This window comes from Lacerta agilis, chromosome 2 (genome assembly GCF_009819535.1).
Source record: "Lacerta agilis isolate rLacAgi1 chromosome 2, rLacAgi1.pri, whole genome shotgun sequence".
Taxonomy (NCBI): Eukaryota; Metazoa; Chordata; class Lepidosauria; order Squamata; family Lacertidae; genus Lacerta; species Lacerta agilis.
In genome coordinates, this window is record NC_046313.1 from 109,077,898 (window position 1) to 109,205,934 (window position 128,037).

At 46.9% G+C, this 128,037-nt stretch overlaps 4 protein-coding genes across 5 annotated transcripts in view; 2 read left to right on the top strand and 2 right to left on the bottom strand.

Moving 5' to 3' along the window:
- The first annotated feature begins 5,114 nt into the window (after positions 1 to 5,114).
- Positions 5,115 to 15,952, top strand: LOC117042641 (zinc finger protein 2-like). The gene is made up of 5 exons (XM_033142210.1): positions 5,115 to 5,217; positions 8,646 to 8,759; positions 8,874 to 8,978; positions 11,127 to 11,228; positions 13,443 to 15,952. Exons 1-5 carry the CDS (start codon positions 5,196 to 5,198, stop codon positions 15,749 to 15,751), a joined length of 2,652 nt encoding a protein of 883 aa, XP_032998101.1. The 5' UTR covers positions 5,115 to 5,195; the 3' UTR covers positions 15,752 to 15,952.
- A 6,526-nt stretch (positions 15,953 to 22,478) lies between these two features.
- Positions 22,479 to 30,768, bottom strand: LOC117042702 (zinc finger protein OZF-like). 2 transcript variants are annotated; one of them, XM_033142306.1, is made up of 6 exons: positions 30,649 to 30,768; positions 28,442 to 28,563; positions 26,968 to 27,075; positions 25,802 to 25,903; positions 24,947 to 25,048; positions 22,479 to 24,146 (listed from the first exon to the last, which is right to left on the bottom strand). In XM_033142306.1, exons 2-6 carry the CDS (start codon positions 28,452 to 28,454, stop codon positions 22,765 to 22,767), a joined length of 1,707 nt encoding a protein of 568 aa, XP_032998197.1. In that variant the 5' UTR covers positions 28,455 to 28,563; positions 30,649 to 30,768; the 3' UTR covers positions 22,479 to 22,764. The 2 variants fall into 2 exon arrangements, with proteins under 2 accessions (XP_032998197.1, XP_032998198.1); XM_033142307.1 differs by having other exon boundaries at positions 25,802 to 25,900; positions 30,649 to 30,767.
- Positions 30,769 to 32,996: 2,228 nt separating this feature from the next.
- LOC117042619 (complement C4-like) lies at positions 32,997 to 87,218 on the bottom strand. The gene is made up of 41 exons (XM_033142167.1): positions 87,094 to 87,218; positions 83,704 to 83,890; positions 82,836 to 83,019; positions 80,620 to 80,690; positions 79,401 to 79,489; positions 78,320 to 78,402; positions 77,307 to 77,403; positions 74,544 to 74,649; positions 73,244 to 73,367; positions 72,119 to 72,234; positions 71,138 to 71,308; positions 68,434 to 68,613; positions 67,768 to 67,950; positions 67,472 to 67,621; positions 64,339 to 64,465; positions 63,634 to 63,705; positions 60,400 to 60,600; positions 59,928 to 60,039; positions 58,908 to 58,978; positions 56,785 to 56,924; positions 55,764 to 55,973; positions 55,219 to 55,270; positions 52,813 to 52,902; positions 51,964 to 52,167; positions 50,961 to 51,036; positions 48,528 to 48,684; positions 47,160 to 47,300; positions 46,370 to 46,541; positions 46,016 to 46,230; positions 44,872 to 45,030; positions 44,581 to 44,640; positions 43,681 to 43,774; positions 42,743 to 42,926; positions 42,397 to 42,487; positions 41,586 to 41,660; positions 40,771 to 40,876; positions 39,206 to 39,295; positions 37,290 to 37,382; positions 35,551 to 35,634; positions 35,002 to 35,134; positions 32,997 to 33,744 (listed from the first exon to the last, which is right to left on the bottom strand). Exons 1-41 carry the CDS (start codon positions 87,168 to 87,170, stop codon positions 33,603 to 33,605), a joined length of 5,169 nt encoding a protein of 1,722 aa, XP_032998058.1. The 5' UTR covers positions 87,171 to 87,218; the 3' UTR covers positions 32,997 to 33,602.
- Positions 87,219 to 99,702: 12,484 nt separating this feature from the next.
- Positions 99,703 to 128,037, top strand: part of LOC117042416 (pre-B-cell leukemia transcription factor 2-like) — a 28,776-nt gene continuing 441 nt past the window's right edge. The window contains 4 exon segments of the mRNA XM_033141963.1: positions 99,703 to 100,200; positions 102,549 to 102,622; positions 126,253 to 126,294; positions 126,297 to 126,551. Coding sequence (XP_032997854.1) covers positions 99,992 to 100,200; positions 102,549 to 102,622; positions 126,253 to 126,294; positions 126,297 to 126,551 — 580 coding nt within the window. The 5' untranslated portion in view covers positions 99,703 to 99,991.

The window sequence follows — 128,037 nt, forward strand, 5'->3', positions numbered from 1 at the left end:
GAATCGAGGGTTTTCTTTCCCCTCGCGGGGGACCTGTTGTCTCTTCGCTCTGGCTCTGTCCCCTATAGGAAGCTCAACCCTGCCAGACCGAGCAGAAAGGATTCCGGAGGGCAAACTCCTCCCCTCTCCTCTGTCCCAAGGCAGGAGTTGGGGACCATCTGGTCATCCAACAGCCAAGAAGTGTGATTTGTGGAGGGACTCAAAGACTGCTCCCCCAACAACCCGCCGCCTTCTCAACCGATCAGTGCAACCCTTGTCTGCATCTAGGGCGGCAGCCTAACAGCAGATGGGGTTGCGGGTGAGAAATCGAAGCTGATGCGCAAAACTGCAGCAGACCCTCACCCGAGTTCAGAATGAGAAAGGAGGCATTGCCTTGTCAACGGGACCAGGAAATGTTTCAAAGGCTGGAGGCCAGGTCTGTCAGCAGCTACTAAAGGTAAAGGTAAAGGTAAAGGACCCCTGACAGTTAAGTCCAGTCACAGACGACTCTGGGGTTGCGGCGCTCATCTCGCTTTACGGGCCGAGGGAGCTGGCGTTTGTCTGCAGTTTTTCTGGGTCATGTGGCCAGCATGACTAAGACGCTTCTGGCGCAACGGAACACCGAAACCAGAGCAGCGCACAGAAACGCCGTTTACCTTCCCGCCAGAGCGGTACCTATTTATCTACTTGCACTTTTTGACGTGCTTTTGAACTGCTAGGTTGGCAGGAGCTGGGACCGAGCAACGGGAGCGCGCTCTGTCATGGGGATTCGAACCGCCGACCTTCTGATTGGCAAGCCCAAGAGGCTCAGTGCTACTAGAAGAAGCCAAATGGAGCCTCCAGGGCTGGTGACAGTATATCTCCGAATTACCAGATTGTAGGAGCAAAGAATAGGGGACGGCTGCACCATTGCACATGGAGAGTCCCAGTCCTGTTTTCTGTTCCACAGGGGTCAGCCAGATACATATGGGAAACACAAACATGACCCGTACATTCCCTAGTGTGAAAAGCTCCCTGAAGCATTCCCTTAGCTCATTTTTTAATTATTATTTATATTTATTGATCACTTTCCACAAGATGGCTCAAAGCAACTCACAGATCTACAAAATACAGAACAACTTGAACATTGATTTAAAAAAAAATTACAGGAAAAATGCAATGGAAAAAAAATCCGAAAAGTGCTAATCCAACAACTATAATAAGGACAAGGGGGTTGGACTAAGATGACTCCAGAGGTCCCTTCCAAGTCTACAATTCTATGATTCTGTTAAATCCTACCTCACCTCACTAAAAGATGAACACCACGCTTTCTAGTTTACAGTAAGCCATAGCTTGTGAAGCAGGCTATGGTGTGGTGCAATCAAGTGCATGCAAACTTTTAGTTAAATAATGAACAGTTACTTGGGATATATTGCCAAGGACTTAGCTTTTTGCCCAGGCTTTTCCTGACACAGAATATTGGACCCCGTTTTATGTGCTTGAATCCCCCAAGCCTGATCCCTGAAACGTAACGTTAATTGCAGGCTTACTACACTTAAAATATCAAGCAGCTTATATGTCTTAATGTGTGTACGGGAATGGAGCCTACCACTCTTAAAAAGCTGTTTTCCCTCCAATATATGGTAATGACCCGATGGTTTGTGCACATCTGAGAACCTCCCACTGAGACTTTTCATGATTTATCGAAGTCCGGGAGTCTGGGCTGCTCTCACCATAAAGCAAAATGAAGCATCATTTGGGGGAGGAGATTCAAAGGAAACTTAATCTCTGTGCCTCATTTTTTTAAAATCAGCTGGAAGATAGGAAGCCTGCCTTATACAAGGTCATGTTTGTTTGTTTGTTTAATCCACCTAGCTAGGCCTGGGCGATGGGGCCCTTCCATCTCTACCATTCTATGATTCAGTCTTTTCCCTGTCCTTCCTGGGTGAATAATAGAAACATAGAGGCCACAAGGAGCGCAGGGAGACGATCTGCGCTTCACCACAGAGCCATGGTCTTTACCAGTGCAATGAAAGACTGCAGAAACCCGATATCCTACACAACTGACACCACCACTTCCACGATTTATTAAACTTATATATATATCACCCTTCCTCCCTGATGAGCCCAGGGTGGCAAACAAACGATAAAACAATAAAAAACATATTTAAAGCAGTTCCAGCATACAGATGCAAACTGGGGAAGATCTCAGCTTAAAAGGTCTGATTGTCCTAACGAGAGAATTAAAACAAAATAAAAAAATTCCTTCCAGTAGCACCTTAGAGACCAACTAAGTTTGTTCTTGGTATGAGCTTGGTATGAGCATGCACACAGAAAGCTCCTACCAAGAACAAACTTAGCTGATCTCTAAGGTGCTACTGGAAGGAATTTTTTATTTTTTTTAATTTTGTTTTCACTATGGCAGACCAACACGGCTACCTACCTGTAAGAGAGAATTGGGCACTACTGTAGTTCGGATTTCAGGGCTTCCTTCAGGCACCACAAACTTTCATATTTATTTATTTTGCCGCGTTGCACACCTAGAGAGGCGGGGACTGCTGGCTCCTCCAATCAGAACGGTGGGGTAAGTTACTAACGACACTTTGCAAATTCCTACAACCATCCTGCCGCACCAGAGCGAGTGGGGGGGGGGTTGGAGAGAGAGAGAGAGAGGCCTGATGGGAAATGCAGTCCAATTCCCCTTTAGGGACCAAAGGACCTACCCAAAGGAGAACTACATTGTGCAGGAGCATAAGGAAGGAATAGTTTTTTTAAAAATCGAGGTGTCAGAGATTGCACCCCTTGGGCTGGAGAATTGGAGAGGTCTCGTTTCCTCTGTCCCCCAAATCTAGCTGGGGAAACAAGCAACGGGGGGAGGGAGGGAGAGACAAGAGAAAGAAAAGCTGATACTGAAATGGGATGAACTTGAAGCCTAGCCGCTAGTCCCTAGGAATTTGAACGGCTCCCCCCACCCCCAATCTGGCTCTTAAGATACATTTTGCCCTGGTCCTTTCCAAATTTCACTATAGGGAGGGTTTTCTTGCCGCCGTCCAGAAAGGAGCTACTGTAGTTCAATTGATGCGCCCCCGAGTTTCCCAGGCAGCTGAGAGCTGGGTAGCAAAATGGGGTTTTGCTTGGGGAGCGTGTACCTTACATCGCGGTGTTTGCGGCGCTATTCCGGGCAGCTCAAGCCAAAGGGGTCCCCTTTTGGAGAGGTCACAGAGACGACGAAGAAGACAGGCCAGATAAGAGTGAATAAACTGCAAATCAGGGGGGGAAGAGAGAGGAGAGGGAAAAAAATTCCTGGCTCTTATTATGATACAGGGACGTGCCCCCACGCTCCTGGCACGAGCATGCGCGCTCGCAGCCGCCGAAGAGCCTCTTGCGCCCTTACTTTGCCCACACTTGCCTTTTGTGAAGTTGCGTTGGAAGGGGGGGAGGGGGAGGTGGCCGCATCTGTGCATCGCCAAAGAGGAAATTCAGCACCACCCCCCACCCACTGGGAGGAAAGAGAAGGACAAAAGAGGGCGCAGATCTGCAAATGCTAATTTGCGTGGGTAAATGCAAAATTGGAAATAATTGCTGTAATTTGAATAGGGCAGTCACAGTGGGGGAGATTTGTGGCCTGTGAGCCTCCTTAGTCAAGCCCTGCTGCTCAGGGGAATTTCATCATCATCATTAATGCCACCCGTCCCCCAGCCACTTGCTTTGACCTTACAGAGGATGAGATGGTTGGACAGTGTTCTCGAAGCGACTGGCATGAGTTTGGCCAGACTGCGGGAGGCAGTGGAGGATAGGGGTGCCTGGCGTGCTCTGGTCCATGGGGTCATGAAGAGTCGGACACTACTGAACAACAACAACAACAACAATTATTTATACCCCACCCATCTGACTTGAGTTTCCCCAGCCACTCTGGGCAGCTTCCAACAGAATATTAAAATACAATAGTCTATTAAACATTAAAAGCTTCCCTAAACAGGGCTGCCTTCAGATGTCTTCTTAAAAAAGTCTGGTAGTTGTTTTTTTCTTTGACATCTGGTGGGAGGGCGTTCCACAGGGCAGGTGCCACTACCAAGAAGGCCCTCTGCCTGGTTCCCTGCAACTTGGCTTCTCGCAGTGAGGGAACTGCCAGAAGGCCCTCAGCACTGGACCTCAGTGTCCGGGCAGAACAATGGGGGTGGAGACGCTCCTTCAGGTATACAGGACCGAGGCCGTTTAGGGCTTTAAAGGTCAGCACCAACACTTTGAATTGTGCTCGGAAACGTACTGGGAGCCAATGCAGATCTCTCAGGACCGGTGTTATGTGGTCCCGGCGGCCACTCCCAGTCACCAGTCTAGCTGCCGCATTCTGGATTAATTGCAGTTTCCAGGTCACCTTCAAAGGTAGCCCCACGAAGAGCGCATTGCAGTAGTCCAAGCGGGAGATAACCAGAGCATGTACTACTCTGGCGAGACAGTCTGCGGGCAGGTAGGGTCTCAGCCTGCGTACCAGATGGAGCTGGTAGACAGCCGCCCTGGACACAGAATTAACCTGCGCCGTTATGCAGTGGATGTTTCATTATATAGCTTTTGGTGAATTCTGAAGACTCAGCTCTTTCCTTTTGACACCTGAGATACTGCTGATTTTTGTAAAATAAAATTTTTGATAGTATTTTTTAAAGTCTTTAAACTGTATTTCGGATTGTTGTAATCCGCCTTAGAACCTCAAATTGAAAGGCGGGTAAATAATAATAATAATAATACAATAACAACACTGAGAACACCTTCAGTCTCATTCATGCATTTCCCAGCCGACCCCTCCTTCTCTGTCCGCTACTTTCTCTACTGAGCAGTTTTTTTCTTTTACATTTTCTTTTAATTTTAAATGATGCACAGGTTTCCCCGCCCCTTTCTTCCTCGCATGATTACGCAACCGCAAGAGTGTTTGCGGCGCTCGGGATTCGAACCCAGCGCCCGGCCGGAGATGCAATCAGGCTGGACTTGCTTGGACGCGGCGTTTCTGCGGATAAGCTGCTCTCCGTTCCCTCCCCATAGACTCAAGGGGTTAAGCGGAGAGAGCGCCTGTTCCTAGAGAGGATCAGATAAAGATATGAGAGATGGGGAAGTGCAAAAAAAAAAAAAAGAGCGAACCTCCTTCCTGTGTGTGTGTGTCCCCCTCCCCCGCCCCTTTCTGGATTTGGGGGGATTTAACACCGTTTTGCAGAAATTTAGGATTTGCAAGATTCGCAGAGGCTGCAATGCAAAGGCTGCAAGGAGCGGGTGAGTGGAAGCGAAGAGGGGGAAACCTGCATTTTAAGGGGAAAGGAGGGGGAAAGAGAAGAAGAGGTAGGAGAGATGAATGGTGGCGGAGGGGGGGGAGGAAAGCAAACCTCCCCCCCCCACAAAATCAAAGGGTCTTCCTTTTGCAGCACATCCTCGCAAAGGCCCCTCAGCCCCGCACCCCTTCCCCACCACCCCTATTCCGTTCAGATGAGCCGCAGGCGAAGAAATCGAGATGCAGGAGCGGGAGGATAATAAAGCCTCTCGTTTAAATGCGGTGAATCTGGAAACAAAAGCGGTGTGTATATTGTGCACCGAGAAGATCAGAAGTATGGGGGTGCTCCAAAAATCACACTCCCCAAATAACACCTGGGATTTATTTATTTACTTACTTACTTGCTTGTCTGTTCGCTTGTTTATTTGTTCATCATTTTGTCAGTATTTGCATATACTGCTTGCCCCTTCCCCTGCTTTCGGAAAACGTCTGACTTACTTTCTGCCTGACAGCTTCAGTCTCCGTTGTTATAACTAATTAATTAATTAATTAATTTTATTTATTTGTACCCCCCCCCCCAATCTGGCTGAGTTTCCCCCAGCCACTCTGGGCGGCTTCCAACAAAGATTAAAAATACATTAAAATGTCACAGATTAAAAAATTTCCCTAAACAGGGCTGCCTTCAGATGTCTTCAAAATGCCAGTTACAGGTGGGTAGCCGTTTTGGTCTGCCATAGTCAAAACAAAATAAAATAAAAAATTCCTTCCAGTACCACCTTAGAGACCAACTACTGTAAGTTTGTTCTTGGTATGAGCTTTCGTGTGCATGCACACTTCTTCAGATACACTGAAACAGAAGTCACCAGACCCTTAAATATAGTGAAGGAGTGGGGAGGGGTATTACTCAGAAGGGTGGTGGGAATGGGTGATTAGCTGATAGGTGTGGAAAACCTGTTGACAACTCTTAATGGCTGCAATTAGTCTTGCAGGGAAAGGCAAGGTAGTTGTTTATCTCTTTGACCTCTGATGGGAGGGCGTTCCACAGGACGGGTGCCACTACCGAGAAGGCCCTCTGCCTGATTCCCTGTAGCTTTGCTTCTTGCAGTGAGGGAACCGCCACAAGGCCCTCGGTGCTGGACCTCAGTGTTGTTGTTGTTGTTGTTGTTGTTGTTGTTGTTGTTGTTGTTGTTGTTGTTGTTGTTAGAATTTATATACCACCCTATACCAGGGGGTCTCAGGGCGGTTTGAACAACCTTAAAACATCAATGACTTCCTTTCTTCTCTTTCCTTGTTTCATTTTGCACAACACAAACCCTTGCATATTTTACAAAAACTAAACCATTCGGTATTCCGTTACTACATCCATCAAAACCTATTTACACTGTTGAATTTATCCTTAATGCTGCCAGCGTTTTCAGCTGTACACAATTATTTTGCATATATTCAATAGACGTTTTTCAGTTGTCTTTAAACGTGGCTTCCGGTTTTAATTCATATTCCTGTCGCTTTTTTAGCTTTTTAAAGCTACCTTGGCTGCTCTTGTTTTGAGGATGTAAATTGGGTAAATACGGCGATAACAATACCAGCCTACCTTACAGGGTTGTTGCAAATAATAATAATAATAATAATAATAATAATAATAATAATAATAGAATTAATGTGCATGAAGTGAGCCCTGGGCTGTGTCAGATTTAAGCCTGACTTCTCTGTAGCTATGTGGCAGGTGTACCTGGACCAGGTAGAAAGAGGGTTCAAGAGAGGTGTGCAGAGCCCAGGGCAGGTGTTGCCAAGAAGACTGAGAAAGACTTAAAACTGTGGGGTAGTTATAGTGAAGCGAAAGGCGTGGGGCAAAGAAAGGATTGCCTCCTTTGGGGAGCATGGGTGAGGTGGAAATATTAATAATATACTGATCTGGGTGGGAGTCTGAAACCAAAACAAGCACATAAAGTTTAAATAAATTATTGGGGGGGAAATAACTTCAATGTATGGTCACTTCAAAATCCTACACACCAGGGGTTGTTGTTGTTGTTTAGTCGTTCAGTCGTGTCCGACTCTTCATGACCCCATGGACCAGAGCACACCAGGCACGCCTATCCTCCACTGCCTCCCGCAGTTTGGCCAAACTCATGTTAGTAGCTTCGAGAACACTGTCCAACCATCTCATCCTCTGTCGTCCCCTTCTCCTTGTGCCTTCCATCTTTCCCAACATCAGGGTCTTTTCCAGGGAGTCTTCTCTTCTCATGAGGTGGCCAAAGTACTGGAGCCTCAACTTCAGGATCTGTCCTTCCAGTGAGCACTCAGGGCTGATTACTTTAAGGATGGATAAGTTTGATCTTCTTGCAGTCCATGGGACTCTCAAGAGTCTCCTCCAGCACCATAATTCAAAAGCATCAATTCTTCGGCAATCAGCCTTCTTTATGGTCCAGCTCTCACTTCCATACATCACTACTGGGAAAACCATAGCTTTAACTATACGGACCTTTGTCGGCAAGGTGATGTCTTTGCTTTTTAAGATGCTGTCTAGGTTTGTCATTGCTTTTCTCCCAAGAAGCAGGCGTCTTGGGACGCCAGGGGTAGCCAACAGGAATATCAGTTGCTGGAAACTGCAAGGATGGTGGAGGAAAGGGCTGTTTTTCAGTCCCGTCCCCGCCGGCATCTGGTTGGAGACGGTGACAGGAGGCTCTCCTTATCTTCTTGTCGGAAATAAACAATGGTACGAAATAATAAAGGTGCAATGATCAGAAGAGGCATCGTTTGGCACCTGTGCGAACTGATGATCAGATCCAGCAAGGCTGTTCTTAATGTTTTTATGGAAGTTCAAGAACATCTGGAAGGGACCCACTTCCTATTCTTTAAATATATATATATATATATATACCGGTATATCAAAATTTGTATACCGCCCTTCATCCATAGATGAAGTTCACAACATAAAAAATACAAGATTAAAAAAACACAAAATACATAATAAAAACAAAAACAAAACAAACCATTAACCCTCCCTTCCCCTTCCACCATTGACGTTCCATCTTTATTTGCTTGCCCAAATCTTAACACGGAGGTTAGACTATGCCTGGTCATTATTGCGTTGTTACTTTTTTTTAAGGGAGGTTATAAGACAAATGAGCATTTGCCCTGCACTTATCCTGATTTACTTGGGGAGCATTTACACATCTTCCTGTTGATTGTTCACCACCGCTCATTTTTTAACCCCCCCCAATCTACTTTCCAACCTGCAAAAAGTCTGATTTTTTTTAAAGTGCATTTGTTGCACTAGGGTGACAGAATCCTTAAACCCGCTATAAATGTGCAAAAGCAGAATTCTGGGTATGTGCTGCCTCCAAATACCAACAGTCTGAATATGAGCAATATGGCTATAAACACACAAAAAATGTTGCTTCTGACTGTGTCCGCCTCTTTCCTTTCCCCTCAGCCTTTTCTCTTCCTGAACCTGACATGCTCTCTCGACTTGACCCTGGAGAAGACCCATGGGTTCCAGATCTTTCCGCCAAAAAGGAAAAGGAGATCCCGCTGGACGGTGGAGAGGGTGAGAGAGCTTCAAGGAGATAATTGAAAAGAAAGCATTTGTCCTGGAGTGAAACCCCAAATTCAGCTCCCTCCACCTTCTCGGCCTCATTCCCTTTTAATATTTCTTTTTCAGAGTTTCCTGATGTGATCATAAAGGTGGAACAGGAAGAGGAGCAATCGGAACAGGGAGCGAATCCACTGAACTCCTCTCTCCAGGAAAGAGAAACGGTAGCCTCAGGTGAGGAGCAGCCTTAAACCTACCTTTATAACTTTTCCCACCTCCGAGGGCCACATTGCCTCATTGAAAGCCTTTGAGGGGCCACCTGCCAGCGATGGGCAAGGGCAGAGGGGAAAGCGGGCGGACCAGTGGATGCAACTGCTATCGTTGTACAGCAGGCCACGTTCCGGCCACGCAGAAGTCTGTCCTCCAGTACGTTTGCCTGGCTGGAATGTGTGGGATAACGCTTCTTGTTAGTCTGGATGGAGAGATGTGTGTGGGTAGCTGTGGAGACCTCGGGATATTGTTTGGCTGGAATGTAGCCTAAAACAGAAAGGTAAGAGTCACACCTGTTGCTCCACCCCCTTTTGCCTTTGGCCCCGCCCACCACTCTCAGGCCCCACCCTCCCCAAAGGTCACCTCCCAAGCGAAGGTGGCTCTCAGGCCCTTGGATGGCTGCCGTGATTCTGTGGATCTTTGGCTTCCCAATCCTATATAATAAAGTCCAAGTGTCTCTGCGCCCAGTCCATGTGTCCGTGGGTTTGCGCTACTGCGCATGTGCCCCATGGACAGCCGTTGGGACTTGGAACGCAGAGACACTTTGGGACATGCTGGCTGCGGAGGCTGCGCCCATAGCTGTCAAGTTTCGGATTTGAAAATAAGGGATCAGCAGCCTGACCTATCCCGGGGACAGTCACATGGCAGTGGTGGGCGGAGCCAGAAGCGAAAGTGGGCGGCACTGGTGTGAATGCGCGCAGTAGGCTTACTGTATTTTGGAAACGCTGCCCATGGGCTACGACGCCTGTAAGCGCAGGAAATGGCTCCCGCTTGCTTTGAGGCTGCAAGGAGGCGAGGTCTTCCCAGTCCCTGGCCAGCAGGGGGAGGGAGAGGAGCTGCTTCCTTTGAAAAAACGGGAAATTAAAGGGATATAAAAAATAAGGGATAGCAGCGGGAAACTGCTTGAAATAAGGGAGATTCCCGGGGAAAACAGGATACTTGACAGCACTGGCTGCGCCGGCGCTGGGCACGGGAGAGAGCAGGAGACTGAGCAGCCACTGCGGCATCGCGCTGCCAGGGACTCGCAGCCACTGAGGAGCTCAGTGCCGGGGCTTGCGGGCGGCTCTCGCCTTGCCGCCTTTTCTCCCGCTCCCGGGGGAGACGCAGCTTCCATCCCCCGTTGCCAAGGAAACGGTCCAGGGGAGAGACACCAGAGCAGAGGCGTCCCCCGCCCGCGGATCCCGCGCACTGCCCGGCTGTTGCCGGCGGCGAAAACGGCAATGCTTAGCTCCTCCCCCTCGCGCAAGAGGGAGTAACATCGTCCGCTGGCCTGGAGTGAGAGGGAGGTGGTGGTGGGCGTGGCCACGGAGAGGCCACACCTCTCCTCCGGGGATCCCCGCCCACTTTCCCCATCTTGAGGGCCTGTGAGGGGGCTTCGAGGGCAGGGAAAATGGGGGTGAGGAGCAGGGTGGGGGGAGCCCTGTTCTAGCGCCCGTTAATTTAACGGGTTTAAACCACTAGTGGTTAATATTTTCACAATGTTGTGTCTCATCTTGAGTGAGGGATGGGATAATTTGACTCATGAGATGCCCTTGGATTTGTGGGAGAGGTGAAGGGGTCTTCCTGGAAACCCAGGATATCATTCCACACTTAGGACAACTTGCACGGCGTAGTGGCTGTTAAGGGAAATCCTGGTTTAACTCTCACCTCTGCCATCAACTTAGTAGCTGCCCTTAAGCAAGCCACTTGTATCCCAGCCTCAGTCTTCCCATCTGTTAAATGGGGTGGGGGGGTAATAATGCTGACTTGCCTTGTTGGGCTGTTTGTAAGAAGAGTTTGGATTTGATATCCCGCTTTTCACTACCCGAAGGAGTCTCAAAGCGGCTAACATTCTCCTTTCCCTTCCTCCCCCACAACAAACGCTCTGTGAGGTGAGTGGGGCTGAGAGACTTCAGAGAAGTGTGACTAGCCCAAGGTCACCCAGCAGCTGCATGTGGAGGAGCGGAGACACGAACCCGGTTCCCCAGATTACGAGTCTGCCGCTCTTAACCACTACACCAAACTGGCTCTAGTTGTAAAGATTGCAACTAGATGATGCAGGGGAAGTGCTTTGAACATCGAAAGTCCCGTACTGACATTAACATACTAACAAGTGTCTTCCCCACCAACCAGGGTTTTCTGCTGTGATAATCAAGAAGGAAGAAGACGACGAGCTTTGGGTAGTGTATCACCAGGGCTCCGAGGAAAACGAAACATCCCCACGTGCCCACTCAGGTGAGAGGCTTATTTAGTTAAGTCTGGATCCCTAAATAAAAACACTCTTCCAAGATCCTATTAAAACAACTGTCAGAGAGACAGGACAACAATACCTACTGATATTCTGCTTTTGCAGAATCGAAACCGCATTTGCGCTTTGATTTTCAGCAGCAGCTCTCTCTCTCCGCCCAAAATGCAGGGCAAGCTTTGAACTGGAAGGAGAATCTCCGGCGACAGCTGCCTGTAGTGGCTGTTGGAACCAACGACTACTACAGACACAGGGAGGCAGCACATTAACTGCCCCGCAGATACTCACAAATTTCTGCTCTTTTCTCATAATGCTCACCCCATCCTCAGAGTGAAGCTAGACTCTTGATTTACACTTTGCTCTCAGGCACAATGTCTGTGTTTGCTCCATCGACTGGAAGGGAGTATATTTGTGTGGAGTTTTGCACATGTGTCTCCAAAAACAACAGCAGTGAAGAAAAAGTGTGATCCTCCTCCAGGCTCTGTGGAATAGCTTTCTTGTCGAGATAATGACAAGTGGCCACTATCTGCACTTTCTGGAAACAATTGAAGACATTTCTGTTCCAGTGGGTTTTCCCTGTTGAATAAATGGGCCCCTGCCCTGGATGTCTGTTTTGTTTTAGATAAATATACCAGTTTGTTCAGTTCAGTTTTATTACAGCAAGCGCCAGCGATACAAAACAACACAACTCCAAACAAAAGATGAACAACATCATCACAGGAGGGCAAAATCCAGAGGGCCAGAGAGAAAATAGCACTAAAAGAATTTATAATATATTATTCAATAGAAGAGATTTACGTTTTCTAATAGCTAGGGTGCAGAATTTGGCCACAGCATAGGATACTGAGCTCAAAGAGTCTTCTAAAAGGACTTTGCGTAAAATTTCGGGAGAAAATTCCAAATAGTATTGCAAGGGTATAAATTTTGATAAAAGGGGTAGTATAAGTCGGGATCGCTCTTCACTATAAAATTCACAAAATAGAAGAATGTGAGTAACAGATTCCACCTTATTGGACATGCATGGACAAAGGCACTCATAAATTGGTACCCGCAGGAATTTGCCGTGCAATACAGCTGTAGGCATCGCCTCAAATCGGGCTCTAGAGAAGGCCCATCTATATGATTCATAGGTAATATTGGATAAATAAGGGGCAGCTGCAAAGTTAGGCCAAGATTTTAGGCACCTGTAATTCTCAGGGAGAGAGGCATCTTCTTTTTGCAATTTGATGTCAAAAAGTCTCTGGGTAATAATAATTGTTTTTGCCTTATTCAGAGTTCCATTAAAAAGGTCTTCAGGATTTAGGCCGATTTGTTTGATCTTGTTAACAATTTGCGTAAGCCAAGGTGGATAAGGGGCTGCGGCCAGGAAATGAGATAACATTCCCTTTGGGTTATAATGAATTTTCAACCAGAGGGATATTGCTTGATAGCAGTTTGTGTGTGTGTTGCTTTTAATTTTAAAAAGTTGTTTTTATTGTACATTGCCTTGAGACCCATCTGTGGAAAGGGATAATAATAATAAGCCGTACCTTGGATCCCAAACGCCTTGTGAGTCAAAGATTTTGGCTCCCAAACGCTGCAAGCCCGGAAGTGAGTGTTCCAGTTTGCGAACGTTCTTTGGAACCCGAATGTCCAACACGACTTCCGTGGCTTCCGATTGGCTGCAGGAGCTTCCCGTAGCCAATCGGAAGCTGCACCTTGGACATTTTGGAAGTCGAACGGACTTCTGGAACATATTCCTTTCGACTTCCGAGATGCCACTGTAGTAGTAGTAGAATAACAACAGCGTTGGAAGGAACTTTGAAGATCATCTAGTCCAACCCCCTGCAATGCAGGAATATGCAGCTGCCCCATACAGGAATCACACCTGCAACCTTGGCATTATCAGCGTCACACTCTAACCAACTGAGCTATCCAGGCTATAATAAGAATCCAGGGCCTAAGTACATATAGTTGTCTCTAAAATTGACAAATGTTCCAGAATGCAGGATTTTTTTGCCCAAGGTGGGACTCGAACCCACAACCCTGAGATGAAGGGTTTTATGCTCTGCCGACTGAGCTATCTGTATGTCGAACAAGTAGGCATTGCACTTGCATGACAACATAAGTAGATTCATACCCATTGTTAAGACAACACATTGTACAGTTTCCCTTCCCAGTCAAACTTGCTCATTCACTCGTTTGCTTTCCCTTTATCCCGACAGAAGAGGGCAATGGAAAAAGGTGCACGGAGGAGAAAGAGAATAAATGCTCAGACTGCGGGAAAAGCTTCACGCAGAGGTCTAGTCTCGTCCGACACGAGAAGACGCACACGGGGGAGAAGCCCTACGAATGTGCAGAGTGCGGGAGGAGCTTCAGCCAGAGGTCGATCCTGACCAGACACGAGAGGACTCACACGGGAGAGAAGCCGTACAAATGCTCAGAGTGCGGGAAGAATTTCCGCCACAAGTCGGCCCTTCTCAGGCACGAGAAGATGGAGGCCGGGGAGAGGCCGTACGAATGCTCTCACTGCGGAAAGGGCTTCATTCAGAGGTCCAACTTCCTCATCCATGAGAGAATCCACACCGGCGAGAAACCGTACCTGTGCTCGGACTGTGGGAAAAGCTTCGTCCAGAGGTGGCACCTGCTCGTCCACGAGATGACGCATAAGCCCGAGGAGCCCTATCAGTGCGCAAAGTGCGGGAAGAGATTCAACCACAGCCTCAACCTTGTCGTCCACGAAAGGAGCCACGTGGGGGAGAAAGTGTACCCGTGCCCAGACTGCGAGAAGAGCTTCACGCAGAGGTCGAGCCTCGTGCGGCACAAGAAGACGCACACCGGGGAGAAGCCGCACAGGTGTGCAGAGTGCGGGAGGAGCTTCAGCCAGAGGTCGATCCTGACCAGGCACGAGAGGACCCACACGGGAGAGAAGCCGTACAAATGCTCAGAGTGCGGGAAGAATTTCCGCCACAAGTCGGCCCTTCTCAGGCACGAGAAGATGGAGGCCGGGGAGAGGCCGTACAAGTGCTCGCACTGCGGAAAGGGCTTCATTCAGCGGTCCAACTTCCTCATCCATGAGAGGACCCACACGGGCGAGAAGCCATACAAATGCGCCGAGTGCGGGAAAGGCTTCGTTCAGAGGTCGCACCTTCACGCCCACGAGATAATGCACAAGGAAGAGGAGCCCTTTCAGTGCTCAAAGTGCGGGAAGAGGTTCAGCCACAGCTTGAGCCTCGTCATCCACGAAAGGAGCCACACGGGAGAGAAACCGTACCCATGCTCTGCCTGTGGGAAAAGCTTCGTTGACAAATCGAGCCTTGTCAGACACGAGAGGGCCCATCGAGGAGAGAAGCCATACGCGTGCTCCGACTGCGGGAAAAGATTCAGCTATAGGTCTGCCCTCCTCAGGCACAAGAAAACCCAAGCGGGTGGGAAGCCATATTGGTTTTCGGCCTGTGGCAAAAGCGTCATTCAGAAATTGAAGCGCCTTGCGCACGAGAGAACTCACAGTGGAGAGAGCCTGTACAAGTGTGCTTACTGTGGCCGGGCCTACAACTTAAAGTACAAGCTCCTCATCCACGAGAGAGCCCACACCAGGAAGAAACCTTACCAGTGTTTGGAGTGCAAGAAGAGCTTCGGCCAGAGATCCCACTTCATTGTGCACCAGAGGACCCACACGGGGGAAAAGCCCCACAAGTGCTCCGATTGCGGGAGGTGCTTCAGTGACGGGCGCAACCTCGTGAAGCACAAGAAGACCCACACGGGAGAGAAACCTTACCGGTGCCGCGTCTGCAGGAAAAGCTTCACAAACAAGTCGAGCCTCGTTGTGCACGAGAGGACTCACACCGGAGAAAAACCATACGGATGCTCGGGTTGCGGGAAAGGCTTCACCAGCAAATCGAGCTTGATTAAGCACGAGAGAACTCACACGGGGGAGAAGCCGCATGCCTGCCCGGATTGTGGGAAAAGCTTCGTTCAGAGGTCGAACCTCCTCAGGCACGAGAGGACCCACAAAGGGGAGAAAACGAATCCGTCCTCAGACGGCGGGGAAAGTTCCGGCGGTGACTCGGCCCTGACTAGATACGTAGGGGCCCAGGCGGAAGAGAAACCCTATAAATGCTCCGAGTGCGGGAAAAGCTTCCACGAGAGACGGAACCTCGTTGTGCACGAGAGGACGCACACGGGGGAGAGGCCGTATAAGTGCGCTCACTGCGGGAAAACCTTCACCAACAAAACGACCCTCGCGGTCCACAAGAGAACTCACACGGGGGAAAAGCCGTACAGGTGCCCCAGCTGTGGGAAAAGCTTCCCTTACAAGTCGAGCCTGATCAAACACGAGAGGACCCACACGGGAGAGAAGCCCTACAAGTGCACCAGCTGCGGGAAAGGGTTCAACCAGAGCGCCAACTTGCTCGCGCACGAGAGGACCCATACAGGAGAGAAGCCATTCAAATGCTCGGACTGCGGGAAAAGTTTCGGCGACCGGTCGAATCTGATCAGGCACCAGAAAAGTCACACCGGAGAGCAACTCTAGAAAGATTCGTGCTTTGGTAGGGTAGGAAGAAACCTCACAGCGGATATTTCCTGCTAGGCCTCATAGGGAACACGCAGGATATACCACGACAGGCTCTATCTTCACTTTGGGTCATGTGATAGAGCTTTTTCTGGGCTGTACAATTTTACACTGCTGTGGGGTGTTCAAATAGTTGAATGTTCCCTAATTTGGGGGCAGGGGCTGGATAGAGAATTAGCACATCAATAAAAGGAACTTGGGCATGCTATGTTTCTAACTATGGGGAATTTTGCATATGGAGGAACAGCACACATACAGTCCAGTCTAGGGGAAAACACACCAATTTCCTGGTGGCTAGTTAGTGTGATCTTCAGTTCCTTACCCCACAGACCTTATCCTTGAGCTCTACATTCTTAATACCTTCATCCTGTTACATTTCGCTTTTCTCATTTAACTTCATTGCAGTACCGCAGTTCAGGGAAAAAAAACTTTTTAATGTTGGCAATGTTCCCATGGGGGCATTAATTGCAGGGGTAAAAGAGAAATTTCACGGAGAACGCTTGGTTTGGCTGTCTACATCGAACAGGATGGTGGGGAGATGCAACAGCCAGGAAAACTATTATAATATTCCGTTCTTGCAGATCTGAAATTAGATCTTTTCTGGGCGAACCCTGCTCTGATAATTTGTTGTTGTTCAATAATGCTCTTTTGCAATTGCCGGTCTTTTGCCATCTGGAAGGTGCCAGTGCAGTCTGGGTCTCCGGGGCCAGTGGCACAAAGTCTGTGCCACCATCTGAAAGCAAAAGCGTTCGGAGAGGGAAGCCATTCAAGTCCTAACAGGGTTTAATCAAAGAACCACTTTCAGGTGTGGTTGAGGTGGCCAGTCCCCATGGTCAGATCCTGGCTGCGAGGAAGCGACGGACAGTTGTGGTAGTCCCCTACTTAATGCGTCATTGGTGTGTTGGTGTGGAATCCCACAGATCTGCTCTGGAACAGATCCACTTTCAGAATCTTCTCTGCTAAAGTAGATCCATTTGGGGGTGGGCGGTGGATGACGGTGGGGCTGATTGATAATATGCCCTTTCAAATATTTGGAGCTTTCTTTTGCTATCCATGGATATAGAACAGAAGCTATCCTTCATACCTGGATTTAAATTTAGTTTAACATTCAGAGGTTGTGTGTATGCCACAATTCCTGGGAAGGACATTTTAAAAAAAATGCCACCAGTCTCTGGAGGCATCAAGCTTTCATATTTTGGGTGTTGCTAAGGTTTATTTTTTGTTGTTTTTAAGCTGGTATTATTCTCTGCTCTAGATTTGATTTGTTTTATTGTTACTGGAAGCTGCCCAGACAACTTTGTTAGTGGGCAGCCTATGAATATTGTTGCTGAAATAAACATTTTTGTAAAATAGTAAAAAATAAGTGCAAGCTACTAGTCCTTATGGCTTTGAACAACTCTTGGAAAATACTTGCTGAAATTTCAGAAGCCAGATCTATTTCCCTTGGTTGGGGGCAAGGCTACAGGGTCTCAAAGATCCCATGACTAGCAAAACAAGAATGACGCAAATTGCAGATTTTTAAAGGAATTATGCATTGTATAAATGTAGATTTGGATTGTGTTGACAACAATTTTTTAATGTCAAGGCCTCCGTATAGTCCTCTTAACAGTCTTATGCCTAATGATCTCAGGTTGCAATCCTATGCATGCTTAAAGGTAAAGGGACCCCTGACCATTAGGTCCAGTCGCGAATGACTCTGGGGTTGCGGCGCTCATCTCGCTTTATTGGCCGAGGGAGCTGGCGTACAGCATCTGGGTCATGTGGCCAGCATGACTAAGCCACTTTTGGCGAACCAGAGCAGCACACGGAAACGCCATTTACCTTCCCGCTGGAGCGTTACCTATTTATCTACTTGCACTGTGATGAGCTTTCAAACTGCTAGGTTGGCAGGAGCTGGGACCAAGCATCGGGAGCTCATCCCGTCACGGGGATTCGAACTGCCAACCTTCTGATCAGCAAGCCCTAGGCTCTGTGGTTTAACCCACAGCGCCACCCGCGTCCCAGCCTATGCATGCTTACCTGGGAGTAAATCCAATTGAAATCAGTGGGACATACTTCCAGGTAGAATTACAGGAGTGCACTTAGACTAAATGTGATCTACCTGGAGAAGGAACTGGCAAACCACTCCAGTATCCCTGCCAAGAAAACTCCCTGGACAAAGACAACTGGAGCCTCAACTTCAGGATCTATCCTTCCAGTGAGCACTCAGGGCTGATTTCTTATCCATCCTTAAAGAAATCAGCCCTGAGTGCTCACTGGAAGGACAGATCCTGAAGTTGAGGCTCCAGTACTTTGGCCACCTCATGAGAAGAGAAGACTCCCTAGAAAAGGCCCTGATGTTGGGAAAGATGGAGGGCACAAGGAGAAGGGGACGACAGAGGATGAGATGGTTGGACAGTGTTCTCGAAGCTACTAACATGAGTTTGACCAAACTGCAGGAGGGCGTTCAGGATCCAAGGTACGACTGTATGTCATATAAAGCAGTAGGTATAAGGTGGGACTAAAAACATCATGGAGGTAACGGTGGGAAGTCAAAATTTTAAGAAAGACATATATTGAAATTTAAGTAAATTTGTAAAACCTGTGGAATTTTTTTTTAAAAAAAGTCTGAAAAGCAAAAACCACCAGCAAGGGAAAAATAAAAAAATACTGGTATCTCCAGGTAGGGCTGGGGAAAAGGCCGCTTCCTGAAACATTGGAGAGATGCTGCCAGTCAGTGCAGCCAGTACTGAGCTAGATGGACCAATGGCCTAACTCCTAAGGTAGCTTTAAGTAGGGTTGCCATACGCCTGGAATTTCCCAGATATTGCTGCCATTGGAAACAGCGTCCGGGTGGAAAATCATTTTAATGTCCGGGAAAATCCAGGCATATGACAACCCATATTGGAAATGTAGATTTTGGCAAATTATTATTATTACCCTGCCTATCTGACTCTAAGGTGCTACTGGAAGTATTATTATTATTATTATTATTATTATTATTATTACCCTGCCTATCTGACTGGGTTGCCCCAGCCACTCTGAGTGGCTTCCAACATTATATTAAAACACATCAAAGCATCATAAAGGAGAAAATGTCTGTTGATTACAAAAAAGCAGTATACGCTGCAACATTTTGTTGCAGAGCCTGCTCGTCACCTCTTAAGTGAGTTATTTTGGACATACTTCCTCTTTCCTGGAAAAGAAATTCGCTAGCATGCAGTGAGTTGTTTTCCCCACCGTATTTTAGAAAAGCTAATTTATTACAGTAATTAAATTTATATCCTACCTCTCCTCAAAAGGGAGCCCAGGTAATGAATGAGTGATGAAACAATAAAAGCATCTTGCAGTACAGGTGCAGTTTGGGAAAATACCTTTGCTTTAAATGCTTGTTGAAAGAGGGCTTCAGTAGGTACTGAAATGAGACACGCCAGTTTAGTATTTAGCAGGGAGGGATTGCAAAGGGGAGGTGCCAGGACACCAAAGACCGATTCCTCCACTCCGTGGAACAGACCTGTAAGTAAGATGGAATCTGCAAGAGGCCCTCGCCTGCTGAGCACAGTGATCAACTGGATATGTAAGCCAGCTGACAATCTTCCAGATATCCTGGCACCTTCGACTTAGCAATGTGTCGGCAATATCCTGCCTCACTGAGCAGTCAAGCCGCCACATTTTGCACCAGCTACACCAGGGGTCAGCAACCTTTTTCAGCCGTGGGCCGGTACACCGTCCCTCAGACCACGTGGTGGGCCAGACTATATTTTGAAAAAAAATTAAATAAAAATGAATTCCTATGCCCCACAAATAACCCAGAGATGCATTTTAAATTAAAGCACACATTCTACTCATGTAAAAACACCAGGCAGGCCCCACAAATGACCCAGAGATGCATTTTAAATAAAAGGACACATTCTGCTCATGTAAAAACACGCTGATTCCCGGACCGTCCGCGGGCTGGATTTAGAAGGCGATTGGGCCGCATCCGGCCCACGGACCTTAGGTTGACTACCCCTGGAGCAACTTCAAGGGCAGCCCCACACAGAGCACATTGCAGTAATCCAGCCTGCTGGGCTCTCTCAGCCTATTCACTCTGGCCCTTTGGGTATCGCTGGACCAGAACCCAGCATCCTGTTTCTAACACGGGTCCAGGCAGATGCCTCTCAAAAGTTCACAAGGTGGACCCAAAGATAACTCGCCCCTCTTTGTTGTTCATTCTCTAGCACCTGCCACTGGTAGGGAGACCACCACTTTGACAGAGCTGCCGTAGCTAACGACTTGAGCTTGCTTTTCCTCCTCTGCTCCCGTTCCTGTTTCCTTGCGTGCCATGTCTTTCTAGAGAGGCGCCTCCACCTCTTAGGGCAGAAAGATTCCATTGGGCGAATTGACCGCTGCCCAGTTCCTGGAAGGCTGCTCAACCACAACAGAAAACCAAAATAATTATAGAGAGACTATTTGTTTATTAGGATGTCTACTTGAGTCTTGCTACAGATGCATAAATTGCCTCATCATCACACAAAAGAACCTTCCTCTGCCTCAAGACAGCTTCAAAATGTGGCTTTTTATTTTTAAGGCTCCGCAGAGGAATAATCAACATGCAGGATAAAAGAATCGGGGTGCAAGAAGGGTGCTGTATCCATACGTGAAGATATGCCGGTATTGCTGAATGGGGAACACACACATCATCTTTAAAGAACATGGCTTCCCCTGAAGAATTCTCGTTCATAGAACTGTAATTCCCAGCACACTACAGTTCCCAGGATTTTTGTGGCAGGAAGCAGTGTAATTTAAATAACCGTTGTGGATGTGACTGCTGTGGGAAGCTGTTTCACACCAGGGGTAGGTAGAAGGTAGACTGGGGTTGCCAGGTAGATCACCTTGGATAATTTGTGATGCATGCTCAGGAGTCGTTGGGGGCCAACTGTTTAAATATGGCAGCAATGCAGGCCAGAGGCACATCTAGTCCAGTATCCTGTTCTCACAATGGCCGCCTAGAGGCCTATGGGAAGCTCACCCACTTACCCTCACCACAAAAAAAAAATCAAGTCCCTGATGAGCACTAACTCAAAGCCATAAAATGTCAATTGTATACACAGGTTGCTCCAGTGTGTGGCTCATGAGGTGCAGCTGGTAATGAGCTACACCTCCCAAGCCGCCATTTTGTATGCGACCCCACCCTCTACTTCCATATTTTGTAAAAAAATAAAAAAATAAAGGTAAAGGATTCCTGGACAGTTAGGTCTAGTCAAAGGTGACTATGGGGTTGCGGCACTCATCTCGCTTTCAGGCCGAGGGAGCTGGCATTTGTCCACAGACAGCTCTCCGGGTCATGTGGCCAGCAGGACTAAACCACTTCTGGTGCAATGGGACACCGTGACAGAAACCAGAGCGCACAGAAACGCTGTCTAACCTTCCTGCTACAGCAGTACCTATTTATCTACTTGCACTGGTATGCTTTCGAATTGCTAGGTTGGCAGGAGCTGGGACAGAGCAACGGGAGCTCACCCCGTTGCGGGGATTCGAACCGCCGACCTTCTGATCGGCAAGCCCAAGAGGCTCAGTGGTTTAGAGCACAGCGCCACACGCATCACCCATATTTTGCACCTGGATCTAGTTGGTGAGGCTCAAGGTTGAAAGTAAGGCCCCCATCTACATTATAAATTTAAAGCCGTATCGTACCACTTTAAACAGTCACGGCTTCTTCCCCCAAGGAATCCTGGGAACTGTAGTTTGTTAAGGGCCCTGAGAGCAGTTAGGGGACCCCCCCCCCATTCCCCTCACAGAGCTACAATTCCCAGTTCCATGGGAAGAGGGATGGGCTCTCAGATTTGGGGAAGAGGGGTCTCCTAATAATTCTGTGTTTACGTCACAGAGCTGCCATCTTGTGAGTGGTTTAACAGTCAAGCCCCCTTTGGAGGGAATTCTGGGAAATGTAGTTTTCTAGGGGAAATAAGGGTTTAAAAAACAAACACAGCACAGTTCCCAGGATGCTGCTACAATACTGCTTTAAATTTATAGTGCAGAAGAGGCCTAATTCGGTGTTGGGCAAGCTAAGAGCCCAACTCTGAACACCTAGGTGAGGGGAAATGGGCTGTTTTGTCATTTATATTGAAACTCCACTCGCAGCAAGCAAGAATCTCCTAAATACAGGGTGAGTCTTTTAAAAGAGGCCCCGTGGAAGAAGTGTACTCTGTATCCACAGGGCCTCTTTTAAAGGACTCACCCTGTATAAACGTGGATTATTTAATCCATTACAGTAAATGCCCACTAACTCCTTCCCACAATCCCCAGCCCACAGACCTCACTTCAGTGCCAATACTTTAATGCAAAAAGTGTGATTACCCATGATGCAGCAATTATTTTTGCATGTACTATTTTCATAGCTGTCAACTTTCCCCCTTTTTAAAGGGAAATTCCCTTATTCCGAATAGGATTCCTCGCAAGAAAGGGGGAAAGTTGACAGCTATGACTATTTCCTGTATTTAGGCTTCTGTCTGTTTTTCTTCCCTGCTATAGATAGCCTTTTAGATGGATTTTTAAAAAAACACTCATGTAATAATAATAATAATAATAATAATAATAATAATAATAATAATAATTAGAACCAGCAAGCCTGAAGTCTGCCTATACCTGGTGTTGAGCACCTCACTCAACCTTCCCCCAACACAGACATTTTCTCCACCCTGGAAAAATATCAGGATCATAACCCATCTGACGCTGGGGTTGAGCATGTTCAGCTCACTGTAATCAGTGAATTTTAATTAGGCCTAATTCTGTGTTGGGCCACAGCTCAGGTGTGAATCCACATCCCAAATGTTGGGAGGATTAGCTCGCCTAAGGTGACCTGAGATCACAACAGAGGCGATCTCACCAAACCGGGGACTTATTGTTTCACAGCTGCATCGCTACCACTATATTAGGCCTAATAAGTCTCATTCCAGCGGAGTTTCTTCACAGCTTTAGAAGACCCGAGCCACGTTCACAGTCCCGGCCTCCTTTCACTGCTTCTCCTCCGTGTGGGTTCTCTCGTGCTTGTTGAGAATCGTTCTCCGAATGAAGCCTTTCCCGCAGTCTGAGCACTTGAACGGCTTCTCCCCCGTGTGGGTCCTCTCGTGCACGATGAGGCTCGAGCTCTGGTTGAACCCTTTCCCGCAGTCCGAACATTTGTAAGGCTTCTCCTCCGTGTGGATCCTCTCGTGCCTGATGAGGCTCGACTTGTCGCTGAAGCTTTTCTCGCAGGCCGCGCAGCTGTAGGGCTTCTCGCCCGTGTGGATCCTCTCGTGCTTGATGAGGCTAGACCTGTCGCTGAAGCTTTTCCCGCAGTCGGAGCACCTATAGGGCTTCTCTCCCGTGTGCGTCCTCTCGTGATTCGTCAGGTTGGACTTCCTGTTGAAGCTTTTCCCGCAGAAGGAGCAATCGTAGGGCTTTTCGCCCGTGTGAGTCCCCTCGTGCCGTATCAGATGCGACCGGCTGCTGAAGCTTTTCCCGCAGTCCGAACATTTGAACGGCTTCACTCCCGTGTGGATTCTCTCGTGTGTGAGAAGGTGCGACCTCCGGACAAAGCTTTTCCCACAGGTAGAGCACTTAAACGGCTTGTCCCCTCTGTGGGCTCTCTCATGTTTGTTAAGGCTCGATTTGTCGCTGAAAGGTCTCCTGCAGTGGGAACAATTGTACGGTTTTTCTCCGGTGTGGATTCTCCGGTGTATGACAAGGCTCGAGTTCTGATTGAACCCTTTCCCACAGTCTGAACACTTGAACGGTTTCAAGCCGGTGTGTTTCATCTCGTGAATGAGGAGGTTTGATCTCTGAACAAAGCCCTTGTCACACACGGAGCAGCTATACGGCTTTTCGCCCCGGTGGATTCTCTGATGTGCAAGGAGGCTCGCAGTCTGAATAAATCTTTTGTCGCAATCCGGACATTTAAAGAGTTTTTGTTCTCTATGGATCCTCTCGTGTCTGACCAAGGTCGAACTCTGGTTGAATCTCTTACCACACTCTAAGCATTTGTAAGGTCTCTGCTCAGTGTGGCTTCTCTCGTGCCTGATAAGGCTGGAGCTCTGGTTGAACCGTTTCCCACATACTGAGCAACTGTAGGGTTTCTCGCCCGTGTGTTTCCGCTTATGCCGAATGAGGCTGGATCCGTCGCTGAAGCTGTTCCCGCACTCGGAGCACCGAAATGGCTTTTCTCCTGTGTGGATTCTCTCGTGGGTGCGAAGGTTGGATCTTTTCATGAAGCTTTTAGAGCAGCAGGAACACTTGTGTGGTTTCTCTGTGGGGTGTTGGCTCTCCTGTTTGACAAGGCCTTGTTTGTCGCCGAAGCTTCTCCCAAAGCCTGAATAATATGGCATTTCTCCCATGAATATTCTGTCGCGTCCATCTCCTATCAGAGTAAACAGAGCGTTTTAACATCATTCTTTACGAAGTCAAAGTCAACCCTCACAACAACAACAACAACAACAAAAAGAACTTGCAGACAGACTTTACAGCAGGGCCTAAACAAGCCCCACAAAACCACTCTCCCGCACACTGCAAACATACATCTCCCATGCAGAAGGTCTCATGTTCAAGACTGATCACAGAACTGTAGAGTTGCAAGGGACCCCCGAGGGTCATCTAGTCCAACCCCCTGCAATGGAGGTATCTCAGCTAAGGCATCCATGGCAAATGGCCCTCCAACCTCTGCTTAAAACCTCCAATGAAGGAGAGTATAACACTTCCTGAGAGAGTCTGTTCCACTACTGAACAGCTCTTCCTGTCAGAAAGTTTTCCCTGATGTTTAGTCGGAATCTCCTTTCTTGTAACTTGAAGCCATTGGTTCGAATCCTGCCCTCCAGAGCAGGAGAAAACAAGCTTGTTCCTTCTTCCACGTGACAGCCCTTGAGATATGGGCCATTATGGGACCTTCTGCATGGAGATATGGCCGTTATGGGACCTTCTGCATGAGGAAACGTTCTCTGCCACACTTGCTGTCACATTACCCATATACCAAGATAGAACCCCCATGTTCAAAAGCAGTGTATCTGCAAGTGCGCATCACATACCGGAAACAAAGAGCACGGGGATGCTAGGGAGCTTTGGGGTCCTGCTTGTGAGGTTGGCCACTATCGTCAGGAGAAATTGCATATGCAGTTATGAGGCTAATGACGGTCCCCAAAGCAAGTTAGTTTGAAGCTCACTCACCTGAGCGGGCCGCCTGGAATGTCACACTGGCCTCCGAAACCGGGCGGCAGGGAACGTACGGCACCTCTTCCTGCTCCAACTTTATTATCACGTCCGGAAGCTCTGCTCGGGGAATGAGGAGAGAGGAGGGCGGCTGAGGAGCTGGCTCCATGACAGGCAGAAGCGGGCACCAACCCTGTCCAATTCCCTAGAGCTTTCCCCAATAACGCAGAGCCAGGCTACATGTTACACTTCCCCAACCACAGAAAAGATGTCCAGATCCTCCTGTTATGACCCTGGAGGTGTCTGCAACCGGCTGGGCCCTGCGCTCCTCTGATTATGTCTCCACAACTCCCAGCATTCCTGTGCATCGGCCATGTTGGCTAGGGGCTGATGGGAAATGGGAGTCCCGACAACATCTGGAGTGGTACCTCTGGTTACGTACTTAATTCGTTCTGGAGGTCCGTTCTTAACCTGAAACTGTTCTTAACCTGAAGCACCACCTTAGCTAATGGGGCCTCCCGCGGCCGAGCCGCCAGAGCACAATTTCTGTTCTCATCCTGAAGCAAAGTTCTTAACCTGAAGCATTATTTCTGGGTTAGCGGAGTATGTAACCTGAAGCGTACTCCCAACCCTGATGTGTCTCACCCTTCCTCTAAGAAGTTCACGATGGTATACGTGGTTAGCCCCCATTCTACCAATATTTTACCCCGACTGAATGAGGATTTGAACCTGGGTCTTCCAAGTCATTGTCTAACACTAACCATTATGCCACACTGTCTCTCAAAGTTATGAACAGGCAAGAGTTTCCACTTTCTCTTCCTGTGAAAAGCCTAGGTTGATTCCCAAGAATTATGCCCAGATCTTTCCGCTTACCCGAGCCGTAGTCTGCTGGGATCTCTCTTTCCTCCAAAACAGGCTCTGGGGTCCATGGATCTCCCCCATGGACCACTTCAGTTTTAGGAACAGGGAATCCTGCTGAGGGAACAAAAAGTGATCAATGTAATCAGAAGGAACTAGGTAACAGGTACTCGTCACATAGGGCTTTGTTTACCAACAATGGGACGAGGATTCCTAAAAGATCATCACATCCCTGTATCCCCAATTGATCAGTGAGCTTGGCAGGAGAGAACCTCCTGTAGATGGTAGTAGTAGTAGTAGTAATGGCACATGGAAAGCAATAAACACCTTGTCAGGGATTTACTCCTTCCCTTGGATGTTGCTCATGAGTAACGACAAGCCTTTAGGTAAGCTAAAACTATTTATTGTCCATAAATGAATTACAGAGTCTCTGCAGCCATGACTGCTCAGTCAGTTTCAGTTTCTCGGAGTGGCGGGCTTTCTCTTGCCCGCCAACACAACCAACGGCTCGGCACCCTAAAATGACATCTGCGTCTCCTCCTACCCCCCCCCCCCCCGGCTCATCTTCCTGTCTGTGACTGACGGTGCTGGGTCTCTGCTCTGTCATCCCCAGCCCTGGCATCTCCCTCTCTTCCGGAGACATTTCCTGATGGGGGCTGGAGGAGGAAGATGAATCTGTGGAGATTATGGGTGGCTGTTCTCTATAGCCCAGTGACCCCCCTTCCCTGGAGGAATCGCTATCTTCCCTCCCAGCTCTAGCTTGCTCCTCTCTCTCCCTGTTCCTCCCGAGTAGTCCCTCCTTCCCGGACACACCAGAAACAGCCTTTTATAAAATAATCTGATGTAACATTTATATGCACTTAGCATTAGGACAACCTTCTAAGTGAAGTCCTTGTATTATGCCCATACTGCAGCTGGTGGGGAAGGAAAGTGGAGGCTAAGCATCCCAGCTTGCCAAAGGCTGCCCCACAAACTCAAGGCTGAGATCAGAGATAACCATTACGGACATCCAGGCTGGCAGCTCAGCTATTTCATGCCACTAGTTTTCATGAAAGGCGCCAGCCTTTATTTTTCTATCCACCAGAGTCGGCAGAAAGCGTGGTGTGGGCAACCTGAAACAAAAAATTTATCTATGAATAATTATACATGCATTGCACAGTTCAGCTGAACCTATCCACCACCTGAGCGGTCGCCTGGGAAATTCTTAATATCCTCTGATCCCTGGTTATTATTCGGGAGCCATGGTATCTCATCTTCGTCTTCCAGCTTTATGGTCACGTTCGGAAACTCTAATGAAAGAGAAGAGGAGAAGGGTCTGAGAAGTCTTGAATTAGAGATGTCCAAAACTGTTAAGAATGAGGAATGTATGATGATGGGTTGGAAAACGATTTAGATGGATAGAAGATAGGGGGTGAGTACCGTATTTTCCGGCGTATAAGATGACTGGGCGTATAAGGCGACCCCCAACTTTTCCAGTTAAAATATAGAGTTTGAGATATACTCGACCGCAGATTCTCCACCCAGCGTATAAGACGACCCCTGACTTTTGAGAAGATTTTCCTGGATTAAAAAGTAGTCTTATACACCAGAATATACAGTAATTCTTTCATTCTTAAGATGGGGAAAAAATATGAAATAGAAATTGCAAAAGTCGTAATATAATGAAAATCAGAAAGGGGGGGCTTTGGGGAAATCCACCTAAGATGAATATGAAAATAAGGATTAGAAAATGTTTAATTATATGTTTTGTTGAGTTATTGTTTGTTTTAAGATGTTCTTTTGTATTGTTTGTATTGTATGTTTATTTTTTTATTTTTTTTATTTTTTTTTATTTTTCTTTCTTTTTTGTCTGAAAATCCTAATAAATTCTTATTTAACAAAAAAGCATGAGGAATGTAGTTGGTAGATTTTAATTATTATAATAATGTATTGGGCTGGGGTATTGTTTTTGATGCTATTGATACTTCATTTTTTGTACTTTTATTCTGTGAACCCCCCTGAGACGTGCGGGTACCGGGTGGTATGGAAGTTCAATACATAATAATACAGCGGAGCCTCATTTGTCGAAGGTAATCCGTTCCGGAAGATCGTTCGACTTCCAAAACGTTTGAAAACCGAGGCGCAATGGATGGTCCGCAGAATCCATTCAGAAAATGGAGAAACACGTCTCGGAAGCCGTTCAACTTCAGAGACGCATTCAAAAACGGAAGCATTCACTTCCGGGTTTCCGGCATTTGGGTTCCGAATTGTTTGGGTTCCGAGACGCTTGAAAATAGAGGTTCGACTGTAATAATAATAATACTCTATTTATGTTTACAATTATGTGATTTCCCCCCTCATGTTCCAACCAGTTAAAAAATGAGATCTGCCACTAACTAGAGACATCCATTATTTCAAAATGTTTGTATTAGGGCGGGGGGGGGGGGACGGGACAACACACGACCCCTTATTTCAGTAAAATGTCCTTTGTTTTCTGAAATCTGGACTAACCAGTCTTATTCAAAGCACATTTTCATTCACACAAAGGGCAGGAGTAAAATCAGCACTGTAATATCCAAGCACAAATCTTCCATAAATACTGGAACTGCCGAAGACAGCCCTAGGCTTCAAAGCCTCTCAGACGTCTAACACAAAATTTAGAAAGGGAATCCTTACCCAGAGAGGCCATATTCCTGTGATTTTCTTGCAGGACACCCACAATTAGAATTCATCTGTCTGAGTTCATCAGATCTTCACACGTCCATGAAACTCACACAGCCACATCCTCAAAAGTCTTCCTTGAAACAAAACAACGGCACCCATCCACTTTTGCTACAGAAAAGCTAAAAATCCACAGAATTTTAATTACCTGCCCTTCACCACAAGGCTCTGGGGCAGGTTACAATGATTATATATATATATAAATATATATATACCTGTGTAAAACAAAAAAAGAGTTAAAATACTAAATGTAAAAATGGTTCCAAATATACAAACAATGCCAACATCTGAAAATAATTCCACATATAAAAATAGTTGCAAGTGAAGATGTAGACTGGGATAAAAGGCTACGACCCTGTTACATGAATCGCTATTATTTCCATTTTACAGGTAAGTAACTGAGGCTGGCATGGCATATGGTATCAAATCAGACCCCTGGTTCATCTACCCCAGAGCTGGGGTCTCTTTCTGGCAGAGTCTCAAGCAGAGAATCTTTCCTAGATAGGAAACTGTATTATACAAAGTCCCAACTAGCTCAGTGTTGTTTACACTGACCGACAGAGGCGAGTTTCAGGCAGGGGATATTCTCAGCTCGGTATACCCAGAGATGCCAGGGTTTGGACTGAGCTGCAGCCCTTCCCTAAATGCCAAGGGGGCGAATGAACCAGACATGAATAGTCATTTCAGCAGCCAGTTAGCCCTTCTCCACAGTGCACCCTGGAAATTGTAGCCCTAAGGAATTCTGGAGGGAAACCAAGACTGTTTAAAGTGGAATCTCAGCACATTAAATGTGAACGTGACTCAGAGGCCACTCATTGAAATTAATGAACCCGAGTCAGTCATGTCTATTAACCCCAATGGGGCTCCTCTGAGCATAATTCTAGAATTGTAGAGTTGAAAGGGAACCAAGGGGTCATCCAGTCCAACCCCCTGCAATGAAGGAATACAGTAGGGCTGGCACTGGCCAGTGTGGCGTAATGGTTAGAGCAGGCTTTCCCAAACTTGAGTCCCTAGCTCGTTTTCGACTACAACTCCCATGATCCCTAGCTAGCAGGACCAGTGGTCGGGGATGATGGGAACTGTAATCCCAACCCCAGGTTAGAGTCATAGCTGTCAACTTTTCCCTTTTCTTGCGAGGAATCCTATTCGGAATAAGGGAATTTCCCTTAAAAAGGGGGGGAAGTTGACAGCTATGGTTAGAGTGTTGGACTATGATCTGCGAGAGCAGGGTTCGAATCCCCGCTCAGCCATGAAGACGGCCCGTTGCCGTCTCTCAGCCTAACCTCCCTCACAGGGTTGTTGTGAGGCTGGAATGGAGAGGAGAACAATGTACAGCGCTTTTGAGAACCTTTGAAGATAAAAGTGGCATATAAATGTAAAAAATAAAGCCCTAAACGACATCCCTGGTTAGGCTTGTGGCAATAATAAAAGTGCTCGGCCAGCACCTATATCAATATTAGAGAGACAGAGAGTGAATGGGTGCCTGCCTATAGGCCTGAATATAGCGCTGCAAAGATCATGCACGAAAACTACGTGGCTTGAACCAATTGGGGCGAAAAAATAGCGGAAAGAGGCTCTTTGCAGGCCGGGAGAGAGCAGAGGTTGCTCTGAACCGATTTAGCAGCTAACTAGACCTTGCAGCTTCTCCGCCTTCCTGCAAGCCCAGCAATTTCCAAGGCGCCTCCCCAATGTCAAAGCCCAGGGAAGTCTGACCCTTTCGGCTGCCCGAGGCCAGTGAAACCCCGAAAAGAGCAAAACACACAAAACGAAAAAAGCCCAGCCAGGATCCCAAACGTGGGTTAGGATCCGCTCTTCACCCAGCGGCACGCGTTGGTTTGTTTTTATTTCAAACGCATACGCCTTATGCACGACCTTTACATTTACCATTCCCATCGCAAACACGGCCGGGCAATGAATGGTCCAACCTGCACGAAATGGGGCCGCTAATCCGCATTAAGGCTACAATCCTGCGCACACTTGTTGTTGTTGTTGTTCAGTCGTTCAGTCGTGTCCGACTCTTCGTGACCCCATGGACCAGAGTACGCCAGGCACGCCTATCCTTCACTGCCTCTCGCAGTTTGGCCAAACTCATGTTAGTAGCTTCAAGAACACTGTCCAACCATCTCATCCTCTGTCGTCCCCTTCTCCTTGCGCACACTTACCTGGGAGCAAACCCCACGGAGCTTGCTCCAGAGTAGACCTGCCTAGGATTGCGCTGCGACTGATCTTCGGCATGCAAAACTGCTCGTTTGTGGAAAGGATTCGAATTAAGCCTTTTTCTTTTTTTAAATGGGGGTGGGGGACTTGCATTAAATGCCTCTCGGGCTTCTCTTTGCTGCTTATGCGGGAGGCTTTTCCTTTGTTTTCCGCTTCCCATCATGTGACTCGCTGAAGCCGAGCCCGATGACTGGCAAGTCCAGCCCGACCAATCTGCAGTCTGAGCGCATGGATGGATTGAACTGCTAGAATTACAATTCGAGTTGGAAAGGGGACCCAGGGGGTCATCTAGTCCAACCCCCTGCAATGCAGGAATCTTTTGCCCAACGTGGGGCTCGAACCCACATCCCTGAGATAGGGAGTCTTTTGCTGTACTGATGGAGCCAAGGTCACAAAGCAGGATTCCTTTCTGAAGTGAACCCAGGGCCCCGTACATCTATTTTGTGGAGCTGTGGTCTGAACCACTGAGCCTCTTGGGTTTGCCGATCGGAAGGTCGATGGTTCGAATCCTCTTTACGGTGGTGAGCTCCTGTTGCTCTGTCAGCTCCTGCCAACCTAGCAGTTCAAAAGCACGCAAGTGCAAGTAGATAAATAGGTACCGCTGTGGCAGGAAGGTAAACGGCGTTTCTGTGTGCTCTGGCTTCCATCACAGTGTCCTGTTATGCCAGAAGCAGTTTAGTCATGGTGGCCCCATGACCCGGAAAGCTGTATGTGGACAAACGCCAGCTCCCTTGGCCTGAAAAGCGAGATGGGTTCTCTGCATCCCATAGCCGCCTTTGACCGGACTTAACCTTCCAGGAGTCCTATACCTTTTACCTTTACCTATTCTGTTTTGTTGTACAGTTTCTTTAAGTAGGATTTGTCTATGGCATCAAGAGAACTAGAGACTTGGTTGCTCTATTTTGAGATGCAACCATAAAATTTAGAGGAATAACTGCAACCTGTGGCGCTCCAGGTGTTGATGCGGCACAGATTCCATCACCCCTGGTGTTTGGCCATACAGGCTGGGGCTGATGGGAGATGCAGCCGAACATCTGGATGGCCACACCAGCCCACAGAGTAGTTGCAATCTGGGGGAGAGGGTAAGGCAAGTAATACAGGCTACCCTAGAGACCCCTTCACTCCTTATGCACCCAGTGGGTTACTGTGCTCTGCAGGAAAGGCTTTCCTTGCAATCCCCCCCAAAAGCCAAGTCCAACCTATGCACAGCTACTCGAGAGTAAGGCTTTCAGTGCAACAGCTTCGGGTTTTGTGGAGCAGCATCCCTACTGAGAGATGGCAGGCAGAGACACTGCACTTTCCAGAAACAACTGACAACATTTTTGTTTCGACAAGATTTTCCAGCTGGTTTTTATTGCAAACCACCCTGTGATCCTCAGATGAAAGACAGTATAGATAGAAATTTAAATACATACATACATACACACATACATACAGGTCTCCACCTTGGCTTTTTATTTATATTGTTTTTAAACCCATGTTTAGTATAGTTCTTAAACCTAGTATCATAGACAAAACAAAATAAAATAAAAAATTCCTTCCAGTAGCACCTTAGAGACCAACTAAGTTTGTTCTTGGTATGGGCTTTCGTGTATCTGAAGAAGTGTGCATGCACACGAAAGCTCATACCAAGAACAAACTTAGTTGGTCTCTAAGGTGCTACTGGAAGGAATTTTTATTTATTTTTTTTTTGTTTTGACTATGGCAGACCAACATGGCAACCTACCTGTAACTAGTATCATAGAGTTGATCTTGGAGTCCCCCTTCCAGCTCTACAATGCTATGATACCCGTTCCTCTGTCTACCTAATATCTTTGCAGAAAATAGTAGAAAAACAAGAACATCAGGCCACAATGATGATTCAATTGATTCAAGTTTTTCAAGTCTCTTATGAATAGATTTATTTCTTGAAGTTAATATACCAGGTGAAATTAATGTGCCAGGACAAGGCCCTGTTTCGGTGATTCTTCTTCAGCTAATAGTGTCTTAAAGTCGATGTGTACTGGTTGCATTGGGTGTAACGACATGCAAAACATAACATTGTGTTATCAGTTTCTTATGAGTCTGGGGGTCAGTCTGCAGGAGGAGAGACGGGAGTCCTGCTTCTCCAGCCAGGGCATCCGTATCCTGGGAGGGTGAAACACCCACCTTCTGAGGCTCAGCCTGACACATGTCGTTGTCCTGTTTCCCCTCCTTGTCCACCTCAGCTGGACACTCCATTACTCCAGAGCCTAGCGACCCCTCAAGACTCAAGATGGCAGCAGAAAGAATTAACAGGCAGAGGAAACAAAACCAGGAAGCAACGCTTTCTTTTTAATGAATAAAATTGCTGTTTAAACAGTGCAAATACGCTGTAAGGTGCTGCAGGCGAAACCAAAAATAAAAAAAGCTAAATGGCCGAACTTTTCGGACAGGACTAGGCCGGTACTTCTCATTTGGCCAACGACCACCCCTCGTCTTCATTCGCAGATGGAAGTTGCTGCTTGAACTTGTAAACGCCGCTGATGTTATGCAAAGAAAAACTGTCGTTTTAAATTCAGGCGAGAATGCCTGTTTTGTTCAAATGAGCTCTGGGCATACATTTTCCTGTTCCTATGGAACAGACACCGATTTTAAAGACACACATTGTAGGCAGATTTTGGCCACATATTCCTGTTATTTCTAAGTGGCTCTGGGTTCTCCCTAGAAATTAGCAGCCAGAATCTCGCTAAAAGCGTTTAAAGGCCAGGCGCAGGGGTCCCCCCCCCATCAGCAGGGTGAGCAAGGCCCCCTTCCCAAATGTAGCAGAGCTGATATATCGTACTTGGAAGCGACTCCGCTGAAGAGGCCAGAGTTCTGGTGCATCTAAATGGGGGGTGGGGGGGGAAGCACAGGAGACGCAAAGCCCCCCTTCTCTGGCTTAGACCCGGCAGCCGCTGACAGCAAAGGAAGTGATGAATGACTGGAGCTGGGAGCAGGTGTTGCGGTGCTGTGTGGCTCGGCAGCTCTGGGACTTTGGCAGCTCTTCTATCCAGGTATTCATATCCATCAGGTACTGGGGGCTGCAGAGAAGATGGGTCAGCATGTAAAAAGCCAGCCTTCCACAAAAAAATGTACGCAGGAGAGTTTAATCTGGAGCTGCCTTTATAGAGAAGGAGCATTTGAAGGAAGGGCAGTAGCTGAGCAGGAGAGCCTCCGCCTTGCAGGCAGGAGGTTCAGTCCCCAGCATCTTCTGGGGGGGGCTGGGAGCATAGCTGTCAAGTTCCGGATTTGAAAATAAGGGATCAGCAGTCTCACCTATCCCGGGGACAGTCACATGTCAGTGGTGGGCGGAGCCAGAAGCAAAAGTGGGAGGAGCAGCAAAGTGGGCGGAGCAGCAATGTAAACTCCAAGCAGGCTTGGGCTCGGAGCGGAGCAAAGAGGAGGGCAGCCAGCAAAGAGGAGGGCAGCCATGTGCTCTGCGCAATGGAGCCCCATCGTCTTCTTGTCTGATCCCATCAAAACAGGACAGGAAGCAGCAGCTGCTCAAAGGCAGCCAGGCTCCGCCCGCCAGCTAACCCTATTGGCCGGCTGAGGGGCTTGGCGGCAACGGATAGGGGCTGATGCAGGGGGAGGAATACACCCCCCTGTAAGCACGGGAAACGGCTCCCACTTGCTTTGAGGGCTGAGGCTTTTCTCTCCAAGTAGGCGAGGTCTTCCCACCCAGTCCCTGGCCAGCAGGGGAGGAGCTGCTTCCATTAAAAACGGGGAAATTTAAGGGAAATAAAAAATAAGGGAGAGCAGCGGGAAACTGCTTGAAATAAGGGAGAATCCCGGGGAAAACGGGATACTTGACAGCACTGGCTGGGAGTGCCCTCTGCCTGAAACCCTGGAGAGCTGCTGCCAGTCTGTGTAGACAATACTGAGCTAGATGGGTTCAGCATAAGGCAAACTTCCTAAACTGCCTCTGAATTCGGCGCTGGCGTTGTTATCGTTAAACATTTGCACCCCACCTCTTTTCTTCTCTGCTTCAGCAAGTGCCTGACCGTTGCCCCGAGGATGGGGAACCTGTGGACCACCAGGTGTTGCTGGACTACAACTCCCAGCATCATCCCTGACTTGCTGGGGCTGATGGGAACAGGAGTCTGATAACCTCTAGAAGGGCCACAACAAGTTAGCCACCCAGTCTCAGCAGTTGATCCCTAAGCATGACTCCCTTCTCTCAAAAAAGCCCTGAAGGCCAGTGAACTCTGTTTCTGGGTGCCCGTTCCCATTGGGCCTTCCTGCCACCCTCCAACCGGCCCACTGCACACCTGATTCCCCTCCCCTCCCCAACCTACCGTCCTTGGGCGTCCCGGGTTTCCCCATCGCGTCCCATTAGCAGATACTCCTGGCCGGTGACCAAGCGGGTCCGACAGGCACCACGGACCACAAAGCGCCTGATCTCGTTCTCAGCGATCCCGATGTCTGCGACTAGAGAGGAAGACAGAATGGGAGCCAGGGGGTGATGGGGGGCAGTGAGAATCTATAAGAGGAAATGAGCTGAACAGGTCAGGTTAGTTTCGTTGTGGGATAAAGGGCTCAGTAAAAATGTGTGTTTGTGTGTGTTCATTTTTAAGATAATCGCCATCTCCATTGCCTTTTCAACTCCTGTTGATGTCCTTCTGCTTCCAACAAGCCATTTAAGTGGAGATTTTTTGGCCCAGCCCAGGATGTGTTGGATTTGAATGCGTTTTTATACCTGTACATGCAATTGCTGTAATGGCTTTTATATGTCAAATTGTTTTAGGTTTTGTTGCTGTTGCTGTCATCTTTATGGTCGAATCGCTTCAAGGTATTTCCTAAGAAGCGATTCATAAACCTAACAAAATGAAATAAACATTGCTCACTGTACTGCAAGGGCTCCAGGATGATAACTTCATAGACGCGGAAGGCGCTTTCTTGGCTCTCGCGCTCCACTCGAACTCGGAACCCTGCAGGTGGGAGAAGAAAGGAGACAATAGCCGTAAAGGTACATGTCAGCAACCCACAAGACGGGAACTAATTTCAGACCGTACACTGCTTGATGAAGAAAACGAGTCTCTAAAACCAACATATCAAAGGAATAAAGAAACAAAGGGCACCTCCAGACATCCAATAATTTGCAGGAGGAATTTAGTCACACACCAGAAGTTTAGGTTTGTGCAGTTAAAGTGGATTAAAAACATTTCTTTTCACCCAAGGGCGAGAAATCCACTAAAAAACAACATTTTGCAGTTTGGTAAATGACAGACAGGGAAAGTATGGGAGATGAATAAATAATTGACGAGAAGATGCGTAAATATCCTGCAGGCAACCAGAGATAGAATGAAGGACAAATGCTCGTTGTCATAGAACTTCCCCATAAAAAATATCAGAATGAATGTTCAATAAAGACCAGGCTCACAGTCTAACTGCTGTGCAAGCATTGTGCAAGCAAATCAGGGTGATTTCTCAATACGCAGGTTGTCAGGAAGCACCCACTGACAAAAGGAGACAAAACCCCACAAGGATCTGGAGGCTGTTAAGTGCACTGGACTAGGAACTTGAACTTTTCCAAGTAACTTCCTTGTTGGAAATGTGTGCTATGTATGAAGAAGGGAAAGGGAAAGGGCTTTTCAGTGGTGGCCACCCCAAGATGGAATGCCATTTTCAAAGAGGTCTGCCTAGTGCCAAAAAAGAACCTCCCTCCGTCCCTGGTTAAGTCTATTTATATTTTCCCATGCATTTTGTGTCAGGCCTGTTAATTTTTAGCTGTCAGCTCATCTGCTTGTTCATGCTGTGGCTTTGTTGTTTATTAGCAGCCATGAACCCGGGTGTTTGTTGCTTGGGAAGTCTAAAAAAATCAGTGCAGTTCTGAAATCAGCAGTTTAAAACCATTGCAATATTTTTTTTAAGGTTCAGTCTGTCATGTTGATTCAAGAACAGGCCCAGTTGCATCCAAGCGCAGAAAGAAATCTGCTGCTTGATCTCAAGGACCACCGTGCAAAATTTGGTTACGATACCTTACCGGTAAGAGGTGTACAGATGCACAGCAGACAAACAAAAAAACTCTCCAACTTTCATGTTGTTCGCCACCACCCTGAAATCTCTCAGTCAGAGGGCCGAATACAAATATTTTCAACAATACAAATATTTTCAGCTGGGTCTGCAAGTCGGCTACAGAGCTGCATGCGAGCCACAAGCAGAAAAGATGCAAAGTCTGAAATTATGTGTCACAGAGGCTTTGGGGTTAGAGATAGTGAGACATCAGTGGGACAAGAGAAGAAGAAGAGGAGGAGGAGGAGGAGGAGGAGGAGGAGGAGGAGGAGGAGGGGGAGTTTGGATTTGATATCCCGCTTTATCACTACCCGAAGGAGTCTCAAAGCGGCTAACATTCTCCTTTCCCTTCCTCCCCCACAACAAACACTCTGTGAGGTGAGTGGGGCTGAGAGACTTCAGAGAAGTGTGACCAGCCCAAAGTCACCCAGCAGCTGCATGTGGAGGAGGGGAGATGCGAACCCGGTTCACCAGATTACGAGACTACTGCTCTTAACCACTATACCACACTGGCCAAAACAGCCAGGCTGGAGAGGCTGGGGCGTCTCCGATCCCTCCCCTAACCCCTTACCGTAATGCACACGGGGACTGTAGCATGCAAACTCCATGCGCGCTTGCTCCGTAATGGCCTCGCCGAGGGTACGCTTCAAACGCGGACAGGCACCTGTGCAAGGGAGGGAGGAGATAAGGTCAGGTTTCCTAGGTGTCGGGGAATGGTTTGGATCTGAAGATGGGGGAATGCAGTCGCAGGCAGACCACCTTCTCTCAGAAGAGGAGGGGGAGTATTTGCCCGCCCCCCGCCTCCTCCAGCATTTTGAGAAGCAGAGAGACAGGCAGACACAGACACAGAAGCTGAACAGATTAGGGAGGAGATGCCCAGCTACGAGATAATGGCAAGAGATCCAGAAGGGAGGGGGCAGTTGGGAGACACATCAGTTGAGAGTGTGGGGGAACCCCCCTCCCCACGGACTCAGAGGAGAACAAAGGAGGCAGAGAGGGGGAGGAACTTCCCGTTGGTGCGCTCCTTGCTGCGGAAGTCGGGAGTCGGATTCAGAGCAGGCAACTGCCCTCCTTGCTGTGTATTTTGTGGCCGCAACATGAAGCTTTAATAAAAGGACTATAACGCTCTATCAACTGATCGTTGATTCTTATCTGTGGAGATACCGAAGGGAGGGGAGGACTCTCCGAGCTTGACACTAGGTCAAGCAGGGAAGGATGGGTGGCGCATTAGTGGTGCAAGGCTGGGTGCTGAGATGCTTCAACAGAAGTGGGCAGGGAGGTGGAGTCTGGGCAGTCCAGGTTTGTAATGGGAAAGGTATAGGGAAAGTGAGCACAGAACGGAGACCAGCAATGGGCAAATCTGTCCATTCCAGTTCCTCTCCGTTCCTGATTTTTCTCATCTCAAACTCTCCACATTTCCACATCATTTGGCAGGTTTCTTTTATACAAAAAACAAATAGTAAAAGCCCTCACGGAAATAAATCAGCGTTTTAGTGCAGCTTTCTCCTAACGTATCTATTTCTGCAAAGCAAGTTCCCCTACAATAATGTGATTTTTGTATGTGTGTACGTTATTTTCACTAACATTTGCGTTTTTATACAAATCTGATCCCGGTATGCTGAAGAACTTTCCTTAGGATTTCTTTTTTTAAAAATAAAAATAAAATCACCAAATGGCTGCAGAAATGCGCAGAAGCTGAATTTGAGACTTGAAAAACGAGAAGAGGAGCGAAAACCGACACTGGCATCATCTCTCCATCTCAACTCCCAGGTAGGTGGGGTTTGAAGCACGGCCTAAGAAAAGGGGTGTGCAGGGTCCCTCGGATCCTGCTGTTGGGATCCAGCAAGCAAGAGCCTTCCGGTCACGTTGCCCTAGGGAACCTCAACCCACCATCCAGGCGAAACGAAGGAGGTGGTGTGTTTGTGCCGCAGGAGGGATGGGCCTCCGATGGCGTTACTCCAGATTTCCCACGCCCCCCCCCCCAGCAGAAGGTTGCCCAGGCAGGGGCGTAGCGAGCCGCTTGGCTGCTGGGGGCAGCAAGCCAAGCGGCACCCCCGGGGGCAGGGCGTTGCTCCGTGCGCATGACATCATGACACATGTGCACAGAGCGACGCCTCCGCCCGGGCCAGCAAGGAGGGGTGTCACGCTTGTGGCTGGTGTGACGCCCCTCCTCGCTGGCCTGCCCAGCCCCGCTTGGAGCTTGCTGGCTGGACGACCTGGGGCATGGAGAGGGGTGGGCCAGCAAGGAGGAGTGACACCCCTCCTCGCTGGCCCGCCCCTCTCCATGCCCTGGCTCCGCTCAGGCCGGGAGCCCAGCGGCAAAAAAAGCCACTGAAAGGGGGAAAGCCCCCTTTCAGCGGCTTTTTTCGCCGCTGGCTGGTGGCGCCGATCGCGGGGTCCCGACCCAAGTGTCACCCCCCCAGGGCGCTACCCGGGACGGCACGCCCCCCACCCCCTTGCTCCGCCCCTGTGCCCAGGCAACCTCACCTTCGGCACATTGGCAGACGTCTTCGGAGCACAAGGCCGACACATACTGTGACTTGTTGGGGGCACCATAGAAGATGCTGCAGCGGTGGTCTGAAAGGTGAAAGGAGAAAACTTAGAAAGTGCAAGTGATTGTGCGTGAATGTGCATGCATGTGTGTGTGTATATTCACACCCACGCACCATGAGGAACGGCTTAGGGAGCTGGGTATGTTTAGCCTGGAGAAGAGAAGGTTAAGGGGTGATATGATAGCCATGTTCAAATATATAAAAGGATGTCATATAGAGGAGGGTGAAAGGTTGTTTTCTGCTGCTCCAGAGAAGCGGACACGGGGCAATGGATTCAAACTACAAGAAAGAAGATTCCACCTAAACATTAGGAAGAACTTCCTGACAGTGAGAGCTGTTCGGCAGTGGAATTTGCTGCCAAGGAGTGTGGTGGAGTCTCCTTCTTTGGAGGTCTTTAAGCGGAGGCTTGACAGCCATCTGTCAGGAATGCTTTGATGGTGTTTCCTGCTTGGCAGGGGGTTGGACTGGATGGCCCTTGTGGTCTCTTCCAACTCTGTGATTCTATGATTCTACCCTGGGACTTCCAGACGGATGCTATTTTCAGGTAGGACTCAACCACATTCTGACAAACTCAGGCCGCTCTGTTAAAGCTGATTGGGAGGTCTTGCACAACAAATCTGCTTCCCCCGAAAGATCAGGGTTTTCATGTTATGTCCCCCCCCCCCCCCCGGCTGTCTCTTTAGTGCAGAGCCAGGTCATCGAGCCTGGTCTTCCACAGCCAGCACCTGCACTGGAAATCCTCCCAACGCTCCAAAGCAGATTTAGGGGGTTGTGGAAGCACACAAAGGGAGGGGAGAATCTTGTTCCATGAATGCAAAAACTCATCTGACTCCCGCCCAGAGCCAACCTAAGTTAATCCCCTGGATAGAAAATATCAAAACTTCTCCAGAACAGTTAATGCATGGAAAAACAATCTGGCCTGATTCAGACATAGCACATCTCTCCCTCTCTCTGCTTAGGTTTTAAGTTGCAAGCAACTCCTGTTAACCCTGGATAAAATTAACCTGGGTAGTTTTTGCATGTGATAATAAAATTACAATCTCAAACTGAAGAGAAGAAGAAGAAGAAGAAGAAGAAGAAGAAGAAGAAGAAGAAGAAGAAGAAGAAGAAGAGTTTGGATTTGATATCCCGCTTTATCACTACCCGAAGGAGTCTCCAAGCGGCTAACATTCTCCTTCCCCTTCCTCCCCCACAACAAACACTCTGTGAGGTGAGTGGGGCTGAGAGACTTCAGAGAAGTGTGACTAGCCCAAGGTCACCCAGCAGCTGCATGTGGAGGAGCGGAGACGCGAACCCGGTTCACCAGATTACAAGTCTGCCGCTCTTAACCACTACACCACACTGGATGTTGTCATGAAAATATCCCTTAATTGCCTGCTATGGCCAGCAAAGGCAACTCTCTCCTGCTCCCTAACCCCGCAGCTACGAAACCTTTGCTCCACCAGAAAGATGCAGCCTGGTTCCCCTGCCCTCAGGCCCTGTGACCTGTCAATCACTTACCTGGTTCATAAAAGTCATAGATGGTGGCACTGACTGGCTGGATTTTCCCCACAGGCACCAGCTGCTTTGCTGTAAATGATACACATTCGCGTCCGGATCCTGGCACCTATAGATGGGTATATTTAAGAACGTAAGAGAAAGCCCTGCCTGCTGTATCAGTCTAGTGGCCCATCTCGTCTAGCATCCTATTATCACAGTGGCCAGTTGGATGCCTCAACCAGAAGCCCACCAGCGGGAGCTGAGCACAACAACCACCTCTGAAATAAGTCAACGAAGCAGCCGGCCAACTAAACCACTGCAAAAAGGGACTGAAAAAGATCAGAGGCAAAAATCCGACGTAAAACCACAAGGGGGAACACAACAATAATGTAAAGGAAACATATGAAGCTTCCTTATATCGGATCAGGCCGCTGGGCAACCTTCCCCAGCCTCCCCCAACCTGGTGCCCTCCAATTGGTTTGGATAACTATCAGCCCCAAGGCAGCACAGGGATCGCAGCACAGGGATTCTTGAACTGTGGTGCCCAGAACTGGACACAGTATTCCAGGTGAGGTCTGACCAGAGCGGAATACAGTGGTACTATTACTTCCCTTGATCTAGATGCTATACTCCTATTGATGCAAAAAAGGTTTTTTGCTTCTGCCGTATAGTCCAAAGTGGAGTAAATCAAGAGGCAGGTTGGGTGGTGGGTGCCATCCTGGCCTCTTGCACATTACAATGGGGGGGGGAGAGTTTATCTGAACCCCTCTGTGCATCTGCCCTTCCTCCCCGCTGCCTCTGTTCTCGCGGCATAACCCTGCACGCATCTCTCTCACCGAGTCAAAGTAGAGCAGCAGCCGCCGTCCTTGGATCTCCCAGTGGCTGATGTATTGATCGGGGAGAGTTCGCAGCTGGGAGACGGAGGGAAGAAACAAGGAGGTGAACCAGCAAGCAGGAGCGCGGAGGTCGTAAGGAGAGCTGGGTCTGGTGCAGCGTTCTGTTCTCGCAGCGGCCAACCGGAAGCCCCCATGGAAACCCCGAAAGGAGGGTCTGAGGACAGGAGCCCTACTCTCTCCCTACCTGCATTCCCGGAATTCAAGGCTCGTCCCAAAAGTTTCCTGCTCGTCCTGTGCTTCCTAGACACAGGTCTGAGCAGCTTCCCGTGTGCTATGCGGCTCTCCCCCCAGGAAAACCCACTCTTTAGCGCTGCAGATGCCAATGTTTGCTCTGTTTAAGCGCTAAAGATCAAGTTTCCCCAGGGGGAAAGTGGCAGAAAAGTCTGCATGAGCTCTAAGAGGCGTAAAATGTCTCCAACAGCAGAGAATGTGGCCATAATGGCTATACTACTACTATAATGAGGCTCTAGCAGATGAGGCAACTCAGTCAGATTGGGGGGTATTATTATTATTATTATTATTATTATTATTATTATTATTATTATTACAGACTGACTGGTGGCCCATTATACTAGGCCGGGCCCAGCCGTTTGTTGGAGGGCTGGTGTGCTAACGGATCAGCCTCCATTTGTGCTGATGCAGATCTTAAGGCCCCATGGGGAAGGGAACTCGATGGGGCTTGGTGGGGTCTTGGCAGGAATGGACCCTGACCCTTGTCATATGCCAAAATGCCCACACAGCCTCTGCCCACCTCCTCAAGGTAGTTCTCGTCCGGATGGAAGCCGCTCAGCAGGGTGATGTCCACGATAACCATGCCGGAGACATGAGCCCCCGGTTGTCTCCTGTAGGGAGGAAAGAAGCGAAAACAGAAAGGTTAGGGAGAAGGGTATTCTGTTTTTCGGGTAGCGGCAACATCGCACAATGGTTACGAGTGTTGGGCTAGCGTGCCACTCCCGGACCCAGGCAAGTGCTTGCCATCCCCTAAAAGGCAGTGCCCGAAGAGAGGAAGGGAGCTCTTGCCTCCTCAAAACGGCCCACTTCAGGTTAGAACCAGAATATTCTGCCCCCTCAAGAAAAGCCCGCTCACCAAACCTTACCAGAAGCAGACATTGTAGGTGACATCCTTCTGTGCCTGTCCAGGGTCTTTGGCTTCCCTCCTGCGGCGTCGGCGGGCATCAAACACTTCGATCGGTGACAACGGCTGGTCGGCAGGGTCTGCTTCTGGCCCAGACTCCTCTGGGCCGTAATCTTCATATTCGTAGTAGTAGTCTAATGTGTCGGCTGTTGTGGACAGAGTTGAAAAAGTTACAGGTAGGTAGCCGTGTTGGTCTGCCATAGTAAAAACAAAATAAAATAAAAAATTTCCTTCCAGTAGCACCTTAGAGACCAACTAAGTTTGTTCTTGAGCTTTCGTGTGCATGCACACTTCTTCAGATACGAAAGCTCATACCAAGAACAAACTTAGTTGGTCTCTAAGGTGCTACTGGAAGGAATTTTTTATTTTATTTTGTTTTGAGAGTTGAAAAAGGTCAAGATGATGGAGCAAATTCCCCACTGGCAACAGTTGTGGCATTTGGGACATTTGAGTTTAGAGGCAAGTTGACATAATAGAAGTTCATAAAATCATGCAGTGGCTGGAGAAAAGTTCCCCCCTCTTTCTCTCATAACATTTGAACTCGTGGTGATGAACGCTCGAAGATCCAGGACAGATGGATATATAAAGCACTTCTCCACCCACTCAAGAAGGCTGTGGATAATTCAACGCCAAAGGCCCGGAGGAAAGAAATATCTGCCTGGAGCCTAAAGACAAGTAACGAAGGTCCCAGGCGAGCCTCCCTGGGGAGAGCGTCCCCCAACTGAGGAGCCACCACTGATAAGGCCTGCTCTTGCATTGCCACCCTCCGAACTTCTCGTGGAGCGGGCTCACAGAGAAGGGCCTCAGAGGGCAATAGCAGAGTCCGGGGCGGTTAATGCAGGGAGAGGCGGTCTCCCTGACTGCAGAATTATAGAACCGGAATCTGAAGCCCAGACTTACGTGCACGCTGAAAAGAACCGCTCACGTCCACCTGCAGCCCGAGAGTCTGGCACGAAGTGTTTTGCACAGCCAAGACGTGGTATTGCTTCAGGACCTGGAAGAGAGAAGAGACAGAAAAGGAGTGCTATTGAGCTGTGCACTCACAGCAGCACCGCGGTGGAGTAATGGTTTGTTCAGAGCCCAGGAGTCGCAGCCTGAGGAGGAGGAAGCTGGCAGGCTTCGGGCAGAAAGGGAGGTAGAGTGGGGGGGTTGTAGTAGTAGTTGTAGTAGTAGTAGTAGTAGCATTTATACCCCACCCATCTGACTGGGTTTTCCCAGCCACTCTGGGCAGCTCCCAACAGAATATTAAAAATAGAATCAAACATTAAAAACTTCCCTAAACAGGGCTGCCTTCAGATGTCTTCTAGAAGTCAGGTAGTTGTTTATTTCCTTGACATCTGATGGGAGGGTGTTCTACAGGGCGGGTGCCACCACCGAGAAGGCCCTCTGCCTGTTTCCCTAGTAATCTCACTTCTCGCAGTGAGGGAACCGCCAGAAGGCCCTCGGAGCTGGACCTCAGTGTCTGGGCTGAGCGATGGGGGTGGAGACGCTCCTTCAGGTATACTCAACCGAGGCCGTTTAGGGCTTTAAAGGTCAGCACCAACACTTTGAATTGTGCTCGGAAACGTACTGGGAGCCAATGTAGGTCTTTCAGGACCAGTGTTATATGGTCTCGACAGCCGCTCCCAGTCAGCAGTCTAGCTGCCGAATTTTGGATTAGTTGCAGTTTCCGGGTCACCTTCAGAGGTAGCCCCACGTTGAGCGCAGTGCAGCCCTTCCTGAATATAAAGCTTATACAAATGAGGGAGAAGCAGTAGGTCTTAATTAAAAGCAAAGCAAACAAATTATGAAGCTACTCACGGTTAGAGTCCCTTTCCCCTTCCCTTCCACTTTCAGATTGATGCTACTTCCCATGGGAAACTGAAGTTGGGAGAAAAATGAGGAGGGAAAGTGAACGGTTAGACCAAATAATACGGTAATACCCACACGGTGACAGCAGCCTCTGGGGTCTGCCTCATGAAGGGGCCTGTGGGACTAGGGATTCTGAAGGGATCCCACGGTCCACCCTAGGTCAGGCTAATCTGCCCAGATCGAATCAGGCGAGTGTCCGGAATCCTAGCTTGGTGGGGAATCCCTACCCCAAACCCTCACCTGAAGTTCTTCCTGGATCGGATCGTTCGACCTCCCAAAGGAAAAGGACCTCGGCAAGCTTTTCCCGGGGATCTTGAGGGTCACTTTCAGCTCGTTGTCCTCCTCGTTGAAGGAGCTGATCCAATAGCGGGACAGAGCTTCTAGAGCCACCACTGTGTCCTGAAAGGAGAGAGAAGTGGGCCAGTTTATGAGACTTTGAGGGGGGGAAATAGCCTGCACTGGGCTAGTCCCCGAGAACTTGAGAAATGATGGACAGCAGCCACTAAGACTACACTCCATGCATTTATCTAAGCGCCCTTGAAATCCACCTGAGCTATAACTTTCAAGTTATATTTCAAGTTATATCAAGAAGAAAGTTACAATTTGAAGAAGATGAAGTTACAAAGAAGTTGGACAGGATGGAAATAATGGAATTTCAAGAAGGAGTTGGAAAGGATGGATGTTGGGGGGGGGAACTGTGGGGGAGGGGGAGGGGAAAGGCAAGGGTGGAGATGGTTAGGAGGGGTGTGGGGTAAAGGAGGAAAGTATAAAGGGAATGGATAAAAAAAGGCTGACCACAGATTTCCAAAACCAGAGGGAAAACGATGTTTATGAAATAGAAGAAATATAAAGATTTTTGTTAAGATAAGATTTATTAATAGATGTATTGGAATCAGAGGATATATTGGCTTCAGTAGTAGAGGTTAAGTAAAGAGAGGCTATAAGAGGTTGTGTAGGTAATATGATGTTTAGCTTGTTAGAATAAGATATGAAATTTGAGTATGGATGTAAGATTTAGTTTAAGTGTGTGAAATAAGATTTTACAATGTTACAAAGTTGCTGAAAGAAGATTAGAAATGAACGCAGAAGAGAGGACGAGAGGAAGTCCATTAATTAAGTTTAGAAATAAGATTAAAATAGTTAAATTGGTGTGTTCCTGTTGTAGGGGTATTGTCAGGTAATGTATTTGTCTTTCTTTGTTTGTATTTTGTATTTTCTATTGTAGTGTGTATGTATCCTTGTAGTATGTGTGTATTTGGTTTTGGTTTGTTATTTGTATAAATACCAATAATTTTTTCATTTAAAAAAAAAAATGAAAGCCAGCTGAGCTGGTGGCCATCAATAGTCCCTCCGTTTTCCAAACAAGCCCTGCGGGAGACCATACCTGTGTCGATTTGAAGCCTCCCCCATAGTTCCTCTGCTCCGTCAGCCACCGAGACACCTTGCCTGCTGATGCAATGTCGTTTTTCTGCAACAGGTAGAGGAGCCCGTACGCTGTGGCCTCCACCGAGATGGCTGAAGCGGGAGGCACCCGGTCAGCTTTCTTCTCATTCTGCAGCCGGTCCTTCTCCTCCACTGCCCAGAACATCATGGTGTTGTCTGGAAGAAGCGTGAGAGGACAGAATGTAGGGGCCACGCAGATGCAATGTATTGGGGGGACGGGAATGCGTGGCCAGGATCTCGTGCGTTAGCTCAGAATCTGAAAGGCCAGAGTTATATTGGGATTGAGGGTGATTACTTGTGTCCTCTGTAGCGAGACTCTTCAGGCGGATGCCGGAACTCGCAATGGCTGACTTGTCGTCGGAAGCGATCGACAGGGCGTAGCTGGTGATGGCGACAGGGTACGGGCCCAGGGATTGATCCTCCAGCTTGCGGGAAAGGAAGGCAGTCGCCCGAGCCAGGCCGTGTCTCTGGAAGGGAATGAAAAGCAAATATTGTATTCGAGTGTTTGTAGCTTGCACTTTCCCGTAAGAACAGCAAGGTGGGAAAAGCAACATTACAGTGAAAGGAGGTGGGGAGTCTTGCTGCCTGGACAGGAAAAGGCAGGATCAGCCAGGCGGCAGGTGCCATGAAGGATAGAAACTTGTTTTTTTGTTTTTTTTTAAGTTGAAAATGGCGATTCTGGGCCTGCTGGATTTCCATGCCAAGCATATTAGCTGGCTCTCCAGTGGTTTCTTAATAAACAACAACAACAACAACAACAACAACAACAACAACAACAACAACAACAATATATTTATACCCCACCCATCTCTGGGCGGTTCCCAACAGAATATTAAAAACATGATAAATCAAACAGGGCTGCCTTAAGATGTCTTCTAATAATGATAGTTGTTTATTTCCTTGACATCTGGAGGGTGTTCCACAGGGCAGGCACCACCACTGAGAAGGCCCTCTGCCTGGTTCCCTGTAACCTCACTTCTCGCAATGAGGGAACCACCAGAAGGCCCTCGGAGCTGGACCTCAGTGTCCAGGCCTGCCCATATTTTCCCCTTGCCCCGCCGCCGCAGCCTTCCATTGCTTCTTACCAGTTGACTCAGCTGTTCCTGCTTCGCTCTTTGCTGCTCTGGATCCGACTCCTCCTCTTTATACACAGCCAAGGCCTCCTGAAGCGCAATGGTGATGAACGCCGTAAGAGAGATGCCTCCATGAAGGCCGCCAACGCCACCCTGGGGAGGAAAGACAAGGGAACGCATGGCTGACGGAGCCTCCTTGTAGAATTGGAAGGGACCCCTGAGGGTCATCTAGTCCAACCCCTTGCAACTGCAGGAATCTCAGCTAAAGCATTCATGGCAGGTGGCCGTCCAACCTCTGCTTAAAAACCTCCAAGGAAGGAGGGTTATTGAAGAACGTGGGGAAAGGTCGCTTAGTTCAGTGGGTGGGAGCACCTGCCTTGCATGCAGAGGGTTCAATCACTGGTATCTCCTAGTAAGAAGGGGAGACTGCCTGCCTGGAACCCTGGGGGGAGCTGCTGCCTGTCAGTGTAGACAATACTGAGTTAGATGGACCAATTTAAGGCAGCTTCTTGTGTTCCAATTTCTGTGTTCCATCTGACATATGCATGTTCCCAAGCTGCTAATAATATAAGACTAGCCAGTGGCCCATCTAGCCCAGAATCCTGTTCTCCAACTGTGGAGGCAGAGAAACAGTCACCCTGCCTAGTAGCCATTGGTTGCTGTCTCCTCCTTGAATTTGTCTCCTCCTCTTCAAAGCCAACAAAGGTTGTGCCCTTCACTGCCTCCTGTCCTGTGGGACTGAGTCCCATAGTTCAGCTTGGGGTTCATGAAGAGGCACTTCCTTTTATCAGTCTTGATAATGTTCTTTGGGTGCTGAACAATACACATTTATTTGCCATCTTTCTCCATTTTTAACTGAAAAAAGCACACCAAATAAGTAAATTATCACATTGTTTAAAAAAGTTACGTAGAAAAATGGATTCGCTAAGGGTGGATGAGGAATTCGATTTAAAGCCAAATCTATCAAATTCACACTTTCCGACTCACAATAGAAACCAAAACTCAGCCATCCTTTGAAATTTGCACTCACCTGATTTTCGTGATGCAGTTCTCCAACCAAAGTTTACAATAAAATGAAGATATTAGTGAAATACATTATATTATGGGGAAAGTGCTTGCAAAAATGTGTACATAAACCAATGTGTTTATTGGGAGAAATTTGCATGAAAACGCTGATGAGTTTTCATTAGCTTTGATTTTTTTTTTAATGCAAATTGCTGTAAAATGCAGAGGACTGGATTTATGACTGGAAAAATGAGAGAGAACCAAAATGGACAGATCGTTCCATCCCTGCTGACTACACACACCAGAATGCTGCGGGAGTGCGGAGGCGCAAGTGCGAGATTGGCAACAAGCAGCGATGGCAGCTCAGGGGCTCACCTGCATCTCCCGGTGATAGACTGGATTTGGGTCTTCGAAGGAACCATCTGACTTCTGCTTACTCAGCAGCCACTGCACCGTCTCACGGATCTTGGCCTCATCCACCTCTTGGTACTCGCGGCTCAGAGTCAAAACCTTTGTCACGAAAGCTGTCAACCTGGAGGGAATGAGAGGAGGAGGACAGGCGAATAATCACAGGGGGTGGAGATCGTGTGCGCATGCACACCTGAACACTCGCATGCGCATCCAGGGCCCTTAATGGGAGCGCGTATTTAAAAAGGAGGCACTGAACATGGCTGCAGGGACTGCTCTGCTGACTTGGGGTGCCTCCAAGCGGTCGGCATTATGTCGGAGGTTTTGAAGCCCATACCATGAAACTCAGAGGCCCCATCATTCATTTTGATGCTGCTAGAGCAGTCACAAGCAACTCCGTGTTAAATGCTGTTACGAAAGTCAGGTGCCTGCCCCTCACTCTGCTGAGCGGTGGCAAGAGCCCATGGGAGTCCCAGGCACACACACGGGGTCTGTGTCCCTTTGGAGTGCTTTAAGAAATAGGGCTCATTTGCCCACTTAAACCTTCAGTCTGCACGGAAGGAGCCCAGATGTTATGACATGACCCAAAAAGCATTGCAGGCCACCTTGCCTCTTCTCGCCAAGATGGATCTCAGCCCTGCTTCCTCCTCCTCCTCCTGCCCAGAAACCCTTGTGAAATATACTCGGAGTCAAGTGTGGATTTCATGCTCTTTTTTCAGCTCATTGTAGCGAGGAATGCAGTTTCCCCCCAAAGTCTGCTTTATATACACTATTTACACAATGGGCCCCACGTGATTGGCCAATCGGGTTGCGGATTCACTTCCACCTGGAGCTGGATTGGGTGGCTCCTGTGGACCAATCAGACTGCTGCATTCTGGATCCTATTGCTCTAGCACCAATCAGACTGCTGCATTCTGGATCCTATTGTTCTAGGACCAATGAGACTGCTGCATTCTGGATCCTATTGTTCTAGGACCAATGAGACTGCTGCATTCTGGATCCTATTGTTCTAGGACCAATCAGACTGCTGCATTCCGAATCCTATTGTTCTAGGACCAATCAGACTGCTGCATTCTGGATACTATTCAACTCAGTACATAACACCTTGCTTCAAGCCTCCTTTTCCCTGTCCCCTCAAACACACACTCCATCACCTTGGTAACATCACAGGATGCTAAAGGATTCCTCACCTCAAAAGGCCCTTCAACACCTTTTCTGTAACTGCTCTTTCTCCTTCCCGCCGCCCCAGGCAGCCAGATTGGTTTGCATAACCCAGCCCAGGATTTCCCTGAATTCCCTGCCTGGCATAGTTGTGCACTTTCACCCATACCCCAATTAATCAAAATCCTAACATTAATAATGAATCATTTTGCCCACATGTATGACAATACGGTTTGTGTCTGCAAACTTCCTTTCCAATCTGAAGAAGAAGAAGAAGAAGAAGAAGAAGAAGAAGAAGAAGAAGAAGAAGAAGAAGAAGAAGAGGAGGAGTTTGGATTTGATATCCCGCTTTATCACTACCCGAAGGAGTCTCAAAGCGGCTAACATTCTCCTTTCCCTTCCTCCCCCCAGAAGAAACACTCTGTGAGGTGAGTGGGGCTGAGAGACTTCAAAGAAGTGTGACTAGCCCAAGGTCACCCAGCAGCTGCATGTGGAGGAGCGGGGAATCGAACCCGGTTCCCCAGATTACAAGACTTCCGCTCTTAACCACTACACCACACTGGCTCCTGAGCGCACGGAGTAACTTTCTGCCAAGGTTCCAAAACTTTTCGCACCCCCACCCCCCACTTTTGTTGAGCTTTAGCCTCTCCAGGCTGCACTGGGGGAAGCCTTGTGGAAGAATTAACAAAGTAATGCCGGCCCCCTGGTTTTCTGCAATAAGAAGGGGTTGAAATGCTGCGTTGCCCCCTAGCGCAACAAATCTGACGAGTTCAGGGGGGAGCAAGTGAGAAACAGAGGGGGCAGCAGGGCCGAAGCTATACATGTGTGGACCTGAATATCACCCCCCGCCCCCCCAAAAAAGAGGGGAAATCGCTTCTCCTTTAAATATCTGAGCAACAGGGCAAGCCTAATGCAGCAAATCCATTTTTTTAAAAAAAGAACTGGACTTCTTTGCGATTTGAAAAGTGACAGGGAAAGGCGTTGAAAATAACGGGATGAGCGGGTGAATAATGGGAAGGCACGTAAACACCTTGCAACGCAAGCATAATGCAGGACGAATGCTCACTGCCATAAACAGAACAGAGCAAAGGCCAAAGGAAGACCAGACGTGGCCTAACCACGCAGTGCGAGGAGATTGGGATGAAGATTGATTAAGCAGGTCTAGTGGGCCTATGGGACCACCTCAATACTCGCACCCAGAACCTCTCCTCCCGCCTCCTTTGCAGCGCTGAGTCTCACCAGATACTGCTGGGGTGGGTGATCCAAGCTCCGTAGGACCCATCTGGCTTCCGGAAAGTGAGGATCCGCTCATAGCCTGCAGTGCAAAAGGCAAGAGAACCCCACACCTATCATGGCTGCTTGGCTTCCTCTCTGCAAAACGTCCATAAGGATTTCCTCCTTTTAGTTTTAGTTTTTGCGGCATAGGGGTAAAGGAAGAAACAGGCCAGGATCTTTCAGGGGCCATGCGTGAGTGAAGGCAGATCCTTAAAATGAACAAATGGATGCTGATTTAAGTGGGAGAACTTCAGCCGATCCATGCTCTAGGGAAGTCTCTCTGAGTTTGAGATCCAAGGCCAAATGGTTCTCCTACTTCCCTCCCCCAATTGGCCTGCTCCAATTGGGACCCAGGTGGCGCTGTGGGTTAAACCACAGAGTCTAGGGCTTGCCGATCAGAAGGTCGGCGGTTCGAATCCCTGCCACGGGGTGAGGTCCTGTTGCTCGGCCCCAGCTCCTGCCCACCTAGCAGTTCGAAAGCACGTCAAAGTGCAAGTAGATAAATAGGTACCACTCCGGCAGGAAGGTAAACGGCGTTTCTGTGCGCTGCTCTGGTTCGCCAGAAGCGGCTTTGTCATGCTGGCCACATGACCCAGAAGCTGTCTGCGGACGAACACCGGCTCCCTCGGCCTATAGAGTGAGATGAGCACCGCAACCCCAGAGTTGGACACGACTGGTCAGGTCAGGGGTCCCTTTACCTTTAATTGGCACATGGAGATGGACTGCAAGGCAGGATGGGGAAGTGGAGTTGTGGCGTCACGGGCACCGGCCAATCAGTGCTGCTGCCTCTTTTGGCTACTGAGCTTCTAGCTAAGGATGAACGTGGCCAGTCTGTTCATATATAATTTTATAGTATGCTTTTCCTGGTGAAAATTGCAGATGTGTACATTACCGGGGCGTGTGCAGTAATTTGTAAGTTAATTCAGCTCAGTGCATCCCGTTTGTGTCTCCCATCATCGCCCATCACCTGAACGGAGGTTTTCCAGCGCGTTTTCCTTGCTCTCTGGTTTCAGGTGCAGCCACTGCTCTGTCTTGTCCAGGTACTGCATGGCATAGACTCCGGGGGCCAGCATGATCATGGTTTGCTCCCCGCATCCCTGGGGGACCCTCAGGAGAGACGAGAGGCCGTCCGGGGTCAGGGAACTCTGGAGGACATCAGCAGGCACTGAGCCTGGTGGCCCAAGGCAAAACAACGGTTCAGCAGAGGTCACAGGCCAGTGAGGGAAACCAACAAAACTATTTCCCATCTCCCCCCCCTACCACAACCCAGGCCAACTTTAATGCTTTTAAAACAATGTTTGCACAAGGCCCAGGCCACAGCAACACAGTCCATTTAAAGCACCGTGGCACCACCTTGAACTGTCATGGCTTCCTGCAAAGGATTATGGGAGTTGCAGCTTGCTAAAGGTGCTGTTAGGAGACTATTCCCCTCCCAAATTTCCCCGTGAAGAATTGATTGTACAATGCTAGGAATTTTAGCTCTGGAAGGGGAACAAACAGAAACATAGGTATTATTATTATTATTATTATTATTATTATTATTATTATTATTTAGTTTGTTTAAGGTGCTGAGAATTCTCTGTTGGAGACCCACAGCTCCCCCTGCTCGCTCGATCCAAACCGGTTTCATTCTGCTATGCCAGTGTGCCGCTACAATCTGGAAATCTTTTAACTGCCAGCAGGAGAACAAGTGAAGCTAAAGGAAGGTTTGGCATCAAGAATCCTGCACTGCAGGGGGTTGGACTAGATGGCCCTTGGGGGGGGCCCCTTCCAACTCTACAATTCTATGATTCCCTCCCTGGCTTGTTTCTTGCACCTGTCAAACGGACGCTCATCTTGAAGTCGCTGCCGGGAATGGCGTTGGAGGGGATCTCGCCTGAAATCTCCACCGTTCTGCTGCGCCCATCTGTCTCAAACGGAGGGGGGGGGGAAAGAAGGGAAAACATTTAGCTCCTCGCCACTCCAAGCCAACAGCTTCTGCAGCCCTTCCGAAGAATTTAGGGGTCTGGGATTCGCAACCTCCTCCCTTTGCCAGCGCATACGACCATGGTCTGTCTACTTCCTGGAAACATCAGGAAGCCTCCCCCTAAAGCCTGTTTGAAATTTCCTTAGATCAGCTAAGTTCCTGTGCATAAAGAATGTGAGAAGAGCTCTGTAGCAGGATCAGGCCAGGGGCCCATCATAATGCAGCACCCTGTTCCGACAGTGGCAAACCCAGATGCATTTTGGGTAGCCCTATAATGGAACCAGGTGGCGCTGTGGGTTAAACCACAGAGTCTAGGGCTTGCCGATCAGAAGGTCGGCGGTTCGAATCCCTGCGATGGGGTGAGCTCCTGTTGTTCGGTCCTAGCTCCTGCCCACCTAGCAGTTCGAAAGTACGTCAAAGTGCAAGTAGATAAATAGGGACCGCTCCAGCGGGAAGGTAAACGGTGTTTCCGTGTGCTGCTCTGGTTAGCCAGAAGCGGCTTAGTCATGCTGGCCACATGACCCGGAAGCTGTCTGCGGACAAACGCCGGCTCCCTCGGCCTATAGAGCGAGATGAGCGCCGCAACCCCAGAGTCGGACACGACTGGACCTGATGGTCAGGGGTCCCTTTACCTTTACCTATAATGGAACAGTGACAATCCTCACGTTCTTGCTCACAAGACGTCTCTGTTGCTCTCTAATCCTTTCCTTTCCAACAGCCAAGCATTCAGATGATCCTAGATTTAACAAATCACCATAATTTGGGAGATTGCCACTATGCTGCGTACGCTACTCTGCAAATGGAGGCAGGCAAGAGTGCAGGCTCTCTGCTCACAAGCTCCCCTCTTCCAATCCACAAGTGCAAGAAATATCATCAATGCTGGAGGGGACTCTTGAATACTAGCCATGCAGGTGGGGGGGCACATCTGGAGGGTCTCAGGTGCCCCCTCCCTATCTGACTTCTCTTTTGAGGTTGGGGTTTCCTTTTACTTTCTCCATTTTTTTAAAAGGATGCTCATCTGCTATCAACCTATGGGTGACATGGGGAAATAACCCAATTAATGCTTGGGTGTTGACTGTGTCGACCACAGCAAACTATGGCAAGTTCTCAAAGAAATGGGAGTGCCGGATCACCTCATTTGTCTCCTGAGAAATCTCTATTTGGGACAAGAAGCTACAGTTAGAACTGGATATGGAACAACTGATTGGTTCAAAATTGGGAAAGGAGTACGACAAGGCTGTATATTGTCTCCCTGCTTATTTAACTTATATGCAGAATTCATCATGCGAAAGGCTGGACTGGATGAATCCCAAACCGGAATTAAGATTGCCGGAAAAAATATCAACAACCTCAGATATGCTGATGATACTACCTTGATGGCAGAAAGTGAGGAGGAATTAAAAAACCTTTTAATGAGGGTGAAAGAGGAGAGCGCAAAATATGGTCTGAAGCTCAACATCAAAAAAACTAAGATCATGGCCACTGGTCCCATCACCTTCTGGCAAATAGAAGGGGAAGAAATGGAGGTAGTGAGAGATTTCACTTTCTTGGGTTCCATGATCACTGCAGATGGTGACAGCAGTCACGAAATTAGAAGACGCCTGCTTCTTGGGAGAAAGGCAATGACAAACCTAGACAGCATCTTAAAAAGCAAAGACATCACCTTGCCGACAAAGGTCCGTATAGTTAAAGCTATGGTTTTCCCAGTAGTAATGTACGGAAGTGAGAGCTGGACCATCAAGAAGGCTGATCGCCGAAGAATTGATGCTTTTGAATTATGGTGCTGGAGGAGACTCTTGAGAGTCCCATGGACTGCAAGAAGATCAAACTTATCCATTGTTAAAGAAATCAGCCCTGAGTGCTCACTAGAAGGACAGATCCTGAAGTTGAGGCTCCAGTACTTTGGCCACCTCATGAGAAGAGAAGACTCCCTGGAAAAGACCCTGATGTTGGGAAAGATGGAGGGCACAAGGAGAAGGGGACGACAGAGGATGAGATGGCTGGACAGTGTTCTCGAAGCTACTAACATGAGTTTGGCCAAACTGCGAGAGGCAGTGAAGGATAGGCGTGCCTGGCATGCTCTGGTCTATGGGGTCACGAAGAGTCGGACACGACTGAATGACTGAACAACAACAACAATGCTTGGGTGGGTGGGTGTGGTGTATGTATGCTTGTTCCGTATTTAAATGCCAAGAGTTGTTTCTGCATCACCCACCCTCAGGAACTGGGTTTCAGATCTGTGTTCAAGTCTCCTACCTTTACTATCCAGGGAAATGGAATATTCCTCCACCTGAAGGGCACCCTCTTTCTGCAAATGAAGAAGAATTGGAATAACGTTAAGAGGACTTGGAATTTAATTTACCTAATTGAGAGCATAATTGCTCATTTATCTTCAGTTGGATGGAAGGATGAAAGGAGTGTGAACTTGCCAAGGAACTGATAAGGTTCGTTACAGTCATACCTCGGGTTACGAATGCTGCGGGGTTGCACGTTTTCAGGTTGCAGGCTGTGCCAAACCCGGAAGTACCAGAACGGGTTACTTCCGGGTTTTGGCGCTCGTGCATGCACAGAAGCACAAAGATGATGTCACGCACGTGCACAGAAGCGCCGAATCGTGTCACGTGCACGCGCAGACGCGGCGCTGCGGGTTGCAAACGCTGCGGGTTGCAAACTTGCCTCCCGCACGGATCACGTTCGCAACCCGAGGTATGACTGTACTGAGTCATCTGCAATTCGACAGACAACTCCTCTTCCCAGGCTTGGGATTGGTAAAACATTCCCTGTGATGAAAGGCCTCTTACCTCGACCTTCAGTTTCTTGGAGACTTTGTCCCCTACCCCGAAGCCACCATAGGCGACGACCGTGATGGGGATGTCAGCCGCTCCCATGGGAACCAACACGAAGGGGATGGGGACCGCAGAGTTCCCGGGCACCTCCACCTGCTGCTTCCGTGCTGGGCCTACAGTGGCAGGAGAGCAGAGGCCGTCTTGGGGCTCCAGGTATACTGATACCTAGAAAGGGGGCAAAAGAAAGAATCAGGAGGCCGAAGAATCTGATCAAGCAGCATTCAACTGAGTTTTTTTTCACTCAAGGCAGACCTGCCGAAACTGACACACCTTGCTTTTCGGCAGGTTTGCTCTAAGTAAAAAAATAACTGAATAGACCGTGGATACACAGGTGGGTTTTCTTTTCTTTTTTTCAAATACAGATTCCAAAAGGTGTATGCGCAATGCCTGCTTTCGTTTCTGCTAATCAGGTTTCACAAGTTTCGGTACCGTTTCGAAAAGCTGCAATGCCTATTTTGGCCACAGGCAATGGCGGGATGACATGAATAAATAAAACGAACCACAGCCAATGACAGGCAGTGCCGCCTCCTGATTGGCTGAAAGTAAGAAGGCAGGCAGGTAGGTAGGTGGGAGCAAGCGGAGGTTGGTGGGGCAGTGATCCTTTGTGGCAACAATGCTTAGCAGCCACACGCCCTTCTTATTTGCTCTCTCCAGCTATTTCATTGCAATGCCTGCCCAGAAATCTTCTGTGGAACCGGCTCCTCTCTTTCTGTTCCTGCCTCATGCTGCTTGCCTTGACTTTTCTGGGCTGACAGCAGTTCCCAGAGACTCACATAGGAAGCTGTCAGATCACCTCAGTGTTGTCTGCACTGTCTGGCAGCAGTTCTCCTGGGTTTCCAGACAGGGTATGGTCACGGTCCCTAGCGGAGGCGCTAAGGAGTGAACCAGGGGCCTTCTGCACCCAAAGCAGGTGACCTGTGCAGGCACAGGGTGTCAGCGGAAGGGGGGGGAGAGATTGGGGGGGGGCTTTGCTTACGCTGATGGGCTCAGGCTGGTAGTTGTAGAGAACCGGCTGAAGCTCGATCTGTTCAAACTGCTTCACTGAGTAGGGCAACCTGAGAGAGATGTGGAAGTCCTGGAAGACTCTGACCCGAATGGGTTCTGAGACGCAGATGCCTGAGAGAACGAGAACAAATGAGCCCCAGTGGAGGAGGAGGGAGAGAGAGAAATACGGGCAGTCGGATAACCGGAGGGAATGATGTTTCCTGATTGTATTTATTTGCAGGAGACACGGGATTAAGAAAAAAATCAGAAAGGCAACACAGAATTCCAGAATTGAGCTGAAAGCTGCCGTTTTGCTGGCACAGATATTATTTTATTATTGTCCTTATTATTAATTGCTCGCACTGGGACCCTAAGGTGTATATTTTCCAAGCACAAAGGTCAGTGTTGGTTCTGACCTTTAAAGCCCTAAACGACCTCGGCCCAGTATACCTGAAGGAGAGTCTCCACCCCCCATCGTTCAGCCCGGACACTGAGGTCCAGCGCCGAGGGCCTTCTGGCGGTTCCCTCATTGTGAGAAACGAGGTTACAGGGAACCAGGCAGAGGGCCTTCTCGGTGGTGGCGCCTGCCCTGTGAACACCCTCCCATCAGATGTCAAGGAAATAAACAACTATCTGACTATTAGAAGACATCTGGAGGCAGCCCTGTTTAGGGAAGTTTTTAATGTTTGATGTTTTATCTATTTTTATTATTAATAATATTCTGTTGCGAGCTGCCCAGAGTGGCTGGGGAAACCCAGCCAGATAGGCGGGGTATAAATAATAAATTTTGTTGTTGTTGTTGTTGTTGTTGTTGTTGTTGTTGTTGTTGTTGTTGTTATTTAGGTAGGTTCTAAAAATATACACCTCAGGGTAAATAGGTGTGCCTTCCACATTCGCCAAAAGCTGTATAATGAAGGTGCCAAGCCTTCTCCTGGGTGTCTCAATCTAACAACCCCTACTTGCCTACCACTGCCTGCCACCCCATATGAATGTGTTCAATTTGTGTGATGCCATGTACATTTGAAAATCCACCTCTGAAGCTTTACTGAGGCGCCTGTCTATCAAGGAGGCGAGACCGGTGAGAACACAAACATGGCTCCTGGCTGCACCATTGCTGAATGCAATTTCCTTGGACATCCGGCAGGCCCTGAGAATTGTGGCTTTTAAAAAGGCCTTAAAGATTCATTTCTTTACTGAAACCTTGAGTTAATGAAAGAGATTTGAGCTGCACGATTACTATTTTGGCTTGAACTGGATAGTTTTCCCATATTTTGCCGGCATAATGCTGGCTTTTGAGTGTTTGGTACTGTTTGCAATGCTGTTTTGTTTAGTTACAATGCTTTTTTAAAAAGTCTATTTCATTGCATGTTGATATCAGATTACGAACTACTTTGAGAAGACATGCCATTTGTAAGGTAAAGGTAAAGGGACCCCTGACCATCAGGTCCAGTCGTGTCCGACTCTGGGGTTGCGGCGCTCATCTCGCTCTATAGGCCGAGGGAGCTGGCGTTTGTCCGCAGACAGCTTCCGGGTCATGTGGCCAGCATGACTAAGCCACTTCTGGCAAACCAGGGCAGTGCACGGAAACGGCGTTTACCTTCCCGCTGGAGCGGTCCCTATTTATCTACTTGCACTTTGACGTGCTTTCAAACTGCTAGGTGGGCAGGAGCTGGGACCGAGCAACGGGAGCTCACCCCGTGGCAGGGATTCGAACCGCCGACCTTCTGATCAGCAAGCCCTAGGCTCTGTGGTTTAACCCACAGCGCCACCTGGGTCCCTATGCCATTTGTAGAAAGCAGTAAATGATAATATAGGCTTGTGCGGCGTGGCAGAATGGGTTGGGTGTCACGATGGGTAGTCAGTTGAATGAAAATGGATTAATTAAGCTCTTAAAGGGACAAAGGAGTATTTAAGGTACCAGCAGCTAGCAGGCTTCCTCAAACTCGGCCCTCCAGATGTTTTGAGACTACAATTCCCATCATCCCTGACCACTGGTCCTGCTAGCTAGGGATCATGGGAGTTGTAGGCCAAAAACACCTGGAGGCCGAGTCTGAGGAAGCCTGAGCTAGAGAGTACAGTGTTTTGGTCCAAGAAATACATAAATGCCCAGCTCACCATTTGCACGAGACATGCTAACAGCCTGGATCTCCCAGGTAGTGATGGAATCGGGGAGAATCACGCTTGTCCTGTGGGAGACAGAAATGGGGCCTAAATATACTGTGAGAGGCAGGAAGGGACCAATATGGCGGAAGAGAAAGCTTGAGAACCAAGCCTCAGGGCGCTGCCCAGTCATTTTAGACCTGCCACTTCCACACAATGTATTGAAAGCACCCTTAACTCTACTCGCGGAGATTCCTGGGAACTACAGCATGTAAAAGGGTGCCAGGGGCTGTAGCTCTGCAAAAGAGCTATAATCCCCCAAATTATTTTGGGAATTATAGGGACAGAACTACCTAAACTGTATAGAAACTCATTCATGTATGCGACTACAGCGGCAAGAATGTTGCTCACCCCAAAATGGAAAGAAGCAGAAGTCCCAGCAAAAGAAGAACGGATAGAAAAACTAATGGAGAACGCAGAAATGGCGAAACTTACCAGAAGAATAAGAAATCAAGACAACAAACTTTATAAAAGAATGGAAATGGTTCGTTGAGTATTTACAGATAAATTTTAAACAGATAAGAACATTGGCGGGATTATTGTAATAACCTACAGTTTCATAAGTATATATTTAAAGAAGATGAATAAATGAACAAATTAAGTTAATTTGGATATGCAGAAGATAATCCAAATAAATGTAAGGAACTGCAGAAAGAGGAGGAAGGAAGTCAAGTTTTGAAATGATAAAATGACTGTGAAATTAGTGAAATGTATAAACCTGAAAAGCGTAAATAAAATAATTTTAAAAAGGAACTGGAGTTCTGCAAGGTCAGCAAGCCAGTAGTTTCGGGGGGCAGGGCATCACGGTGGATGATGCTGCAGCATACAAATTATATGCCACAACTCCTGTGGGAGTCAGAATTCATTGCTGATCTACTGCAAATCACCCAGAGATCTACCAGCAGATCCCGGTCTTCTGCCTACCTACCTTCTGTTCCCAGGATGCCTTGAGGCCCAGCTCTCTGACCTACTTACGTGAAGGTTCGCTCCACATCATACGATTTCCAGAGCCAGCTCTCGGGGAAGACGCTCCGCATTTGAATGAACCTCTCGTCGAATATGTCGTCTTCCAGCTCCTGGGCTTGCGCTGCACGGAAAGAGGAGGTTCCATGTTGAGAGCTGGCCTGAGGTATAAGGCTTATATCCCTCCTCTGCCTTCCCTTCTCCTGAAGAAATCTCACAAGGCAGCAGAGGTTTCGGATCAGAGCCTTCCTTCTCCTAGATGGGCTACCTTCTCAGGTTGATGAGCCCCATCTTGCCCCTATGGTAAACTTCGGTAATATGGCACCCTGAGCGAGGCCACAATTTTGCACCCCCCAAGTGGGTCTTCTCAGTTATCAACCTTCTCAATTTTGCGCACGCCCACCCCCAGACTAGTGCCTTGTGTGGGGGAACTGCCCGTGCCACCCTAAATCTGGCACTGCGGTCTCCCGATCTCTCAACTCACTCCGTCCAAGGCTGTGGGCTCCCCAGGATTTGCGTCGTAGGCCAGCAGCAACTTTGCAGCAATCAAGGAAGGCTTGGCGGCATTGCTGGGAGCCTGGGCCCTGGATCCGCTTGGCACGGTCCTCGCACGTCAGCTTTTGGCGCAGCAGAACCATGCCCCCCTGGCAACACCGCCGAAGCTCTGGGGTTTGGTACTTGGAAACTGCAGGGAGGAAAGGAGGACCAAAAAGCAAATGAATGGGTGGATGGGAAAGGAAAGCCAGGAGGTTGTGGGGGTGGGGGGAGAGAAACCAAAAGAAACACAGCCACTTTCCCTTCCGTGAGTCCAGGCCTCTTTCACATTATTGCAAGGGTAAAGGGACCATTGACGGTTAGGTCCAGTCGCAGATGACTCTGGGGTTGCGGAGCTCATCTCGCTTTACTGGCCAGCGTACAGCTTCCGGGTCATGTGGCCAGCATGACTAAGCCGCTTCTGGCGAACCAGAGCAGCACACGGAAACGCCGTTTACCTTCCCGCCGGAGCGGTACCTATTTATCTACTTGCACTTCATGCTTTCGAAGTGCTAGGCTGGCAGGAGCAGGGACCAAGCAACGGGAGCTCACCCCATCGCGGGGATTCGAACCGCCGACCTTCTGATCAGCAAGCCCTAGGCTCTGTGGTTTAACCCACAGTGCCACCCGCGTCCCCATTGCAAGGGTAGAGGTGTTGTATGTGGGAAGAAAACCAAGGGGGAGCTGATTTGTGGGTTCCAAAGCTAAGCATTTAGGATAAGGTTGTGGCAGAGGCCCAAAGGGCCATAATTACAACAAGGTTACCAGACGTCCCCCGTTTCCCAGGGACAGTCCCCGGATTTACGCATCAGTCCCCACACAAAATCAATTGAAGTTGAAAAGTGTCCCCGGAATCATTAAAAAAAATCTGGTAACCTTAATTTAGAAACGCTAAAAAGACAAGGGGCTTCATTTTCAAGAAAATGGCATGCAACCAGGGTGGATAAAAACCAATGATTTAAAAAACAACAACAGAGTTTTTAAATTTTGAATCAGATTTTTTTTTAAATTTAAATTGGATTTTTAAAATAAAATGCTTTTGGAGGAAAAATCTTTCTAAGGATAGTTTTCTATTTAAGTTACCATACATTATAGTCCAAAGACTATTTATCAGGAAATAAGGATTTGTTTTAAGTTTTTCAGTCTATTTTTTTTTTTAATACAACCACATCAGTTAACAAAAATGGATACATATGCTATAATGTTATTGTTTTTGTTAAATACTGTCAATTGTTTAAATTGTTATTAAGGAAATGATAATTTTTCTCCTTCCAATAAAGTACAGCAGAAAAGTTGTCCAAATATAAACAGTTAACTTATTAAACCTCACAATAATTTCAATTATTATTATCATCATCATCATCATCGGTCTATATATTTCTAATAGTATAACTAAATCAGTAATTTTTGATATAACTGTAAAACGACTCTGAAAATTTATTATTCCAAAAATGAAACCTTCATCTGGTTGTAAATATTAAGATGGTACCAGCAAGAATGAGTCTTTCTGTAAAAAAAAAATGATTTAAATCAAGTCTTACTGACTAGTGATTTAGATTGTTATTTAAATCGATTTGATTTAAATTAAATCCACCCTGTGCGCAAGTTCTGTTACGTACAGTGGAACTTTACAGAAAACAAAACGCTCTGAAAGATGATTTTGGAGTCCTCCAAACCATTTATCCAGATTACAAGCTCAGAAAACAGTAGAACTTACTGAAAGGCAACACCTGGAGACATGTATCAATGGTTGCAGCACATCCCTAATTATAATTCTTGCATGATTATGTTATTATTGTACAATTGTACAATCTTAGAAGGTTGCATCATCTTGGAAGGGCGTGTGACTGTGACTGATGGATGTCAGACTGACTTATGGGTGTCAGATCCACCAACGACATCAGCAAGGAGTTGCTGGTCTTAACTGTGGTGTTGTTATAACAATTGTCACTTTAAGAAACTTGTGCTTTCTTTTCCCTCTTCCCTCCCCTTTCTTTTTCCTCGTGTGTCGTGTCTTTTTAGACTGTAACCTTTTTAGACTGCAACCCATCTTCACTCTGAGAGCCCCTTTGGCTAAATAAATGGACAACGAGTTGTTGTTGTTGTTCAGTCGTTCAGTCGTGTCCGACTCTTCGTGACCCCATGGACCAGAGCACGCCAGGCACGCCTATCCTTCACTGCCTCTCGCAGTTTGGCCAAACTCATGTTAGTAGCTTCAAGAACACTGTCCAACCATCTCATCCTCTGTCGTCCCCTTCTCCTTGTGCCCTCCATCTTTCCCAACATCAGGGTCTTTTCTAGGGAGTCTTCTCTTCTCATGAGGTGGCCAAAGTACTGGAGCCTCAACTTCAGGATCTGTCCTTCTAGTGAGTACTCAGGGCTGATTTCTTTGAGAATGGATAGGTTTGATCTTCTTGCAGTCCATGGGACTTTCAAGAGTCTCCTCCAGCACCATAATTCAAAAGCATCAATTCTACGGCGATCAGCCTTCTTGATGGTCCAGCTCTCACTTCCGTACATTACTACTGGGAAAACCATAGCTTTAACTATACGGACCTTTGTCGGCAAGGTGATGTCTTTGCTTTTTAAGATGCTGTCTAGGTTTGTCATTGCTTTTCTCCCAAGAAGCAGGCGTCTTCTAATTTCGTGACTGCTGTCACCATCTGCAGTGATCATGGAACCCAAGAAAGTGAAATCTCTCACTGCCTCCATTTCTTCCCCTTCTATTTGCCAGGAGGTGATGGGACCAGTGGCCATGATCTTAGTTTTTTTGATGTTGAGCTTCAGACCATATTTTGCGCTCTCCTCTTTCACCCTCATTAAAAGGTTCTTTAATTCCTCAACAACGAGTAAACAATACCAAACACATGATAAAAAACAACAACAGGTAGAGTGTTTCAAAGGTGTCGGAGTGTGTGCCTCAGTTGAATCTGACTTCAGAGCTGGCAATGGGGCAGCATCCTCCGCCACACCTGAGGGGCGTAGACTGGCATTGGGGCACAGGACTGGCCACACAGGACACACACAGCTCTGTCTCCCAACACCTTGCCACCACTCCCTGCCCTCCTGCACCTGCCACCTGAGGCAGCCGCTTCATTATGCCTCAAAGTAGAGCCGGCCCTGGAGGTGCCCTCCATTTCCCACCCCCTCAGAGTTATTGCCCCTCTTCCCTCGTGTCACTTACGCTTCTTCTGGAGCTCTTTGTGGAAGTCCAGTGAACGCTTCTTCCGGGAAGCATCGGCACTGCATCCATGTGCTAGAAGGACAGAAAGAACAAGGTGCTAATCGGAATTGTAGGTGCCAAAATTCCAAGGGAGCAGAAAAGACTTTTTATGTATATCTCCAACTCTGAATTTTAACTGGGAAAGTTGGGGGTCGTCTTATACGCCCAGTCGTCTTATACGCCAGAAAATACGGTATGCCGAAATGGCAAAACTGACCGGAAAGCTCAGGAACAAGGAAGACCAAAACTTTAATATGGAATGGGGGAAATTTACGATTTTCCTTAAAGGCCACTGTAAGCGGCTGAAAACATTAGCAGGACTGCAAAAACACCTGCAATGTAACGAGAACTATGGATATAACAGAGTTATAAAAAAAAAACTTGGCTTATTTAAAAAAAGATGCAGTAGAAAAGGTTTAATAAAAGAAGCAACGGAGGGGAAGGTGGGAAGTCCAGAGATTGGGGGGAATCTTGTTATTTCGGATGTGTTGTGGTATGAATATAAATTTAAATATGTAAAACCAAATAAAAAATTATATAAAAAAGGAAGAACAAGGTGCAATGGTAGAAACGAGAGGTTAGTGTGCCAGTCAACAATGCTCCCCGCTCCCCCCAAACTCCCTCTCTGACCACATCCTTCTTTCGTGCTCCTCCTAACGAACTCACCTTTCCGGAGGGGGCTCATCAGCTGGCCAACCCGAATGGAGAGCCCAGCATCCCCAAAAACGCTGAGGGTGTTTTGCCCACTGCCGGCCGTGCAGCCCAGGTCATAGCTTCCCATGGCCTGGAAGACCTGTTTTCCGGAAAGAAAGGATTACAGAGATGGGTCAGTGAAACAGTGCACATGATCCAAAAGTGCAAGGAATCAGTCCTTCAGTGCGGCAGCAGCAGCCAAATTCCCTGCCCACGGACATTGGGCAGGTGTGTTTGCTGCTCCGGTCTCTGTGCCTTTTTCTGTCTAAACTTTTTCTGTCTAAGCAAGCTTAACCTGACATTGTAAATTTGGTGTGTATCTTAATGTGTGATTTTATTTTATGGTGTGCCTAATTTTATTTTGAAAACTTGTCTCTGACATCCTTTAATGTAACACCCGTTAATATCCTTCAGTGTACATTTTGCATTTCATAGGCTTTGGTGACTAAGTAGTATGTAAATCTTGATAGAAGAGGAGGAGGAGGAGGAGTTTGGATTTGATATCCCGCTTTTCACTACCCGAAGGAGTCTCAAAGCTGCTAACATTCTACTTTCCCTTCCTGCCCCACAACAAACACTCTGTGAGGTGAGTGGGGCTGAGAGACTTCAAAGAAGTGTGAAAACCCAAGGTCACCCAGTAGCTGCATGTGGAGGAACGGGGACGCCAGATTACGAGTCCACCGCTATTAACCACAACACCACACTAGTGTAGATAGATAAGATGACCCTGCTTGGATTTCACCACTGGCCACTACAGCCGTACCTCAGAAGTCAAACGGAATCCGTTCTGGAAGTCCGTTCGACTTCCAAAACGTTCAGAAATCAAGGCACGGCTTCCGATTGGCTGCAGGAAGCTCCTGCAGCCAATCGGAAGCCGTGGAAGCCGCATCGGCTTCCAAGTTCGCGTTGTTTGGGAGCCAAAATGTTTGACTCGCAAGGCGTTCGGGATCCAAGACTGTAATCAGTGTCTAACCAGCTGCCTTTGGTTAGACAAGACCATCGAACCTGGGACTTTCTGCATGCAAAGCAGATGCTCTGTCGACGGAGCTATGGCTCTTCCCTGCTACGACAGGGTGGTAGCAGAATTTATCTCTGCACAGGCAATCCTTATTTTGCACTGGGGTTATGTTTTGGACCCTTATTCAGATTCAGAGCTATGCGCTCATGTGTGATTGTGCATCATTTGGACGCACCTAAACTGGTTGCTGCCTGTACGTATTTATTTAAAAACATTCCTAAATGGCTTGTTCATTTATTTATCAAAATTGATATACGGCTTGACTGTAAAGCAAGCAAACAAACAAAAAAAACAACCACACATGCAACCATCCTCAAAGCAGTTTGCAGATCGTATCTCTAAGTGGCATTAAAAAAAAACCTCAATAAAGCAGCATCGTAAAAACCAAGGTGCTACTTAAAAAAATACACCCACCAGTAAAAGAGTTTAATAAAAAGAGCTTGCAAACAGGAATTTGGTCATAAAAGGGACCAAACAGCATATGTTAATTAAATCACCTGTCCCCCCCCCCCCACTGTCATTACTGGGTACGTGGACTGACAACATGGAAGCTTGTCTGCCTAAATCAATTTTGACATGGATGTTAGCTGTAGCCAGGATTGAAATAGCTCAGCAGTGGAAAACCTTGGAAAAATCTACATTTGTCTTTGTGGAATAAGGACTTGTGGACTTTGGCTGTTGCAGAAGAAGTCATGCACAAACTGCTTGTTTCCAGGGTTGGGGGTGGAGGACCCAGAACACAATCTGCTGAGATTTTATTTCCTATTCTTCGGACTTAGATGCTAAATATTCACCATCCACACCAGCTCAGGCATTGCGGACATCGTGATTTATACTTGCGTATAAATACTTTATTATTATTATTATTATTATTATTATTATTATTATTATTATTATTTTATTTGTACCCCGCCCATATAAAATACATTAAAATGTCACAGATTAAAAACTTCCCTAAACAGGGCTGCCTTCAGGTATTTTCTGAATTTCAAGTAGTTGGTTTTCTCTTTGGCCTCTGATGGGAGGGCGTTCCACAGGACGGGTGCCACTACCGAGAAGGCCCTCTGCCTGGTTCCCTGTAGCTTTGCTTCTCGCAGTGAGGGAACCGACAGAAGGCCCTCGGCGCTGGATCTCAGTGTCTGGGCTGAACGATGGGGGTGGAGACGCTCCTTCACGTATACAAAACCGAGGCCGTTTAGGGTGTTAAAGCTCAGCACCAACACTTTGAATTGTGCTCAGAAACGTACTGGGAGCCAATGCAGATCTCTCAGGACCGGTGTTATGTGTTCCCGGCGGCCACTCCCAGTCACCAGTCTAGCTGCCGCATTCTTTATTAATTGCAATTTCCTTTCTTTATATGTTTATTGTTTGTTGGTTTTTGCATATGGAACGATGCCATGCCCTGCTACCGCACTTTTGGGTTGTTAGAAATATTAGCAATAGAGGAAGTTTTTTAAAAAATGAAAGTGACGAAAAGCAGGGGCCAGGGAGAGCTTAGGCAAAAAGATATGACTTTGAAAAGGCAACCGCAATGACAACAACCTGTGGGAAGTTATTCCAGGGGTAGCCAAGGAGCCTAGAATGAAAGGGCTGTCTCCAACTAAGTTCTGCTCAAGAGTAGACCCTCAAAATTAATGGAGATGGGTTCCTCACGTGAATTTCGGTGGACCTCCTCCGAGGATGACTAATGCTGATTACAACTAAAAAAAAAACAATAAACAATAAAGAGACTGAGGAGAAATGTAATAAAAAAATTCCTTCCAGTAGCACCTTAGAGACCAACTAAGTTTGTTCTTGGTATGAGCTTTCGTGTGCATGCACACTTCTTCAGATACACTGAAACAGAAGTCACCAGACCCTTAAATATAGTGAGGGAGTGGGGAGGGGTATGACTCAGAAGGGTCCGTTTCAGTGTATCTGAAGAAGTGTGCATGCACACGAAAGCTCATACCAAGAACTAACTTAGTTGGTCTCTAAGGTGCTACTGGAAGGAATTTTTTATTTTATTTTGTTTTGACTATGGCAGACCAACACGGCTACCTACCTGTAACTGAGGAGAAATGTGTGAGAGATTGTGTGTGGCTGTACCTTGTCTTGTGTGAGGCGATTCTTCCGGTTGAGGGCGTAAACAGCCGAATCGGTGGCAGCCAGAGATACGAAGGCTCTATCATCGGTGGCTATGGTGAAGGTCAGGGATTCCTGAGGCTGCAGATCAGTACTTGACGTCCGGAGTACCAGCTGGAGATTGGACGGGCATAGACATTAGGGACAGCCATTTTAACGCCCTGCATTTTAATGCCCCCCAATGCCCCTGTAAACATTTGCTCTGTTCAGGGAAGGTTCTGAGAAGGAGAATTTCCACAAGAAAACTGAGAAGGCCTCACCTTCCCCTCACAGCTGTCGACGACATCCACCCAGATGGAGTTGGCCACGACGTCGTCCCCGAGGCGGTAAAAGGCCACAAATCGAAACGTGGGCATCAGGCTGGGGGTGATGGGAATGGAAACGGCAGTGTAGGAGCCTCGGGCCACGCTGTTGACAGATACAATGTCCCCCTTGTTCAGCACCTGGAGGGAAAGGATCAGTTCAAAGAATAGTGCTTAAGCACGGGGGAAATGCAGTGATTTTGAATGTTCACGTTTCGTATATGTTGACTTAGCACTGAGGTGGCCCTGTAACATGAGTGAGGCAGCCGCCTTAGCGCTGGTGAGGTGTTTGAGGACAGAGCTGTGATGGATACACAGTTTTCCCTGTGCCCCACAGTCTAGCCTGCTTCCCTCAGGAGGACACTGCCCTAATTTTAGGCCAAATTGCCTACAAAAGTGTGTTTCTTAGGATAAATTCACACCCAAACGCTTGATGAATTTACGAGACAATTTTATATAGAACCAGTGCAAATCGACATGGGAGTGCGGAGAAATTAACTTAAATCCAGAAAAATGAAAAACCAAGAGAAACCAAAAATTGATTCGCCCATCTCTGCCCTTAACCCATCTTTCCTTCATCCTAGGAAGGTTAGGGCCCCTCAGAACACCCCAGGAAGAATTCACCATGTAATAGAATCGGGAGAAGGCAGTCGATCCAACGCTTTTCAGCCCTAATGTAAGGGTCTCTCCAGGGTTCAGGTCTTGATATTTGGGGCTTGTGATGATCAAGTAGTTTCCTTTTGGGGAGTCCATGCGTTTGGCAGTGAAGGTGACTTCTGCTGGAGACTCTGTTCCGGCTCTTAGCTATGTGGGTGACAAAGGCACACAGAAACACACAGTCACATATCCGCTTATCGGACCCAGAATTGACCACTGGAATGATCTCTACACAGCACTACTGTACATTTAGACATAGTTGGGAAACTTCAAAGGGTACAGAAGGCATCTTTGAGAAGGCAACAGGAGCTAGATCGCAGGACAGCCAATGTAGGGGTTGCTGGACTACAATTCCCATCACCCTTGACCATTGGGCTATGACAGCTGGGACTCATGGGAGTTGGAGTCCCACGACATCTAGAGTGCACCATATTGAGTACCTATCATGGGCTTCTGGTTGGATGCAGAGGAACAGTGGGAGGAACCAGCTGAGGAACCGCTCAGCCCAGGTAGAGGTGGCAGGACAATGATGAGTGCTCAGAGGGAGAAGACTGGGAAGAGGTAACAGGGCTTAGTGAGCTGAGAGAGTTTGTGGCAGAGAGAAGTCCAGAACAAGAGCCAGGAGGCGAGAGGAAGGAGGGAGGCCAAGAGGTAGAGGTGAGTCCGGCTGGCGAAGAGTCACAGGTGTCTCTCCCTCCTGCTGCGACAAGCTCCCCTCCTCCCTGGTTTCGCAGGACCAGGAAAGGGCTGAAAAGGGCAGAGGAGAAGTTAGTTTTGTGCAGGCACGGTCTCAGATTGCTTGGGGAAAGCCCTGCAAAGGAGGGGACTTAGACAGCTAAGGGGAGGTGGGAACTTTCAGTCTCAGCAACTGATTCATGGGCCCAGACCTAACAGGAATCAGCTGCAGTGCTCATTAGGCCTGACTCTCCGCCAAATCTGCAAAGATCTTTTGTGCTAATAAGGAGTTAATTCCAGCTTTGAACAGTATGATTTACTGCTGGCTGGCTGTTTGACAGAACCTTTCGGTTATATAGTTTTATGCATATCCGATTTGCAATAGTTGCACAGGCTACCTATTCTTGCTTAGACAAGTCTACCCAGATGCTTAGAAAGCTGAGGTGGTTTTAATCTGTTTTAGTATTTTAACATTTATATGTATGGATTTTTCCTGATTTCCCTGTTTTGTCTTTTTTTTTTAAACCAATCAAATGATGTATGCATTTTATGAAATAAACGAATGAAATAAATGAGTGCTTTTAGCTAGCTCAAATGCATCCTTGAACTGTGAACCACCCTGAGATCTTCGGATGAAGGACAGTATACAGATTTAATAAATAAAATAAAATAGACTGTGACACGACCTCTTGCTTGCCTCTGGCCCTGCCCAACACTGTCATGTGACACACACACAAACCCAGAAGGTTTGTCAAGAGAGAATGCAGCCCTCAGGTACTGAGAAAAAGGTATCCTGCCTCTGCCTTAGTGGTGTGGGACCTGGTTATTAGAAGGCCCACATTCACCCAGAACTGCCTAGAAGCTAAGACTGGCCTTGGAGACTCTGCTGCATGACTTGCCCCACTGAGAAAAAGATATAGATTTAGCCATCAACGGGGACAGAGTCTTTTCGGTGGTGACCCCATCATCGTTGGAACACCCAAGAATTTCATTTGATCCCACATTTGGTGGCTTGTCTACTCCTCCTCCTTCAGAGGAAACTGAAGGTTTGTCTCTATATTGGACAAACAGGCCAAACCCTACGCCAAAGGATAAATGGACATAAATCTGATATCAGGAATCACAAGACAGAGAAACCAGTAGGAGAACACTTCAATCTCCCAGGACATTCTATAAAAGATCTCAAAGTAGCTGTCTTAATACAAAGAAATTTCAGAAATAGACTGGAAAGAGAAGTGGCTGAATTACAACTAATCACCAAACTTAAAACCACGGAGAAACCTGGTCTGAACAAAGACATTGGATTCTTATCTCATTATACATAACAAAGCTATCTTTAGCCATCTCACCCCTTGCCTTTCCCTGCAAGACTAATTACAGCCGTTAAGAGTCGTCAACAGGTTTTCCACACCTATCTGCTGATCACCCATTCCCACCACCCTTCTGAGCAATACCCCTCCCCACTCCCTCACTATATCTAAGGATCTGGTGACTTCTGTTTCAGTGTATCTGAAGAAGTGTGCATGCACACGAAAGCTCATACCAGGAACAAACTCAGTTGGTCTCTAAGGTGCTACTGGAAAGAATTTTTGATTTTGTTTTGACTATGGCAGACCAACACGGCTACCCACCTGTAACTGAAGGTTGAAATGAACTTCCTATTGTTTAGGGCAGGTCCAATTTGTAGTTGCACTGCCCTCAGAAATTCAGACGGCCCCCTAAGTTGTGCAACTCTCTTTCCACAGAGCACCTGGCAACTTCGCTGCAAAATTTCCATTGCATGCGGAAGACGCACCTCTGTAGCTCGGCGTTTGGTGCCTCAGGTGCACACACCCTACTCACACGATGGTCATTTGTTTTAGACTGTTTTTTAATGTCTAAATTTTTAATTGTTGTGGCCTGCTGTGTGGGTGAAGGGCTGATAGTAATCAAAACAACAACAACAACAACAACAACAACAACAACAACAACAACAACAACAACAACAACAACATACCAGCATAGTGATTGAGGTGGCACCAGCGGGAACGTTGAATCTGTGCGTCATAATTCCACGATTGTTGCTTTCTATTTGGGCATCAGCTGGCGATGAGCCTCCCGCTATCTGGGTTGAGATGTGAACCGGGAGGCGGGGGGCAGGGGTGCCATCTGGGAGTGAAATAGTAGCCTGGAACAAAATAGCAACATAAAAAGTTTATGATGACATTCACACCGGGTGCTACCTTTGCTTGCAAATCCCGCCTGCCCGGCCCTTCCATATCCTCAAAGCTCCTTCCAGCCCCCCCACAGCTCCTCTGTGGCCCTGCTATTGACCTCTGCTATTGTTTAAAACCACCATTTTAAAGGGACGCAGGTAGCGCTGTGGTCTAAACCACAGAGCCTAGGGCTTGCCGATCAGAAGGTCGGCGGTTCGAATCCCCACGACGGGGTGAGCTCCCGTTGTTCAGTCCCAGCTCCTGCCCACCTAGCAGTTCGAAAGCACGTCAAAGTGCAAGTAGATAAATAGGTACCGCTCCAGCGGGAAGGTAAATGGTGTTTCTGTGCGCTGCTCTGGTTTCACCAGAAGCGGCCTAGTCATGCTGGCCACTTGACCCAGAACAAATGTCGGCTCCCCCGGCCAGTAAAGCAAGATGAGTGCCGCAACCCCAGAGTTGTTCGCGACTGGACTTAACTGTCAGGGGTCCTTTACCTTTACCTTTTTTTTACTATTTTAAAACCTGCCTTCTCCTTTCCTCCCTTCCCTGCCCCAACAACATGCAAATCCAGGAGCGCGACATGAGCTTCTTTCTTTTCCTCTTCCCTCCCCAATCGCTTTTTTGTGTGTGTGCTGTGTCTTTCGGATTGCAAGCCTGAGGGGCAAAGGACCATCCTATTATTAACTTTCGTCAGCCTCTTTGGGAGCCTTAAATGAATAAAATCTTGGAACAAACCAACAAAATGGGAAATACGTGAACAGCAGGAGACGTGATATACACACCATTACGTCGAAGGGGGCCCCGGGCACAAAATGGTGCTGGGTTTTGGATAGGTCGACCGAATATGGAGATTCTACAAATTTCACTGAGGCCAGCTCTTGCTCCTCCAGCTCGCCACCTATGAGAATGAAAGGAAAAGACGGTGAAGAAACGGAAACCATTGTGGCCTTCGCTCTCTGAAGGCCCTTCCAGACCTGTGCTTTATTATGGGTTTATATTCTACAACGTGTTCTTGGCACCGTCATGGTGCAATCATGGTGGACCGATCCTGCTTTATTAGTTGTTCTGCAATGCTCCTCATTATTATTACAGTCGTACCTTGGAAGTCGAATGGAATCCGTTCCGGAAGTCCGTTCGACTTCCAAAACATTCGGAAACCAAAGCGTGGCTTCTGATTGGCTGCAGGAAGCTCCTGCAGTCAACCGGAAGCCGTGGAAGCCCTGTCAGACGTTCGGCTTCCAAAAATAGTTTGCAAACTGGAGCAGTCACTTCCCAGTTTACGGCATTCGGGAGTCAAAACATTCGAGAACTAAGCTGTTCGAAAACCAAGGTACGACTGTGTTGTTGTTGTTGTTGTTGTTGTTGTTGTTGTTGTTGTTGTTGTTGTTGTTGTTATCCTGCCTTCTCCCCACACCAGGACTCCAGACAGCCCATGCTAAGTGAAACAACACAGCTAAAATACAAAATGCTAAGAACATATAAAAGATAATTGCTAAAAAGTAAATAAAATCTAATATAATTAATCATTTTTTAAAATAAAAATCTATTAAAATATAGATAACAAAAACAGCACAACACTATTAAAAGACCTTCCATTGAAAAAAACCAGTCAGTTCCCAAAGGCCTGTTGGGATAAGAAGGTTTTCATCTGCTGGCCGCAGACAGCAACGAAGGAGCCAGCCTGGCTTCTTCAGGGAGGGAGTTCCAAAGTATGGGAGCAGCCAACACTTAGAAGGCCCTCTCATGCGTCCCCACCAAGCAGACCCCTGAGGGTGGTGGGACCGAGAGAAGATCTCAAAACCCGGGCCACCTAGTATGAGGTGATATGAAACTACAGCTCCCAGAATTATTTGGTGAGGGGAGGCCGTGTCTAAAGTGGTTCAGACATGTCCCATTTACAAACTTACTTGCTTTTTCTATCACAGTGGCTGCGATGTAGAGTGTCGTCCCAACTAGGCTCGTCAGCGGACGCCCCAGTTTCTCAGAGAGGAGGCTGCGTTTTAGGATAAGTGAGCCATGACCATCCGTTACCTGAATATGGAGGGAATTAGGTTAAAGGAGATGGTAGCAGAATGGGATATAAAATTAGTTGTACCGTACTGATATTCAAGCAGGACACATTCAGAGACCTGTGTGGTGTAGCGGTTAGGGTGCTGGCTCAGGACTTGAGAGACCTGGGTTCAAATCCCTGCTCAGCCATAAAGTTCAGGGGTCAGTCTTTGGGTCAGTCACCATCGCCCAGCCTCACGTACCTCAGAGGGTCATTGTGAGGATAAAGGATGGGAGGAAAGAACCATGCGTGCCATAAATATAAATTATTATACAGTATATAAAACCTATAAATATAATTTATTATATTTATAGGTTTTATATATAAAGCAAAACAAACCATAATTCCCTTAGGGTCTAGGCCTTAACATAACAAGAGACTAGGATTTCATAGCTGAGTTTGAATTGACGAGGGTAGGAGAGGCCCTAATTTTGTGGGTCAGATGGAGGGCCTTAAGTCATAAGGGTATTGGAAGAGGCAAGTAATAATAATAATAATAATAATAATAATAATAATAATAATAATAAATTACTACTACTACTACCCGCCCATCTAGCTGGGTTTCCCCAGCCACTGTGGGCGGCTCCCAACAGAATATTAAAAACACGATAAAACATCAAACATTGAAAACTTCCCTAAACAGGGCTGCCTACAGATGTCTTCTAGATAGTTGTTTATTTCCTTGACATCTGATGGGAGGGTGTTCCACAGGGAGGGCACCACCACCAAGAAGGCCCTCTGCCTGTTTATTACTTTATTTCAGGCCTGCTATGCTATATTACAGCAGCGGTGAGGAGTTTGTTTTTTGGCCCAGCTACCTATCAATCATCGGACATCATAATAATGCCAGGTGACTGACAGGTGGGGTGGTCCTGCCCATCTGCCAAAGCTGGCCCTAATAAAGGAAATAGTGCGTTTAAGCATGTGCAGAAAACCTTGCCTCACTACGGAATCCATTTCACACATGCCGACAATGTGCAGACATCTGGGAGCAGGGTTAAAAGTCTCCAGATATCCCATCAGCGCTCCTGCTTTTGGGAGCTAAGCATTGGAGGGATGACTAGTTAAAAGGGAAACTAGGAAGCCTTGGCTCCATAGATCTCTGGAAAGCCAGCAGGGAGGCCTCTGAGCTGATATAGGGCAAGGACGTTTCTTACCGTGACATGTTGCTCCAGTCCTGGGACATACATTTTGCCCCCGTCTCCATCTGACACTCCGAAACGCACGTAGGCCGTGGCAGTCACTCCTTTCCCATAAAAAAATCTGTTGGGAGAAGAAACCGGGGATAATTCAAAGGCGAGGAGTTGGAGTCAGTGAGTGAGCAGGGTCATGTCTCTCCACTGCCAACGCCTGCATTTGAAAGTCACAGTAAACCAGTATTAAGTTGTGGGTAGACACAGCAGACGACACGGTGATTTCCAAGCAGCTCTTGTTTATTCTCAGGCTGGAACAGAAGTGAGCTGAAGGGCTCAGCAGCCTGCTTATATAGAACTCAGCTACAAAGCAACAGTGACAACTTTCGGTAGTTACCCAATCCCTGAACGTCACTTTCAATCCCTCATTTGCATGTGCGGACCTGAGTGAAAACTGCAGCAGAATGAACTATATACACACACACCCCTAGTGGCCTAGGGTGAGAACTTCAATACATAACAACCAGGGTGGACCTAGCTTCTGTCAGGGCTTCCATACTCCTTTCCCCTCCTGTGTGGCTAAGAGGCAGAATTTCAAACGTAAGAATATTCTTCTGGATCAGGCCAATGGCCCATCTAGTCCAGCATCCTGTTCTCACAGCAGCCAACCAGATGCCTGGGGGAAACCTGCAAGCAGGAACCGAGCCTAAGAACCCTCTCTCCTCCTGTGGTTTCCAGCAACTGGGACTCAGAAGCATTTCTGTCTCCGGCTGTGGAGGCAGTACATAGACATCTTGCCGAGTAGCCATTGGTAGCTCCTTTTTTCTGGTTTCCACTTTTGGTTGACCACAGTTTCCTGCATTGTCCAAACCAGAAACTCTAGCTAACTATAGTGAATTTCAACAAGTCTGATATCTTGGTTTGAAGTTGGCTTGGTAGACTATAGTCTACTATAGAGTTACTGTATATTCTGGCGTATTAAGACTACTTTTTAATCCAGGAAAATCTTCTCAAAAGTCGGGGGTCGTCTTATACGCCGGGTGGAGAATGTGTGGTCGAGTATATCTCAAACTCTATATTTTAACTGGGAAAGTTGGGCCTCGTCTTATACGCTCAGTCGTCTTATACGCCGGAAAATACAGTAGTGATTTTGCGGTTTTATATTTTGGTTTTGTTCTGTGAACCGTTCCCGAGACCTGCGGGTATAGGGCGGCATATAAATTCAATAAATACTAATAACAAATATAAAAATAACCAGTTAGTTTTAATTACAGGTAGGTAGCCGTGTTGCTCTGCCATAGTAAAAACAAAATAAAAAATAAAAAAATTCCTTCCAGTAGCACCTTAGAGACCAACTAAGTTTGTTCTTGGTATGAGCTTTCGTGTGCATGCACACTTCTTCAGAAAGCTCATACCAAGAACAAACTTAGTTGGTCTCTAAGGTGCTACTGGAAGGAATTTTTTTATTTTTTATTTTGTTTTCACAGTTAATTTTAACCATAGTCTGTTGTACTTGACGACACAACGAACTACGGTTAACCAAAGGCAAAACAAAAAAACTTCCAGACCCTGCCCTCCTCCACCCAGTCAAGTCGCTACACTAATGTGGCTACATTTGTTCACATCATGCTAAACAGTGGTTTAGCGTGACGCTGGAAAACTATTTTACTGTAAAATAGTAAATAGGTCTATAAACCAGAAATGCAAAATTCCTTTGTGCGTATGTATGTATGTATGCGTGTGTGTGTGTGTGTGTGTGTGTGTGTGTAAGGATGGACTGTCTGCTCTCTGGTCAAAGAGGGTCTTGTTTGAGGCCTAAAGCAACAACCACACTACCCGTTCTTAAACCGTGCTGGTTTTTTTGCAATATAATATAGAATATATCCTAGTGTGACCTCTGCTGAACCAAACCAAAGGCCCACTTAGTAGGGGTGTGAACAAACCACATTTGGTTGGGACCTCAATTTGGGGAACATTGAGAAAGGTGTCCCTGGGTAATAAACTTTCCAAATATCAGACCAATAGGTCCAGGGGCTTTTGTGCCAGGCACCTTTGAAGTTTATATTTAATTGGTGAAGGGCGGATTACATAATCATAGAATCATAGAATCAGAGTTGGAAGAGACCACAAGGGCCATCCAGTCCAACCCCCTGCCAGGCAGGAAACACCATCAAAGCATTCCTGACAGATGGCTGTCAAGCCTCCGCTTAAAGACCTCCAAAGAAGGAGACTCCACCACACTCCTTGGCAGCAAATTCCACCATCAAACAGCTCTTACTGTCAGGAAGTTCTTCCTAATGTTTAGGTGGAATCTTCTTTCTTGTAGTTTGAATCCATTGCCCCTTGTCCGCTTCTCTGGAGCAGCAGAAAACAACCTTTCCCCCTCCTCTATATGACATCCTTTTATATATTTGAACATGGCTATTATATCACCCCTTAACCTTCTCTTCTCCAGGCTAAATATACCCAGCTCCCTAAGCCATTCCTCATAAGGCATTGTTTCCAGGCCTTTGACCATTTTGGTTGCCCCCTTCTGGACACGTTCCAGCTTGTCAGTATACTTCTTGAACTGTGGTGCCCAGAACTGGACACAGTATTCCAGGTGAGGTCTGACCAGAGCAGAATATAGTGGTACTATTACTTCCCTTGATCTAGACGCTATACTCCTATTGATGCAGCCCATAATTGCATTGGCTTTTTTAGCTGCTGCATCACACTGTTGACTCATGTTTCAAATCAGTTAATTACAGTATATCAGAAACGCCCCAACCTGCAAGAGGAACTTACTTAGCCTGCAGGTCAATACTCAAGTCGGAGTTCTGCTGGGGTGAGGTCAGGATATATTTCCGTTCCGGGACGATCGTCACCTCAAAATGAGGCAGCACTGAGGAGAGAAAGACAGGCTGAAATTCGGCAGGCTGTGCGCTAATCAGCGTTACGGTGCAAATGGCCTGTGCCATGTAAGATCTTCTGGGAAAGCTCTGGCCTGCAGAGCTTTCATCTAATGCAGTTGGAAGCAGGGCCTTGTCTGTGGTGGCCCCCCGGTTTTATGGAATGTGACTCGCTGCCCAGGTAGGCAGCCTTTTGAAACAGGGTTTCTGGGTTGCCTTCTGCTCCACAGAGAGTTTTCATAACTCGGTCGGTAGCGCATGAGGCTCTTCATCTCAAGGCTGTGGGTTTGAGCCACACGTTGGGTGAAAGATTCCTGCACTGCAGAGGGTTGGACTAGATGACCCTCAGGGTCCCTTCCGACTTTACAACTCTATGATTCTATATGTGCTGGCTGTGGCTGATGGGAGCGGCTCTGCAGAATTTCACACGTGGGTCTCTCCAAGTACCTACTCAGAGGTGCTTGGGACTGATTCTGGGAGCTCCCTAGGTTCCTGTATTCTCTCACCTGCCCTTCTTGTGCAGGCGGGCAGAATATTGCATTTTGCAATATTTGGATGCCCTGTGCACGGTGTTGAAGTGAGGCCTTTGCTAGTCTTTGAGATCCTGGTAAGTGCCTAATCTTAGCCCCCTGAGCTGCCAGCTTTGTGAAGCTGCATTTTTTCCCGACTCAGGCCATTCCCCTCAGCCCATCAGCAGCACTCAGGTTTCTGTTACTTGAGATATGGTACCAAAACACCTGGCAGCCTAATAACCGTACACTGTAAGAATGTACCGCTTCCTCACAAAAAGGGAGGGTGGGGGGGAATCATATTATCGGGTTGTTTCAACAACCGCACCAGTTGAGCTGCTGCCTGTCGCACTCAGCTCCCAGAAAGCCCTCTGCCTTAGCAGCAGCCCAAAGGACATACCGTATTTTTTCACCTCGAACTCAGTGGTCGTGTTGTAACCTGGAGTGGTGGTGAAATGGGCCGTGATTCGCCAAATGCCAGCCCTAGGAGGAGGGGAAGGCAGAAAGAACAGGAAGAAAACTTGAGCCAGGCCATAGTAATGCAAAGAACCAGGGAACTAGTTCTGCATATTGAACAGCAGTTGCCCCCCTCCCTCGCAAAAAAGCTGAGTGGCAATGTATATTTAGACAGCAATAAACTTGCAAAAGCAGTTTGTAACGCTTCATATGGGTCTATCACTCAAATGAGAAAAGCAGGTGGTTGGTTTTTAAAAAAATAATCCTCCCAGCAAACCAGACCTTTGCACCCTGGCCTAAAAAAAAAACAGTTGCCAACTTCTTTGCCACTCCATGCTCCTGTGCCTTTAAAGGCTAGGTGTCCCAGTGGACTGATTCAGCACAAGGCAGCAAGCAACGTTTGCCTGCCATGAAACGGTTGCATGCAGAAATCCAACAGGTAAAGCTTTCGTCACCATTGTTTCCTCATGAAGCCTGGGCTAAAATCCTGCCCGGCACACTGCTGTTAAAGTAAAATATATTTTAGGAAGAGCTGCTGCTTTGGGGCAGTATTTGGCTCCTGGAATCCCAGCAGGGTAACATTTCTCCGATGAAAATAGGGACGTCCCATTCCATAATGAAATTTTTCCTATTTATATCCCCACACATCTTACTGGGTTGACCCCAGCCACTCTAGGCAGCTTCCAACATATACAAAAACACAATAAAACATTAAACTTTTTTTTTTTAACTTCCCTATACAGGATTGCCTTCAAACAGCTCGGGAGTCAAATAACTCCATACCCTCAACATTTCTCCAGTGAAAATAGGGACATTCTACCATACCCTCTAACACTTTTCTGGTGAAAATAGGGACGTCCTAAGGGAAAGCGGGACATTCCGGGATCAAATCAGAAACCTGGGCGGCTTCTCTAAGTCAGGGACGTCCCTGGAAAATAGGGGCACTTTTAGGGTCTCCACCCTTGAATTTCTGCCACCTCTCGGATTCACCTGGACCAGATTGACACACCACTGGTTAAACTTACTCAGAGATATCGGGGATTGACAGGTGATCATTTATCACAAACTGGACCGGCATACGCTCGACTTTCCGCACCTGCATACCCCGCGGGTTCTGATGGAGACAGAGAGACAAGAAGACATGCATGTTTTGACAACAGGTTATCATGGCTACATCTGCAATGTACATTTAAAGCAGTGCAGGGGTGTTAACTTGAATAAAATATTGGGGGGAAGCCCCTCCCAAATAATCGATCACATGATGCTGCGCGCACCCACCCACCCATTAACTTGGGACGGCAGGACCCTCAAATATTTTAAAGAATCCTGGGAAGTATAGTATGCAGTGCTATTTTTCTAGAAAAAGAGGTGCCATTGTTGAAGATTCCCCGTGTCTGCTGTCATGGGATTGTTGTTTATCACATGATGGGGTATGTTTTCATTCCACAGTGGGAAGTGACGAAGACAGGGTGTTTGTGTTACTGTGTTTCCTGAAGTGGGACTATTGTCTTTTGTTCTTTCTCTTTGCTGTCTGGTGCTAGAGAGAGAGGGAGCCATGTTGCAGTGCTCCGTGTGTGTTTATATGTAAATAAAAGTAGATTAGCCCAAATGCTGAGTTGCTGAGTTCCGTTACGCAACTGTGCAAACTTTGCGGATCTGTAAGTGTGCTGATGTATCTTGGCATCAGTCGCTGTGATGTTCGGGCTGAAAAAAGCTTTTGAAGCTCCCAAATGATCGACCAGGAAGGAGGGAACATGCCAGTCGGGCATGTGTCTCTGCCAGGGTCCTACTCATGAGTAGGAGATCCTAACAGCCAGGACACCTCCCCCATCTCTTAGAATGGCAATGGTTCCCACCTTAGAGGTGCCAGAACTGAGTTCCATAAAATTCCAGCTGCAAAAAAAAGCCCTGGTAGTATGTTATGGGCGCTGAGGCTGTCTGCTCCCCTTGCAGCGCTACAATTCACAGAGTTCCCTGGTAGCAGGGAATGAGATAAATTCGTGGAGGATAATTCATCCTGGCTACCAATCAAGATGGTGATGTTCCACCTCCACAGTCAAATGCAGGATGCTTCTGAATAACAGGGGACAGTGCTTGTGTCGCACTAAAGTCTCACTCGTGAGTTTCCCGCAGGGATCTGACCTGCTGTTGTGAGAACAGGATGCCGGGCTATGGATTGTTTGATAGGGAGTGTAAATTTCAAACTCCAATGCCTTTGCATTTTGGAACAACGCTCTCAGTTACCTGCACAGTGACAACCACGGATTCGGAAGTTGGCCTCAGTTTGTGATCCAGGACAAAAACTCGGAAATTCACTGGAAACAGAAGAACCAAAAATGGAGTGTGAGGAAGAAGTAGGAAAATAATAATAAAAATTAATGATGATGATGATGATGATGATGATTGTACCCAGTGATCTTTTATTAGAAAAATAAACGCCTCTCTTGTTCTCTTATAATGGCAATGGTGCCTGCCTGAGAGGTGGCGAATTCTGGCTGAAATAAAGCCCTGTTTGTATCCCACCCATCTGACTGGGGGTGGATCTACACTCAAGGTTTATAACATCAAGGAAGGGTTTTCATAACGTTGATGGACACATTACGTCCTACTTTTAACGTTCACAATGCGATATTAAAATGTGACACCAGAGAGCGCTGTAGAGCAACCAGGAATCGGCAGCAAGAAAACAGCGTTTTTACAGAGAAAACAAGGTAAGAAACATAAGTATGGGCATGGGTTGAAAAATGAATGTTTTTATGGAAATTCTCTTTATGTAATGGTACAGACATATGGTTTGGTAATGGATAATGGTTGACGAATAAGAAATATAATTGTAAGGAGTACAGGAGGAAAGGGGGGGAGAATTAAAATGAAATTAATTATAAAATGGGTGTTGTAAGGAAATTTGGAATTAGGCAATGGAGGTTCAGGAATACAGTGAATGCAGAGGATAGGATAAAATGATAAAGAAGATGCGTAAGATGAATATCTATTTAGTAAAAGAATTAAAAATGTGAGGAGGAAAAGAACGATTGTAGAACGATATATCTAATATTGTTCTAATAACATTAACTAGGTCAGTGTAGATCCAGCCTGGGTGGCTTCCAACACATATAAAAGCATTAATAAAGTATCAAACTTTAAGAACTTCCCTACACAGCAACACAAGAGGGGGAAGAAATCTCTTTGTGGCCATAGGGATAGCATTGCACATTAAACTGCTTAATCCTACTCTAAAGTGCAGTTGCTTTTGTATCACAGTTACGTTGATAACTTAAGCTGCTGCCTTTGCAGAGTATTATGTACTGGCTTTGGCCTTGGCAGTTACTTGGCAGCCACATTCCGTGTGTGTTTGTGTGCATGTGTGGTAATCCGCAGGGCTTTGCTTACAAAGGCTGAGAAGCAATTGAGCAGGGTTGGGTGTGCAACGCGAGGTGTGGAGCAAACTGGACTTCGCTATTTCACCTTTGGACCTACGTAAATAGACGTTGCCATGTGTGTGAAAAGGACAATATCGAGTCAGGCTATGGGTTTTGGCAAATGGTCCTGTGGGATGGGCCTTCGTTTCCCAACCCACATGCCACGATAGAAGCAGTTCTCTCACAGTGCTATTTTGGATAAGGCAATAAAGAATCACAAAACTGTGGAAAGGGGATGTCTGGTGGGGAGGGGGCAGCCATAGTTGTGCTGGCTGGGGCTGACCTGGGAGTTCAAAACATCTTGAGGGCACCAGGTTGGGGAAGGCCGCTGCTCTAAGTACAGAACAGCAGCATAGGCAGTGGGATCCTCGGATGAGCCCCCAATGCTGTTCCAAGGCTGCGCCCCAGGCTATGAATTTAAAGTAATCTCCCTCAACCATAAGAATCCTGCAACCCATAAGAACCCCTAGAATTCCCAGCACCCTTAGCAAACTACGGTTCCCAGGATTTTTGAGGTGGGTGGTGGACAATGTGTTTTAAATATTTTGGTGTGTATGCAGCCTCAGGCACTCAAAGCACACTCTTAATTGGGCAGCTCAGTTGGCTAGAGCATGGTGCTGATAATGCCAAGGTTGCAGGTTCGATCTCCATATGGGACAGCTGCATATTCCTGCATTGCAGGGGGTTGGACTGGATGACCCTCAGGGCCCCTTCCAACTCTATGATCTATGAGCTTTCCCTCAAAGAATTGTGGACGCCATTGTCTTATCCCTCACAGAGTTATCAATACAATTCCCAGCCACCTGTAACAGACGACATTGCCCAGAATTTATAGTGGCTGGGCAAACCCAGCGGGATGGGTGGGGTAAAATAATAATAATAATAATAATAATAATAATAATAATAATAATAATAATTGATATAGCGTGTGCACAGGCTGAGCTTTTCTTTTGGGTGTCTCGTGGGTCTTTCAAGGGTGCATGCCTGCAAACGGAAAACGCCGGCCGAGCAACGCCAAAATGCTCAAGGGGTTGGACTCACCCTTTTGCCGAGGGGTGTAGATTGGCTTGTCGGTCTGCAGAAGCAGGTATCCTTTCCGGGCAGTCCACCGCAGGTTAAGGTTTTGAACCCCGTTTGGGAGCTGAGGGCTGCGGGCCACGAGCTGGATGTAGCCTTCCCGTCGAAGGCGAGTCAAGCCGCATTGCGTAAACAGTTCGGGGGTCACCTGAGAAAACGAGAAAGCGGAGAGACAGTGGGGAGAAGGCCCCAGGAGAGGCAAAAGGTCTTGCTTGTGCAAAACACCGGGCTCTGCCTCTTGTTGGCTCTGGCTCCCCCTAGTGTTGGCATCCTTGCCTTCTGCCCAATCAGTTTCTTTCTTTCTTTCTTTATTATTTTTTAAAATATACATTTATACAACATTTATACAACACTCTCTGTTTTTGTTTGTAACAAAAAAAAGAAAATAATGGCAACTGAAGCAAAGATATTTTGTATACCTCACAATACACGTGACACTACCATTTATGAGAAAAGAAAGAAAAGAATAAAAATAAAAATAAAATATGCATGCACACAAAAGCTCATACCAATAACAAACTTAGTTGGTCTCTAAGGTGCTACCGGAAGGATTTTTTAAATTTTGTTGCAATTACGGCAGACCAACACGGCTACCTACCTGTAACTGTTAATAGTTGGTATTTTATTCTCGATTCCGCCCCGTTCCATATGAATCTCGCCATATCTCTTTTCCATTCCTGAAAACACTTCACCCCTCCCAGTATCGGAATCATTTGAAATAAACAGATTTTGGGAAGCATATTTATCTTAACTACCGAGATTCTGCCCCATAGAGAGTTTCAATGGGCTCCAGGTAGCTCTAGGAGTTGCCAGTGTTGACGATTCCTCCTACCTTCAAGGTCACTTTCTGTATTTCGGGCCCGACCCTGAAGGGCACATCATGGGAACATTTTATCCTGGTATTCTCATTCTGGAAATAAACGGATCCTGACAGCCCGTCTGGAGGGGCATCTTCAACCTGAAGGGCTACCGGCACCTCCACCCCCACCGTCACCACGCTGGGCGCAATCATCAGCAACCTGCAAAGTGGACAGAGATATAATAACAGAGTTGGCCCCACTATTTCCTTCCTGCAACCACTCTTCATGCGGCTCTGAAAAGGCCAAACACTTTTGCAAGCTGCGACAGGCGAGAAAAGGCTCTGAGGGGAGGGAGGAACAAACCAGGTCATATACAGATGCATACTGTTGGCATGCATTACTTTTCTTTTTCTTTTTCAATATTATTTTTAAAAATATATATTTAACAGAATTTAACAGCGAAAACCTCTAAGCAGCTTGGCCCCTGTGAGAACAGGATGCTGGACCAGATGGGTCATTGGCCTGATCCAGCAGACTCTTCATACGCTCATTTATATATTATATGGCATAGCCTATGAATGTGAATGACAGCCAGGGCGCTGGGCAGGCAAGAGCATGAGTGGCAGAGGGAAGCAAGTTTATCTGTCAAAAAAAAAAAAAAAATTATTTCCAGTAGCACCTTAGAGACCAACTAAGTTTGTTCTTGGTATGAGCTTTCGTGTGCATGCACACTTCTTCAGATACACTGTACCTGAAGTTTATCTGTGTGTGTGTTTGAGAGAGAGGAAGGAAGGAAGGAAGGAAGGAAGGAAGGAAGGAAGGAAGGAAGGAGAAAGGGTATGTATTCTAGGGCTGCCATATGTCCTGATTTTCCAGGACATGTTCTGGAATTCGCCTCCAAAAATGTCATCTTGGATTATTTTTCGGAAATCAGGCAAATGTCCTGGAAAACCAGCAACGGGGGTTAAATTGTGCCAAAAATGCCTTTAAAAAGCATTTTAAAAGACTCTCTGGAAAAGACCCTGATGTTGGGAAAGATGGAGGGCACAAGGAGAAGGGGACGACAGAGGATGAGATGGTTGGACAGTGTTCTCGGAGCTACTAACATGAGTTGGCCAAACTGTGGGAGGCAGTGAAAGATAGGTGTGCCTGGTGTGCTCCAGTCCATGGGGTCACAAAGAGTCGGACACGACTGAACGACTGAACAATGTTGGGAGGGTATGGTAGTAGAATGCCCCTATTTTCACTGGAAAAATGGTGGAAGGTATGAAGTTAAGTGACCTCCCCCAGCCAAGGAGATGAGTAACCTTTAGAAGAAATCTGAAAGCAGCCCTGCCTAGGGAAGTATTTTAATGCTTAATGTTTGATCGGTGCCCAATATTATCAAATAGGACATCCCTATTTTCATCGGAGAAATGTTAGAGGGTATGGGGACATAGGAGCCCAACACCTATGAAGGGGGCCTTCAGCCCCCACAATAAACCCCCACAAAGGTAATGGGTATTTCCATTCAAATTGTGTGGGTGCACTGTGTCATGTGATCGATTATGCAGGGCAGGCCTTACCTGGGCCCCCACAATATTTTATTTAAGTTGGAAGTAGAGTCGGCCAAGTTAGACTGTTGTACGAGGAGGATTCATGATAAAATTGGTTAGAAAGTTGGAGTGTATCAGAAGCAGAGTGCTTACTCCCAGGAAACTGAACACAGGGCTCCGACCCCGTTCCTTCCCTGGTAAATAATCAAAACGCAAGCAACAAAGAAGAAGATTTCAGAGTGGGAACAAATTTCCACTCTTTCGTAATATTGATATTGGCAGCCTTCCACAGAGTGTTGTTTCCTTGACACCATCTAGATATAAAGAGCTGGGGAATTCCCGAGTTGCACAAACTAACAATTTTAAAAGAAAATGCTTAAAATAATAAAAGTGTGTGTGTGTGTGTGTGTGTGTGTGTGTGTAAACAGCACTGTTTTTTTTGTTTTTGTTTTTGCTGGTTCTGCAAAAGAAAAAAAAATAGGCACAGACCAATCTGCTGATGGCTCTGCACAAACAGATGCTTTATAAACCACAAGAAGTCAGGTTTCCCCTTTTTAACAGGATGTGTTGCTCTACAGCAACAGAGCTTTTTAATCCCCTTTAATGGTGCAGACCTAAGATTTATGTTCAGTCTGGATAGCTCAGCTGGTTAGTGCATGGTTCTGATAATGCCAGGCTTGCAGGTTCGATCCCCGTATGGGACACCTGCATTTTCCTGCATTGCAGGGGGTTGGACTAGATGATCCTTAGGGTCCCTTCTGACTCTACAATTCTATGATTGTAAGTGCTACACAGAGTGCACCCATTACTAAAAGTTAGTCACCTTCATGAATTCCAATGTGTTTTCTCTGTGTAGCACTAACACTGAATACCACCCTGAACGTCCCAGCATGGGCTTGGATCTTTCCCACAAAATTCTGACACTCTGGAGGCACCCAAAAAGAATTTACCTAAGCTGTCACCTTCCCCACGAAACATCATACCAAGAGCAAACTTAGTTGGTCTCTAAGGTGCTTCTGGAAGGATTTTTTTATTTTTTTATTTTTTTATTTTGTTTTGACCTTTCCCACGGTTACTTGGGATAAAATCCCATTGAATTTAGTGGTGCTGCCTTCTGATTAAAATGCCCAAGACTGCACTCCATAGCCCTCAGAATTACATACTATCATGTGAAATAAATCACAAAAATTGACAATAACGTATTAATCAAAGTTATCAATACTTGACAAGTTCAGAGGGGAAACAAATTATTTTCTACATTCGAGAGCAGCCGATGCTTAGATAACACTATTGTATGACATTTCCCCCACCTGCCTTGAAGTTCAGCATATTTTACATAAAACCTTATTTGCCGCATAAAAATTGCATCAAATTATATCATGCATAAAATAGTGCATTAACACAAAATCAAATCCTTCATAATCAATCAATTTGAAAGAAGAAGAGACAGCCGCTTAATCTCTGGCAATGCATGTGAATTACCGGTACTATTTATTTCCTGCGGTTGTAACAACTTGTCTTTCTCCAGTGAGGACCAATAACATGCCAATAGCAGCCCCATCGGTTAAAACACGGTTAAAATAACTGAAACAAGCAAGCGGCCAAATTGCTGAGAGCATGCAGATGCCTTTGAACAGGGCAAGCATTGCCACTCTCCCTGTGCCTTTGACACCTGAGCAACAGGCAGAAATTCAACAGGTAACTGTTTATGAAGCAAAGATGCAACACACCCACACCCACCCTTCACCTGTTGAACTTCTGCTTGCCAAGTCATTCTTAAAGGTGCTGAAGCCCATCCAGAAAAAGAGAAGCTATTTTTGAGACAGGAGTCAGAAAGGGGACTGGGGGCTGGCAAACCCACAACCACCCCTGCCGCAACATATTCACCTTGGAGCGCCATGGCTCAGGGTCACCAGAGCCCCGATGCATGCCAGCCAGAGAGGTACCCTCTTCCCAGATGCCATCTCTGGGCTGTAACCGTGCAGAGTGGACAGCTCTGCTGCTCTGCCTGAGGCTGCAAGGGGATGTTGCAATTCAGTCTTGGGGCTGGTCAGAAGAGGCGGGGTCAGAGGGGGAGGAAATGCGGCTGCTATGAGCACCATTCATGGCCCAAAGCCCTGCCCCTCAAGCGGGTTGAGACAAGGTATTTTGCAAACAAGTCCAGGGAAAAGGAAAACTTAATAGGGACAGATAGGGATAGCTAGGGATGCAGAGCACAGAAATTCAATTCCGTTCACGTTTTATTGCTTATAATCTTTTTCTATTCAGTTTTACACTGCACGTTTGAATTCAAACACTAGCCATAATCATCAAAATTTAAACAAAATAGAAAATTCTTTCCAGTAGCACCTTAGAGACCAACGGAGTTTGTTCTTGGTATGAGCTTTCGTGTGCATGCACACTTCTTCAGATACACGAAAGCTCATACCAAGAACAAACTCCGTTGGTCTCTAAGGTGCTACTGGAAAGAATTTTCTATTTTGTTTCGACTATGGCAGACCAACACGGCTACCCACCTGTAACTGTCATCAAAATTTAGATTTCCATCCACCCTTCCATGGTTTCCATCTTCAAACTTCTTCAACTGCATCATATAGAAGAGGGAGAAAGGTTGTTTTCTGCTGCTCCAGAGAAGCGGACACGGAGCAATGGATTCAAACTACAAGAAAGAAGATTCCACCTAAACATTAGGAAGAACTTCCTGACAGTGAGAGCTGTTTGACAGTGGAATTTGCTGCCAAGGAGTGTGGCGGAGTCTCCTTCTTTGGAGGTCTTTAAGCAGAGGCTTGGCAGCCATCTGTCAGGAATGCTTTGATGGTGTTTCCTGCTTGGCAGGGGGTTGGACTGGATGGCCCTTGTGGTCTCTTCCAACTCTAGGATTCTATGATTCTATGAATTTTCTCAATTTTTCTTAAAATAATCCACTTTTACCTTAGTTTTTAGTACATTGCAAGCGTTACTCAAATCCTGCCAAAGTTTTTTAGTTGATTACAGTGCTCTCTTAGGTAAATTGTAACTTTCCCCCATTCCTTATTAAAGTTTCTCTCTTACTGGTTTCTGATTTTCCCAGTCATTTTCGCCATTTAGGCACAGTCCATCATCTTCATCAGCCATTGTTCTCTGGTTGGGACTTCATCTTCTTTCCATCTCTGGGCCAGTAGTATCCACGCTGCTGTTGTCGCAGACATTAATAATCGTCTCTGTTCACATTTTAAAGCAAATCTACCTCATGGCACTTTCTAAAAGGGTACCACAAACACAGCCATCCTTCGAAATTGGAGCCCATCCAAATTTTGCAATGTGGGTCTCCAGCCGAATAACAGGTACGAGAAAGGCAGGTGTCTGAGAATACATAGTCTAGTACAGTGGTACCTCAGGTTACAGACACTTCAGGTTACATACGCTTCAGGTTACAGACTCCGCTAACCCAGAAATAACGCTTCAGGTTAAGAACTTTGCTTCAGGATAAGAACAGAAATCGTGCTCTGGCGGCGGAGTGGCAGCAGGAGGCCCCATTAGCTAAAGTGATGCTTCAGGTTAAGAACAGTTTCAGGTTAAGAACAAACCTCCAGAACGAATTAAGTTCTTAACCCGAGGTACCACTGTACAGTAGTTCCCAATTAGGGATCCATTGAACACACACAGGGGGTCCGCGGCCCCATCTCTCCCCCCCCCACAGGGTTGCCATATGTCCGTGAAAACCTAAAGATGCCCATTTGGACGGATTTTTACATTTTAAAAGGAAATGTCTGGGTTTGGGGTTGTGCAAAAAGCATGACGGTCTCCAATATGTCTTCTATTCTCCAAATGGACTCGGACCCCGTGTGTATGCCTGGGACCCCATGGGCTCTTCCCACCATTCAGCAGAGGGAGGGGCAAGCCCCCGACTTCTGTAACAATATCATACAGAAATGCATATTAAGGAAAAGAGAAATATTAGGAGGAAATTGCCCCCAGGGTCCCTTCCAACTCCACGATTCTATGATTATTATTTCATTTTATACTTCCGGCGAGAATGCCATTGCGGGCGGTCGTGGGTCGTTTCGGCAGCGAAACGACCCAGTCCGGCCCGGGGGTAGGAGCCCCGCTACCGCACAGCGGGGCTCCGCTAAACCGCGGGTCGAGCGTTCCACGGCACGGGCTCTCCAGCGAGCCCATTATGGCGCTGAACCCTTCTCCCTTTCCCCCTGTAAAGAAGAAATAACTGTTTCTGACTGTGACTGCTGCTGCAGTAGTGGATACAAAGTTTTGATGGAGTGTTTTTTTTCTTGATAAGTGAGACTGGCTGAATCCCTTTTGGGGGGGCTAAGTTGGTGGAAATATTTCTTCGTGAAGTTGTTGGAATGTAATCCTTTCACCCTGACTCCGGGGAAAATGGCTGCTGAAACTTATGACTAAAGATGGAAAAATACTGAAACTTGATACCCTATGCCCACTTCTACCATGCTTGGTTTCGCTTTCAAATTGGCTTTAGACTCAGGACTGACGCATGAACAAAGGATTATTCTTTTGAAGTTAGAATTGCTAAATCAGAAGTTAAATCTGTTGAACCAGGATGTTGAAGAAAAGTTATATCCCACAGGAAAGACTCTTGAGAATTTTGTTAAACTGGAAGAAAACCTTGGTAGGGAACTTAAGGAAATTTTTGAAATCCAAAGTACAGTGTCTATGCAACTCCGAGAAGATGGAAAATCCTGTTGGGGTGAGAGACCCAGGATTAGAAGACAACTTATATCCAATTTCTGGGGTGAGAGCCCAGGAATGATGGGAAGAAGATTTGTGAATCTACGATCAGAAGATGATTGGAACTTTGAAATGGAGATGCTGGAAGGTGATGATTTGTGTATCCTTAAGCTCCCTGCAAGGACATTTATGGACTGCGTCTGGAACTGTGGATTTATAGAAAAAAAGGACATTCTGGACAATGGGTTTGGAGAGAGAAGGAGAAATATCTGGGGGGAGACCCCGAGATGGCGAAGGAAAATGGTTAGAAAAGGGATAGGATGAAACATTTAAAATATAACTAGGATGGTTTATTATGGTACCCTGAAGTCAGTGTGTTAAGAATTTAAGATTTTGAACTAGTGAAGAGATATGTTAATTTTTTTATTAGCAGCAGTTTAAGTGAAATAAGATGTATGATGTGAGTTAAGAAGTAATAGGTTAGTTTGAAGTAAAATTAAATATTAAGAATTATGTTTAGATTTTTTGGATGGTTTAAATTTTAAAGATGAGAAGTTATTAAAGTAAATTATAAGTGGAACCAAAGGAGAGAAAATGGGGGAAGTCACCCAGTATAGATTCAAACAAGAATTTTTTGTGTGTGTTATAAACAAGAAAAAGAATTATTGGTGTTTTAGTGGTGGTCTGTATTTGTTTTTCATTATGTTTTGATTGTTGTGTTTGTGTTGTTGTATGTGTTTTGTTGTTCTTTGTTTTGAATAAAACCAATAAAATTCTTATTAAAAAAATATTATTTCATTTTATAGTAAACTAGCTGGCCCGGCTACGCATTGCTGTGGTTTTGTTTTTGTGTTTTTTGCTTTTAAAAATTCTCCAGACCCTGAGAGTATTCTGGAAGCTCCTGTTTTCATTCTTCCCTGTCCCTTTAGAGCAGGGGTCAACAACCTTTTTCAGCCGTGGGCCGGTCCACTTTCCCTCAGACCATGTGGTAGGCTGGATTATATTGGGGGGGGGAATGAACTAATTCCTATGCCCCACAAATAACCCAGAGATGCATTTTAAATAAAAGAACACATTCTACTCATGTAAAAACAGCACGGCGGCCATTTTAAGTGAGGGCACTGGGGACCTTAAAGAGCATTTCCCCCCACCCTAGTCCCAAAATTACGCACCCCAGCGACACAATCACCTCAGAGCTGGTCTTACCCAGTGCGACCTCTCAGGCATGCCTCCTGCTCCGTCTTTTTTTTTTTCTCGGTGCATGTGAAGCTGCGGTGGCCATTTTAGGTGAGGGCACTGGGGACCACCCCCAGCCCCAGCCCCCCACCAAAAGCAAGTTCGCCAGCACCACGTTTCCACTGAGCAGTTTGTGTCAGAAAGTCCTCAGGTGCTTACAGATGGCAGTTATAAAATGGTTTGTGTCAGAAAGTCCTCAGGTGCTTAAAAATGGCAGTTATAAAATGGTGGACAGGGCATTGTTGCTCTGGCCAGGTCTGATGATGTCGACAGGCGATCCACATTTCTATTGGATGCTGTTGGTGTCTTCATTCCTTTTGCTGGTGAGGTATAATAGGCGCACCACTTTTTTGCCTTTATTCTATATTTTAGGCATGACAGGTGTTTGTTTGTTTTTTGAATTTTTATGATGCCAGATCCTTCCTTGATGGCCAAGTTATGCTTTGTCCTAATTTGATGCTGTTTGATGCAGCGGTTATGGAGAACATCGGTGTCCGCCGCGCACACAATGGGAACATTTATACAGTGGTGCCCCGCTAGACGAAAATAATTCGTTCTACGAATTTTTTCGTCTAGCGGTTTTTTCGTCTAGCGAAGCGGCAATGACAGCTGCGCTCCGCTAAACGGAAAAAAAAGACGAACATTTTTCGTCTTGCGAAGCAGCCCCATTGAGTTTTTCGTCTTGCGGAGTGGCTTCCACTAGACGAATGCCGTTCGTCTAATGAGTTTTTTGTCTAGCGAGGCATTCGTCTAGCAGGGCACCACTGTATATATATATAGATTTGCGAGTGGGTGGTATGCATTTAGGTACTGAGCTAGAAGCTCACCTTTACCAATATTGCACTAATGCAGAGCATCACATTCAAGGCACAAAATTGTTTTTACAACCCCCTCCCTTAATAAATGCACAGACAAGGTATAATAATAATAATAATAATAATAATAATAATAATAAATTTATTTATTTATTTATACCCCACCCATCTGGCTGGGTTTCCCCAGTCACTCTGGGTGGCTCCCAACAGAATATTAAAAACACAATAAAATATCAAACATTAAAAACTTCCCTAAACAGGTAGAATATAGCCATTGTAGCTGGTAGCCATTGCGGCCCAGCAAGATTTGGAAAGCCACAGGTTCCTTCTCTGTGCGCTAAGGGTAAATAAAACCCTGTTTGCAGGGGTGGGGGAGAGAGAAGTGCTGCTCCCTCCTTGTATTCTCTCGAAAAACCCACCCCCCCACACACCCCCTGCTCGCACACTCAAAAACTAGACATTGCCCTGGGTATTTATGGTTGCTTCTCTTCCTCTTCGCGTCCTCCCACTGCTGGGAAATGGACCCACGTGATTTACGAGAAATCCACTTGCCTGTATAAACAGAAAGTTACTCCTGGTTGGAAACCAGGGAAAGTTCTGCCCTTGGGAGAGCGAGTGTGTGGGAATGAGGCCTATTTTTTTTTAAAAAAAGGTTTGTGTGTGGGGCCAATCATCATAATCAGGTTCATGTCTTTTGGGGGGGTTGACTAGCTAATCAGGTGAGTGCAGATTGAATGAGTCCTTCCCCCTCCCACCCTCGTTAATTAGTGGCTCATTAAGTGTGCAGTTGGAGATGATATTAATTAGCGCTGATTGGGAGCGAGGAGTGGAACCCCCTAATAAATCCCCCTCCCTTCCTGTCTCCCTCTCCCTCTCCGGTTTTAATTAAGCAAAACAGCCTTGTAATTAAGGGACTAATTAGTGGAAGAAAAATGAGCCAGCATGTCTTAGAATCCTATTGCTGAGCTGTTGTGGTCGTCTCGCCTGTCACTTTCCCCCTCCGTTTTCCTCCCCCCCCCCCCCCCGTCGCTCACATTGCAGCCTCGCATTCGCCCATGCAACTTCTGGGAAACTGGTACCGGGGTGGGTGTGTGAGAGAGAAAGAGAATAAAGGTGTTTCTGAGCATGTGCAGAGGGTGTTTGCCTCACTATTGTGTCAGCCACGCTCCCCAGCCCTGCAAGGAGGCATGGCTTCCAGGAGGCTGTGGGAACTGAGATGAGAGTAGGGTTATACACAACAGAGAACGACGTCGCCTAATCAATACCCAGGTCATTGGTTCCCCTAACTCAGAAGTGGAGAATCCAGCTCCCATCAGCTGCAGCCAGCATGGCCAGTGGTGAGGGATGATGGGAGTTGTAGTTCAGGAAATGGGCCCCAGATTGGTGGGCGGCTGGGGTGGGCCAGTCACACCCAATCTCACACAGGACCTTTGGGTGCCCATGGCTCCCACAAGCGACTTGCGCTACATCCATCTGCACCATTTGATGCAGTATTATACAACGGTGGCGTTCCCCCAAAGAATCCTGGGAACTGTGGTTTCTTAAGGGTGCTGTCAATTGCTAGGACGCCCCTATTCACCTCACAGAGCTGCGATTCCCAGAGTTCCCAGGAAAGGAGGATTGAATGTGAAACCACTTTTGAAATTTTAGCTCTGTGAGGGGATTTGGGGCCTCCTAACAACTCTTAGCACCTTCAACAAAACTACAGTTCCCAGGAATCTTTGGGGGGAAAGCCGCAACTATTAAGGGAGTATTGTAGTGCTTTAAATACACGGCGTGAACGTGGTTTTAGATTTAGTTTGGGACCCATTTTTTCCTGCTCCCAGGTCCTCTCTTTAGATCAGTTAAGACTTATTTGCTTAACGACAGCAAGTTATCGTAACGCAAATATTGCTTGCAGATGGCTAACAGTTAATTTCATTCAGGGTAACAAAATCAAGCTGAAAGAGAGAAAGAAGGTCAACAGACTTAATTTGGCCCACAATGTTATCGTTCCCTCACCTCAGGGCATGGCCGAAGGGCTCATGACCCAGCAACCTTGCTGAAGCTAAGCAGGTGTGGTTTGGGTCAGCGTTGAGATGGGAGATGGACTGGGAGCCCCCTAGGTGTTGTTTGTCATTCCACAGAAGAACAGTTTCAAAAATCTTGATCGTCATAATACGAACCTCAACATGCAATCAAGCCTTCTTTACTGTGGAAAACTTTTCCAGTGGAAATTCTGCAGGGGCCTTCAGTGTTAATTTTTAAACAGTTTGTTGAAAACGTTTCTACAATGCCAGGCTGATGCAGAATCTGGCCCCACCTGCCCTACACATTTAAAGCAGTATCATTTAAACAATAACCTGTATCTAGCCCAAAAAAGAATCCTGGGAACTGTAGTCAGTTAAGGTTGCTGAGCATTGCTTAACAGCAGCGCCGGGTTTAAGGCACTGCGGTTGGTGTGCCTGCCGTCCCCCCAACAGGGCGCCGAGCTGAGGCGGTGCAAAAACGAAATCCATTTGGTAGCACTAAAATGTTGGCAAATTCTCACAGAGCGCCGTATTACGAAAGATTACCCAAGTCCATCCCTGCCAAGAGATCCTTTTTCTCTTTGCAGAGCTGCACTTCCCAGAGTTCCCAGAGGGATTGCTTGTTAACCATTCTGGGAACTGTGGTTCTGGGAGGAGGGGCTCTGGGCTTCTTGACAGCTCTCAGCATGCTTAAAGGTAAAGGTAAGGGGACCCCTGACTGTTCGGTCCAGTCGCGGACGACTCTGGGGTTGTGGTGCTCATCTCGCTTTACTGGCCGAGGGAGCATGACAAAGCCGCTTCTGGTGAACCAGAGCAGCACACGGAAATGCTGTTTACCTGCCAAAGAGTGTGGTGGAGTCTCCTTCTTTGGAGGTCTTTAAACGGAGGCTTGACAGCCATCTGTCAGGAATGCTTTGATGGTGTTTCCTGCTTGGCAGGGGGTTGGACTGGATGGCCCTTGTGGTCTCTTCCAACTCTATGATTCTATGATTCCCACTGGAGCAGTACCTATTTATCTACTTGCACTTTGATGTGCTTTTGAACTGCTAGGTTGGCAGGAGCTGGGACCGAGGAACAGGAGCTCACCCCGTCGCGGGGATTCGAACTGGCAACCTTCTGATCGGCAAGCCCTAGGCTCTGTGGTTTAGACCACAGCGCCACCTGCGTCTGGGCTCTGGGCTTCTTGACACCTCTCAGCACGCTTAACAAACTACATTTCCCCAGAATTCTTTGAGGGAGGCCATGACTGTTTAAAGTGGTATGTTGGTGCCTTAAATCATAGAATTATAGAGTTGGAAGGGACCCCGAGGGTCTTCTAGTGCAGCCCCCAGCAATGCAGGAATCTCAGTGAAAGCATCCATGACCAATGGCCATCCGCCCTCTGCTTAAAAGCCTCCAAGGAAGGAGAGTGAATTCGGACAGTGTGGATTAGGTTTTACGTAGCAGCTGCACCACCACCGCAGATCCTGCTCTAGGAAGTCTGAAATATACTCGGAGTCCAGTGTGAATTTCATGCTCTTTATTCAGCTCATAGTAGTGAGGAATGCAGTTCCCCCAAAACGTTTGCTTTATATACACTATTTACACAATGGGCCCCACGTGATTGGCTAATTCCGGGATACTCCTGTATGCCAATTGGAGTGCGGATTCACTTCCACCTGGAGCTGGATTGGGTGGCTCCTGCGGACCAATCAGACTGCTGCAATCTCAATCCTATTGTTCTGGGACCAATCAGACTGCTGCAATCTCAATCCTATTGTTCTGGGCCCAGTCAGACTGCTGCAATCTCAATCCTATTGTTCTAGGACCAATCAGACTGGTGCATTTTGGATCCTATTCAACTCAGTACATAACAAAGTCCAAATCAGGGGTCCGAAGGCCAAGCTGGATTTTTAGCTGCCCATCGAACGCGTGCTCCAGTGTTGCCCAATAAGTGCCTCCTGCGGGAACTGAAACTACTTACGGTCAGTTAACATATTTAGAAACTGCAAGCTTTTCAATTGTGCCACTTCCCTTGCTCTGCATGTTTAATATGAAGAACATAAGGAGACCCTGATGGATCAGGCCAGCGGCCCAACGAGTCCAGCATCCTGTTCTGACAAGGGCCACCAAGATCCCTGCGGGAAACCCGTCAGCAGGATCCGAGCATGAGAGCACTTTCTCCCCTCCTGTCGTTTCCAACAATTGGTACCTGGAAGCATTGCTGTGAAGTCAGAGCAGAGCCATCAATGGGGGTGGCGTTAGACAACCCTCTCCGCCATGGATTTTATTCATGGATATTCCCTTAGAGAAAGGCAAAACAAACAGGTCTGGGTGTGTTATTTTGGGGTTGTGTGTGTGTGTGTGTGTGTGTGTGTATCAGGCCAAAGTGGCAGGGAAGAAGCTTCACTGTACAATTACAGAAGATCTGTAGCTCAGAGGTGCAGAACATGAGATTTGCATGCAGGACCTGGAGTCTCCAGGCTGGTGTTGGCCACATGAGGCAGTAATGAGCTAGATGGAGCAATGGCCTGACTCAGGGCATTCAGATAATCTGCTTCTTGGGCATCCATCCTGGTTTGTTTGCAGGGAGGTTAGATGACACGACACCAAAGCCCTACCCTTTCTAGCACATTTCCCCATCACCTTCTTTATCACAAAAGTCTGATCCCTTTGGATATTTCTGTGTGTGCTCCATACCCTCAAACATTTCTCCGATGAAAACAGGGACGTCCTATTCCAGGGGTCAGCAAACTTTTTTCAGCAGGGGGCCAGTCTACTGTCTCTTAGACCTTGTGGTGGCTGGACTATATTTTGGAAAGAAAGAAAAAATGAACAAATTCCTATGCCCCACAAATAACCCAGAGGTGCATTTTAAATAAAAGCACACATTCTACTCATGTAAAAACATGCTGATTCTCGGAATGTCCACCAGCCGGATTTAGAAGGCGACTGGGCTGGATCCGACCCCCAGGCCTTAGTTTGCCTACCCATGTCCTATTCCATAATAATTTTACTATTTATCCCCCCACCCATCTGACTGGGTTGCCCTAGTCACACTGGGCAGCTTCTATAGAAACATAACAAAACATTAAAAACTCCATTCCCACCACCCTTCTGAGTAATACCCCTCCCCACTCCCTCACTTTATTTAAGGGTCTGGTGACTTCCGTTTCAGTGTATCTGCAGAAGTGTGTATGCACACGAAAGCTCATACCAAGAACAAATTTAGTTGGTCTCTAAGGTGCTACTAAAAAAACAAACAAACTTCCCTATCCAGGGCTTCCTTCAGATTTCTTCTAAAGAAATCTTATTACTTATCTCCTTGGCTCGGAGGTCGGTTAACTCCATACCTTCCGACATTTCTCCAGTGAAAATAGGGGCGTCCTAAGGAAAAGCAGGACATTCTGGGATCAAATCAGAATCTGGGATGGCTTCTGTAAATCCAAGATTGTCCCTGGAATATAGGGACACTTGGGGAGTCTGCTTTAAATGTATAGGGTACACCCAGACCTTTTCCTTTTCACACCTGAACACTGCATAGAATAATGGTCTCCGACAGCATGAAATGTCTCCCCTCAAATCTTTGCTGCTTGTCTTGGGCACAGTTTGATTCCCAGAAGTGGCAACACACACACACACACACACACACACCCTTCCCCATTTTACCTCAGCGTTTTGTATATTTCAGTCACATCCAAGGACACAGAGTGACCAGGACAGCATGTCATGTGCTCTAAAAAGTGCTGGGATCCTGTCCAAATCCCATGCCAAGAAAAGCGAATGCCTGTAATCTGTATAATTGATGCATCAGTGCAGACTTTTCCTTAGTTTGCATAATTTTATTTGGCTTCCGCTAGCTCCACCTGCCGATTGCTAAACATTCGACTGAGCTCTGGCTCCAGAGGGTTCGCAAGGCATCTGCACCACGTTTTGAAGAAGGTTTCTTTCTGGAATCATGAGCCCTAGAAACTTGTTCCTTCTTGTTTCATAATGAAAGCCAAGATTTTAAAATTTTGTAGCCGATTCCCATTTCTCATGTGAAATTCAGTAGAAACCTGGGTAGGATACACTTCGCTCCTACGTACAAGGCTCAAACCTCCATCACAAACTACGTTTCTCCTACGCAGACAGAAAGTGTTTTTGGTTTTGCTACATGGAAAGTGACTGAAATAAATATAATTAAGAATATAAATATAATTAATTAATATAATATAATTAAGAACTCTGGCCGGAAGCTTCAACCAAACAGATGCATTTACTCGTAAGTAAATACAAATATAGTATCAATCCTGTTAAGAATTACATTCTTAAATGAATAAATAGTTTCACATTGAAGAATCCCTTGAAAGTCTTTTAGAAGTTGATGTAAGGGCTTCTACGATGCGTGTCAGATGTATAATGAGACAACTGGAGACCAGGACAGGGCCCCGTTTCGGCGTAGACGCCTTCCTCAGCTCGTTTTTTTTGAGAGAAGTGTATAAAATATATATGGTTTCTATTTCTTTGATTCTTGAGAAGATGTAGCGTCTTAGAGAAAGTTAGTTTTCCTGTGTTTTCTATGCGTTTCCCTCAGAGGAAGTGTGCATGCACACGAAAGCTCATACCAAGAACAAACTTAGTTGGTCTCTAAGGTGCTACTGGAAGGATTTTTTTATTTTGTTTTGTTTTAACTATGGCAGACCAACACGGCTACCTACCTGTATCTGTGAACTGAGTTTACTTGCACTCTGGCTGGGTGCATGTGACAAACGCACATTTACAAGCACATGGTTTCCCCCCTCCCCAAAAACGAACCCTGGGAATTGTAGTTTGTTAAGAGTGCTGGGAGCTGCAGCTCTGCAAGGTGCTGAACCGCAGTTCCCAGGAGTCTTGTTGTTGTTGTTCAGTCATTCAGTCGTGTCCGACTCTTCGTGACCCCATGGACCAGAGCACGCCAGGCACACCTATCCTCCACTGCCTCCCACAGTTTGGCCAAACTCATGCTAGTTGCTTCGAGAACACTGTCCAACCATCTCATCCTCTGTCGTCCCCTTCTCCTTGTGCCCTCCATCTTTCCCAACATCAGGGTCTTTTCCAGGGAGTCTTCTCTTCTCATGAGGTGGCCAAAGTACTGGAGCCTCAACTTCAGGATCTGTCCTTCTAGTGAGCACTCAGGGCTGATTTCCTTGAGAATGGATAGGTTTGATCTTCTTGCAGTCCATGGGACTCTCAAGAGTCTCCTCCAGCACCATAATTCAAAAGCATCAATTCTTCGGCGATCAGCCCAGGAGTCTTGGGGGGTCATAAATGTACTTTAAGCATTCTGTGCATAAGCATTCCGCCCATCCATCCATCCCTTCTTTCTCTCCAGCTCATAACTCCAAGGCTGCAGCAAGTTCGATCCAGCTGCATAGTCCTATATTGTAGAGGGTTGGACTAGATGACCCGGAGGACCCTTTCCAACTCCATGATCATATTCTAATCTTCAGCAGCAGAGGAAGGAAGCCGGCTGGCTTCTTGCGCTTTCTCGCTGCCCGCTCCAGGTTCTTTTCTTCCAGCGGGCCGGCTGGGGGCAGCAAAGAGACGAGAGAGAGAGCGCTGTTCTATATACAGTACCATAAATGTATTCTTTATACACACAGCAGCGCTAGCTTGGAAAAGGAGGGGAGGCGCCAAGAAGAAAGGAGAAGGAGGAGGGAGGTAAGCCCAGAGAAGCTGCTCTCGCCTCCTCCACCTCCTCCTCCTTTTTCCTCCTCTTCCCTCCCTCTTTCCAGCTCCTCCTCCTCCTCCTCCTCCTCCTCCTCCTCCAGCCCTTGTGTGGGACTCCATTTTCCCAGCCCCAAAGTCTCCAAGGGAAGGGTGCCGTGGGAGCGCGCAGCCAAGATGGAATAATAGAGATCTCTAGATCTGCATATAGCTATCTATAGATCTAGATATCTATACAAAACCCAGCCGTGCCTCCACGACGTCGCCCGGGCGCCTCCGGATTTGGGCAGCGTTAGGATCGGCGTCTTTGTGTGCGCGCTCGCTCGCGCTCGGCTGGACAGTTTTCGCCTTGGTGGCTTTTTGCGCCCCCGCGGAATGGATGACCAAGGGAGGCTGATCCAAGCTCGGGGGCCCGTGGGGCTCCCGCCGGGCCATCCCGCTGTGCCGGGGGTCCCCAGCATGACCCCCCACTCCCTCCACGAGCCCCCCTCGGATAACGGCGAGCCGCGCAAGCAAGACATCGGCGACATCCTGCAACAGATCATGACCATCACCGACCAAAGCTTGGACGAGGCGCAGGCAAAGTTGGTTACCCTCTCGCCATTCCGGGGCGGACGGGCTGGTGGGGAGAGGAGGGTGCTGGAAAGTTGCCTTGGAGGGTTTCTCCCTTTGTGTGTGGCGGGGAGTAGTTTGGGATGCAAGTTGTGGGACCCGAGACCTGGGGGCCGTGGGGTGGCCCGCGCTTTCCAGCGGAGTTTGGTGGTGCCGGATCTCGGGGGCGCATGTTGTGCGCCGAAGAGGAGCCTTGGGTGGAAACTTGGAAGTTCAAGGTTTCGGGTGGAGGTGCTCCAGTTTTATTGGGGTATTCTCCCAAATCCGGATTTGGGAGTTGGGAAGCTGGATTGGGCATGAACTGAACGTGGAGGTGGGGTTATTTTGGGGGAACTTGATGGGGAAGAAAGATGAGGTTGTGGGTTAAGAATGGATTCCCTTGTTGGGGGGAACTTGAGTGGAGCCTCTTCAGAAAGAAGGAGAGCCTGAGGCCTGGAAGTCTGGAGCAAGTTGGCTCTTGTTTTTGTTGGGTGGAGAAGTTGGGAAGGAGAGGTTCGGATTTCTGGGGAGCCAGGTTGGATTACAGAGAGGGTTGCTGGGGCCTGTTCCATTTGGGACTTGGGCCATTTTAGGTTAACTGAACTTGCTCTCTGGGGTTTGTAACTTGTTGTGGGGCGTACATATGCACAGGATGCTGTTGCTGGTGAACTGGTTTGGGAGGGGTGGTTGGTGTGGAATCCCAGCGTAAATAATAGGGGGATCTGGAATTTGGTTGAAGAGAGAGATTACGGGGATTGCTGCTCAAATTATTCCTGTGGCCATACCTTCTGCTTAAACCGCTAGACCTTGCTTCCCTTCCAGATGTTTTAGTAGCTTGGCTTTTCACTCCCTGCCTGTTCACTTAGCCAAGCCACCAGATTTTCACATTTGGTTCAGGGGTATCCCAAACCCCAGAGGTTGGTGTTTTAGAGGGTCTCTGTTGTGTAGTTAAATATATTAACAGTTAAATTTTTGATTATATTTGGTGATACGTGCTGATCTGGAGGGAGCAAATAAATACCAACTGTACTTGCAGATAAAACTCTTTGAAGGGTCTCATGCTGAAGTTATGACTTTTGTCTAACTTTGAATAATAAGTTTGTGTGGCTGCTGTATTTTTATTTATTCATTTTAAAAAAAGACTTTATATATACTGTGGGCCAATCTTTAGATTAGAGGCAATATTATTGGTCGGATGGTTTCTGTTTGACAGAACGATTGCCAAAGTTTGGTTTCAGATATGCATTTGTGTGTGGAGTGGTTTGTATCAAAAGGTCTGGACATCCAAATTTTTGGGAGGTTCCCACCTCTTTGCTGGGAATTGGCACTGTGTTTGTGAGAGAATGCAAGACCGGTGTGGTTAAGGGTTGTGAAGTGGCTGTTGGGAAGAGAAGTATTTTATACTGAGAAAGTTAAAATCCTCAAGGGTGTCTTTTTATTTCCTATGATCTGTGCAGCTATGGATTAAATCCAGTGTGAGGTGAATTGTAGATATCAAGGTCTGGCGGGGAGATTTTCTGTGCTGAATTCTTGGTTTGTGGAAGTTGTAGCATTATAGAGAGAAAAGGGCTCTCAGGACACTGTGTTAGTCTGAACTTGGAGAGTTGTGTTTTGAGGGGAGAATTGTGAGTTTGTATGATGGTCTAAATACCGAGTTCTGTTTGGGGCAGGGGAACAAAATAATTTGAAGATTACTTTTCTGAATAAGTGCTTGTGTGCTTTGATTGTCCAGTATGTTCCAGGTTTTATTCAATTTCTGAGTTGCAAAACCCGAGTACAGTGAACTGAGTTATTGTTTAGAAATGGGGAGAACTATGCAACCAAAAGAATGTCAAAAGGCTGCAATTATATATCAGAAGAAAGTGTTTGAAATTTGTTTTATACAGCATAAAATGGATTTTAAAAGATGAGAGATGGAGGAATCAAAGCAATGCAAAAATGTAATTCCAGTGAAGGGTAAACAGGGATCATTCCTTAAGATCCCCCCCCCCTTTTGTCTACCTTCCCTAACTTGACCAAACTTTGCCCATTTTACCGTACCTGAACACCCCTCCACATTCTTAGAAACAATTCAGCAACTGAAGGAAATATATATTTTTATTATTTGGGCTGTTCAGGTGCTGGAATTATACTGGGAATTACTCGGGGCGTAGAGGGGACTCCATTATATACTGTGAATAAAGGAGGATTGATTGGTTTATTCGCCAGGCTCAGGCCTGCGAGCTATTGTGGAAATGGATAGAGGCTTCCTTTCTCTTCATGACAACTCCAAATCCAGTCTTTCCTCCCCTCAAAAAACCACCGGCTTTATCTGCTCTCTCCCCCACTGTTTAAACTGCAGGAAACATGCCCTGAATTGTCACCGCATGAAGCCAGCTCTCTTCACCGTCCTCTGCGAAATCAAAGAAAAGACAGGTAAGGTATTGTTTGGGCTCCGGGTTTGAGAGGGGCGGCTGTATGTTGTTGTTGTTCAAATACACACACACATATTTGTCAACCTGTTACCAACCCCCCCCCAACAACCCACTATATTGTAGAGCGAAGAAAAAGAGGGATTGGAATGGGGATTATGGGGAGTCTGTGGTAGAGAGGAAGAAGGCAGAAGAGCCGGTGTTTTCCCTCCAGAGGTTTTTGCCAGAGGCCTGTCGTCTCCCGCGCCATCTTGACGCCGCGTCTGAAATTTCTTTTTCCGCCTGCTTGGTTTTCTTTGTAGCAACTTTGCCCCACCACCTGCCCCCTCCCTCTGCCTCCGCCAGCCGCTGTTTGACCGTGGTGTATTTTTTTGTGTGCAAGGATGGAAATGTCCCCCTATCTCTCTCCCCCCCCCCAACACCCCGTGTGTGCTCACACTGCCTCACTTGTAATGGGGGTCGCTTAGTCCATAAAGGGGTCTCTGGTAGCATCAGGATCTTTTTGTCCACAGAAATAAATGCCACCCTCCTGTTCATCCCTGCCTTTTCCTCCCTTCACTGTTGTGTTCCCCACAATTCTCCCTTGCTTTGGGATGCTCCCTTGTGTTTCTGCATGAGAGAGGCAGGGAGGAGAAACTGGAGTTTCCTGCCGGCTCCTTGGGAGTTGTGCTGTGCGCAGATTAAAAAGTGAAAAGAACCCAGCAGCCCAAGCCTTAAAAGGATTAGTGAAAAGGAGAGAGTGAGAGTGAGGTGTGTGTGTGTGTGTGTGTTGGGATTGTCATTAAAGTTCATCCAGTCTTAAGCTGCCGGGATTTGGGCCACACGTCTCCCTGTCTTTAGGGCCTCGGGTTGGTCTTCTGCACGTTTATTTAAACTGCTTAAATCCCACTCAAGTCAATAGGAGCTCAGAGGCCTCGCTGGGAGTGGGATTGCAGCCAGAAAAGCATTAAGATGGATTCTGGAAACGCTAATCTATGTTTTAGAGAGTGAGTGGGAATACTTTTTGTTTTGTTTTGTTTTGTTTTGCTCAAACGTGAGCTCTAAATTGCTGATCTTCCAACTGGTGGGTTGGAATTCTCAAGCGGATCATGCACTCGGGGATAAGTTTTGTCACACCAGTGGTGCGCCCTCCCATTTTCGTTCCTTCTGTAAGCAGCTGCTTTAGGGTGGGTTGTTGAGTTTTTTTTAAAAGAAGGTAAAGGTCATAGATGGGAGGGAGACATGCAGGAAAATATTAACAGCGAGTCCCATTTCTTTGCATTTCGGGATCCGAAAGTTTTAAAAAAACGATGGGCGAAAGCTTTGGGACTGAATGTTTTGGCATGTGTGTTAATAAATGTCTTCTCGGTCGGCTTCGTGCTCTCTAGCAGGCCCCACCTACCCATGACATGTGACCTACAGAAGGTTGCCGAGAAAAGAATTTGGCCCTCCGTTTGAAAAAGTTGTCCTGCCTTTGAAGTGGTCCCTAGTTTGGGCAAGCAGTCACAGCCGAGTCCTGTGCAAGTTTGCTCAGACATCATCTCCACAAAATTCAGTGGGGCTTGTGCAGACAATTGGAGCCTGTGCGTGCTTCCTTGTGAGGGAGCCCCACGGAGTACATTGGCATTTGATTCTGAATAAACGTGCAGAAGGTTCCAGCTTTTGGTTTGTTTGCTTCCTTCCCTGCAGCGTTCTCCATCTGCTGGTCCACTCCTGATATCGCTGGGCTGCATCTCCCCATTTCCCCTGACCTTTGGCCTTGCTCACTTGGGCTGATGGGCGTTGGAGTCCAATCATATTTGAAGTGTCGCATGTTGGGGAAAACGCCTTGTGGTTTCCATATGAGATGGATGTTTTGCTCCTGCAACATCACCCAAAGCAGAGATGCTGGGTGGAAGCTTGCAATTTAAAAGGCTGCTTATGAAACATGAGCGCTGCGATCTGTTGTAAGAAGGGAAAAGGCATCGTTTGTGTTTGTAAACTAATGCATGGCGTCGAGAAAATGGATGAGAAGTTTATCTTCTCCTGCTCTCCTACTACCAGAGGGTTAATTGCAATTTTCAATGTTCTTCTGAAGATGATTGACAGAAGATTTGGGGAAGATCCGTACCATACCTTTAAAACATGCCCAGCACACATTCAAATCACATAACTCCACCTGCCTCACACCCAGGTGTGGGTGACACCTGGCTTGAGAGCAGTACATGTGAAAAGGATCTAGGAGTCTTGGTAGACCATAAACTTGACATGAGTCAACAGTGTGATGTAGCAGCTTAAAAAGCCAATGCAATTCTGGGCTGCATCAATAGGAGTATAGCATCTAGATCAAGAGAAGTAATAGTACCACTGTATTCCGCTCTGGTCAGACCTCACCTGGAATACTGTGTCCAGTTCTGGGCACCACAGTTCAAGAAGGATACTGACAAGCTGGAACGTGTCCAGAGGAGGGCAACCAAATTGGTCAAAGGCCTGAAAACGATGCCTTATGAGGAATGGCTTAGAGAGCTGGGTATGTTTAGCCTGGAGAAGAGAAGGTTAAGGGGTGATATGATAGCCATGTTCAAATATATAAAAGGATGTCATATAGAGGAGGGGGAAAGGTTGTTTTCTGCTGCTCCAGAGAAGCGGACAAGGGGCAATGGATTCAAACTACAAGAAAGAAGATTCCACCTAAACATTAGGAAGAACTTCCTGACAGTAAGAGCTGTTTGACAGTGGAATTTGCTGCCAAGGCGTGTGGTGGAGTCTCCTTCTTTGGAGGTCTTTAAGCGGAGGCTTGACAGCCATCTGTCAGGAATGCTTTGATGGTGTTTCCTGCTTGGCAGGGGGTTGGACTGGATGGCCCTTGTGGTCTCTTCCAACTCTATGATTCTATGAAATCCTGGGAACTGCAACTTCCTCTTGTGCAGCTCCCAGCACCCTTGACAATACATAGTCCCCAGGATTCTTTGGGGGCAATTTGTGTGCTCTGAATATGTGTCGGGTGTACTTTATGGTGTGGATCTGCCCTCAAGAACAAAGGGGAAGTACAGGGCATGTAGTGAAACTATGGGATTCTCTGCCATAAAATGGTGACAAAGGCCACTGGCCTAGACGGCTTTACATTTAAAAAATTGATAAGAACATAAGAGGAGCCAGTGCTGGCCCAAATACATTTCGGCACCTGGGGCGAACCACAAAATGGTGTCCCCTCCCTGCCAGGGAACAGGGGGGCAATAAAGATCCACATCGGGAGCAAGGGTGGGAGGAGACCAGCAGCGCCTCCTGTTGGCCACTGTAGAGGCAGCATTGAGGGCTGCCTCCCAGGTGTGTGCCATATCTGTCTCTGCTGGTGCGTCAGTCTCTGCCAGATGCTTCTCTTGGAAGCTGGATCTGCTGTCCTGTCAATCTTGCCGCCTGAGGCAGTCGCCTCACCTTGTCTTATAAGTGGGCCGGCGCTTAGAGGATGCCCTGTTGCAGGGGTCGACAAGCCTTACCTTGCCTGGGCCAGTTCACTGCTGCAGAGTCCCCTCTGTGGGCTGGATTGCGGGCATGCGATTTCCGGCATCTGCGCAGGTGCAATTTTTGGTGTGTGTGCAGATGCAATTTCCGGTGCTGCAAAAGCGAGTCTCTGTGCCACACTCTGCCGGTTTAGCGCAGCACACGGGGACTCGCTGAGTGGGCGGCTCGGTGGCTGGTAAAACGACCCCCGTGGGCCGCTTGTGGCCCATGGGCCTTAGGTTGCCAACCCCTGCCGTGTTGGGTTAGCCCAAGGGCCTGTTTGGTCCAGCCTTCTGTTCTCACAGCGGCCGACCAGATATCACAATGGGAAGCCCGCCAGAAGGACCTGAATGCAACAGAACTACTCTCCCCACCTGTGGTTTGCATCAACTGGTATTCAGAGGCATATGATCCCGAGGAAGATAAATGTATCCATGGTAACAAGAAATAATGGTTATATCCTACCTCTGGTTTTCAGATGCGTTATGCCTCTGAACTACCAGTTGCTGGGAAAAGAACAGCGAGAGAGGGCTACTGCCCCGGCTGTGTGCTTCTCTGAGGCAAATGGTGGGCCAGAAGGACCACCTGCCCTTGTACCAATCTTCCTGTACCTTAAGAACTGTTCCAGAGGCCTTGCTCAGGTGCCTGACAGCTAAGGTGGTCTGTCTGGTGAGGATGTGGAGCAGGGCCTTATTGGCGATGGCCCCACACTTAAAGAAATCAGTTGCCTGGGAGGACAGGTTGGCTCCTTCCCTTGACATCTTTAAGTGGTCCTTGAAAACCTGCAAACTGGACTGCAGAGATAGCGCTCTAAATTGCAGGTAGTATGATGTTTATTTTTTTGCCTGCGATGTGGGTTCCCCGTACAGATTTGAATTAGGAAAATGTTCCTATGATATTGGGGTAAATGTGCACTGGAATTTTTTTCAGGATGCGTTGGGAAATATTTTCTGATGTGCTAGAGTGAACGAATTGCGCACGTTTAAAAACTTGGAAGCTGCCGGGTTATATTTATTTGAAGTTTGTGTCCGTTCGTTGTTACTTAAGAAATGGGGGGGGGGGAGCGCTGCTTGATGGGCTAGAATATTACGAAATAGGTTTGGTTTGCTATATGTTTTGAAACTATTCTCCTTGGTGGCTTTTGTTATTTCGCACATCTTTGTGAAGAATGTCTTCTTAAAGTGGCTTATAAATCTATTAAACTTTAAATTGGGGTAGGATCTGGATGCTAAAATAGGTGGGCCTTTGGTCTGATCCACCAGGGGTCTTTTGATACCAGTTAGATCTATATCTATCTTGCATAAGGGGAGGTCCTGCAGATAATGCTTCATTGAGGAAGCCAAAATTTCCAGCTGCATTAATGGAGGGCGGTAGTGAGGCCTACGTTGGAAAAAGCCTGTTGTGGGTCCTTTCGGGTTATACAATTATAAACAGATTTAAGAATCTTCTTCCTACGTAAGGCAATGTAGCTAAACACCTCAGGCATTCTCATAAATCAGGGGCTGTCAAACTTTTTTGTGGGGGGTGTGTGTGTGACTTGTGGGCACATTTGTATTTTTTGAGTAAGGGCCATGGATGCAACCCCCTCTGTTCCCTTTTCTTGCGAACTGGAGAGACAGAAAAAGAGAGGGTGTGAATGCTTTTCCATGGGAGCCAGTAGAAGTAATCTGAACCTTGCAAAGCACCTAAAGGTGAAAGAGGAAGTGGGGGAGAGCGTTGCTTTTTCAACTTCCTCCTTCAGCTCTATGTAATTTTCCCAGGAGAAAAGAGGGCAATAGGTGTGCATATACAGGTGCTCAGAAGCTTTGTCGATTCCAGGAGAAGACCTTAAGGGTCCCATATTGGCAACCTCTGGTGTAAACGTTGGGCCACAGAGGCCCTGCGCGCAGACCTGTTAGTAAATTCACGAGACAGGGTCTTTTTTGGTGGTGGCCCCCAGGGTGGAGTTGATTTAAATCAAATTGATTTAAATCATGATTTAAATCACTAGTCAGTAAGACTTGATTTAAATCATTTTTTTACAGAAAGACTCATCCTTGCTGGTATCATCTTAATATTTACAACCAGAGGAAGGTTTCGTTTTTGGAATAATAAATTTTCAGAGTAGTTTTTACAGTTTTATAAAAAATTACAGATTTGATTATACTATTAGAAATACATAGACAGGTAATTATGAAATTATTGTGAGGCTTAATAAGTTAACTGTTGATATTTGGACAACTTTTCTGCTGTATTTCATTGGAAGGAGAAAAATAATCATTTCCGTAATAACAATTTAAACAATTTATTTAACTGAAACAATAACATTATAGCATATGTATCCATGTCTGATAACTGATGTGGTTAAATAATTGGGGGTGGGGGGGAATACAGACTGAGTTTTAGCACACATGAGAAACTTAAAACAAATCCTTATTTCTGATGAACAGCCTTTGGACTATTTGTTGTTGTTGTTCAGTCGTTCAGTCGTGTCCGACTCTTCGTGACCCCATGGACCAGAGCACGCCAGGCACGCCTATCCTTCACTGCCTCTCACAGTTTGGCCAAACTCATGTTAGTAGCTTCGAGAACACTGTCCAACCATCTCATCCTCTGTCGTCCCCTTCTCCTTGTGCCCTCCATCTTTCCCAACATCAGGGTCTTTTCTAGGGAGTCTTCTCTTCTCACGAGGTGGCCAAAGTACTGGAGCCTCAACTTTAGGATCTGTCCTTCTAGCGAGCACTCAGGGCTGATTTCTTTGAGAATGGATAGGTTTGATCTTCTTGCAGTCCATGGGACTCTCAAGAGTCTCCTCCAGCACCATAATTCAAAAGCATCAATTCTTCGGCGATCAGCCTTCTTGATGGTCCAGCTCTCACTTCCGTACATTACTACTGGGAAAACCATAGCTTTAACTATACGGACCTTTGTCGGCAAGGTGATGTCTTTGCTTTTTAAGATGCTGTCTAGGTTTGTCATTGCTTTTCTCCCAAGAAGCAGGCGTCTTCTAATTTCGTGACTGCTGTCACCATCTGCAGTGATCATGGAACCCAAGAAAGTGAAATCTCTCACTGCCTCCATTTCTTCCCCTTCTATTTGCCAGGAGGTGATGGGACCAGTGGCCATGATCTTAGTTTTTTGATGTTGAGCTTCAGACCATATTTTGCGCTCTCCTCTTTCACCCTCATTAAAAGGTTCTTTAATCCCTCCTCACTTTCTGCCATCAAGGTAGTATCATCAGCATATCTGAGGTTGTTGATATTTTTTCCGGCAATCTTAATTCCGGTTTGGGATTCATCCATTCCAGCCTTTCGCATGATGAATTCTGCATATAAGTTAAATAAGCAGGGAGACAATATACAGCCTTGTCGTACTCCTTTCCCAATTTTGAACCAATCAGTTGTTCCATATCCAGTTCTAACTGTAGCTTCTTGTCCCACATAGAGATTTCTCAGGAGACAAATGAGGTGATCCGGCACTCCCATTTCTTTAAGAACTTGCCATAGTTTGCTGTGGTCGACACAGTCAAATGCTTTTGTGTAGTCAATGAAGCAGAAGTAGATGTTTTTCTGGAACTCTCTGGCTTTCTCCATAATCCAGCTTAAATAGAAAACTATCTTTAGAAAGATTTTTCCTCCAAAAGCATTTTATTTAAAAAAATCCAATTTAAATAAAAGATTGATTTAAATAAAAATATCTATTTAAATTTTAAAAATCAATTTTTTAAAAAATAGTTGTTGATTTTTATTCACCCTGGTGGCTCCTCATCTACAGTTGTACCTTGGGTTACAGATGCTTCAGGTTACAGACGCTTCAGGTTACAGACTTCGCAAACCCAGAAATAGTACCTCGGGTTAAGAACTTTGCTTCAGGATGAGAACAGAAATCGCGTGGCAGTGGCAGTGGGAGGCCCCATTAGCTAACGTGATGCTTCAGGTTAAGAACAGTTTCAGGTTAAGAACGGACCTCCAGAATGAATTAAGTTCTTAACCCGAGGTCCTACTGTATTGGACTCCTTCCCTGGCAGATGACACAGTTTCGCCCTATCCATATAGTTGGGCCTTGGAGAAATTCCCATTTCAATCTGCCTTTGTTTAGGTAGCTGGTATGGTTTAAACTTGCTTGTGTTTGCAAGATGGATTATGTACCGCATGCAGACTGTATATGACGGATGCAAGCAGCCTAGCATTACAATAGATACTCTTTTTTGTCTTTATGTTATTCTGCTAACCTTTTGGCTTTTGGAAAAATCCTTATTTCTATGTGGTTTTAAAGGTCAGGTTGGTAATGCTGCCGTAATTGCAAGCTGCTCTGAAAGGGCTTTGGTCCTGAAAATCAGCAAAAAATAATAATCCATATTTTGAAATTGATTTTCTGCATCCTATCTCAATCTGGACCATAACTGTACATGGGGATCAAGACTGCTCTGGTAGTTGCAGCCGTTTGTGAGGTTTCACCTCTTCCAGCTAGTTGCACCTCTTTCTAGATAACGGGGGGGGCATTGCTGCTGTGATGCACACACTGGTAGTTTCTCGGCTTGATTACTGTAATCAGTTGCATGGGGGGCTTGCCTTGAAGACAGTCTGGGAACTGAAGTTGGTGTCGAAAGCATTTCATTGGCTGTTGGAATCATAGAATTATGGGGTGCGAAGGGACCCCCTCCCCAAGGGAGGAATGTACTATACCAGTTTTATCAGGGTGATTCGTAGAGTTGGAAGGGACACCAATGGTCATCTAGTCCAACCCCCTGCAATGCAGGAATAGATGCCCTGGCATATTTGACTGAGCACCTTCTCCCGTATGCCCCCCCCCCCTCCAAAAAGAGATTTAAACCAAGTAGAGATGTCCTGTTGAGGCTGTCACCAAAATCATGGCTATTCTTCGCCAGGAGCAGTGTTTTCTGGCTAGAATCACGGAATTGTTGAGTTGGAAGGGACCATGAGGGTCATCTAGTCCAACCCCCCCAACACACAATTGAGGAGTCTTCATTCCTGCTTAGTGGAATCCTTGCTCCTCATGTGAAACGTCTTCATAACTTTTTGGCCCCTTTAGGATGAGATGCCGAGCAAGAGATAGTATTCTTCTTGACTTAGCAAAGTAGGATTAATTACAGGGTCATTTTCTGGTTGTTTTACAACTCGAATGAAGTGGCTGGCGTTGTTGCGGTTTCAACGTTTTTGCTGCAAGCCACTTAAAAGTCTAGAAGTGGCACTGAAATAACGCTAATTGTACAAAGGGTGTGTATGCATGCCAAGTCTTGCCATTTTTTAATTATTCTCCCCTCCCACTGGCTGCCTCACCGCATTTGCACGGGTGTTTTGTTTAGTTTTTGAACCTTTGCCCTGCCCTACCTGGAACCTTCGGGGAGGCTTAGAGCTGCGCCCCTCCCTGACCGCCAAAGGCAAAACGTCATTCCCACAAGATCCAGGGCAAGGTATGTTCTCTATGCTTAAAAAAACAAATCCTCGCAAAAAAGTTTTAATTACATACCAAAAAGAAAGAAAGAAAGAAAGAAAAAAGGCTGAGTTGATGCAGATGTTCATAATTTGCTCATTTTGCATAATTAATCCTGCTTTGGTTTGGCAAGGAGAAGGGGGATGTTATGGAATGCACTGGCATTCTTCTGACAATCGCTTGAAAGGCTAATAGGCCACACCTGTCTCTAGTCTCTAAAACCTCTGGCTCACATTGCTCATATTATTTAAGGGAACCTTGCAGTTAAGCACTGGCCTGGTTACCACAGACACATGCATGGAAGCAAGTGTGTAGACTGGCAGAGGAGAGACAGAAATGTCTGTTCTTTTCCTGTCCCCAGCACAGAAACCGGAGTGAGCTGCTGGAGCAGGGGTGAAGATCTTTGGCTCCGGGAACAGCCTGCTTGTCAATCATGTGACATCATAATGACATCATGCCGGGCACTCGTAAACCATAATGCAAGGGGCGTTGCCAGCCCTGCGCTTGGTACTGCAGGAAAGTGTCCTGCAAGTCGATGCTACAAAAAACCTGGAGCTGCTTGCTTTGGCTGTGTGGACCTGTGCTTAGCAAACAACAGACATGCACAGCCAAACCGAGCGGGATTTAATCCATGCTCGTCAGGTGATTTGGCTGTGAGCGCCTGCTCGCTGCCGGAAACTTGCCTGTGCAGCTCAAAATTGGACCTCCCCCTCCCACCCAGCAGCTGATGTCATGAGTGATGACAGCTGATTGACAGGTGGGTAGGGTTGGGGGACATGGCCTTTGCAGGCCAAAATGGTGGGCCAAAAGCTTCCCATCCCTGTTTCGGAAGAAAAAATCTCCCACCTGCACAATGAACAAGTGGGAAGGAGCTCTCTGGCCGCCATCTGCAGGTCTTCAGTAGGCTAGTAAACATTTTTATAGGCTAGTAACTTTTAGTGCCTTATGTCCCAGGCTGCTTTTTGTGCATCTTCATAACCATGAGGTCCAGAAACTTGCTTTTGCTTGTTGCCTTTTTGAGCGCAGAGTTGTGCAGTCCTGGAAATGGGGGAGAATGTCATCAGGCCTTCCCCTAGCTCTGAGACAAGCCGCAGTCGCAGTCCAGCTTTGGGTGTGGGCAGGCAAGCTGAGCGATAGATGTGGTCACAGACGGGGCTGCAAATGAAGAAGAGAGTTCAAGGCAGGCGGGAGGTCAGATTCCAAGGCGGCAATAAAGGCTTGGAGCGGCCAGAAGCAGATGTGAGGCCAAAGGCAGGTAGAGGGATTTACTGGGCCTGGTACACCCTCGCTGGCATCGAGAGTCGACGGGCACTATTCAAGCTGGGAAGGTCCGCATCCACAAAGGACACCCTTTTCCTTAAGGCCTGGTCTCCTAGGGAGCAGGGGTGCAGGAAGGTAAGGCACTGAAACCTGTCTGTTGGTGGTGGTGGTGCCTGAGAGTGGGTCTGTACAGCAGCTGCATCTACCTCAGCATGTTTCTGCTCCAAACTGGGAGCATCAACACAAGCACTCAGCCCACCAGGGAAGTGTACAGAAGTTTTGTACCGAAGAGCAATAAATATACTAGTTTTGTACAGGAGTGCAGCCTTTCGTTCTGAGTCAGGGGAAACCCATCCCTTCCTGTCCACATCAGAAGCTGGCTGTGCCCTGTGCTGATTGGCTGGCCCCTACAATGTCACTTCTTCACCTCCACATCACCTGTCCTGGCCAGTTTTAAAGCTATTTCTAAAAAGCAGGTTGTGTGTGTCTTATGTGTAATACAATGTTTATTTTATCTCATGGCCCACCCCGAGATAATTTGGATGAAGGGCGGTATAGAAATTTAACGAATAATTATTTCTCATCAAAAAACATTATTTTATTTTATTTTTTAAAAAAATTATTCCATAATTTTAATTTGCAAAAAATAAGAAAAATCAAGTTAACAAATGTCAAATGAATAAATATCTTATCCGGCCATTTACCCAAACCTATTCAAACCTGTACAGAAATTTAATAAAATTACATACAATATTATTTGGTTATTTGTGTCTTGCTTTAACCCTTCTAGACCGATTACATTTTACCCAAACCTTTTTAACTGTCATCAAAAAACATTTAAAAGTGATCCCATACCGATGCACGTCAGATGTGGCGAGCCTCTGGGCTCCCGGATGTTTACTGAACTACAACTCCCATCTTCCCTGATCATTGGCTTTCCTTCTTGCGGCTGATGGGGGTTGTAGTTTGGCAACATCAGGGAGGACCAAAGGCTCCCTAGTCCTGATCTGCATGAGTGTTGGTGGTACTTTTTTAAAATTTAAGAAAAGCATGTGGTTTGCCCACCTAAAGATTTAGGGTGCATAGATGGAATAGGGCAGGGGTGTCCAACAGGTTGATCGTGACCTACTGGTTGATCGTGGGGGTTCCCCAATAATAATAAAAATAAAAAAGAACTTTGACACTTCCTAAAAAAAAGCTCAACAACTTTTGTCAATCCAATGGGTAGATCGCTGCCAGTTTTTATAGTGGGAGTAGACCACAGTCTCTTGTAAATTGGACATCCCTGGAATAGGGGAATATAAGAAACTTGCTTCATTCTGAGTCCGACCATCGACTCCCCCAGGTCAGTATTTTCTGCACTGACTGGAAGCAGCTGTGCATGATTTCAGGCAGGGGGCGTTTCCCCATCCCCTGTTACCTGGAGATGCCAAGGAATTGAACCTGGGCCTTCAGCATGGGGCGCAGTACATAGCTGTCAAATTTTCCCTTTTCTTGCAAGGAATCCTCTTCGGAATAAGGGAATTTCCCTTTATAAAAAGGGAAAAGTTGACAGCTATGGGCACAGATGCTTCTCCGCTGAGCTGCAGCCCTTCCCCAAAAGACATAAATTAGAAACTACATAGGCTTCCGGCGGCTGACGCCATTATGGGTGGTCGTGGGATGCTTCGGCTGCGAAGCACCCAGTTCATCCCGGGGGTCAGGAGCCCTGCAGCCGCATAGCGGGGCTCCGGTTGGGGTGCGGGAAGAGCGTCCCGCACCCTGGGCTCCCCGGCTGTGCCCGTTGTGGCTCCGAACCCTTCCCTCGCTCCCCCTGTAAAGGGGGAGTGGGGGTGAAGGGACGACGAGCCGGGCTATAGGGGACATGCCCCAACCGGGATGTAAATGCGGTGACAAAGCCTGTGATGAGCGTCTAAGTTCTACCTGTTTTCAAGGAGCTGATAAGAACCCAGAGGCTGTGAGTAATTGATTGACTCTTTGTATTCTTGGAACGATCTGGGGGAAAGAAGAAAGGCAGCCCGCCTCCCTCCCTTCGGGTGGTGAAAGAAATTAACTCTTTAAGTGACTGCTGCTACAACAATCAATAGAAAGTACTTGGAAATTGAAAACTGAGTCTGTTGAGATTTCCCTTCGGGGGTTAACTGGGGAAAAATATCTCCACTTGAAGTTTTGGTCTTTATACTCCGGCCTCGGAGAAATGGCGGCGACTTGGTTTGTCGTGGGAAAAAATTGAAACAAAGGAAGGAAGAGACAGGAACTGAAATCTGATACTCACTCTCTCTCCTAAAATGCTGGACTTTGTGCTCGCACTGGCATCGAACTCTAGTTTAAAGGATGAGGAAATGCTCACTGTCTTGCAGATGGAATTGCTTAATCGGAAACTACAAGTTTTGAGTGGAATTATTCATAAAAAGGATTTACTTTCCACAGAGGAGGCTTTTCAAAAGTTTTACACAATGGAATCAAGCCTTGACAAAGAGCTGGGAGGGGTGCTTCAAGGATGGTCTGAAATGGCTGGGCAAATCCGGGAAAAGGAACCTGAAACGGGAAAATTTACAATATCCAGACTCCGAGGTGGCAGCTCGGGGACAAGGGACATGGAATTAAGATTTTTACAAGAAGAAGAAGAAAAAGGAACGGAGGAGCCCAGAATGGAGATGATGAGCACCCTGAGGCTCGATGCGGGGTTTGTTGTGGATGCTGCCTGGATCTGTGGACACTCAGAGGAAGACAATTGGAGATTTGGTTCTGGAGAAAGACAGAAAAAGACAATGGACAGAGGGGGAGTGGGTTGAAGTATTAAATGTATAATTTAAATGGTCTGCCATGGTATCCGAAATCGGAGTGTGAAGTCTGTTAATTACAAGTCTATTTTAAATAAGTAAGGAGATATTGCATTTTAAGTTAAAAGCAGCATGATAAAGGATAGAAGAAATAAGTTTAGCTATAAGAATATTTGGTTATGATTTAGGTTATAATGCAAAGATTAAGCATGTTTTCTTTTTTTCGTTAAGTAAAGTTAAATTTTTTTATAGAGAAAAGTTGTTAAGGAAATAGTATATTGATTTAAAACCGAAGGTGAATAGGCGGGGGGAAGTCAAACGTCAAGATTTAGAAATAGAAATATTTTTTTGTAAGGTATATAAATAAGAAGAAGAATCCTGACATTATGTGTATTTGTATTTGTTTTTGTATTTGTAGGTGTGGGGTTGGGTTTGTGTTATATTATGAAAATGCTAATAAATTTTGTTAAAATAAATAAATAAATTAGAAACTACATAAATTAGCTGCATTTCCCATGGCTGGAAAGAGCACCTGTTGCTTTCATTGCAAGGCCAGGCTTCCTCCACAGGAGGCAAAATGTGCCACGGCTCCTTTATTTTTAGAGATCCATATGCTTGCCTGCATCTGGAGGAGCTGCAGCGGCTTTCCTCACAGTATATACCATATTTTTCGCTACATAAGAAGCAACTGAACATAAGACACACCTAGTTTTTAGAGGAGGAAAGGGGAAAAGCCCTGGTTTTTTGAGGATCAGCTCAGATTTGTGCAGCTTTTTTGCAAAGGGGGGAAAGCAAAGATTTTTTTTGCAAAGGGGGGAAAGCAAAGCTTTTGCAAAGGGGGGAAAGCAAGAGGGAAAGCCCCATTTTTATGGGGTTCAACTCACATTTCTGCAGATTCTTAAGAGCCCTTTCTACAGTTTGCAGAAAGATAATCTAATCAGCCAGTTACATGTGGCTGGGGAAACAAACAGCCTCCCTCTGCAGGCACATTCAACAATGGAGGTCTGGGCAAGGGGGCGGGGCCCAGAGGGAGCTGGGAGTCTTATCTCTCTCCCGATCTCTTGCTGAGCAGGGTCCTTTCAACACCCCCTTCTCTTTCTTTCTTTAAAAAAAGCAGGATCTGCTTTTGGCCCCTGGGCAATTCGGCTCCAGGGACCACCATTTGCTCCATAAGACGCACAGACATTTCCCCTTACTTTTTACGTCTTATGGAGCAAAAAATACAGTACATGGGAATCTGTTGTTTCGTGGTGAATGTTGCTGTCTTGTCGGGGTCCGGGGCATCTTCACAGAAGCCGAGTTGGGCCCCTTGATAGTAAAAGAGACTTAGAAACGGGGCTGCCATCTGAATCTCCCATGATGCCACCCTCACCCTGAGTTAACATTATATTAAAAATGGGAGCTTTTTAATAATAATAATAATAATAATAATAATAATAATAATTAAAGTTTTATTAGGGTTTATAAAGAAAAATACAAGTATTAGTGGAGGTTTCTCAGGCCCAGCAGCACAGGCCTCAGGCCTTGTTTTGGCTGAGATTGGACAGGCCAGCTGCCCAAGGGTGAGAGGTGCCCATAAGTGGCTTTATATATTTATTTGTTTAGATCACATGTGAGGAAGCTTCAGCCTTCCAGGTGTTGCTGAACTACGACTCCCATCATCCCTTGTCCTGGACCATGCATGCTGGGGCTCATGAGAGGTGGAGTTCAGTAACCTCAGGAGAGCTTATCCTTGGAATGGAACCTTTTTGAACCTAGAAATCGTAGAATCGTAGGGTTGGAAGGGACCCTAGTCCGATGGAAGAAAATAGTACTGAGCTAACATGTACGCTACGACTGTCACAGCCCAAAAACGATTTTGAAACAAGGTAATATAGCTTAGTTGGTAGAACACAAAACTTATTCTCAGGGTCGTGGGTTCGAGGCCCTACGTTGGGCAAGAGATTCCTGCATGGCAGGGGGTTGGACTAGATGACCCTCGGCATCCCTTCCAGTTCTACAATTCTGTGATTCCAATATATGTATATTTAACCCTGCAGACCAGGGAAGAGTGTCTTTCTGAAAGGAGGAATGGGATGGTGGAAGGCAGGATCCACAGACCCCTTTTGTTTTATGGTGGAGACTTTTTTAAAAAAAACGGTTCAATCTTGAATGTGTTCAAGAGCGGCACTTTGGATCGTGCTGAATTTCGCTTGTTCCCACCCTTTATCTTTAGCCTGCGAAACCTGGCAGTTAAATTGGTGCCCTTGGCAGCTGCGGTTGTGAAATGGCGCCCTTGAGGAGATCTGGCAGCTGCAAAGGCTGTGCAAGTTGCAATAAAACAAAATAAATGCAAATTGGGCCTGTTTAAATCAACGCACCTCTTTTGATTTCACATAAAACAGGTCCTATAGGCCTGTAATTGGGAGAGTGTGGTCATGTGTGAATAATTTGGATGTCTGACATGAGAGGCCAGGCAGAAATAGGCATGGTGGGGATGGGGTAGGACGTAGTGCAGTTTAGCATTTATTTAGTTATTATTCCATTCCTATTCCCCGTTTTCTCCCAGGAGCTCAAGGTGGTTTTCCCTCTGCCCCACTCCTTTTTTTGTCCACACAACAGTCCTGCGAGGCTGTGACAGGTAGAGCAGGGTTGTGGGTTCGAGCCCCACATTGGACAAAAGATTCCTGCATTGCAGGGGTTTGGACTTAGCTGACCCTCGTGGTCCCTTCAAACTCTTATGATTCTGTGAATTTGGAAAGGGGGAACTGCAGGCAAATGTTGCGGGAAACAAGAAGCAAAAAGGGTTTTTTTGGGGGGGGGGGAAGGAGTTGAGATGGCAGCCTGACCTCTGCTTAAAAGCCTCCAAGGAAGCAGAATTGATTTATTACAAGGAGACGTTGTGAAAAGGCTGGGCTGGAGTGGCAAAGAGCTTAGGCTAGGGACTTGCTTGATAAAATTTAGTGCTTGGCCATTAACTCCCAGTTCAGATGGGCCTTTGGGGCTACATAAACTGTGGTCTGTGAAGCCAGGAATGAGCATTGGTGTGGAGAGAGCTCATTCCTCTCTTCCCCCTATCGCACTTGGCACAAAGATCCTGGCTTGTTTTTAAGCCAGAGTTCCCTGGTTCAGATGGAGGGGGGGGGGGAGTGTTCAGCCCCGAGACTCTTTGGTTTGTGAAGCCTCCTAACAGTATCTGAACTGTATAAACAGAATAAACAAACCACCATCAACCCCCAGCCTTCCCTCCAAATACAATAAGAATATCAAGCAGTTGACATAGTTTTGCTGTTCCCGTATTGCAGAGGGTTGGACTAGATGACCCTTAGGATCCCTTCCGACTCCGCAGTTGTATAATACATAATTCACAGCAGTTTGACTTCACCCTCGGTGCCGCACTCTAAAGACTGATGGTTGCCAACGAAATTTGCAAGGTCTGTTGAAAGCATTACTGAGATAATCCATGTCAAACTAGTTCTTATGAAAATCCTGAACGTGGATTTTATTAAGATACAGGGACCCAAAATACATGCTTTTAGGTTAAAACATGTTGGCCGGAGCTGGTGGGAGTTGTAGTTTGAAGCGCCAGGTTGGGGAGCCCTCCTGCAGAGGTAGATTCACACTGATAGTTATCGCTCAGGCTCTGCTGGGCGTTCCTGCCACTCCTCAGCTGTTAACACTCGGCCGTAGTTTTGGTGTTGAATTACTGCTGGAAGTCCAGCGGTCGTTTGCAGCTACCTCCCCAAGGAGCTTGAAAAACACAGTCGGGATGGCTCTGGATTTTATCTTCGCAGCCAAGAGAGGTGGCTATTTATAGTGCATCCTCTTAAAAAGGGAGCAGCAGGGAAATACCTTCTATTAGGACCAAGTGGAAACATCGCAGAGACCTAAACTGGTGCACGGGATTATGGGATAGCTGCAGGGGCGTATCAAGGCGGGGCGTAGGGGTGGGCCGCCCCAGGCTCCATATAATGGAGGGGATAACAAATTATCAAGGAAAATTACTGCCCTACTAGGGCAGTTCATAAAAAAACTTTTTTTAAAAAAATGCCTGCTCCAAAGGTCTTATCTTACTATACTAGGGATTATATAGCTATATATGAAATTTCATGCATATCGGTTAATATCTTGACCCTCCTCCACCAAAATAGCTGTTTACTTGGCTGTTTTCCTATGTCGTGAAGGCTGAAATTGTTGTGGTGCACTTACTGTCCCCAACCCTAACCCTGTGGAAAGCCATCTAATTAGACTTTAATTTGGAGATGTTTTTAGGAGGTAATTTAATTATTGTTTGATTTTATGCCAATGTTATGTATCTGATGTTAGCCACCCTGAGCCCGACTTCGGCTGGGGAGGGCAGGATATAAATAAAAGTTTTTTATTATTATTACTTGTTGTTATTCCTTTGTAAGAAAATATGAAATAACGTAAAACCATTTTTGCAGGGGGGGAATCAATGGGGGGGGGGTCGACAAGAAATTTTCTGCGCCGGGTACCACCTGACCTTCCTATGCCTCTGGGTAGCTGATCCTCTCTTCACCTTGGGGGACTGTGAACGGGAGATTTTGGTGTAAGCCCCACCCATGCGTTCTAGCACCCTCATGCAATGTGTGGAAAGGGGGAGAGCATGCTAGGAGCAAAAGGTGCTGACTTAGATCATTGGGGCATTTAGCTCAGGGTTCACACACTGTGTGCCACGGCCCAGAGGTGGCCACGGAGTTTCATTCAGGAGGTCCACAGCGTGTCTGTGGTGGGCTCTTCTGCTGCTTCGTCATTCTTGGAATCCAGATATCTCCCGAAAGGTGAACAGGATGTCCCGGAAATGACTAGGGGGAAGTGATCCTGAGGCATAGCTGTTAACTTCTTCTTTTTTAAGGGAAATTCCCTTATTCCGAATAGGATTCCTCGCAAGAAAAGGGAAAAGTTGACAGCTATGCCCTGAGATCATCTTCTGAGGCCCTCCTTTGTGTGCCGCCTCCTTGAGAGGTCCGGAGGTGGGCAACATGAGAACGGGTCTTCTCTGCAGTGGCTCCCCATCTCTGGAATGCTCTCTCCATGGAAGTTCACCTGGCACCTCATTACACACCTTTAGGCGCCATGCAAAAACATTCCTTTTTAACCAGGCCTTTGGTTAATCCGATTTACATCCTATGCCTTTTTAAAACGTGGTTTGTTAGGGTTTTTTTTGGAAGGGGGGACTATTGGGTTTGGTTTTTAAATTTTTATTAGGTATTTGTGGTTTTATATCTTGATTTTATTCTGTGAACGCCCTGAGACCCAAGGCACAGGGCAGTATATAAATTCAATTAATAATAATAATAATAATAATAATAATAATAATAATAATAAGGGGAGGAAGCACTTGAGAGAAGTGGAGAAGATTGGAAGCCAAGTAACGGGAGGCTGGAGATAAAAGTCTGAACCTTAACTCTGTTAAAAACCCTGCAGCATCTAGTACAGTGCATTACATCTACTATAGCAGTCAGAAACATCATTTAGTGGTCCTCAGCGATTTCTAAGGGGAAATATTTGGGAACCGCAGGTCTACACTGAATGGCAGTGGTTCTCCAGGGTTTCAGGAAAGGGAGATGCTGGGGATCGAACCTGGGACCAGTGTTAGAAATTAGCCAGTGTGTTTTTTGACAGGTGTGGACCCAGTTGCGACCATGTGGAAATCTCTAGGTGCCAGGCTGGTGACTGGGGGAAGCAAAATGTCACTTGGAGAAGGATGCGAAATTTTTTTTTTCTTGAAGCTTGAATTTGTTTTATTCTTGATTGTTTTGTTTGATGTTTTAATGTGTGTAAACCGCTTTGAGATTGTTCTTTAAAATATAAAGTGGCATAGAAATGATAATAATAATAATAATAATAATAATAATAATAATAATAATAGCAGCGTCTAGACATTCCATTGTGGTGATTGCAACCTAGGTTTAAGGTGCCATTTGGCGATGATAGTACCTGAGTTTCTTACACTGCCTAGGATGTTCTGCACACAAGCCAAACCATTCTGCCCTTAAGCTATGCTCCTTCCTGTATCTTCCCCACTTCCCATTGCCCTCTGCTACTTGGAGTATTAACTTCGGAAGTGGAGAGCCTTTTTCTGCTTGTGTAGGTTCTCAGCTTGATTTAGTCCCCTGACTGTCCAGGGTCCTAAATTGTGTAGGGGAGCTAGATGAGTAAAGCAATCTCCCCTGCTGCAGATATTTTGCCTTCAGCTGGTGGAAAGTAACTAGGGGAGGGCAGAGTTAGTGCCCCACTCTCCATTGGGGCAATCGTAATCTCCCGGAGGATTAGAATCCCAGAATGGGCCTCAAGAGGCTCATAAATCTTCGCTGCAAAAGGGATGCTGTTTGTCCTGTGTTGATAACACAGCTGTGATTATAGTGAGGTATTAAAAATAGCAGCCGCAATAAACAGTCTTAAAATACACTGGGTGATAGTTTAACATCATTCAAATTCGGGGCAGATTCATTAAAATCCTTGCACTTAAATCACTCAGTGATGTAGCTGCATAGCCTCCATACTTAATTACTTACTTACTTTATTTACTTATTTTTGCAATTCATCCCCAAATATGAGTGGGACTTTGAACCTTGTTCACCCTCCTGCACATTAGCAGAAAATAATAATAATAATAATAATAATAATAATAATATATAATAATAATAATTTATTGATACCCCTGCCCACTCTGGGCGGCTTCCAACAGAAGTAGTTGGTTTTTCTCTTTGACATCTGGTGGGAGGGCGTTCCACAGGGCGGGTGCCACTACAGAGAAGGCCCTCTGCCTGGTTCCTGTAACTTGGCTTCTTGCAGTGAGGGAACCGCCAGAAGGCCCTCGGAGCTGGACCTCAGTGTCCGGGCAGAACAATGGGGGTTCTCACTGCGAGAAGCCAGGCTACAGGGAACCAGGCCAGATGTCAAGGAGAACAACAACTACCAGACTTTTAGAAGACATCTGAAGGCAGCCCTGTTTAGGGAAGCTTTTAATGTATGATTGATTATTGTATTTAATGGTTTGTTGGGAGCCTCCCAGAGTGGCTGAGGAAGCCCAGCCAGATGGGCGGGGTATTAATAATAATAATAATAACTATTATTATTATACCAGATGGAGCTGATTAACAGCTGCCTTGGACACAGAATTAACCTGCGCCTCCATGGACAGCCAAAAGGATTATTCCTCCCCCCCTTCTTCCTCCCCCAACTTAAATATGTTTTCACTGCAGGAGAAAAAAACTGTAGGGAAAATAGCAGCAAATTCACTCCCCTCTGAATGAACGTTCAGGAGCAAAAATTTGATACTTTATAGTAGAAGTTAATACGGGGTGAACTACTGTTTCAATGAGAGTACCTGCCATGCCGGGGATGTGGTAGTGCTGTGGGTTAAACCACAGAGCCTAGGGCTTGCCGATCAGAAGGTCAGTGGTTCGAATCCCGGTGATGGGGTGAGCTCCCGTTGCTCAGTCCCTGCTCCTACCAACCTAGCAGTTCAAAAGCACATCAAAGTGCAAGTAGATAAATAGGTACCACTCCGGCGGGAAGGTAAATGGCGTTTCTGTGTGCTCTGGTTTGCCAGAAGTGGCTTAGTCATGCTGGCCACATGACCCGGAAGCTGTACGCTGGCTCTCTCAGCCAATAAAGCAAGATGAGCACCGCAATCCTAGAGTCGTCTGTGACTGGACCTAATGGTCAGGGTCCCTTTACCTTTACCTACCTTATGCCAGGTAAGCCTATTTGTCTGTTTAGTGTGTTATGGACATACATAAGGCAATACTGTTATGGACATACATAAGGCAATACTCTATTGGCAAGAGTTCTAGGCGGTTTGCAAATTGGGTTGCTCTTCCCACTGGTTAAACATATTTTTTGTGTTGCTTCAGAAACCCACCAAACCTCTTCAACCAGAAAAGAGGGTTGGGTGAAAGGCACATGGGTGTGCACAAATGTCCTGTAAAAACAAGACTTTGGAAACTTAAACTGAGAGGTGCCGGAAGGATCAACGCTTGTCCTTTCTTTTCCCTTCCCGAGTCAAGTGATATTTATCTGTTTTGTTTTGGAAAAATCCTGGGCAACTGTGCAGTTTTCAAAATGCTGTTCACTACATCTTGCCAGGTTAAAGTCGCTGTATTCAGCATCATACATTGTATAGTTCTTTATAATCTTATTAGAACTGTGTTAAGAACAAAACGAACAAAAAAAACCCAAGTACTTAGCTACAGGGTTTTCTCCCATGGGATGAGTTTAGTTTCCCCTGGCCTTTGCCAGTACATTTGACAGATGTACTGTGTTTCAAGCAGTTGTCAGTGGTGCATCTCCCCACCTCATGCTTCTATAGGGACTGCTTTTTTTAATGCATGCATTTAGTAGATGATTAGGCAAATTATTGGCGAATAAGGCTACCAATGGCTACTAACCATGATGGCTAACATCGTCCTTCCACTGTCTAAGGCCGTATGCTTCTGAACGTTTTTGGAAACCGCAGGGGGAGGAGAGAGAGGACTATTGCACCCAGGTTCTGCTTACAAGTTCGCCATAGGTATCTGGTTAGCTACTGTGAGAACAGGATGCTGGCCTGAACTGGTAGCCTCTTGTATTCTCAATGCTTGAATTATGAATTGCTTGAATTATGGAGCAGAGAATTATGGAGCAGAGGGGGCATCTGCCTCCCTTTTGTGGAACCCCCTTAGTTAGGGTTCTAGGAAAGTGCTACAGTGGGGGCAGGATTTGGCTGAAAAGGACTGGAATCGGTGGCTGTGCCTGTGGCTAGTTGTTTTTGTGAAAGCCCTCCCGCCGCCTCGTCCCAATCCTGCCCCGTGTTAATACCGGTATTTGTGAGGGGAAAACTTTGCCATATTGGGGTGGGCTTATTGGCCTCGGGCATCAAAATATCTCAAGCCAATGCTCCACTTAGTCTGCCTCCCAATTTCCCTCTGTCCTTTTCTGCGGCTCACATGGGACTTTGAGGCCTGACCAGATGGAGCGTATTTTCCCTGGCTCCAAGCCCCCATTTTGCCTCCTGCATTGGAGGGGAGACTCTGGAGGAGTTGAGGTGTGTGTAAAATAGCTGGTATGGTTGCTTTTATTGCTTTTCTCACTTAGGCCTGCCTGGTAACTCCACCGCCTAATCTCTGCAGTTTGTCAGACACTCTGTCATGTCCCCCCCCCCCAAAAAAAGTGAGTTTACTATGTTATGCCACCTGCCTCCCGAAAGCTACATTTGCCATATTTAGGGCCTGCAGCCACCTCAGCACAACCCGTTTAAAGCATTGCAATAGATGCCACATTAAACAGTCGTGGGTGGCTTCCCTCAAAGAACCCTGGGAACTGTAGTTGGTTACGGGTGCTGAGAGCTGTTAAGCCACTCTGGGAATTGTAGCTCTGGGAGGGGAATATACCACTTTAAACAGCCATGACTTCCTGCAACCCAGACCTACAATTCTCAGAGTGGTTTAATAAGAGCTTGTCCCTCTTCCCAGTAACCAACTACAGTTCCCAGCTTTCCTGGGGAAGTGGGGAAGCCACAAGTGTTTAAAGTGGCCTGAGAGTGCTTTAGCCGTTCGGTGTGAACAAGGCCGGTCTCTTTAACAGGACTTTGAGGCACAGCTATGGGCCAGGAGATCCTGTCTGGCGCTGGGCCATGGATTTGTGCCCAGCAAAGCTTTCTTAAAGGGACAGGAGTAGGCAAGGTGGTTTCTCGCTTCTGGTTTTGTTGTTGCTCTGGCCAGTTGGCAGCCGTTTACTCCTTTTTTAAACATTAAACTGGCCCCCTGCTGCTGCGCTGTGTTTTAGGGGCGGCCTGACCTACAGACGTTTGGCGGGTGAAGACACCCGGCTGCTAAATATATGCGAGATCAACAAAGAGTCTTGCGACACGGGGGGGGGGGCAGGGGGCGCATGCCAGGAAGAGGGCTATTGCTCCCCTCTTAATATTTGACCATATGATTGATATTTGACCATATCAATGGTCAGGGTGGGATGGGATGATCGGCCACCCTTCTTGAATTTTTGTGTGCCTTTGCTTCCATCGCCAACATTCGTAGGGTCTTTGGGATGGGGGGAGAGCAGGAAACACCCAGTGGGCCAGATTGAGCTTGCCACCCCTGCCTTTGAGAGACTTGGCAAAATAATTAGGGCCTGAAAGCTCGTGCCATAATAAATCAAGTCTAGGGTGCCGCCAGAGTCTTGGTTCTTTTTCCTACTTGGCTGCCCCTTGGAAAATGCAGATCAGGTGGCAATTCAAAGCCAAAAGAGCAGAGCCAGTCCCCAAACGGAGGCAGTTTTGACATTGGAGGTGGTGCTGGGGGGTTGATTTAGGGTGCCCTCCTTTTTTCCTTTCTCTCTCCTAGGGATCCTCAATACGTTGCTTCTTTGGCTCAACCTCGGGCCTCTTTTCTACTCTTTCTTTCTTTCTTTCTTTCTTTCTTCTCTCTCCGCTCCCCCCCCCCCCAATATCTCTGTGTCTGCCTGCCAAAAGTTGCTACCCCTTTTCTGGGCCCGCCGTCGCCGTAGCAACGACCTCAGGGTGACCTAGTCTCCTGCCAAGCGACAAAAGAGGAAGGAGGCACCAGGAGGGGGAGGGAGGAGGGGAAGCCCACCAAGGAAGGGCAGGAAAGGGGGGTGGGTGGGAATGCCTGTGTGTGTGTGTGTGTGTGTGTGTGTGTGTGAACATGGCCGCCTCAGCGTTAACTCCTTCCTTTCCCCTGTGTCTGCATTTTAGGACTGAGCATCCGAAGCTCCCAGGAGGAGGAGCCGGTGGACCCCAGCTGATGCGCTTGGACAATATGCTGCTGGCCGAGGGGGTGGCCGGCCCAGAGAAAGGGGGTGGGTCTGCGGCAGCAGCGGCCGCAGCCGCAGCAGCAGGGGGGGTGTCCCCAGATAACTCCATTGAGCACTCCGATTACCGCAACAAGCTCTCCCAGATCCGCCAGATCTACCACTCGGAGCTGGAGAAATACGAGCAGGTAAGGATGTTGATGATGCGGATTATACATACAGGTGGTCTGCCATACATATGTTGTATGTTGTATACATATGGACTATGTATATATGTTGTATACATATGGACTATGTATATGTATATGTTGTATACATATGGACTATGGCAGACCAACATACATATCGAAACAAAATAGAAAATTCTTTCCAGTAGCACCTTAGAGACCAACTTGAGTTTGTTCTTGGTATGAGCTTTCATGTGCATGCACACTTCTTCAGATACACTGAAACAGAAGTCACCAGATCCTTAAATATAGTGAGGGAGTGGGGAGGGGTATTACTCAGAAGGGTGGTTGGAATTGGTGATCAGCTCATAGGTGTGGAAAACCTGTTGACGGCTGCAGTTAGTCTTGCAGGGAAAGGCAAGGGGTGAGATGGCTAAAGATAGCTTTGTTATGTATAATGAGATAAGAATCCAATGTCTTTGGTCAGCAGGTTTCTCACCATGGGTTTAAGTTTGGTGATTAGTTGCAATTCAGCCACTTCTCTTTCCAGTCTATACATGGTATTCCTGTCCTGCGTTTCTCCCAAGTTGGATCTCCCGGCGGCTTCCACCGTTCAAGGACACCCATTATAAAACGCAAAAGCAAGCCATTTAACAATGAATAGTTGGAACCGCATCGAAACACGTTTTTGGGGGCGCCAGTTTAAAATCCAGCTTGCTTGGCAGGCGATTGGCGGCACAGCAGTTTTCAAAGGCCTGTCTGAACAGGAAGGAAATTCTTAGTATACATAACAAGGAGGGAGACAGACGTTCCTAACCTCTCTTGGGAGCAGTGTTGGAAACTCAAATGTATAAACTTAAATCTAGGTTACACTCATCACGATGGAATATCTATTTGCCAGGAGGTTGAAATGGATGACCATTGGGGTCCCTTTCCAGTTCTATGATTCTACGATTCTATAAGCTCAACTACATTGCTTGATTGTCGCTTGCTCTTCCAACAATGCACTTGTGCCAGCATGCAAAAGGAGAAAAACACGCAGTGGAAATGGAAATGGTATTAACTATGGACTTAAGGCAGAGGTTTTTAAACGGTGGTTGCCCACCTGGTGCCCAGAAATCTACTTGTCGTCGCAATTGGACCCATGCCAGTAGCAAAACGTACCTGGCTAATTTCCAACACTGCGTGGGAGGGAATTCCATAATATTGGAGCAACCCGGAATAGGTTTCCGCTCTCGCCACCTCCAAGCATGAGTCCAACGTTGGTGGGATCAAGAGGGGCTCACCCAAGGGTCTTAGCACCGGGTTCATATAGAGAGATACGATCTTTCAGATAGCCTGGGATAAAACCAGATAGGGCTTTCTAGGTCATAACCAGGTAAGGATGTGATTACCATTATTGCTATATTATTAAATTTGTATAGCACCCTTAATCAGAAGGTTGCGGGGTGGATCACAACATAAAAATGCAAAAGGAGAACAAAACTACATAACATCTGGGGGGGCAGAGGCCTACATTTGCATTAGGAGTTGGAGGCAGGGATTTTTTTGGGGGTTTATAA

Coding starts and splice junctions, on each gene's coding strand:
- LOC117042641 (XM_033142210.1), top strand. CDS start 5,196: ATGCAAAGGCTGCAAGGAGCGG. Junction 8,760..8,873: donor CCCGCTGGACGGTGGAGAGG/GTGAGAGAGCTT, acceptor TTTCTTTTTCAG/AGTTTCCTGATGTGATCATA. Junction 8,979..11,126: donor AAGAGAAACGGTAGCCTCAG/GTGAGGAGCAGC, acceptor CCCACCAACCAG/GGTTTTCTGCTGTGATAATC.
- LOC117042702 (XM_033142306.1), bottom strand. Junction 25,904..26,967: donor TTTCCCAGGCGACCGCTCAG/GTGGTGGATAGG, acceptor TTGTTCCCTCAG/CAGGATTCCCTGTTCCTAAA. Junction 24,147..24,946: donor ATTCCAGGCGGCCCGCTCAG/GTGAGTGAGCTT, acceptor TTACTCTGATAG/GAGATGGACGCGACAGAATA.
- LOC117042619 (XM_033142167.1), bottom strand. CDS start 87,170: ATGGCATCTGGGAAGAGGGTACCTCTCTGGCTGGCATGCATCGGGGCT. Junction 67,951..68,433: donor TCTCCCGATTCTATTACATG/GTGAATTCTTCC, acceptor CTTTCCCTCCAG/GTGCTGAACAAGGGGGACAT. Junction 33,745..35,001: donor ACCCGGGACGCCCAAGGACG/GTAGGTTGGGGA, acceptor TCTTCTCTGCAG/CCCCCAGTACCTGATGGATA.